The sequence below is a fragment of the Brachyhypopomus gauderio genome, chromosome 7, assembly GCF_052324685.1.
Source record: "Brachyhypopomus gauderio isolate BG-103 chromosome 7, BGAUD_0.2, whole genome shotgun sequence".
Classification (NCBI taxonomy): domain Eukaryota; kingdom Metazoa; phylum Chordata; class Actinopteri; order Gymnotiformes; family Hypopomidae; genus Brachyhypopomus; species Brachyhypopomus gauderio.
In genome coordinates, this window is record NC_135217.1 from 12366721 (window position 1) to 12509408 (window position 142688).

General features: G+C 47.0%; 7 protein-coding genes and 1 long non-coding RNA gene across 12 annotated transcripts in view; 3 read left to right on the forward strand and 5 right to left on the reverse strand.

Annotated features, from left to right (window-relative positions):
- Positions 1-12808, reverse strand: part of atp2a3 (ATPase sarcoplasmic/endoplasmic reticulum Ca2+ transporting 3) — a 48595-nt gene extending 35787 nt beyond the window's left edge. The window contains exons 1-3 of one of the 2 annotated variants that reach the window (XM_077011774.1): positions 12435-12808; positions 881-898; positions 1-69 (exon numbers count right to left, since the gene is read on the reverse strand). The exon at positions 1-69 is cut by the window's left edge and continues 14 nt beyond it. In XM_077011774.1, coding sequence (XP_076867889.1) covers positions 1-69; positions 881-898; positions 12435-12552 — 205 coding nt within the window. In that variant the 5' untranslated portion in view covers positions 12553-12808. The remainder of the gene's footprint in view (positions 70-880; positions 899-12434) is intronic. The other variant, XM_077011773.1, reaches the window with a different exon arrangement.
- A 19408-nt stretch (positions 12809-32216) lies between these two features.
- LOC143518900 (uncharacterized) lies at positions 32217-36441 on the reverse strand. The gene is made up of 3 exons (XR_013132300.1): positions 35552-36441; positions 34188-34247; positions 32217-33730 (listed from the first exon to the last, which is right to left on the reverse strand). It is a non-coding gene; the product is annotated as an uncharacterized LOC143518900 (long non-coding RNA).
- A 2112-nt stretch (positions 36442-38553) lies between these two features.
- Positions 38554-76219, reverse strand: zzef1 (zinc finger, ZZ-type with EF hand domain 1). The gene is given in 55 exon segments (XM_077011782.1): positions 38554-39973; positions 41023-41094; positions 44343-44493; positions 45920-46076; positions 46789-46887; positions 47141-47303; positions 47777-47920; positions 48333-48692; positions 49557-49692; positions 49780-49880; positions 50011-50358; positions 50451-50650; positions 50767-50899; positions 51231-51405; positions 51628-51917; positions 52852-53015; positions 53273-53432; positions 53605-53774; positions 53974-54172; positions 54174-54237; positions 54412-54577; positions 54925-55063; positions 56461-56590; positions 56865-57026; positions 57247-57366; positions 57552-57716; positions 57904-58399; positions 58638-58728; positions 58809-58888; positions 59140-59386; positions 59812-59963; positions 60049-60250; positions 60418-60499; positions 60621-60787; positions 60899-61018; positions 61177-61298; positions 61392-61551; positions 62109-62223; positions 62321-62388; positions 62663-62796; positions 62895-63103; positions 63284-63375; positions 63457-63690; positions 63795-63912; positions 64223-64368; positions 66250-66341; positions 68315-68413; positions 69201-69379; positions 69618-69734; positions 70799-71009; positions 71184-71383; positions 72950-73133; positions 73724-73918; positions 74289-74433; positions 75674-76219. Coding segments are annotated over 55 exon segments (9120 nt in total). The 5' UTR covers positions 76088-76219; the 3' UTR covers positions 38554-39892.
- A 539-nt stretch (positions 76220-76758) lies between these two features.
- On the forward strand, positions 76759-80569 carry cyb5d2 (cytochrome b5 domain containing 2). Its single transcript, XM_077011785.1, has 4 exons — positions 76759-77201; positions 79064-79204; positions 79399-79585; positions 79681-80569. Exons 1-4 carry the CDS (start codon positions 76925-76927, stop codon positions 79856-79858), a joined length of 783 nt encoding a protein of 260 aa, XP_076867900.1. The 5' UTR covers positions 76759-76924; the 3' UTR covers positions 79859-80569.
- ankfy1 (ankyrin repeat and FYVE domain containing 1) lies at positions 80518-98030 on the reverse strand. 2 transcript variants are annotated; one of them, XM_077011783.1, is made up of 25 exons: positions 97971-98030; positions 95646-95850; positions 95451-95569; positions 95136-95271; positions 94639-94762; positions 88849-88998; positions 88292-88457; positions 87912-88116; positions 87757-87825; positions 87423-87622; positions 86874-86971; positions 86447-86657; positions 86225-86323; positions 85934-86087; positions 85549-85717; positions 85316-85434; positions 84576-84732; positions 83916-84116; positions 83541-83717; positions 82984-83131; positions 82799-82889; positions 82508-82632; positions 82116-82262; positions 81871-81961; positions 80518-81724 (listed from the first exon to the last, which is right to left on the reverse strand). In XM_077011783.1, exons 1-25 carry the CDS (start codon positions 97978-97980, stop codon positions 81592-81594), a joined length of 3504 nt encoding a protein of 1167 aa, XP_076867898.1. In that variant the 5' UTR covers positions 97981-98030; the 3' UTR covers positions 80518-81591. The 2 variants fall into 2 exon arrangements, with proteins under 2 accessions (XP_076867898.1, XP_076867899.1); XM_077011784.1 differs by lacking the exon at positions 97971-98030 and adding an exon at positions 96340-97963.
- A 935-nt stretch (positions 98031-98965) lies between these two features.
- On the reverse strand, positions 98966-107136 carry ube2g1a (ubiquitin-conjugating enzyme E2G 1a (UBC7 homolog, yeast)). Its single transcript, XM_077011786.1, has 6 exons — positions 106946-107136; positions 103524-103626; positions 103084-103181; positions 102396-102574; positions 102074-102197; positions 98966-100641 (listed from the first exon to the last, which is right to left on the reverse strand). Exons 1-5 carry the CDS (start codon positions 106989-106991, stop codon positions 102111-102113), a joined length of 513 nt encoding a protein of 170 aa, XP_076867901.1. The 5' UTR covers positions 106992-107136; the 3' UTR covers positions 98966-100641; positions 102074-102110.
- Positions 107137-108768: 1632 nt separating this feature from the next.
- Positions 108769-121644, forward strand: spns3 (SPNS lysolipid transporter 3, sphingosine-1-phosphate (putative)). Of its 3 annotated transcripts, none has more exons than XR_013132301.1 (13): positions 108769-108995; positions 112142-112388; positions 112518-112583; positions 113395-113531; positions 113758-113909; positions 114832-114898; positions 115324-115466; positions 115853-116005; positions 116325-116514; positions 116616-116681; positions 116782-116864; positions 117007-117105; positions 117237-117286. XR_013132301.1 is itself a non-coding variant. In XM_077011788.1 (13 exons), the coding sequence occupies exons 2-13, from the start codon at positions 112166-112168 to the stop codon at positions 120996-120998; spliced, it is 1524 nt and encodes a 507-aa protein (XP_076867903.1). In that variant the 5' UTR covers positions 108770-108995; positions 112139-112165; the 3' UTR covers positions 120999-121644. The 3 variants fall into 3 exon arrangements, 2 of the variants coding, with proteins under 2 accessions (XP_076867903.1, XP_076867902.1); XM_077011788.1 differs by lacking the exon at positions 116782-116864 and adding an exon at positions 120943-121644 and having other exon boundaries at positions 108770-108995; positions 112139-112388; positions 117237-117408; XM_077011787.1 differs by lacking the exon at positions 116782-116864 and adding an exon at positions 120943-121644 and having other exon boundaries at positions 108770-108995; positions 117237-117408.
- A 17601-nt stretch (positions 121645-139245) lies between these two features.
- The window catches only part of spns2 (SPNS lysolipid transporter 2, sphingosine-1-phosphate), a 61966-nt gene continuing 58523 nt past the window's right edge, over positions 139246-142688 (forward strand). The window contains exon 1 of the mRNA XM_077011790.1: positions 139246-139695. Coding sequence (XP_076867905.1) covers positions 139464-139695 — 232 coding nt within the window. The 5' untranslated portion in view covers positions 139246-139463. The remainder of the gene's footprint in view (positions 139696-142688) is intronic.

The window sequence follows — 142688 nt, forward strand, 5'->3', positions numbered from 1 at the left end:
CAGCTAACAGCAGAATCCTGACAAGGAGATCCTCAAACTGCTCTACCACCAACTCCCACAGAGACTTCCCTAAAAATGGAGATAGAGAGGGAGGGAGGGAGGAGGGGGAGACAGGAAGAGAGAGAGATTAGCTGGTTGGGGTTAATTTCACTTCATTTGAGGCAGTTTGTTCCATGGGGTGAACTGGGTTCTCCCCATCAGCATGTGTTCAGAGGTTGAAGGAGGGGTCTGCCCGGCCATCAGCTGCAGTGGTATCTCAGACCTCAGAGCTGTGTATAATGGGCTCACTATGGTGGGCCAGAGATTAAGATGGAAAAAGGATCATTGGGGCTCAAATGGATCATTTGCACTGCTACTATAGACAATGGTCCTGTAACTGGCACAGAATGTAAAATGGCTATTCGGGGGGGGGGGGATATATTGTGGTTCCCTCCTCCACAGAGGGTAGAGGTAACGGTCTGTGGGCAGTAATAACACATGGACTGTATTAGTCATTAAGGGAGTCTTTCAGATAAACATACCAGGTTTTGCAGTGCATGTCTGTCTGTTTTTATGAGATCAGCTATATATGCATCTGATTATCTTAATTGGCTCTGGAGATGCCTCAACTGAAATCCATTTATTTTGCTTGTATTGTAGAAACTTGACAAATTTTCCTGGATACCATAAAAAGCATCTTGATGTACTTTGGTCATTTTTAGTGCATCTCAGTGAAGTCGCGAGAGCCGCTTCCTATGGCCGAGGTGCAGTGGGTGTCTGTGTTGCAAGTCTGAGTAGCATCTCTTTGTAGTGAAACACAGCCTTGGCTCAACGCCAGGCCGAACAGCTCACAGGGGGAGACACACGACAGGAACAACACAATGGAAAGATCAATATTTACCTTCCTCTGCGGGGAGTTCTGTTCGTCCACCACGCCAGGCCGATCCGTGGAGGAATGAGAGAGAGAGAGAGAGAGAGAGAGAGAGAGAGAGAGAGAGAGAGAGAGAGAGAGAGAGAAGGGGGGGGAAGATTAGCAAAGCCAGTCACAGAATGAATGGGGTGTTTAAACAGTGGTGTTTTTGCCAGCATTTGTTTGTGTCTGATCTATCTGATCTATGCTGAGCTGCTTTATCTTCCGATTGAAAGTTAATTATACAAAGACACACAGCACAAAGTGATCCACCATAAATCAGGGATTATCTGTGGGATTACGGCAAAGAGGATCCCCCCTCCAGCCTGGTGCCGTGCAACAGGCGGGCGCTCCGGATCAAACATGTGGCCTACACACTGCTGAATCATTGCTAGAAGGTTCTGCCACGTGAGCGCGTGGGAGCTGTCGAGCGACTTAAGCGGGGGAGGGGCCAGGAAGAGTTACGGCAGGACGGTCGCTCGTGCTTGTCTTTGAAGAAAGCACGCTCTCTCGCACTTCAAAAGCAGCGGGGCCGGCCCCACGCCACTGGCTCTGCTGGATCTAGCCGAGGATCTGAACCAAGGGAAATCATGCAAAACCCACTCTACACTGACCCCATAACCACAGACCCATTACCTGTCCACACAATGAATTAGAACTCAATCAAAATCTCAATATTGGCTTCTGAAATTAATTTATCAACAGATAAATTAATGGGTTGCAGTCATATTCCCAAAGCCTTTCGATTGGGCGCTACAAGGCCCCGCCCTCTCCTGCTTAACACTGCTCACAAACAAGTGTCAGGAACTCTGGTTGTGAAGGCGCGGGCCCAGATCAAGCGACATGTCCTCTGACAGGGTCTCTGCTATCCCGACAACTTGCGGGGGCTTCCGTGAAGACGGGGTCTGCTCTGACAGTACTGAGAGTTCTTGGCAAAAACAAAAAGATCTGACAAGACCAAGTCTGTTGCTTCTGTTGCATCAGTCAGCCCAAAGGAGGCTAGTCAAAGCCTGGCTGATGTGAACGGGCTAGTGGGAAACGCAGAGCAGGGTTGCTAAGGGCTGCCTGGTGTTAGAGTGCACCTGGGTGCAAGTGGGTGGAGGTGCATATTGTGCAAAGCACTGGTCGCGTGCCGTTACGTCCATGCGTCATCTCACTGAAGCAAGCGGCCTGGGACGAGAGTGTCGGACCAAGGCCAAAACAGAAGACGCGTTGCGTGGCTCTGAATTTGTGTGGAGGGCTGGAAGGCACCGTGGAAGTCCTCTGGGGGAACACAGGAAGCATCGGACAAACCATGATGAGCGAAAAAATCCTTGGAACTGGCCCAAAACGTGTGTGTGTGTGTGTGTGTGTGTGTGAGAGAGAGAGAGAGTCTTGTGTACAAGAGCAGTAAATCGATCGATGCTCCCAGACAGGTACCTTTATTTGTTTTATATTCTACACAGCAATGTTTTTTTTCGTTTATTAAAAGGTAAAACTTTCCAAACTCCTTCTCTTGTGAAAGTAACATCTTACTATCTCAATACATTTTTCATTAAAGATTCTAATAAATGTTTATATTCAAAATCAAATTGCTATATATCAAGCTGAAACCAGAAAGGCTTGCAGGAAAGTGTTTGATTTACAACCCTAAAGTACACATGGTGAGGTCACGTGCAAATGTCAGTCGTTTCTCATCTCTTGCCCAACTGGAAAACCTCCAACTAAACTGACGAGTCAAGGCTTCTTTTCTTTTTTCTTTTTTACCTCTTTCCCAATATCTATCCATCTCTTTATCCATCCATCTTCATTCATTCATCTCAGCCTCACTCTTCCTCACAAATCACAAATGAACCAGATAAACCATGACAGCTATAACATGGTCATACCGCAATGTCTGCAAACTCAGGTTCTTCCAGTCTCTCTCACACACACACACACACGCGCGCGCGCGTGCCAGATGGGCAGCAGACTGAGGTGCACGTGCAGCAGAAACCAAAACAACTCACTACAGGAAGACCTGCAGTACAGAAGCAACCCAGAGGCTGATGGCCACACGAGGCCGATCGCATGGCCCCAGAGAGTGGACCTGCAAGGACCCCGTCGGACACAAACACAACCACAAAGGTAGGGGAGACATGCGTCAATACTGAGGTCCCAAAGGTTTCCCCACTGTGAGGCTGCCCGGGCCCGAGTGCTGGCGTTGGTGGGAGCGCGGAGAATACACACACGCAACAAACACACTGAGAAACAGGACAGGCAGTCCTCCATTCACGAGGCTGCTGCATGATGCCTTCAGGTTCCTCCAAAACACATTCAACGTTTGGCAGCGCAGGCAAAGTAAATGTTTGTCAACACGAGCAAAGCCATGACGTGGCCTCATTTGGCAGCGCTACACGTCTTTAGCCTTGGGCTCCACTCCCAACATGCAGTTACATAAGGGCGGAATGAGGTGGCCGTTGGGTTGCAGTGGAAAGGAAATATACACCACAGTGGCATGTTCACGCACGCATGCGTGTCTCTCCATCCAGTCCCAGGACTTGCCTGGCATCAATGCTCCTTTTCCACCAATACAGGACCAGTTTAATCTATTTATATGACAAACCACAGAGTGGCTCGGAGATCGACAGCAAGCACGGCTTCCCGTCTTGTGTGAGGCTTTTAATGAGAGACATGCTGGCTGCAGTCTGAGTCCTGGAGACAAAGAGCGCCTTGGTAACAGGGAGGGAGGCGACAGTGGGAGGGGCTGAGTGGGGTTTCCCACCCGGAATGTGCCAGGGTTTCCCTCGAAGTCATCAGGGCCCAGTCGGCCTCCCACAGCCAAAGCAAATTCCAACGTTCTGACTTCAGACGGCCTTCGCCTTCACGTGCGAACGCATGCGTGCGGACGAACACGCAAACACACTCTCTCTCTCCCTCTCTCTCTCTCTCACACTATGTTCCTCCATTCCTCATGAAAACAAGGACTGACTTGTTTACCCACAACCAGGCACAGGCAGAAAGGGAAACACTTCCTGGAAACTGTTGCCAACAACACTGTGCTCTGAACATGTATTCCCAAGGAAGTAGCAGTAAACGGCTGGGCTCACCTACATACGTCCACCACCTACACCCCCACCACCCACACCCCTCCAGAACCATGTTAACCTACCACACCACCTGCCCATTTCCGTGTATGCAAATACAACATTATCTACTGCAGACTTAAAATTTTCATAGAGATAAAGTGGGAGACAAAGGGCTAAGTTCAAAAAGACCACGTTAACCTGTAGCCTACTAGCTGTTCTGAGATCAGATCTCGCCTATTTTCGGTAGTTACTGTTGTCAAACACTGCCAGCTACAAGGGTAGGCTGGTCTACAATATGAACCAATGGTTAACTTAAATTATGTTGCAGTTATGTTAAATTAAATTACGTAATTTCTCCCCTCCTCTCTCAAACAAGTGGATTCATAGTTTTTGAAAGTAGTCGCCATGACAACGGGCTTTGTGGCATCACCTCCCTGGATGCTATTGGACTGTTGTGGTGTGGGCGGGGGTTGCTTGTTGCCTGAAATAAGTCATACCTGAGGGAATACTGCTGAAAATAAGGTATACCAGAGGGTATACTACTGAAGTGTCAACGTGTTGTTCACCTCCATCAGAGGCACAGCTCCGAGTGCTATGCCGCTAAACTCAGAGTCCTGACAGCTAGCAATGCCGCTGCAGCCGACGTGGGATTAGTTTCATAATCCTGTCTCATAATTCCATCTCATAATCCCACACACGCAGTTGGCGATGCAAAGTCGGAGCTCCCCGACTCTCCCAAAGGGCCACTTGTGCGCCAAACTGCAAAACGATCCGCGGGAAACTGCGGGAGTGGTGGACGGATAAGCGTGGTCACAGTGCACAAAGCCAGACGGGACCTCAGCGAGTCCCAGCTCCAGCGCACCGATCAGCACCAGAGAAATGGGGCAAGGTTCAGTTCTGGTTGCAGTTCAGTGTACACAAAGCTACCCGACATTTTTAGGACAGTGTGTGCGAACACATGATTCTGCTGAAGTTAGCCGTAGAAACAGCTTTTAACTGCTCTAGCTTTGGTCGGGGACACATGTAATGTCGTATGGTCAATTCCAGCATCCATGAGAAATATTAGCAGAAAGTTGAAATAGGCTGAGAGCCAGCATGTCTAAGGCCATATACACTCACCAGCCACTTTATGATAGGTACACTTTACTAGTACTGGGTCGGACCCCCTTTTGCCTTCAGAATTGCCTTAATCCTTCACAGCATAGAGTCAACAAAGTACTGGAAACATTCTTCAGAGAGTCTGGTCCATATTAACATGACAGGATTTGACAGTTGCTGCAGATTTGTCGGCTGCACATCCATGATGCAAATCTCTCGTTCCACCACATCCCAAAGGTGCTCTATTGGATTGAGATCTTGTGACTTTGGAGGCCATTCGAGTACAGTGAACTCATTGTGGTGTTCAAGAAACCAGTCTGAGATGATTCATGCTTTATGACATGGCGCGATATCCGAAGATGGGTACACTGTGGTCATAAAGGGATGGACATGGTCAGCAACAATACTCGAGTAGGCTGTGGCATCGGCACAATGATCAACTGGTACTAATGGGCCCAAAGTGTGTCAGGAAAATATCCCCCACACCATTGCACGACCACCACCAGCCTGAACCGTTAATACAAGGCAGGATGGATCCATGCTTTCATGTTGTTGACGCAAAATTCTGACCCTACCATCCAAAAGTCGCAGCAGAAATCAAGACTCATCAGACCAGGCAACGTTTTTTCAATCTTCGATTGTCCAATTTTGGTGAGCCTGTGCGAATTGTAGCCTCAGTTTCCTGTTCTTAGCTGACAGGAGTGGCATCCTGTGTGGTCTTCTGCTGCTTTAGCCCATCCGCCTCAAGGTTCTACGTGTTGTGCATTCAGAGATGCTCTTCTGCATGCCTCATTTGTAACAACTGGTTATTTGAGTTACTGTTGCCGTTCTATCTGCTCGAACCAGTCAGGCCATACTCCTCTGACCTCTGGCATCAACAAGGCATTTGCGCCCACAGAACTTTTTCGGACCATTCTCTGTAAACCCTAGAGATGGTTGTGCATAAAAATCCCAGTAGATCAGCAGTTTCTGAAACACTCAGACCAGCCCGTCTGGCACCAACAACCATGCCACGTACAAGGGCACTTAAATCACCTTTCCTCCTTTGATGCTCAGTTTGAACTGCAGCAGGTCGTCTTGGCCATGTCTACGTGCCCAAATGCATCAAGTTGCTGCCATGTGATTGGCAGATTCAACATTTGTGTTAATGAGCAGTTGGACAGGTGGACGGTTAGTGTACATTAACACATACTGTCAGTGAATGCTAAGGCAACGCCCCTGACTTCCAACATCCCAGGAACAAGTACAGTGATCATGCTGGTTCTTATGTTTGCTCTGGCTAGAAGAATAAAGTACATATGACCCTCTCCTCAGAGTTAAAGTCAAAAGAACGTAAATAACCTGCCATGAAGTGGCACCGATATAAAACATTAGCTCCATGTTTTGATGCATGGAATTTGAAGTGCACGATGGTTAAAACAGAAACAATACGTTTGAGCCTTCAGGGCATAACTCCATTCCCAATGGAACAGACGGAGTTACGGGAGAACACCAGCAGAGAAGGGGACGGGGGGGTGGACGGAGGGACGGACAGAGGGGTGGACGGAGGGACAGACAGAGGGGTGGACGGAGGGATGGGGGGATGGACGGAGGGACGGGGGGATGGACGGAGGGACGGGGGGATGGACGGAGGGACAGACAGAGGGGTGGACGGAGGGACGGACAGACAGACAGAGGGGTGGTGCTGCTACCTCCCCACATCTGAGGTCAAGCAGGCCCCTGACAGAGAGCGAGAGAAGCGCAAGGTGAGAAGCCAGCGACGCCCTCAACGATGAAAAACTTAATTTGTAATAACATGCAAAACAGTCTAAGGGTAGATGGAAAGTTCATACAAATGGTTGAAGCAGCTTCAAGTTGTTGAGCAGGAGGCCAGGCCTTCTTCTGTGACATGTAGCATGTCTTCCAAGCCGTGCACCAACCTGCCTGACGGCCTGGTGCCTAGCAAAGGTCCTTGGTACTTTGGTTTACTAGGACCAACTAGGTCAGCTGGCCTGGTCCCATTCTCATTCTATATTTATATATTTTTTCTGCTGTGTACTCAAGCCCTTCCTAACTGGACTGTCAGTGTCTCCTGAGCTACTCTTTAAACTCATGCTCCCTTCGTGTGAGGGGAAGGCGTTGCAAAACCCTGCGAGTTCCTGTGAGAAGTGAAGGTCCCTCCCCCACTGGAATTCCTGATTCCAGGTAGGTGTACACTCACCTACAGACATGTTCAAGCAACATCAGACACATCGCAGATAATATCAGTGCCCAAATGTTGAGTGTAGTCCTAAAACGTGATAGTAAAGTACAGCTTGACAGCACACCAGGTGCCAGCTGTTATGTTCTGACCATGCTGGTATATTTTGGCCTGCCATCTGGGTCACTTTTTAGTGCTCGACACACATCCCACCCCTTATCCAAAATATTTGTAGATTTAAGTAAGTTGCCACATTAGTCCTTTGCATTTACTCACATGTGCAGTGAGAACACACACACTAGTGTGAACTAGAGTAAACTTGTTCAATGACTTTGGTCATGGCCTGGGAATCAAACCCACAACCTTCCGGTCACAAGTGCCATATACAGAGAGCCTTCAAGGTATTGCAAGTTTATGATACAGTAAAAAAGACGAGTGCTTTCTCAGAGGCAGGGTCTTCAATAACATCTGTGCAAGAATGGATATGGGTCAGGAATGAGCTCTCAGAGATAGTCATTTGTAATGTGCCAATGTGATCTGCTGTAGGGGGCAGTGCTGAATACCCGGATCACCCGTGTGTCTGTACACACGGGAAAGCCATCACAAAGGACAGGAATGTACACACACACACACACACACACACACACACACACACACACACCAGTTTGTTAATTGCTGTCAGTAAGGGAAACTAATGCAGCATACTAATTGGTATCAAAAGCAAAAGCATCAGTAACAAAAGGGTGTAATTAGAAAATATGCAAGCATGCGTAAATTGTCCCTTAGGCCAACAGTCCCACTGCTCTGCCAACAAATGGTTTACTGAGGGGAGGAGAGGGGGAGAGGGGGCAGGAGGAGGCGGAGGAGGAGGAGAGGAGAGAACCTATTACAAAGGCCAATTCAGTGGTGAGCTATAGCATACAAGTTGATGGGTGCTAAGAAAGCAAGATGAATATCACATGTACGCACAGACATCAAGTGCCAGCCTTGCTCATACATCCACATAAAAACACACACACACACACACACACAGTGAGTCAACAGTTTGCCAGGAGGAGGTGGTGATGTCTGCAGGGGTGGGAGGTGACAAGTGAAGATGAGTGACAAGTTAGCACACCCGCACACACACACACACACACACACACACACACACACACACACACACACACACACACACACACACACACACACACACACACACACACACACACCCACACCCGCCCGTGCACACCCGCGCACACACACACATCCGCACCAGCACCCACTCCCGAATAAAGGACCAAAATGAAACTACAATTTCAAACCCAGAAGCGAGAGCGGAGGAACACCCGACCCGACCCGGCCAGGAGAGCCTCGTCACCACAGCAGGCACGTAGCTGATGTAGCTACAACCACCGCAGCAGCAGAAAAGACCACAGGCCAGTGCACGACTTCCGTCTCCTCCCCTTATCGCTCAGCGGCAGTGAGAGAGAGAGAGAGAGAGAGAGAGAGAGAGAAAGAAAGAGAGAGAGAGAAAGAGAGAGAGAGAGAGAGAGAGAGAGAGCTCTGCTGCAACAGTTGGTGCTGGAGATGTATGTAGTGGTGATAAGGGCATCTGCGGTCTGGCGCTGTGGAGGCAACCGCTTGCTCCGCCCCTTCATTACCCAGAATTCCAAGGTCAGGGAAGGAGAAGCAAGGGGGGAGAGAACGAGAGGAGATGGATCCGTCCGGCCACCGCACAAGTGCGGGCACATGCGATCAACAGACGGGTGAGACTCGGTGTGAGGGCACGTGGCCGGGCATGCGCAGACACCCACGAGCTTACGCAGCAGAGACGTTTCAACGCGGAGGCGGCTGGCAAAGGACGGGTGTGTAAAATTCACACCGCAACCATTGCAGTGCACAAACATCCTCTGCACAGAGTCCCCAGAATGCAGCTGCTGTCAGCCAGAGAACTTCTGCTTCCTCCTACAAGTGCATGTGTGTAGGGCGCACACACACACACACACACACACACACACACACACACACACAATTCACACTGTGTGTCTCGACAGCACAAGAATAGAGGTGCAAAGCTCCTAAGAGCGCCCTACTTGAGATGAGAAGGGAGGAGCAGAGACGGGTGGAGGAGGAGGAGAAGTTGAGGACGAAGCCCAGGACACAACCAAGATGGACGAGAACTCAGATGCTTCTGGTTTTTATTTTGATTAAACTTTTCAGGTAGCACCAAGCAGCAGCTGGAGTCACATGGTTTTACTTACAATGACAACGACAACAATGGACACGCATGGAAATGCAAACACAAATGCATTTTACTTCTGTGCACCGGTATGACTGAGACTCAAACAGCAGACGCTAAAACCAAAACCCAAGATACATTTCACAGACTCGTGGTAAAAACTGAAAAGCAGCCGCACCCGAGGAGGGAGGAGCCAGATGCTCAGACACGCCTCCAGTTCATGTGGTCCGCCCGAAGTGTGTTACAGCCTCCTACTGCATTAATGATGCATTCACGCTCACCAAACACACTGGATAGTAAGCTAAGAAGCAAAGGCTTAAGGTGAAGTCATTATGTGGTACACTAAAGAGCAAATGTCACCATCCGTTTTAACTCTACTTGCGCACAGTTTCTGAACTCAACTAAAACGGCCAATGCGACTGCGAACTTCAGCGTACAGCTGAGTGGCCTGACCAACTGCTCCCGGTGGCACTGGATGGAAGATGGACCAGGTCCCATGTTCACTCGCCAAGGAGGACATGCAGCGTCTGCTCACAGCAGCAGGTCATACGCAGACATGTAGAGTTTGGCAGGCATGCTGGAACTTTGCATGAAAATATCAGAATTTTCTAAGGGGGTCGGGATGGGGGTGGTCCACACACACACACACACACACACACTTAAAGGTCCTTGTAGAAATCACACTCCAAATAACTATGTTTACAGATCAAAATATATGTGGGCGCTAATATGTAATAATGATTCATGGTATAATGGTAAACAACACAGGCCTGCCTGCATTAACGATGTGTCAGAGTGTCAAAGAATAATCACTAAAGGCTTTGGAACAGATCTGTTTTCTGCCCACCCACCCACCCACCCGGGTACACACACACACACACACACACACACACACACACACACACACACACACACACACACACGCACGCACAGTGTCTTCTCTCCCTCCCTGCCTCACCAGCTTTGAACACAAGCACTTTGGAACTCGAACCGCATGCATATAAACAAGTCCCTGCAACACCAAACAAAACCTTCTTAGAAAACACGACTGTGGCTTGAGGCTCATGCAAATGGACTAATTAAGGAAACAGGACGGCGGTAGAAAATGCCCGCCCGTACAAAGCAGCCCCTCTCCGGCCTTCCTCTCTGCACTGGCCCAGCAAACCGGCAGCTAGGGAAATCTCCAACATGCCGCCGCGGTTCCCACGTTGCAAGTCGGAGGGAGCGGAGTCGCGCACGAGGGCGCGGGAGCGCGCTAGGGTATTCCCTGCGGCCTGCAGCTGCAGCGCACAGTGGCAGGAAGTCGACAGCTCAAAGCGAGAGAGACCCTGTCTGCAGCGAGACGCTTCTTTTTCCATGAAGTCACCTCGGCGTGTCCCCGGCGGGATAGACCTTCTGCAGCCTGGGATCTGGACCGGCGCTCCCACGCCTAAAGTGCTGACCTGAGATCAGTTTTGCACTTTGGCTCGTCATTAATTAGGTTAAGCGGGTTGTACAGGAGATGCCGAGGCCCCTTCAGTGCACTGAACGAGGCGAGGCGTCATAACCGAAGGGGAAGTACGTGTGTGCGATGAGATAAGGACGGTGCTTTAACTACAAGGAGAGAGAGAGACACTGTGTGCGTGTGTGTTCAAAGTAGCGACCTGTGGAAAGAGCAACCATACACATGACTTACTGTTTACAAAGAAAACGCGGCCGTACACGCACAGACACACGCAGTCGTCCGCCGCCTTGTGCGGTTATCTGCCATATGGAAACACACACACACACACACACACACACTACACGCTGACCAGCTGTGCGCTGTCTCAACAAAAACACCCAGTGGACGTCTATAGCGATGCTAAAGAGAGTTGAACAAGTGTAGCACTCCACACACATCGTGGCGCACAGGATCTGAACGCGTTTGTCAGGGCAGCGTGTTTGGGCGACAGCAGGATGTAACCTGAAACACACTGTTGCTCTGCGAGCACTTCTGATGCCTCTGGTGAGGAAGTGGAAAACGGGTTGCACAAGTTTGACGCCTGCAGCGTCACTCACAGGTGCATCATTTAACTATGTGTGTTGTAAAAGAAAAAAACACACACACTTCCCAGTCGAGAGGGTATCTGTGTGGCCGCACCGACGTGGAGGGTTTTCGTTTGTTTGTTTTTTAACAGTTAAATGCAATATGGAAATAAAAGGGTTCGTGGTCCACATAATTGTGCTCCGTCTGTCGAAGCATTATGAGCAGGACACTTTCACACTGACTCCATACAGGTATAACAGAAAGGCAAATCGCCTTCTGCGAGCCAATTATCATAAAATGGAAAAAGACTCAATGTCCGAACCATTTAACAAGGAGTAGTTCACACCCTTTGAAAAATCATAAGTATTCACGAGGAACATGTGGGGTTTTCTCCGGACATATCTGTATAACTTAAGGGTTTATCGGGGAAGCGTTAATGAATGCGCTCCAAATGTACCTGCCTACTTCAAATACTCTTAACACGTATTACGTGGAGCCAAACGTGTACGGAAGCTTCACCAATGCGCAGAGTAAATATTAAAAGATGAATAAAGTGGCTAAAGAGAACTGTAGGAAGAGAGAAATGCACCTCAAACAAAACGTAGGAGTTAACTTTGGAAGAGGATTGTTGCACTAGTCTTCTGCATGACTCGGGTGTAGTAACTCACCAACACATTACGATGTGCGGCTGAGTAATTCACACTCATGGCTGAAGCGTCACTGACAGTCTGCTGTGAAGCTTTCATCCAAACTCTCATTTAGCTACGAACACCTTCTTTTAACTTCGTGAAAAACGAGCATCGCTTGAATCAACGAGACACAAAATGCTTCACACGTTCCGGGCTGAATGTTCTTCCGTGAGAAGAGCCACCCTGATCTCCTCTCCCAGCGCGTACATTAACACCATCACCACATTCAGGCTCCGAGATGTTTCTTGTGAAGATGAATTATGACTGTTAATACCACCCAGAAAACAACCGCAGATAACTCACCGTTTGGTCCATATTTTTCCAGATTAATCTTTACTTGTTCAGGAGTCAGTCCATTGTTTTCGTTCACGTTAAAGTTTTTTAAAACTTCAGCCGCAGATTTAGTGTGAGCGTTTTCCATTTCGGATAATTGTTTACCCTGAAGTCTTGCCAGGCATGTATTTGAGAATTATTATAAGGTCTCGGATGCTGTAAACAGTGGCCACCGAGGTCCGTTCAAGACCGCCAAGCGGAGGTGGGTCCACTTCCACCTGCCTCTTCTGCAAGCCGTCGGTTTGAAACCGTCCTCCGGAGTCCTTCACGTAGCGCTGCCTGCTTCTCAGCCGTAGAACTGCACTCTCCACTAGGTCGGAAGGTGTGCTTTGGTACCGGTTCCGCCTCTTTTTCCTGAGCGAGACTGTTCGAGCCTGACTGCAGCTGCTATTGGCTCGCGCTGAATCGGGGGCAGCTCCTAAAGCTTACTACGTATTTTACTCAAATAAGCATAAGCATGAACTCGGATAGGTCAAATTAGAGCGTGAATAATGGCAAGAAAATAATGAAGCTAATTTCAGGTGGATTTTTCTCGTTCGCAGCTCAAGTGGGAAACCGTCAAGTTGGCAGTGCTCGTGCCCGTGACAATGCGAATGCTTAATGTATTAAAAGTGCGCGCGCTCCTTTTTCAAAAACATGCACACGAGCGTTTTCAATGAGCTCCGATGCGTTCTTCAAAGGTCGCGCCGTATTGACACAATCCTTAACCCAGACGATTACATTTCTTCAAACGTAGTATCATTGCGAATAACTGAATAACTCTAAATGATTCGTGCTAAAATAAAAAAAACTCTATAAACTTTTTATTAAACGTAATAAAAAACTCTATAAACTTTTACATATAATGTAAGATTTACACAAGTAGCTGGAAATCAGACCACTTGTTGTTAAATATTTTTTTGTTTTATTATAGCCCTATTTAGTACTGATGGCTTGGCTGTTACAGTCATGTAGAACTTAACTGGAAGAGACAGTAACTAAGAACAATCCAACACATCTTAGAGGGATAGTCAGAGAAAAGTGAGAATAAATAACACTGAACAACAAATGTTAATATCTGAAATTAGTCGTATTGAAACAAATCAAGACACCCCATCTTCTGCTCATAGAATATCAATCTACTATGTTTGAAGAACATGTTGAGCTCCTGAGTGTGAAAATTGTCACCAGTGACCTGAATACAAACGAAGACAGAAGGATGCACCCTACTTGCTACAACTGCATCATGACTCATCTATCATGCTCCAAACCCAGGGCTGTGAGCCAACATATTAGTAGCAATACCACCACTGTTTCCATAATATGACCTAGATGTGTTTGAACCGTTTTGAGCCCCGGCGCCTTGGTATCATTGGGTAGCTCCAAACAGGAGTTATAAAGTGTGTGGCCGCATTTCAAAAGGACAGAGGCAGAGTGGAGATGGAGCGAGAGTCCTGTTACAGCCAGGGCGAGCTAGTGGGGTCATAGGTCATGCACTAGCTGGGCACCGCAGAGAGGAGGAGGCACATTAGGAACAGGGTGCTCTAGTTCTCTCTTGCCACGCGGTTTGTCCTCTCTGCACACTCCATATATAGCCAAAGTACATAACCCCTATGGGTGCTTCATGAAGTATTCACACTCCATATATAGCCAAAGTACATAACCCCTATGGGTGCTTCATGAAGTATTCACACTCCATATATAGCCAAAGTACATAACCCCTATGGGTGCTTCATGAAGTATTCACACTCCATATATAGCCAAAGTACATAACCCCTATGGGTGCTTCATGAAGTATTCACACTCCATATATAGCCAAAGTACATAACCCCTATGGGTGCTTCATGAAGTATGCACACTCCATATATAGCCAAAGTACATAACCCCTATGGGTGCTTCATGAAGTATTCACACTCCATATATAGCCAAAGTACATAACCCCTATGGGTGCTTCATGAAGTATTCACACTCCATATATAGCCAAAGTACATAACCCCTATGGGTGCTTCATGAAGTATTCACACTCCATATATAGCCAAAGTACATAACCCCTATGGGTGCTTCATGAAGTATTCAACTCGTATCCCACAACACAGATGTGAGCGGATGTGAATTAAGTCTTTAAATTAAAATTCTATAAAGACGCGAAATATTGCCGATGTGGGGCCTCATAAAGTGGACTGCCTGTCAGCTTTGCACCGCGGGCAGGGAGGGAACATTGTGCGAGATTACAACGGCAAACCGCAGCTCGCGAGCGGAAACGTTGGCACAGCAAAAGCGTCCATGGCAACACCTCAGCTGTGGGACAGGCGTCACCGCAGCCCCCCGCCGTCATATGGTGAGGAGAGAGGGAACACGGTGTCGAGCCGCCCGTGTCCTTGTGTGTCACGACGTCCCGGATGTATGCACAGCCCAGTTTCCCTTGTCATCCAACCACCGTGCTTTCTCACACCCCGGGGGACTATATTTAAAGCCGGCCGAAAAGCGAACAGCTTCTCGTCTGCTTCTAACCAGGTCATGTCCGACTCTAGCTCAGCCCCGAGAATTATGGGTAGGAGCTGCCCCATACGCATCTAGGACCAGTTTCCTCTCAGCCAAACCCCTACCCTCTGCATCACTTCATTGTATATTTTGGATAGCCTCACTCTGCGCATGCGCTGCTGGTAGACATGACCATATGGAGTTAATTTTATGGGGCTGCTCTTTGCTTTTCAAATAGGTTTCAGTCAAATCATCTTCACTTAGACAATCAAATGAAGATGCCACAGACCTACCTCAGCTGTCAAACAATCCAGACACAACTTCTCCAATCTGCATTCATCCTAGTTGCTGCTTGATGGGGTATGACACTCTTAAGTCGCTGGGATGTAGTCCCCCTAACCCCAACATCAAAAGGCTCTTTGGTGCTAAGACAAAGGCTTGGGCTACAAAATGTTCCCTGGACACTGTAGTGTCATTTGCTATCCCAGCATGCACCATACTTATTTATTTGCTTTCAGGCTATAGACACTCTTCCCGGGAGAACCCATGGAGGGTTGGTTGAAGGTCTGCCTGGAGTTACATGATAAAGACAACAGACAGGCACTTGTACCCTCCTGGACAAGGATCTCAGCAAGATATCGACAGAGCAGTCACCAACATCCTATTACTCATATTTGACAGGCACCCAAGTGGAAGGTCAACCTCTGAACAAAAGATCTGTTCATAATTATTAAGTTTACTGGGAAATATTATTGGGAAATAATACAACATTTCCAATCTGTCCTGTTTTCTGTTGGTTAATTAACTCCAGACACCTCAATACTGTATACAAATACATTTATGTGTTTGAGGTGTTTCTGATAGACTGCAGAGACTATTCTCTACACAATCCCATCATATATGACAGAATCCATTACTAGTACCATATCGATATGTTATTTAGGACACCCTATAGCAGTTGACCTAAACTCAGGCTCCTTCACCAGGACCATGAACCAAAGGGAAATCCTCGAATGCCAAAGTGCTTACGGAAAGGAAACCCCCCCCCCCCCCCCCCCCCCCCCCCCACCCCCTGCTCAGAGATTCTGTAGAAACGTGTGTGCATGTGTGTTTCACCACACTGGCACACAATGGCGGTCTGTCCTGCTCCAGACATGGAACAGTTTCCATTTAGTCTCGAGAACCTCCTTCACAGTGCATTTGCCTTCACCTCAGGGCTGTCTCTCTTTCTTTCTCTCCCTCACACACACACACACATGCACACACGCACACAATTTCTCTCTCTCTTTCTGCATTATGGAAATCAGACCATGCTCTCTGTAAATATAAGTATTTTCTCTGTTTTTCTCCCTCTCTCACTTTCATATAATGAAACCCCAACAAAACATCACTTATCTCATTTTGTCCATTAGCCTTGGCAGTTTGTAGTCTAATGACAAACGATTGTCTGGAAAATGATCTTGAATGATTTCAGTTCTTATTGCAAAGTACTTTGTTCTGAACACATGTGGTGCGGTTTGAACCTTCCCTACACGTGCCGTGCCCCTGATTCCACCAATCTCCAGTCATCCCCTTTGTTCCACTGCAGACACCACGCTGCGTCTCCGCCATTGACTTTGACTCAAGGAGATGACGAAGGGGACAATCCCTCAGATGGCAGCAGCCGAATCTGACAGAGCAAAGCAGACAGAATGAGGGGGAGCCCTGGGGGGGTTAGTAGGAAAGAGGGAGAGAGGGAGGGAAAGAGGTGGGGGTCCACGGTTAATGATCAGAGATGAAGCAAAGATGGAGAATGTGTTCAGGGGATGTTAGAAGAAAGACAGGGTTCTCCGTTTTGTTTTCTTTCTTTCTCTCCCCTCTCTCTATCTATCTATCTTTCTGGTTCTCTACTCCCTGTCTCTCCCTCCCTCTCACACACCCAGACTGCCAGCAAGCCGTTTGTGTGACGCAGCAGACATTTCACAGAAAAGCACAGAGGGAGTCCAGTGTGTGTGTCTACCAGTTTACCTGAAAATGCTGAAAAAATTAGAGTCATATAGGAGGAGAAAAGAGGGTATGAGATAGAGACATAGAGAGAGAGGGTATGAGATAGAGACATAGAGAGAGAGGGTATGAGATAGAGACATAGAGAGAGAGGGTATGAGATAGAGACATAGAGGGAGAGACACACACACACAGAGGGTATGAGACAGAGAGAGACACAGAGAGAGAGGGTATGAGAGAGAGACATACACATACATAAGAGTAGGGCATGAGAGATTGAGGGGGATGTTAAGAGGGATGTTGATATGAATCACACAACAGCACCCACAGGCTGGGCAGAGTGGGATCCAATCAGCTTGCAGAGTGTGAGCCAATCAGCTTGCAGAGTGTGAGCCAATCAGCTTTCACAACACCAACTCCTTCTGAATGAGCCCCTCACCTTCTTTATTCAAGAAACACGAACTAAATTCAGGGTAGATAAAGACACAGAGGTAGATACTCCAGTGAAGTATTTAACAGTATGATGCCCTCCACTCTCCTGTGCCATCTTTACTCCCCTCTCCTCCTACAAGAGGATCACAGTCACACAAGTATATGACAACAAGTACATAGTGACATAGTGGTTTCATTTCAACTGGGGGGATGAACTCTGTTCACATTACCCAAACTAACACATTATATGAGTAGTGTGAGCAAGAATCCCGCCGCATCCGCAAATGGTCTAAATAGCATTTTTTTATGGTACAGGAACATGACTTTCAAAGGGCTCTCAAACATGATCACACACAAATACACACAAACACACACAAATCATTTGCAAGCTTGCTAACTTACACAACATTACGTATATGATGAGTCATCCGTTTAAGCTTTGCCAGTTTTTGTCTGCTGGTGAGTGGTTAATGGATGGTCCATAATGGGCCAATTATCATTCACCAGAATGGGTTGCCTTCTGAGAGCCAGTCACACTGTCCAAACGAGTTACAGCTCAGGCCTGCTGCCCAGAGTTTTTTCAGCAAAGAGATGTAACACACTCCTCCAACACCTCTTCCTGAAGACTTCAGATAACAAATACTTGTACCAGCAGATTATGCAGGATAATGTGTACATGTACACACACACACACACACACACACACACACACACACACACACACACACACACACACACACACACAAATTATGAGTGAAATAAGACACCTTAGTGCACATACTGTAGTTTCATATGTTTCAATTTTGTTACACCACCTGTATCTATTACATTGCCATCAGACTGTAGCATCTGCCATTAGTCTGATGGTAGAAAGTCTGAGTTAAAAGTCATGTTAGTTCATATCAAAAGTGTCTGTGATAAGTTTCACTCTTGAGCCTCACAATGTTAATAAATATATCAATATTAATCGATCCATCTCATTACCGGATGACAAGTCCACAGGTGAGCTCACTGCGGACAGCAGTTCCTTGTCAACCGTCTAAAAGGATTATGTCCTTTTTGCAGGACAGCAGACGGCGAGCCCTCGGTGAGACATTACTGTGTGGCATGAATCAAAATATCTTGCTGACTTGTGAGGTAAGAAGTTAGAATGAAAAGTTCCCTCAGTATTCCTTTGCTGTCATAACTCTCTCTATTCTCTTCTCCTGAATAGGCGATAGGCCCAGCAGACGGCGGTTTCACAGCACTTTGACTTTGGGTCATTTCAAACGTCTGTGGTAAATTTACGAATGGCCCTGCGCGAATCATTATGGTCTCGCTAAGATTTTTTATTAATGGTGGCTAACCGACTGGTGGCTATTTGCGACGGCCGGGATTTCACTGCCATGTGCTCTACTGAAAGTCACTACCGTGTGCAGGTCCGTGTTTCTCCTGTGACCTTTAGATTTTCTTTTTTATTTTTGACTCGAACAATAGATCAGTGTGGCTATGGTCTAACACTGTTGCGTGTGAACTCACTGACTCTCATTGAGATCCTGCTTTAAAGTGTAGTGAACTGATTTCTGAAACAAGACAAAGCAAAAACAAGGCATAAACTTATATTTGTATATTCTATTGAAGAAAGTACTGCAAAGGCAGTCATAGTGGAAAGAGTGTGTGCGCGTGACAGAGAGTCAATCAGGGAAAAAAATAACAGTAGCCAGTATTTCTTCGATGGAAGAAAGAAACTGAGAGAAAGAGAATTTGAATGAGAGGGGGAGGAAAGGGATTGACTCGGAACAGGGCGTCATTGATAGCCATGCTGACCCTGACAGTTGCGTGTTAAAGAACAGTGTTGAGGGGAAATATTGATCTTGTATGTCGACCAGGTCTTGATTTACAAGCAGAGGCTACTTACTCCGGCTGGAGCCTTTCTCTCATGTCCCTTCGCTAGCGGAGGTATCAACAGGAGAGCAGCTTGTCAAAAGTCCACAAAAAGCAAGAATGTGGTGTGTCCAGATTCCGCAACGTGGTCTATTGAAGAAACCCTCCAAACAAACATTCTCTTAGCCCACAGTGCTCAGGATATCGACCCGTCATATTTCTGTATAACTCCATATTTCTGTATAACTCCATTTTAGAAAGATTTACAAACAAAAATATAATAATGCAGTAGAGCCCATTTCAGATTAAAGCTACTACAGATTGCACAGATTAGTGCAAATGGCATGTTTTGGTGCCCAGCATCAAATAAAATGGCTGCCATTTAGATACTGCACACATGTTCACACCAGGGTTTCCATATAATGTGAAATGAAGAGCAGAACTGTGTTCAGTGTGAGTTCAGGAGCGTGAGAGGTTGTGCAGGTGGGGCAGCAGGTCACCCCTCCCCTCCTCTCCTCACAGGGCAGCTGAGGAGTCTCTCTTCTACCCACATCACACATACTATGATGGAAGGGAGAGACACTGAGAAATTGAAACTGAGAGTGACTTGTCTGTCTGTGTGAGAGAGATAGAGAGGGAGGGAGAGTGAGCAATAAATTAATTCTTATTCTGTTTACGCATGGGCGGAGAGGTGTCAACACTGAAAGCGTAGCAGCATAGTGCTGAATATGACAGTGTGTCACTTATCTCCCAGAAGACTTTGTATCAGTTAGCCCAGGGCAGGCTTGTTAAGACCAGCTTTTGAAATGTCAAAACAAGCCTAATCGTTTCAGACAATTCAGTACAATCAGCCGATGGACCTACTATCTCCAGGCGTTTTGAGATTTAAGTTGTTATTATGAGGGAAATGTGTTTCAGATCCACTCAAAGAGGGCGAGAGTCTCCACAGTCCATAAACGTACTGTCCACGCTTTATGTGAGCCGACTGAAGGGGTTTTACTTACAGTTGTACATACTGCTTCATGTACACGTTTATGGCATTTGTTTGTCTGCTTGCAGTCCCTGACATAGGTGAGCTAGAACAGTCTTCATTGTCCTTCTCCTACTGACTGGCGTGGTCCCTTTTGGCCAAGTTTCCTTGTCACTGCGAGAGGCATGGGACTGCCTCTGTATGGGGTAGCTGAGTTTACCAGAGGCCGACGCAGTCACTAATTACCCTCCCCCTCCCATTGATTACCTGCCCTACGAGGAGAGCATGCTCTCCTGAGTGACCTAGAGTTCAGTCCTGGCTGTGATGAAGTGCCCTTTGAAGGGAGCATGGGTGAGAAATGAGTGCAGCACCGTGGATGCTAATGTAACTTCCTTTTCCACAACTCCAAAACTCCTTCACACCACAGCAAAACTGATACTGTGACTTTTATCCCTTATTATGTTTCTTTTACGTTATTTTCTTTCGTCCCGCCACCCCCACCATCACGTCTCCCTCTCACCACCTATGTTTAACGAACCATTACCATCGTTATAACCCTCTTACAGCTTTGCTTAGGAACAACAATCTGGTTAATTTGCTAATCCTGATTCCCTGGCCAACCTCCCCTGTCGTCTTCAGTTTTGAGCTGCCAAATAAGGGCCACAAGAGTCTTCTTCCTTTTTCCGACCCTCTGTGTCAGCACAGTAACTGCAGAAAGCAAAGGCTCTTTAACGGTCTAGGCAAACTGATCACAGATCAGTGAGACAGCAGCCATAGCACAGCTGCAGTCTGTGTACTCCCAGGGAGCCTTAACACCTGAAGAATATATTGGAGTGTACTGTTATTGTACGCTTGATTATTCTACGTGTGGATCTGCATGCATTGTATATTGGCTCTGGATTATGCTATTGGTTGTAATATTGCAATAATGCCCCATTGGTGTGTTTATATCCATCCCCTCTTGATCCTGACTTAAACCAGGTAGATGCTTCAGATCCAAAACAAATTTGAGCATTCATGATGTTTCAGAACAGGAGGAGGTTCTTGGCTATATTGTAGGCTGTCCATCAAGCAAAGGAGTGAAGTAAACCTGAAGTAGTAATAAGGGAAAATGGGTCTGGATATTCGTTTCTCTTCCAACATCCTGAATGTTTTGAAGGCTTGCTCAGAAGGGAGCATGAAATAGTCTTTAGTGCCTATTAAACATTCAAAACATAATGGAAAGTCCTCACACTTCACCATAAACTGGTAGTTTGACTGTAACGCCGTGGGCGTTGTGCAGAGGGCAAACACAAATGCTGAGTAGAGCGGTCTTTGTAAAACAGGCCTGTACAATTAACATTAACAGCTTCACGTAACGAAACAGACAACAGACGGACATCGCGAGAACGATGAGGCATGACAACAAAGCGAAAGAAACTAAATAAGACAAACTAGATTTTTGCGGGAACTAAACAGAAAACCAAACAATCACATGAATGTACATACACAGACAAAGAATATGAAAACATACAACCTAAATGAGCAGACTACACACAGACTCATAACTAAACTAACCAAACAACAGAAACCGAGAAAGATAAAAGAGAATAAACCAAACAAAATAAACCAAAACCAAGAAACATACCGAGTGATAGAATATTACATACAAGCAGGAATACAGCAACGTAATGAACCACAAAGACAGACAGAAAACATGTGATATATATACCAGTACTACTGAAACACCGAAGAAGACACAACTGAAAGGAATAACAAGGGGTGAACAAACAAAACGTGGACATGATTGACACAGAGGGCGGAGCCAACAGTGACATTGACAGTATTGGCAAAGCTTTGAAAAGAGCAGTTTCCTACCAGGAAAGCATCTGAGACAGTGGACAGAGCTCTGCCGAATGTTTTCAATATACCAGGTATGTCAGCTCTCATGTAAAATGAAAAATCATGTTTTTGACACCGCTCTTCTGAAGTGTGGAGACCACATACCACTAATAAAACACCTGCCAGGAGAAATTTCTGTTTGCCGTTCAAATAGGCTACAGCAAAAAAGGTTCATGAGGATTTTGGGCCCATACAATGTAAATACAATATGTTGGCTAAGCACTATTCAAAAGAATGGATTGTTTGCAAAGCATGCATAGGTGGGATGTATTTTCCAGTGAAGCAGTTTGTTTCTCATGGCCAGTGACTATAAGGTCAAAAGGGCACATCTATTTGACATACTGTGACTGCGCAAGCATTTGTGCAGAATCCTTTCATTCTTGCCTTGACTTGCAGTGCGTGAGACCAACACTGTTCCCGACACAAATATGTTACGTTACACTGAGGTGGGCCTCCCCCATTATAGGACATAAGAATCAAAAGCTTGGTGATAAGCAGAAAGTATTATTACAGGAGCTCCTTGATTTTATCTGCCAACTCTCACTATGCAGAAATAATATGAGGTCCAGCACCATGCTATCTTGCCACTGATAGCACCATACTAATTATATCCATAGATGTGTTAATCCATTGAGCTTCTGTAGCTGTTTGCGGAGGTTTCCAACATGAAGCCAGCATCTTTTTGGCAGCTCTATCTATTTGAATGTGTTAATTTGAATGAAGAGGCATCATTCAAGAGTAGCGTGGTGGGAGAGTGTGGCACAGGTCCATCCAGCACATCAGACAGGACAGCACAACCTGTGGCTCAAACAAGCCTTACATCCTTACCTTCCTGATACACATGCATGACAGATCCCGCATGAGCCCATCTGGGCACCAAAGACGGATTTGATGGTCATTTCATGAGATTGCTCTTCCTCAGTGTGAGGCAAGTTCTGTGAATATAGTTGTTTTTTTTTTTAGAAGAAATGAGTTGAGTATCACAGCTTTTCCAAGTCAAATGGAGCTTTAAGTCTTTAGCCAATGCATATACATTGGATGGAGCTACATAGGAGTCAGGGAATATGAGGGAATATAACCAAACCTCTTTTACACCCTTTGTTGACCACGATGGCGTGTAGGGGCTGGGTAGTAAGAGCAAGGGCCCCTCCCACTCTGTGGGGGAAAAAGGATACGCTCTGTAAGTTACAATACAGAGTGAAGTGCTCTGTGATTGTTTGAAGAAACTGCTGCAGTGTCATGACAAAGGGATACGTTGTTCAACTAATTCTGGACTGCAGTGAGATCTAATTTGTTTGAGTGAGGGGGGGTGGATCCAAAGGTGTGTGCAGACTCATTATTTATATTTGTGACTTCACACTTTCATATTAGTTTCGGTGCTGTTATTGAACAATTTCTAGCAGCTATTGAATAATATGCCTTATGGTTAATGTCTAAGTATTAAGTCTGGAGTTTTTAAGCACTTGATCTCATCTAAATATATTGCTTGATATTATCTAAATATATTGCTTGGGAAATATGTGGAAAGAGTAAAAAAACAGGGAAGAGGAAAAGAGACTTCTAGAGAGTTCAAAGGGCGGATGTGAATTCCCACAGGGAGAGAGAGACAGAGTATGGGGGAAGGTGGGGGTGTCCTCTGGTAATTGTCATTTTTTGGGTCTATTTGACATTTCACCATGGATTCGGAGACCTTACGTGTCACTGTGCATCCACCAGCCCATGCTGGCAGTGCACAGGTTTTCTGTTACCTTATTGATCATCAGGCCATAGAGACAGGCAGCAGTGCCTCAACCCTGACCCTGGATCAGTGTCCCTGTTCTACGCCTATTCAGTGCAGTCATGAAAAGGAACAAGTGACTGATCTCAGCCCTGCAGAACGCCACCATGGACCCTCATCAAATTAGAAGAATGACTTACTGAGGCCTTGTCACTGCAGACAACCCAAAGTCAATTACGGGGAGCCAGTGGGCCCAAATGTTTCTCATCATTTATCAGAGGTTTGGCAGACACTGCATGTCACAGAGGAGAAATGTGAAATAAACAGCACTGCCCACTCCACCCCTCTCTGCCAATCAGGGGAGGACTCACATCCCTAACCAGAGGTGTTCTTTCTACGGTTGGTTCTGCATGCTGTGGGCTTTTTAATCTTGTTGGTTGTTGGAGTGAAATGAACATGAAAAGACTCGAAGGAAGATGTCCATGTGAGAAAATGCTTAGCAACAAAAACACAATTAGCAGCATTCTACAATTTTGTTGACCAAAAACCGAAAAACAAATGGAGACAGCCAGTCATGAACATACATAGATATGTTATCAGCATGCCGTGGTTTGAGTTCTCCTCCACAGTCACTGGTAGCATCTTGGCTCTTTGAGGTTCGATTTTGCAATCGTTCCATAGTCAGGTGCTACTGTCTGCAAGCTGTTACTGCTGACGTGGTGTGTTCTATAGTACAGGGATCCATCCCTGAATGGTTTTCAGTGAATGAATAAATGTAGGTAGGGTACAAAATTAACCAGGAGTTAATTTTGAACCCTGAATGTGGGACACTTAAGATACAGGCACTTATTATTTTATTTAATGTCCTTCTTTTATGCCAAAATCCATTAGTCATGCAGTCATGTCTAAAAACTAAGACTTTTTTAACAAAAGAGGCTGAACACAGGTACAAATCCACTCCAGTGATCTTCGATATGCTAAATAAAGTTGTGTTCCAGAACCTGGTTGTCAGGCTCAGAACACTTGTGTTCATTCCCAGACATGAGTATCTCCTCCCTGGAGAACCTGGAGGAGGACGTCTCCCTCTGCAAGTTGTGTTCCTGGTGGAAAATTAGACAAAGCATCTTATGTTAAGATGGTCAGTAGGGAATTCTCTGACTTCATCTCAACAGTGACAGTGTATTTCATGTTGTATGACATGAATCGAGTCGATGTGAAATGTGTGTCAAGCAATATTTCCATGACAACGGTAGTACAGAGTCTTGCTCAGTACTATTTACTGAGCAAGAAAGAAGTTTAGTTTAGAAAGCAAAATTAATTAACCTAATAATTCTTGCTGCTTCCCAGTATTAGTCGTAAACATAATGAATCAATACTGGTAAAACAATTTAGTTTACAAAACTAGGCTAAAACTACACCCAGGAATCCAGGCCTGTGGTCATCATTAACCTCGTGGCGATCAGCACTTCCACAAAACCTCTCAAACCTTCAAAATGGGGTTTCAAGAAGATGCGAAAATCTCTGTAACACTTGACGTTCTCCTCTCCAGACACCACGAGCCACTAGTGCAATGCTGCCAAGTCAGGCAGCTGGATGAGCACGGATACGCTGGGGAGGAGAAGGGGATATTTTTGGGTTCCCAGACAGGAAGCTCTGGAGGAAGCCTGATTACCGCGGCCCCATTGACACTCCGATCTGGAGGCGCGTGTGTCCACGTTCAAACAGCTGGTGCTACTGGCACGGCCATGAAGTGCTAACACGGTTCTTTAAGGTAAAAACGGATGTGCCTTTCACACACACGTCTGGTGACCACCACCTTCTCTGAAGGATTTTCTGTTGAATTTCAGGGAGGAGCAACAAATCGACTATGAATAAATAATTGAATATTTAAGTCGTAAAATTGTCATAAAACCTGCCGTAAAATTCAATGGGTGAGATTTGATTAAGTAAATGAATACACCAAGATGTGTAGTAGCTTCAGAACTCACTCAAAATGGACCTGCGATATTTCAGTTTAACACCAGGCCACAAGACATTTTAGTTGTGACTCCAATGAAGTAAAAGCTTTAGAAAAGGTCATTTCACATCTTCATGGTAAATTGCCAATTATGTTTGATTCCAGGCAAGGTGAACTTTCAGATGGGATTTCAGCCAGAAAAGAAAAACTGCTATAACTGCATGCTGAGAGTTGATGTGGGTAGAGAAACCCGCAGTTTTTCGTTATGGGTTGCATTACCATGTTGGACTTCGCTGTCAGTGCATGGGCTGGGATTCTGTGAGGTATTTCACCACTCTCCTGGATCACAGCAGTTTGTGCTATGTGGTGAAGCGCACAATGGAAGAGTAATTCAGCTGTTCTGTCAGCTTTCTGCATGAAATTCTTATTGTTTTTACTACAAAATGTTTATTGGTCATCCATGAACGTCCTAGCTAGGAAGTGAGTTAAATGTGAACGGGCTGCCCTGTCACTACAAGAAGTGGTTCAGGACATGTACAGTGAGCAGGCTTAGAGTAAAGTAGTCCAGTTGTGAGAGAGACTTAAAGTCATTGAACAGTGCAAGTTAGCAGACACACGCCTAGCAGAAAGAGCTACACGCCAAAACAACCCCCATACCAATGCACCAAACCCCACCGTACCCCCGTGTTACTGCCTGCATCGTTTGGCCACCTGTGGTCCTCCAATCACACCCAGCCTCCACAGTGAGGTCATGCCTCCGCAGTGAGGTCATGGCTCCGCCCCCTCTCACTCCTCTGGCTCACCTCTCACTTTTCTCCCATGTTGTAGATGCGTCTGGAAGGGCCCTGTGGTCGCTGATGTTTGTGCTGCTGATGCAGTGGGTGGGCTTCTCCCCTCGCCTTTCTCTCCAGTCCAACTACAGTGACTGAGTCAGCACCAGTGACTCACTCACTCCCTAACACACACACACACACACACACACACACACACATCCATCCATAGCCACATACCCCCAAAAGTTCGGTCTCTCTTACACCTGCCCGTCTGGAATATGCAAACGTCGCTTGCCTAGAAATGAAGCCCCACCCTTGCACACACAAATACATGCAAAAACAATTTGGGCTCATAAATGTACACTCAAAACCCAGTCAGAAATCCTCTGGTCCTCAGCATGTCATGCTGAAATAGCGAAAGCTGCAGCTGGAGAGGGGTGGAGGTGGGGTGGGTGGAGGCTGGCCGTGCTCCGCACCATTTCCCAGCTCCCACCGCGTCCACCGACACTCGCCTGAGCTGCCGATGAGCTAACAGCTTGTCACGATGTCAACTCTGACATGGAACTCCTCCGCACACAGTAAAACAAACACTCATCCGTGCACATACGCGCGCACACATTAAGTTGTGTCGTGCTCATGAATGATTGATGGGAGTTATCTCTCTTCACACCAAAATAGATTTAAATAGCCAAGTTCCTTGTTATTTTTGGTGTTGAGATTTCGTTTTTTAAGTTCTGTGCTGGAGCTTAAAGGCTAATACTGCAGCCGTCAGTTAGCATTGTGTAAACTGCAATGTATCATGACTGCTTCAAACTGCATTGAGTTGTTAAGTAATCTCAGCAAAGCTGGCTTATACAGCTCCTCACACCATGACATACTGATGGGATAAAACAATGAACGAAAATAGGGACAACAATTCCAGCTTCAAGATGGCTGTTTTTAGCATCTTTCGCTAACAGCTTTAACTTTGTACATTATTTTAGATGTACTGCTGTTTATGATTTCAGCATATAGTTGTAATGATGCTGATTTGTGTGTAAAATGTTAGTGATATCTGGACTCAATTTATGGAAAATAGATTTCTCACCAAACTTTTCCTTTAAACAAATACTCAGTGAAGTAGATTTTTAATGGGTCAGTGAATGTCGCAAAGTCTAATTATAGAAAGTCCAGACCTGAAATTACCAATGGCAACCTTAAAAAAAATCTGTCCAAGTATTTCACATACAGTACATCATAACATTGAAACCGGGTAAATAAGAGAAGATAAAGTGTAGCTTGTGCTGTGTGCCTTGTTTGCTCACCTCTTTGTGGACTGGGCTTTGCAGCAGGATCTCCTGAGGAACCCTGAGGAACCCAGCACCAGTTTGAACCTCTAAATAAAACACTGGCCTGATTACGTTAGCGGCAAAGGAGACAGAGAGGCAGCAGAAAGAGTGCTAGTGTGTGTGTGTGTGTGTGTGTGTGTGTGTGCTTAGATGACTACACAGGGTGGAAAGGAGTGACTGACAAAAAAGGAATAGCTGATACGATGCTTATCTGCATTCAGACGTTAGACCGTGGAATCCTGAGCTTAGTAGACAAGTGGCTAAATGGAGTGTGGAAGGCAGAAGGTTTGAAGTAAGGCATGACACTCCGATTTGCAAAGCAAACAACCTGAGCACAAGGCAAGCATGGAGATGAGATGACATGACACCAGTTTTCTAGAAGGACAGGAAGTAGGTTATGACCAAGGGAGGATGCTGGGAAATGTAGTTGCAAAGAAGTTAATTACCTCATATTTTCTTCTAAAATCAAAACACTAAGAGAAAGTATACTCGGTTTACATTTGGATGGTTATTGATTCATATCTTCCTAGTGAGTTAGTATACAGCAAGTTAGTATGCAGTCATGCATGACTTAGTATGCAGTTTCTTCTTGCCAAACCACTGCTCATTAAGTTCTCGTTGCATTTGCCTCAAGGTAGAAGTACCATTTATTCATTTTTAAATACATTTTCTTTCATCAAATATGAAATCTATCCTCTTGACATCTTATCCTTTTGACATCTTGCATAGTGGTGAAAAAATTACATGTCGAAAATTGCATCAGTTTTTGAGTTACATCATAATGTCATCTCAGGCTGGATTTTCTTGCTTAAGTTCTCATCTGGCAATTAGAACTTAAAACATGTGGAAATTGGTACAGAATTCAGTAATCTAAAGGAAATATGAAGGTCGATTTATTGGTCAAGAGAAAGTTGAAAGGTCACAAAACGTAGCTGAACTGTTTCCAACAAGGACTCTCGGGACTGGGCCCCCATGGTTCCAGTTAATGTTGAGAAGTTTATTATAAACAACCGAGTCAATAAAGTCAATAACTGCTTCTATTTTGTAATTGACATTCAGCAAAACCACATAATTTGACAAGAAGCAGCAATGTTTGGGACTTAAATGTCCTGGCTTACAGTCTTCTCATGTCTGAAGTTACATTACTTGTGGTTGTGTGTACATTGAATTGCTGCTAATCGATGACTTTTAAGGTTTCTGTAATTGTATTTGACAAAATAAATATGAAGGACACAAAATAGCATCTAATGGCCAAATGCCCAAGCAAGCAAGCCCCAGATAGTATTTCTACTAACATACTTTATAATTGTTACTTTATTTTTATGATATATATGTTATAGATACTTAATAAGTTATAGTTATATGAAAACATAGAAAAAATTGAAGTTTTTTCTCTTTTCATCCAAATATTTGTTGTTTACGCGGTTTCACAAAGCAACATGCTTTGTCAACAACCCCTTTAAAACGATGTTGACATGATCGGCTGACAGGATGGTGGACCTCTTTTTGTCCCTGGTGCTTGCGCATGTTCTTGTGTTCCCGCAGGTGTCTCAGACGGGTCCTTGACTCTGCCAGAACCAGCTGTCCCTGACAGACAGCACCGGGAAGAGCAGAACGGAGCGCCAAGCGGTCACATCCCTTGTTGTTCACATCGGGACCCGTCCAGCACATGCAGACATCCGCACAGATACTTCAAACTCTTCGCAAAATATTGTTGTTGACCTTTCTGTCACGTTTTTCGTCAGTGTTGGTTTTTTGTTTTCTTTAAGAATCCAGGTGGTTGAGATATACCACCCCCCATTTTTTGATATACAAAATGGAAAACAGACATCTCATTTTTGATATGCTAACTGAAAATTCCTATTCATACACTTCAGTGCTGTACTGGCCTTTAATAGGCATACACAGCTTCATTTCAAAGGCACACCAGAATAAAATATTTAGGGACTTTCATTAACCTGTTATACTAGGTCAATGCCTGGCAAATAACAGAAACTGAATGTAGGCTACACCCAAAGAGCATCATCTTTCAGCTTTTTATATTAGACCCGTCTGAAAGGAAGCACACTGTATCGAGTTTTATCTTGGGTGAATCGACAGGCACCTGCAGAGAACACGGCGTCATGTTTCCCGCTCTTTTGTAAGTAGTGAAACCGGTGCGCCTGCGCTAATTGAGAGAAGAGAGAATGAAACCTCATCCACCTGATTTGGCTGCTGGATAACAGGGTCATCCGTTTAGATCAATACATGGAGTTCCACTTACGAAAATGGTTCCGTATGAGGTGAGGTAAGTGGTATAATTAAGCCGAGTCAAACCAGTTAATGTTTTAGGCAGATGCCTGCCATTTACAGTCAACTGAACAAACGCAGCAAATCTCCAAAATCACCGATAAAAACGAACATATACATACATAAAAACATAACAAAACTAAGGTAAGGCGTGCGTGTTTTGCACGCGTGACGACAATCAACAGCTAATGTCGTAGAATCATGGAATTAGTTTTAGGACATGGTGCAAGTTAAAGACTTATCTGTTTTCACGAATCCCCACGCCCCTCCACCACGACTCTGCCTCACTGTGATTAACCACAGCCACGTCGAGTGTGTGTGTGGGTGGGGGGGTAGCTGGGGGGTCGTTTGCCATGTGCGGAGAGCCTTACCATTACGCAATGGCTCTGACGTCGGCGTATTAACGCGCCATTCCCCGTCTCTTGTTCCTGCTCGTCAAGAGGGTTTTTATAATTCGTAGAATCTTGGCGTGTCTTTTAAGTTGTTCATCTGGGTCTTTCGTTTTGTTCGTGTAGACACGAACTGTCGCAGTGCTGTTGCTGGGTCCATAATTGACCTTGCAGGACACTGCAAACACTCACATTCGTGCCTGTGCGCGCGCGTGCACCAATCTCCTCTTCAACAATCCTGCGTAGGTGCTGGTGCATTACAGCGGCTGCAGTCGCGCTGGGTTGGAGGGCTTTATTGGAGATGTTAAAGGGATATTACGTTCAGAAATGCTAATGTGGCCAGCAGCATGAAATCCGACAAGCGCGGCTGGTCTCATATGTATGATGCTAATTTCCTAAGGCTTGCACAGCTTTTTAGAAACACCTAGCATTTGTAGATGACGTGGCCTACCTTCTTAGATTTTAGAGGGCAAATTCTGATGCAAATCACATTTGCAAAGTAAAAGTCCTCAGTATTTTGTTCCTGCTGCATGGGTGAATAATTAGCTCGAACAGAATTAACAGGCGGTCGGGCAAGGACTTTTCTTTTTGAAGTACCTCTTATGATTGTAGAGCGGCTAGCACGGGGTTCTGTAAAATAGATATTGGAAGAATAAAACTCAGAAAAGGAAAGTGAGAGGCTGAACACAGAAGCTAATAATCAGGCCATGTTCGGAGGGCACATGCACACAGGTTTGGTGCCGGTGAAACCGAGCGAGAATCGATTCAAAAGGCCAGTCGTAGCCTCCCAAAAACAAGAAAACCATCACGGCTTGCCTTGATGCCTGCCATTTATAACGATCATCCATGGCACATCTGAGCAGTTAAAGGAGCAATAATGCTCGGAAGATAAATGGCTTTAATAAGGCTGCAAGGACTTCACTTTATTTTTCTGCCGCCGAGGCTAATCGACTTCATTAAACACAACGAAGCAGTGTTTGGTAGTCTGCTCTTGGTGAAGTCAGGCAGCTGTCCGTGTGTGTTTGTTGTTTTTTTGGCCCATATGCCTGGTGTTCTGCAAACCACCACTGCACTGTGTTTAGGAGGTGTCTAATCACTTTAGGAGGTGTCTAATCACTTTTTAGTCCCTGATGAATCTGAGGAATGCCAGCAATTACACTACTCTAAAATGTTTTATAGTGCTTATAATGCCGCACACTGAATATATTTTTTTAACTGTCAGACAGACAATAGGTTATATTTAAATTATAACTCACCTCCAAGCATTTTAAATAATTTAAACTTATTTTTAATTATTCATCTGAAAAGACAAGATTGACAGCTTGAAATGTATTTTTTAGTTGTAGTCTGCTTTAATCAAGAAATGAAGTTTATAAGTACGAAAGACAGAGAAGGACCATGAATAATAACGGCTTCTAAACCAAAAGTAACATCTGAGAGACTTCAGTAGGTGGTTGACCATCAAAGTTCGAGAAGTTACAGATATTTCTGTTTCCTCCCCATCACTCTTTCTACACACAACACCTTTCACCTTTCTACTCGGCAGGCTCTCTGCACTCGAGGAACCTCTCTGTCAGCTCAGCAGTCCTCCCACTGATGTCTTCACCCTCGTGGAAAGGCAAGGAGATAAGAGGAGAATACAGGCAGAAAGGGCGAGTAGGCGAGACTCACGGGTTAACATGACCACCCCCATGTTAAACCCGTGGGGGAAATAAAACAGTTTACACATGGTGGCCTCTCTAAAAGAGAGAGACTGTGCTACAGTGCTCTTGGACATTTTTAATCTATATTTTATTTACCTGCTCTGTTTGCTCGTTGCTTTCATTACATTACATTAACATTAATTGTCAGGCAACATTAAGCTTACTGCCTATTGGTGGATAACTGGATCACTAGAGCAGGTCCGTTTTTAAATAAGATTTAAATACGCAAAAGCATAAAGCGGGATTTATTGCAGTCAGTCAAGTCTTCCATGTTAAAAGAGCTCTATGGTAACGGGAGAAATGGTAAAAATCGAGATGGCTGGACTTAAAAGTTATTGTTTGGTTTGTTCTTGGAGGCCCACAACAGCCTGGACTGACAGCTGTGGTGTTATTATCTGTTCGATAGAAGCGTTTGTGAGATAGAAGGGGTCATACAGTATATTACTTGTGGACTTGCCTGAACATGGATGCGGGTGTCACAATATTAACGAAAGGGGAACAATTTCGATCACAAATTTTGAAGTTAAACGTAACTAGCATATGTTACAGAAAATGCGGTGTGACGAACTATAACTTTTGTAAATAAAATTTACATAGAATTTTTTACAACTTCTGATCTTCGATAACAATAGACCCTGCACCTATATCAGTGTGGCTTAAACAGCATACCTCTAACCTGTCCTGAGGGGGGAGAACACGAGTGGTGGGACCAGGTAATGAACTCCTCTGTCCCCGAGTGCCAGCAGCAGTCGAAGGGCACTAACAAACAGCGTGTAGCGTTAATGACCGTGTACATTTTGTTCCTGGAATCATGTTTTGGTGTCTGTGTTGAACACGGAAACGGAGGAGATTAATTTCCCTGGCCCTTGTGGCCTCGTAGGTGTGACGTGATTGTATCAACCACTTCAGTAAACATCGCAGAGGTCCAAAGTCCGTGCGAGTCGAGCGACGCGGTCTGGAGATTTAGACCGGGGGTTTTCCCCTCTTGTCTTAACAGAGCGGTTCAGTAAACACAGTCAGACATGTTATGGAATACTCACACCCATGATGCTCGCCGCATGATAGCTTAGCTGCTGGGCTACCACCTTTGGCTCCAGTGGGATTCTCCATCTGAGATGGTAGATTCTTGCTGTCGCATCCATCTTTTGTAATACTTTAGCAGAACAGCTATGGGCAGATGACAGTGAATAGGATCCCAAGGAGAGCCAGCAGTCGCCCGTATGTCATTTACTGCAGTCAGTCCCGTCCCTCAGTGATGAAACCGAAATCTGGGTTGAAAGGTCAAACGGGATGCTCTCTCGTGAGCTGCTTAAACGGGCCAATTATGAAGCAAGCCTCATAGGGAACGGTACCTACAGTCCTTACTGTCTCGGGTGGTTGGCAGGAACTAGGTCTCATTACTGTGATGGCGAGGGCTGAATCACCTATAGGGCGGAGAGGCCGTTAGCTCGTGCACCAGCACCAGCTCGGCGCCATGTCTGTCATGCAGGCAGATATTTCCCACATCGTCACCCGGCTGGTCTGGGAACAGACAACATGCTCACGTTTGTGGCAGCAGAACATGACATGGAAACATCCAAAAAACAAACAAACCAAGCCTGCCCCCCCCCCCCAACAAAACAAACAAACCATCCCTTTCTCCTGAATAATAGATTAATAGAAGGTGGTTGAAACTGGTGTACCATTAGGCGCTGTTTGTTTGTGCTTGTGCACATCTGCTGTTAGATTCTTCTGTGAGTGTGTGGGTGTGTGTGCAGTATGTGTGGTAGAGGGGAGGAGGGAGAGTGGGTTTTTTTCTGTCATTGATGCTTGAAAAAAAAAAAGTTTTTCCTCCTGATTTACTGATTTTTTTATTTATTTATATTTTGTTACTATGATGACAAATTTCCTGAAGTAAACTTTTGCTTTGGTTCTGTGTATAGTGAACAAAAAGGGACAGAGGAAGTGTGAATTACAACACGGTGCTGTAAAACTCCACCTGCTGAGGAGAGATGTTCCAAGAATCTCTTTTCAACTCTGCCACGAAGGACAAAATGATCTAACCATGAAGTTTCATTCATGGAGAGAGAGAGAGAGAGAGAGAGAGAGAAGCATACATAAGAAAGTCTAAGAGTATTCATGCACTTTGAATTGTTGTACAAAAAAAGTATATATATTTTTCATTTTCTTTTAACATCTTTGAAGGGAAAACAGACAGCAAGAGAGGTAGTCAACCCCAAGTGTAGCTTCTTTCAGGTCCTCTTAACTCCCACACCGTAGAACTGCTCCGGACTTAATGTAAGTTAAACTGTTGGAGGTCTCAATTAGTGAGGCAACTCCAGCTTGTGACTTCTCCTTCGTTCTTGCAAATCTCGTTATGGCTACATGAGCTGGAAACTTTCGGATTTGAGCTTTTGGATTATACCTTTTGAATTATACCTTTTTGGATTATACCTTTGTGCTTAATTCTTGGATCTGTATGTACCTCTGCAGCAAATTATCCTGAGAGACGTTTCATCTTGCGCACCCACAATATGCAACGCTGAACAGCCTGTGCTCTGTTTCTCAGCAATGCTGTTGGCCCACAGATACGATCTCAAACAAGGACACTGGCAGTCCTGCCCGGGCCACAAAGCAACCACCAGGGACACAAGAAAACAGCTCTGTAAGAGGGACAAACTGGGCACCCTTAATCATACTAAACAACGTTAGCATTCCTCCTCCTTTCCTGCTCCTCATCGGAGAGACGTGGGCGCCCGAGAGCTTCGTGCCATCGGTGTCACGCGTTATTTATAATTCATTTAACCCACCACCATACGTGCCCGTTCTTATGCCATCTTCACCGCCATCACCGTCATCGTTGTCATTATCGACCCACTCTGCAATCTCAGCTGTGGGGTCCTTCTCATTGTGTATAATAGTGTATGCGTGTGTGTGTGAGAGAGAGGGAGAGAGAGAGTGAGTTGGCTAGGGCGAAGAGAAGAGCCAGGCTGAGTGAGGAGGGGGGGGGGGGGGGGGGCTGATTCAGAGATGTGGGGGCCGTTTGAGCCGCACTACTGTGAATCACCAGCATCTTATCCAATATCTCCCTCCCCTTATTCTCACTCCAAATATCATGTCACCCATTCACCCCGTTTGTGGATGGATGGAGAGAGGGGGTGGGAAGGGGGGGGGGGTGGAGGTGGAGAGAATAAGCGACGTAGAGAGAGAAAAGACAGTTGCATTGAGGAAGCAAGAATGAATGGGGTCACCCGAGGTGAGACGTTGTGGAGGCAGGCATCGAAGATGATGAAAAATAAACGAATATATAAATACATATTAAAAACCAGCTGCAAGTGGAACAGCAGAGACGTGTTCACTCACCCGTCCACTTCTTCTGCTTCTGCTCTGGTGATGAGGCCTACATTCATAAAACATGGCCACATTAAACGTGATGTTAGCAGCGAGCAGTGTTGCAGTAACACGTTTCTCCATTCATGAACATGGGTCGTCTGTGAAGGCTATTCTGCCTTCTATGTGACGGTGTTACCATATTTTGTCCTCATTTACATATGAGGAGACAGCAGCCAACAGGAGAAGAGGCAGACGCTTCCCCCAGCTGTAGCTTCCTTCAGCTCCTCCCACACCATAGAGCTGTTCCTGACGTAGTGTAAACGAAGCTGGTGGGAGCACCAATTAGTGATTCATCAGAGAACCAGGATTCATCCCAGGAAGAAGCCAATGTGTACGAGATGATCTTTTCTCTAACAATGTTTGATCAACAAAGTTCTGCACCCATTTAGCTAACTGACAAGAATGTATTCATAAGGCACATTTTTGGTTTGGTTGGAATAAGCAGGATGGCACTCTGTTCCTGCCAGAGTACACCAACAACAAGAGGACTCGACTCTCAAAATGTCACTGATGTTTGCCACATGAAATACAAATTTAGTTGTTACAAGGGCAGAAACTTATATAGACTGAGTAGAGGTTTAGTTTTATCGCTGCAGGACTTATAAGAACTGAAGTCAAGTCAGTGCAACCATTCATTTCCAGTCTAGGTGAATTGCGGTTTTCATTGTACCACTGGTCTCACAATTGGGGTTAGTGGGTAGTGTAGTAGTATAGCATGTAACAATGCACCCTTTCCTGTGGGGGGGACTGTGGTTCAGTGCACTGTACGAGTACACCATGCTATAACAGTAGGAGTCCTAATACCACACTTGCCCATCTCTGTAACTTCATTAAATATTAATGTTTAATATTTAAAAAGTTACTCTGGATACGAGTGACTATTGGTGTGTCTTTAGTTGATATGACCTCACTTACATGTGGATTTTGATTGGCTTTCACAGCTAATTGTTGCCATGGTGACTTGGTACAGCATCACACAATCCAAGCGGTGTAGAGCGGTTACCATGGCGTGGCTGCGCAAGTCCCTGCGCTCACGCTGGCTCCCGAGCGCAGCCGGAGGTTTCCTACGACCGCGTGCAGCGGGAGGTTTCCTACGACCGCGTGCAGCCAGCAGCGGGGACAGCGGTTTGAAAAGACGCTTTCACGTGTCTTGGAGGAAGCACGTCCTCACATGAACCCTTCATGGCTGCCAGTTTGACAGGAGAAAGCTAGCTAGCTAATGGGTAGGAATTAGCATAATGACTAAAAGGGGGGGGGGGGGGGTAGGAACATGGAAAAAAGAAAGTAAAGAAAGAAACCAAAACCCAAGAGACGTCAGTAATATGGAGGATTTTAGTGAAGCGGTTTGCGTTCCAGGAAATAATAATTTACACTGGATCACAGGTGTTGGTTTAAAGGGTGGAATATCTGTGTTTGCCTTACCTCACGAAAACTCATGTAACTGACACAGAAAGGAGAATTTGGAGAGAATGCAGTTGGTGTAGGTGATTTCTTTTAGAAGAGGAGATGATATGACCTGCTTGCCTCAAACTGAGTTTTCCAGTGTATATTTCTGACTTGCATTGATTTTTGAAGTGAAATAATTTTCAACTGATTGTTACAATGCCTGAATAACCCTTATACAATCTACTGTGTCCACTTCATTGCTATTTAAATACAAAACATGAAACATTTCTAGAGCATCATAACATAAATTTAATTAAAAACAAATTACAGATAAATTTTATGCCAGGACATAGAAAATCAGATGTCAACGATAGAACGATATATTAAATTTTTTTTTCCATATTTAGGGGAGAAAGGTGACTTTTTTTTCCCTATATGTGCAATTATTATTCACAACTATACACATTCGATTTCAAATTAAACATCAATGAAAGTAATGCACTTTCAAAAAACTGTTAAAGGCAACGTTCAAGAAAAAAAAGCTTCAAATTAAGCCTTTTAATTCTCTTTTAAAAATATAACTGCTGAGTAGTTCTCTTACAATGATATGACATTAAATTAAGATTGCTTCATTTCAAACATAGGCACATAAATTCGTTAATATCTGAGGCTTTGAAAGAGGCTTCAATCTGGCAGCCATCTTGAAAACTGAGTTGAGGCACAGAGTGTGGCTAACTCTCCAAACTTGGATAAGTGTAAACAAAAGCACTGAAGACTAAAGGGTCTACATCCTCCCCGGACGCCAATCACAGTCATCACCTGGGATGGTCTTCAATCACCAAAATAAAAGTATCTCACTAGTCATTTTCATCCCCCACTATCTTCATATACGACCCAAATATATATTCCAACATTCCTGAACACTGAATTCATGAATGTCAGCATGTCAGAAGTGTTTTTTTCAATAGAGGTTCTTTGGCATACTCACTACAATGAACTAAAATCAAAATAGGCATTATGATTAGTATCACACATCTGATTATTAGGGTGCTTCATGGAAATGTGTTTTGTGAGTGGGGTGCGGGTGATCCCAACACCATGCGACTCCCAAAAAAATCTAAATAAAATTTCAGGTTCTACAGTAACTTATCTAATTCTGCAAATAAATGTTTTTCAGCAAGTAGACCTTCTGTGATCATGGATCCAAAATCTACACCCTTTACAAGACCTTCCTCAGGTTGCTGGGGTGTCGATTCAGGACACCTTCCAACACCCAAGAAGAAGAGCACAGTGTGCATCTGTATGCTCAATGATCATTCCACTCGAATGCAAAGCAGCTTTGCACAGCACACCATGCAGACGCACATGTTGCGTTCACCGCACCCCCGGGTGCTCCGCAGGGAACGGGCGCGGGACCAAAGGAGTGTCCCTCTCAGTTTAGGTGATGGCAACAGCCCCGGTGAGGAGCAAAAGAACCCGCTCCAGGCCAGACGGATGGGTAGTGTTGGTTCTGCTCACTAGAGTTTCAGCTGGAGAAATCCTTCCCTCACTGGGTTGCACATGATGGGCTTTATTTTTGGAGCCAAGATAAGTGCAGAGGATTACTTCAAGGTAGAGAGCGTCCATCGTGTTTCGAGGGCACGTCAAGCAGTCGTGTACACGACCCACGTCTGACATCCGCCAAAGTTAATCGAGAAGAACTTGTGCCGCTACTGGTTTACAGTACAGACGGAGTGGACATTTGGACTAAAGAAAGAAAAGGGAAGGGAAAAAAAGGGAAAGCGTTCCTGTGACGGTCGCCTCTGTAAAGGTGAGAAGCGCTCAGCGTGAAGTTGTTGCGGTCCAGGCGGTGCTTTCGCAGCAAGGAGCTTGGCTCTCCATCGCTTCGGTTCCGAGTTCTCGCCCACGCCGCCGGCTGAAGTCTTGGGCCGGCTCTGACGGATGAGGCCGTACGGACCGCTCGTATTTTTAGGCTGCGCGCGTCCACGGAGAGGCGCGGGAGAGGAGTGGAGCGGTAGAGGAGCAGGAGAGGAGTGGGAGAAGAGAGGGAGAGGAGTGGAGCGGTAGAGGAGCAGGAGAGGAGTGGGAGAAGAGAGGGAGAGGAGTGGAGCGGTAGAGGAGCAGGAGAGGAGTGGGAGAAGAGAGGGAGAGGAGTGGAGCGGTAGAGGAGCAGGAGAGGAGTGGGAGAAGAGAGGGAGAGGAGTGGAGCGGTAGAGGAGCAGGAGAGGAGTGGGAGAAGAGAGGGAGAGGAGTGGAGCGGTAGAGGAGCAGGAGAGGAGAGGGAGAGGGAGAAGAGAGGGAGAGGAGTGGAGCGGTAGAGGAGCAGGAGAGGAGTGGGAGAAGGAGAAGAGAGGGAGAGGAGTGGAGCGGTAGAGGAGCAGGAGAGGAGTGGGAGAGGGGGAAGAGGGGGAGAGGAGAGGGAGGTGTGGAAAGGTGACCCGCTTTCACCATGATCGATTGTCTCACCCAAGGTGCGTCTTTTTTCCTCCCCTCCTTTCCTGCAGACGTTGAAAAAGTGGAGAATAAATAAAAGGCGGCGAGCGGCTTTGCGGAGGTACGCGGGCAGATTTGGCACACCGCGCCGACCTGCTTTAAGCTCTGGAGCTGCTTCAAGTAAAAACGGATAAATCAAGAGAGCGTAAGAAAAACATGTCCTCTTTCTTCCCAGTCTTGGCGAGGCATCTGGTTTCGGAAAATCTTTGGGTATCACCCTAGGATTTCGTCCTGTCGCATTTTCGGTAACAGTTTTTGGACGTGCCCCTCTGATTGGTCGGTTCAGAAATGCGATGGCAGGCCATCTCCTCTGAAGGGCACTGGTTGGTGGAAGACTGTACGAGGGGCTCCCCAACTCGGGCATGGCCCGTGTGCTGTACGTAGCGGCGGGAGGACGCGGAGGCAGAGGTGGGCCCTGGCTGTGGCCCTCTCTCACGGGGACAGGTTCAGCAGGCGCGTGGATTTATTTGGGTAATTGATAGCCAGACTGATGGCTGCGATGTTCTTAAGGGCCTGCACAATAAAATATATGAGAGAGAGAAAGAGAGAGGCATAAAAAAGAATGAGTAAGGAGGAAAGGAAAATGATGATGTGATGAGAGAGGGAGTGGGGGAGAGAGAGGGAGGGGGAGAGAAGTGGAATGATTAAGCAAAGTATTGCAGGTAATTCATCAAACTTTTACACACCTGTGGTGCTCAGAACCCAGAAAACACACCCACACAGCAATCACAGTCTCTCTCACACGCGCACACACACAACCCCCTTGCGTCCACTTCATTGCTTTTCAGGGCAGGAATAAACAAACACAAAAAATAGAGTGATGAGAAATGACACATTAGCCTGTGGTAGACAGCGTCTTTTGATTACAAACAGGACACGGTGGATGGGGACAGACAGAGCTCACTGCACCCAACACGCCATGGCCACACACCATCAGCACACGCCTCAGTCCTGACCACATCAGAGCCTCCGTCCTGCTGGCCCACGCAGGCTAATAGGAGCTAATTACTACATGCATTATGGTTAACCACTGCCCACACACACACACAAACACACTTAGCCTGCAAGAACACACAAACATGAACACTGTGCGGGCACACATGCCCACACACAAAATCATGTGTGCACATACACACACACCCAATATAAAATCTGAGCGAGCGCACACACGCTCACACACAAATTTTTATCATCTTTACCATTCATATATTCCAATAACCCAACACAAGCCTCTCTTTTCAGTTTCTCACACACCAAACAGAATCCTTCAAAAGGCTGACTGCTTTCATCTTTCACCGTAGTGCTCAGAAGCTCCCGTGTCTTTCCTCCTGTCTTATGGTGCATCTGTTAGGGCCAAACCCAATGAGTCCTTCATCATTCATGGAACTAAAGTGTATTCCGCATCCAACACCTCCCCAATTCTAGAACACTCGTTTTGGGTGGAAAGTCTCGAAACTGCGTTCCAGTTCCACCAACTTCCCTCCACTTGGCATGAAGGGCGGGGCACGGGTGGGCGTGTGCTGGCCGCGGTGCGGTTGTGAGGAGGTGGGAGGTGCGCTTACCTGGGCGGTGCGCACTACCAGCTGCTCGTTGGTGGTGAGGGCCAGTAGGTACTCCTGCAGAACGCCCTGCTCCTGAAGGAAAGAGGAGAAGACGGCCGTTACTCTCTCGGACAAGCGGTCGGTCGGATCGACCGCTAAACTGCTTACGGGTCTGACCGGATAGCTGCTCCAGAGTAGGGTGGGCGTGAGATTGCCTTCTTAAGCAACACGATGAGGATCGTCTGTTTGGAGGCACCGAGACCATTTCTACGCAGAGGAACCGATGGTCCAGCACACCAAATGTGGAAGTCACTCGCACACGTGTCTAAACAACAACGTCTATGCTAAGGGGGTTTGAGATGGTCTTGGGCTCACCCAAGTACATTTAGACGAAAGAGCATAGTCTCCAGAATTATGGCTATAAATTCTCTTTTCTTGTAGCTACTACACAAGTAGTGATTGTCTGTATTTTTGGCTGCTATATACTTGATATATTTTGTACATTCTATATTCCATGTGGGGCTTACTGGGAGATCATTTTGTTTTGTGTACACTTGTTGCATTCTGAATGACAAAGTTTGTCCAAGTCATTTTTTGTAGCCACTGCGTATCTCAATTGTGGTATAAAAAAAAATGCTATATTAAATAAAAATGAAAATCCTGGTACTGGTTTTTATCATGTAGCATTATGGCTCTGAGTCACCAACACATGCACTATGTACCCATCACCGGTGTAAGTTTTCGGCTATCTGTGACTGTAGTAACTTATGCACGATGGACCACACATGTGGTCATTTTTGGTGTTCCAGCATCAAAAAATTCTTTTGAAGTGGAATTGTAAAAAATTATATTTATAACCAATTGGTGATATTGGGTTTGTGCAGTGTATAATTAAATGCAGTGTTCTCTACTGTATAAATGTTGTACTAACCGTTGATTAGAATGCTTGTACAGAGGGAATGTTTAAATAAAGGTGAAACTATTGAAACGACTGTGTGGCAGCAACAGAATGATCATTTGGTTAATATTATCGCAATATTCGATAGTATTGTGTATTGGCCGTGGGCTAGTTTGCATAATGTTTCACTATACTCACACTAAATTCTAGCTAGGAGAGCATTTTTCTTCCTCATGGTACCTCAGTACAATGAAAAGAAATTTCACATCTATATGGCAAGCAGTCTATTCATAATATAATGTGAGTAATATTACTATTATTCATTATGTAATGAAGTGCAATATTTCTTCAAGTAACAGCTTATTATAATTAACCTCATATAGCTTTATAACAGTTCATAACAGCAAAGTAAAAATATCAGTACTGAAAGAAATACCAGTTTTTCAAGGTAAACTTACTTGGTCAATTACACAAGCAAAATGTGTTGGGATCTTCGGGGCTAACGAGCCTGATCTGAGCTAAAGGCTCTCACTGAATTAGTGATCGACAATAATGCCAATAGTGAACACGGGTGAGCGATAGTGCGAAGGGAGACAGGCCAGCACACAACTCTGGATCAGAACACTGACAGCACACCACCGCAAACGGCCTGGAAGCAATGCCGATCGACACCGAGGTAGCGTCCTGATGGCTGTCCGCGGGCATAAAGCAGCACACCGTATCCAGCTCTGCAGAGCTAATCTCACACTCCAACGAACACTGCTATGGGTTCTGGGGTTTATTGTGTACTTCACAGGACAGGCTGCCCTAGGGTCAGCGCAGGGTCAAAAGGTTGCAGAGGCTCCTGGTACCTCTATGCTGAGAGGAGTATGAAGTGTGTATATTTTATATATTTATTGCTAGTACTGGGTTGGACCCCCTTTTGCCTTCAGAACTGCCTTAATACTTTTTGGCATAACATAGATTCAACAAGGTACTGGAAACATGATAACATCACACAGTTGCTGCAGATTTGTCGGCTGCACATCCATGATGTGAATCTCTCGTTCCACCACATCCCAAAGGTGCTCTATTGGATTGAGATCTGGTGACTGTGGAGGCCATTCGAGTACAGTGTACTCATCATCGTGTTCAAGTAACCAGTCAGATGATTCGCACTTTATGACATGGTTATCCTGCTGGAAGTAACCATCAGAAGATGGGTACACTGTGGTCATAAAGGGATGGACATGGTCAGCAACAATACTCAGGTAGGCTGTGGCATTGACACGATGCTCAATTGGTACTAATGGGCCCAAAGTGTGCCAGGAAAATATCCCCCACACCATCGCACCACCACCACCAGCCTGAACCGTTGATACAAGGCAGGATGTTGTTGACGCCAAATTCTGACTGTACCATACAAATGTTGTAGCAGAAATCGAGACTCATCAGACCAGTCAATGTTTTTCCAATCTTCTATTGTCCAATTTTGGTGAGCCTGTGCGAATTGTACCCTCAAGTTCCTGTTCTTAGCTGACAGTAGTGGCACCCGGTGTGGTCTTCTGCTGCTGTAGCCCATCCTCCTCAAGGTTCGACATGGCCATTCTCAACAAGGCATTTGCGCCCACAGAACTGCCGCTCGCTGGATATTTTCTCTTTTTTGTACCATTCTTTGTAAACCCTAGAGATAGTTGTGCGTGAAAATCCCAGTTTCTGAAATACTCTCATCTGCAGCCCATCTGGCACAAACATACAAGCCACGTACAAAGTCACTTAAATCACCTTTCTCCCCCATTCTGATGCTTAATTTGAACTCCAGCAGATCCTCTTGGCCATGTCAACATGCCAATATGCATTGAGTTGCCGCCATGTGATTGGCTGAGTCGACATTTGCGTTAATGAGCAGTTGGGACAGGTGTACCTAGTAAAGTTGCCGGTGAGTGTATATACACACACACACGAGAGAGACACACCACATGGTCTTATGTATGCAATATGTATGCATAACCTTAGATCAGGCTTCAGTCATATCCAAAACAGTGGTTTACACCTTTCACTTGTACACATGATAATATTCATGTCTTGAAATTTAGATGTAATAATGCAAATTACCCATTTTGCTGTGACACAACACACCCCCACACAGTGAGAGGAGAGAAACCGGGGGTGTGATTTTTGCATGTGTGATTACTATAAGCACCTGCTTTAGGCTACATACGGAGAAAATGTGCTGCTGCCCTCTAATGGCATAGGGCTGTGTGTTCTCTCTCTTTCGCACGCACACACACCGACACACACACACCGACACACACTCCAACAAAAGAACAGTCAATTCCACCCATGTAATTTAATAAATCGGTGTGTGTGTATATGTATGTGTGTGTGTGTGTGTGTGTGTGTGTGTGTGTGTGTGTGTGTGTGTGTGTGTGTGTGTGTGTGTGGGAGCAGGCGGGGTTCTCACCATGGCCTTGGCCTCTGCGATGAAGAACAACTCAGTGAGGGCTCGGTGGAGGGGGAGCAGGACGGTGATGCTGGTGGGGTCCTGACTCAGACCACTCTCCATACTGATGAAGAGACGCCACAGGGGTCGCAGCAGGGTCAGATCACAGCTCCTGACACACACACACACACACACACACACACACACACACACACACATACAAAGAGTTAGGACAAGATCCACCCAGCTTTGACCCTGCGTCGTGCTTTCCTAAGGCATCACTTACAGCCACAGGTGGCCATTTGCATGGCCTGTGTCTTCTGCCTCTGCCATTTGACACCACAGACCATAATATCCTCATCTTAGATCATCATACACAGCTGAGTGTAGAGCATGGAGTCCATAAACCATGGAAACCATGCAAATTGTCTCACTGGCATGTGACCTTGTTGTCATAGCAACAATCAAGAGAGGAAGCATGCGGACAGTGTTTTATGCAAAAGCTGTGTAAATCGGAAACACTAGGGTGCTCTCTCTCGCTCTCTCTCTCTCTCTCACACACACACACGCACATGCCAAGCCACCTACAAATGAGGTAATGAGGTAAGGTGTGTATCTGGCCTGGATCTGGGTCTGTCATTCAGAGCTCACCACTCTAACCCGCTGCCTGGTGACACCACAATGTCATAATGCCCCCTCCCCACACACACACACACACACACACACACACACACACACACACACACACACACACACACACACACACACACACACACACACACACACACACACACACACACACACACACACACACACACTCTGTAAAGGACGTAATCTAAATTCACACAGACAGTGCACGAGTGAGGATTTAGGTTGGTGCCTCAGGTTCTGTTACTAGGCTGTGCTGCACCTGGTGTCCTCAGAGCGCCCGGCCCACCTGACAGAACCAGGCTGAGGGCGGGGCTACCTTGGCCCACCCAGTAGGAGGAGCCTGAGCTAAGAGAGGGAGGACTTAACAATAATCAATTACTGCTCCTACTCCAGTTCAATTAGTGCAGAGTCAGTATGCAGGATCTCATCATTACAGACAGTAGTATAAAACTCAGTAGTATAACAGTCCCATACTGTTGTGTGCATTTTGCCTGTACAGTGCTTCAGCTAAGCTAAGCGTTCTGAAAGTGTAATGAGAGAGCCAAGGGAGGATATGAGAGACTATAAATATTTGAATCTCTCTCAGGAATCAGAGTTGTTTAAATCCGTTTGTTAATTGTAATGTGGATGCCGTCTGCTTTGGCCATACTGTAACTAAATATGGTCATGTAAAGGCTTGAGACAGTGAACTGAGCTACGAGGAGGGAGAGAGAGAGAGAGAGAGAGAGAGAGAGGGAGAGAGGGAGGGAGGGAGAGAGAGAGAGGGAGAGAAAGAGGGAGAGAGAGAGATAGATAGAGAGAGAGAGAGAGAGAGAGGGAGACAGAGAGATAGATAGATAGAGAGAGAGAGAGAGAGAGAGAGAGAGAGAGGGAGACAGAGATAGATAGAGAGAGAGAGAGAGAGGGAGACAGAGATAGAGAGAGAGAGACAGAGAGATAACACACACCACTGAGAAGGACACTGCAGCAGCCGTAGTAGGAGGTGAATCGCCTTCAGCCGTTGGCTCCCCGTCTGCCGGCAAGCCACGCCCACCTGCCACTCCCAGATGTCAGTCAGTGGCAGCGACTGGCCATCAGCTAGCATCTGCTTGAGGATCTCAAAACCTGAGGATATGAAAATGGAGAGAAGACACGTGTTGGTTAAACTCTGGTCCACGGCAGCCATCATGAGCCCCGGCCTGCGACTCTAGGAAGCGCAAACCCGCATGAGAGAGTCCTCGTCACGAACTCTCCTTTTTTAGCCCGGTGGTTCACTTTCCACTGTTTACCTGAAAGGGCGCATAAAGCCTGCGTTGCCAAGTTTACCTTAATCCCACTCAAACTGGAGACAAATGACTTCATGGCCCCGTATAAACAAAGCATTTTTACCACGGTTGGAAAAGCTATTTGATATTCCTGCACAGAGTGATGATTTGAGCCACAGGGCACAGAGGCGTGTTTACTCAACTAACTCAATTAGTTGAGTAATTAAGAGAGGCAGACGCACAGGTGAAGAGAGCACACCTGCTCCTGCACCACCACTGACTACAGTAATCAATCACACACACACACACACACACACACACACACACACACACACACACACACACACACACACACACACACACACACACACACACACACACACGTTGAAGAACGAGTGGAGGCTCAGGTGATTCTGACGTATACAGACAGGAGGATTCGGTTATTTTACTAAATGTGTCCTGAACGAACGCTTAACTCTTCATTTCTAATATACTGAGAGAGACGATTCACACCAGAGTGAGATTCACAAAGAGGGACGGGCAGAAAACACCCGAGTGAAGGAATGACTGACCAGTCTGGAAGCGGCCACGCTGGCCTCCGGTCACAGTGAACCTGTAGCCCCACTCCGTATTGCTCATGTCTGATATGAACCTGTAGTAAAGAGTGTCCCCTACAGGAGAGAAAGAGAATAACAGTTCACATATACACACATGCACTGATCGTACAACAGAGAGATGACACTAGTATACACTGCACTAGTGCCACTAGCTGGCCCCCTAGAGATCTACTCTCCTCCAGATTACAGCTCCAACCTGACTCACAACCTCCTGTCAATCTGGCACATGGGAAGACCACAGAAAGGTGTATGAGGTGCGGTGGGGGATCAAGGTCGGAGCCGAGCTCCACGGGGTGGTTCCGCTCACCCGGGATCTCCACGTCGGCCCACTTCTGTCCGCTGAAGGTGTGCAGGTCCTGCTGGAAGTCTCCACTGCTGGCCAGCTGCAGCTCGTCACAGCCCTCCTCCGTGTGGCAGCGTGAGTCGAACTTCACCGCCAGGTAGAAAGCCCCGGGCACGTGCACCTTGTCCTGCGGGGGGCAGAGGGCAACTTTACTACACATACCCCCCCTGGTCTGAGCACCCCAGCACGAGCTGACGCATCTGGCACGGGCAGCGTTTCTCCGCTACGAGAAGCTTTGATAAGCAACTCTGACAGAGGCCGTATCTAACACCTGTTAAATAGCATATACAAAATTCCAACAAGTTGGAGAAAGCTCCTGGAAACGGCATATTTATAAATATTTAATTTCTCAACAGCTAAAACAAATATGTCCCTATTGAGCAGTGCAGTCAACACTGCTTCCTGCCAGAGTACTGGACTCTGGAAGTACTGGAATGACGCAGTGCTGTCATTACTACGGCAAATTTCGCAATATCAGTATCGCAAAGGCAAATATCACAATAATTACTGAATTATTTATTGCGTACTCCCTTAAGGTTTGTGGGCCAAATCTTTCTTTTCAGTGGAGGCGGTATGGGGCGGGCAGGTGTGTTCTCCTACCTCGAAGTTGGTGTTGTTCTCGTACGGGTGCTTGGATTCGCGGACCTGCACGGCCATGCCGGGCTCCTCCATGAACTGGCACGCCGTCAGGGAGAGACTTCCCAGCATGCTCTGGGTGCAACCTTTCAACACTTTCTGGAGGATCTGCGTGTGGGAGAGTCACCCATGGGATCAAACACATGCACTCATGAGATCAGTTGTTATCTGTAGACTACACTGTAGCTAAATTCTGCTCTATCTTAACCATAAAACCAGCAACAAAGCTGATCTTTTAATCTAATTTTTAAATCTAAAATTACTTTATCACAACTGAAAAACCATGGTTGAGCCAAGCACAGCGTCCACTAAATCCCAAGAGCTGTCAGGTGGGGGCAACATTGACCCAACATCGACCCAACACTGACCCAACATCTCCGAGATACCAGTTTTTGTCCTTTACATCCTTATTACTGCAACCAAACCAACAGGGTTTGAGCCCCCGTCGGATCAGTGGCCCACTGAGACGACTGCCACACCCACCCGCCCGGCCACACCCACCGGCCCCACCCTCACTCACCCTCTCCCACAGCGCCCTCTCCTCCAGCTGCATGAGCATGTCCAGGATGTAGGCCATGTGGGAGGCGCCGCTCAGCTCCAGGTCCTCCTCCCTGATGGCGGCGCCCACGGGCCAGTCGGCCAACAGCAGGGCCAGGACGTGGCGGGCGTACAGGATGCCGATGGCCTCGTTGACCTTGAAGAGGTACTGGCGCACCGCCTTGTTGCTCCGCGCGTCCAACTCCTTGTGCAGGAGGGCGGAGCTCTTGGTGCGTCGCTGCTTGGCGTAGCTCAGCTGCAGGTCGCCCTCCGTCACCGTGATCAGCTTCTCCATCACCACGTTGGTCTCCTCCGTGGCGCGCTCACAGCGGCTTGGCTTCGACTGTCAGGGGTGGAGGAGTGGGTGGGGGTGGGGTGGGGGAGTGGGTGGGGGTGGGGGAGTGGGTGGAGGAGTGGGTGGGGGTGGAGGAGTGGGTGGGGGTGGGGGAGTGGGTGGGGGAGTGGGTTGGGGTGGAGGAGTGGGTGGGGGAGTGGGTGGGGGTGGAGGAGTGGGTGGGGGAGGGGGTGGAGGAGTGGGTGGGGGAGTGGGTGGAGGAGTGGGTGGGGGTGGAGGAGTGGGTGGGGGAGTGGGTTGGGGTGGAGGAGTGGGTGGGGGAGGGGGTGGGGGTGGAGGAGTGGGTGGGGGAGTGGGTGGAGGAGTGGGTGGGGGTGGAGGAGTGGGTTGGGGTGGGGGAGTAGGTGGGGGAGTGGGTGGGGGTGGAGGAGTGGGTGGGGGTGGGGGAGTGGGTGGGGGTGGAGGAGTGGGTGGGGTAGTGGGTGGAGGAGTGGGTGGGGGTGGAGGAGTGGGTGGGGGAGTGGATGAAGAAAAACAGTCTAATCCAGGGAGTTGAGTTCTGGTCCTGAGAACCCACTACCCGGCATAGCCTCACGTCTATAACCCGACTGACGAGATCCAGCTTATGAAGGGCTGGATAATTAGTGGACCTGAGAGTGTGCAGGGCAGTGGGTCACCAGGACTACAGGGACAACAAAGGGATCCTTCCAGCACCAGGGATCCAGTCTCCTGATCCAGGCTTTGGGGACTACACTAATTGGCCTCCAGCCCAGCCCCCGATAGACCTGAATCAGCCGATCTGAATGTTTGGTGTAGCTGTTGTGAGACTGGCCTGAGCTAATGTAATGGACATTGTCGTTCAGGACATATCCCTTACGTTTAGATCTAGAGCTCGGCGTCTCTGAGACGTACCACGCAGGGGACGATGATCATGTCCGTGTCCACGGCTTTGGCGAGCCGCTCCTCGGAGCGAGGCCGTTTGGCCGGCTGCCACTTCTGTGCCAGCGTCCGGATCGCCTCGTCCGTCTTTATCACATCTCCGTCGAATCTGGGGGGAAACGGGATGATCCCGAATTTGACAGGCACTTCGAACACAGGACAGAGACGGGACACGTCAACAGTTGAAGCTCCTCACCGCTTCTGCACCTCCAGGAAGAAGGAGTCGGTCCTCTTCATCTGGAGCTCGTACAGGGCCCTCAGAATGTGCAGAGGGGCATTCAGGGCATCGTGGGTAAGCTGCAAACACACAAGAGGATGGTGAGACACCAGCCACACGGTGGAAACCTTCCATTCCCTTCACACAAAAGTCCTCCAGAACTCCCGCCTTTCCAATCGGACCCGCGGGTCGCGTCACCCTTCCACCGACCTGGAAGCAGGCCTTGGTCTCCTCGTCCAGCCCTTCCAGGGGGTCGGGCTGACCCGGCTCGCCGTCGTCGGTGCCGCAGCAGCTGGAGTGATCCGAGTCGCGCTCGCGCTCGCGCTCCAACTCACGCGCGTGCACAACGCCCCCACCGTCCCCGCCGTCCCCGCCGTCCGCGTCCTCGGCCATGGAGTGGATCTCGCGCTTGGACGAGTACAGCATGACGGACAGGATCTCCAGGTCCCGCAGCAGCCAGGTCTTGCTGAAGCCCGTGCCTTTGCTGCCCTTACGCATCAGGAGCTGCGTGAGTCCCGCGCCGTGAACCGCTGCCTGGGCCCCCTCGCCGCCGTGCTGCTGACCGAGAGAGACCGCCCTCCGCTTGTGTCCCGGCTCACAGGGTCGAGGGGTGTGTGTGTGTGTGTGTGTGTGTGTGTGATGCCGCTCACCTTGAGCGTGTTGTACAGGCCCTTCAGTGCGAGTGACAGTACCCACGTGGCCTCCACGGCGTCCGGCGTGTTGCTGTCCACGCCCGTCTGCAGCAGCTCGCTGATGATGCCGATGAAGCTGTGCAGGTAGCGGCCCGGGTGGGCGGAGCCTGACAGAGGGGGCGGGGCCTCCTCAGCCTGCACCAGCTGGTAGTCCTTCACTGAAGGGAGGAAAGTGATTATATATTCATTAGTATAGTATAATTAGTATAGTACCACCATCAAATCTCAGTCTTAGTGGCTTGAATTGTTTATACATGCAACAACTAAGGCTCACCCGTCCTCCTCTTGCGAGTCTTCACATCTACCACGGCCGCCCGGTTCTTTTCTGTAAAGTGTTTCAGCAGGATCACGTTGTGCTGCTCGTTGGCGTTGTCCACGAACACCGACTGTGTGCCCATGCACAGCACCTGTAGCACAGGACAAACGACAAACGGGACACAAGAGACTATGTCAGCACACAAGCCCCAGTACATGGCTGGACAACCCAATCAGTACCCCATAGCTGGGGATCACATGGTTCTGAATGCTCATTCAAATGAGCTGTACAGCCTGTCTGATATCTGATCCGATATCTCTTCTGATATCTTTGACCTGATACACATTTAGATCAAACTGCTTTGTCCTCTGCTTCTGAATTGATGTCTTCTTAACTGGCCTGGTGTGTCCACCTCTTTAATAAGTGTAATGTTCTACTAGAGTATTTTTAAAGGATTCAAGAATAGAGAAATGTATTCAAACCTCGGGGAAGACCACCAGCACCAGCAACGTGAAGACATTGGTGCGTTTCAGTTGCTGCGGTAACTGCTGAATGCAGTGATCGGTGAAGGCCACAATGACGTCGCACCACTGCGGACACGCGTTCAGGTTCCTCAGTATGTCCGCCACCGAGCACGCCCAGTCCAACCCGATGCGGCTGGAACGGAACACGCACAGGAACGCATCGATTTTGGCCAGAGCGTCCAACTCATGAAGCTACGTTAACCACACAGAATGCTTAAACCAAAATGTTCCCCACAAGCTCTCATTTGACTAGTGAAGGGGATCAGACCCCCGGCACACACACACACACACACACACACACACACACACACACACACACACACACACACACACACACACACACACACACACACACCTGTCCAGGCACACAGCACCGAGGCTGAACAGCAGCTGCGTGGTCTTCCAGCCGTGCAGCTGTGTGGCGCCCCCATCTGGTGGCGGGGGGAGCAGCAGCTCGGCCCGGTGGGCCAGCGCCTGTGTGGCGGCAGCGTCGGCCTGGGCTGGAGGCAGGCGCTGCAGCAGCTGTCCCAGCAGGCCCAGGGTCAGGTGGTAGGCCTCGTTCAGGCAGCCGGCGTTGGACACCACCACGCGGAACAGCAGGGGCAACACCGCGCTCAGGCTGTGCAGGGGCAGCGCACCGTCCTGCTGGGGTGGAAACAGCATGGGTCAAAGGTCAAAGCCAGGGACACCAGTGCACAGACCCAGTGTTAAAAAACGAACCTTTTTTTTATGACGAAAACGAGACGATAACTAAATTAAAATTATACGAAGGGATAAAAACAATGACAAAATTAATGGACATTTTCGTCAACGAATAAAAACGAAACAAAAATATTGGCCAGCGACGACATTCAATCAGATCTGATTTAGCTTTTGAGAAAGGCAGGGATAAGTTAAGAAGAGATCGAACCGTAACTACTTTAGCGGAGGCAGGACAAACCGGGTAACCGTCCAATCAGAACTAACATCTTCACATCGCACAGAACCCAGGAAGACCATACCAGCTAAGATAAGAGGCGATATATGGACACATTTCTCCTTTGACTTTGAGAAAAACAAGACGGTGTGTAAACCATGTGGGACAATGATGTCGGGAAAAATACGACAAATGAAACGACATCTGTGGTTATGGCATTGTTGTTTTTACGGCACCCAGTTTTATATAGAATGCAATATGTATTGTTCATAAACTCCATATGTTTTCAGGTAGAGCGGGACTACTGATCATCAATGTTTTGTTATTGTTATGCTCAATAACTATAAGTTCAGGTCAATCAAGTTAAAGTTTGGAAATTTGTTTTTGTATATATTGCACATACAAACAATAATATTCTGTAACTGGTTAATAAATGTTTCATTTTGTGCAAGTGTATATAATGACTATTACACCCAACTAAATTCTATTGATAATTAGTCTACTAAAACTAGACTAAGACTAAAAACAAATCCAATGACTAAATTATGACTAAAACTAAATGACATTTTAGTCAAAAGGCTAAGACTAAAAGTAAATCAAAAATTGTTGTCAAAATTAACACTGCACAGACCACGTGTTCGGGCGGAGCCGAAAGGCCGTTACCGGTTTGTCCGGAGGCAACATGGCCGCCAGCAGGGCCAGGATCCTCTCCCTGGAGCAGTCCGCAAAGACGTGCTCCTGCAGCGGCACGCCGGCCGGACCCTCCCCCCGCGCTGCGCTCACGCCCACCTTCGAGCTCGGGGAGGCGATGGTGTCTTCGCTGGAGGCTGTCGGGGAGGCGTACAGACCTGTTATTCACATCTACCGCCCTTTAAACCAGCAAGGCAACTGGTGAGGTGTGGCGTGCTGGCAGTTGGTTTTATTTGAAGTCGGTAAATTTCGAATTCCCTCTATATACACCTCTCTAACTCTTGTATATACACACAGTGCACGCACACACACACACACACACACACACACACACACACACACACACACACACACACACTTTGGTGATTTTCAGTGGAATATTAAAGCATCTCACCTTCGGGCCCTGGAGACAGTGTGTCCTCACTAGACATTGATGGCGTCTGGCTCAGGCTGGGAGAGTCCAGCGTATCCTGGGAAACCAGGTGTTTCTGCCCCTCCTTCTCCTCTTTAGCCAGTGGGGTTTTAGGGAGAGAGGGTTCATCCACCATCTTATTCTGAAGGAACAATGACAAACCCATCAAACTGTACTTACGCTGAGAATTGGGACGCGTCACGATGAATTTTCACTCCCAAAGAGCTTGTAGAAGTGTCAAAAGGAAATATGTGTGTATATATTCCTGTATGAGTAAATGTAAAGGTTTTCCGTGAGAACCTCCAGGAACTCACGTTGTCTTTAGGGGGTGTCGGAGAGCAGAGGGCTGTGGTGCTGCCCGGTAGAGAGGAGGTGTCGGTGGTGCTGATCTCCTGACTGGACTCAGGGGTGCTGGGACACATCTCACTCTCAGTGGCAGACTCACTGGTGGACAACAAGGACAAAAGGGCTGAGGCCCGCAGACCTAGAGAGAGAGAGAGAGAGAGAGAGAGAGAGAGAGAGAGAGAGAGAGAGAGAGAGAGAGAGAGACAGACAGACAGAGAGAGAGAGAGAGAGAGAGAGAGAGAGAGAGAGAGAGAGAGAAGCACAGACATGAACAATGACATCAGCTCTCCACTGTCTGCACTGCTCTAACCTCTGACCCAGTGAAGCGTCTCCCTCACCTTTGCCCGTCTGGCCCTTCATCAGGCACTCGGTGATCAGCTCGGAGCAGCGGGCCTGCAGGGCGGCGGCGTTGTGCAGGGCGGCAGCGTCCAGTGCTTCCCCCTCCAGCTCACGCTCGGTGCCCAGCTCGGAGGAGAAGAGGGCCAGGGCGGCGAAGAGCAGCCAGGCGTAGTTGTGCACGTAGGGCTGGACCAGGCGGGTGGCGGTCGCTGATGCGTATGGTCACCATGGGGTAGACGGTGATGCGGTGCGTGGGCAGGTGACTGTCAGGGGAGAGATAGAGAGAGATAGATAGAGAGAGATAGATAGAGAGAGAGATAGAGAGAGAAAAATGGGATCATCAGTGCCAAACCCCCCCGAGGCAGGTGTGTGGAGTGGCGGGTGTGTGGGGTGGCGGGTGTGTGGGGTGGCGGGTGTGTCGGGCGGAGCGCCCCCACCTGTCCGGGTACTTCTTGGCGTGGTAGCAGCCGAAGCACAGGTCGAAGTCTTCGCAGACGTTGCAGTTGATCCGGCTGCCCACGATGAGGCCCTGGCAGTGGTCACACGCGTACTCCATGTTCACCATCTCGTGGTCGTCCTCGTGGCCCTCCGGCTTGGCGCCGCCTGCCCAGAACAGCGGGACGGTGAGACGACGGGACGCCGAGGAGGAAACGGGAAGACGGCCCAGGCCATAAACCCACAGCGCGTGAAGACACACTAAGGTGCATGTGAACATGTGCTGGATGCATGAAGGAGCACCCTAGGGTCCACCTGCTCAACATCTAAACCCACTCAAGCATGCCACGACTTCCTGTTAGAAACTTCCATTTGCAAATATTTGCATTCGGTTTGGTGCAAGATCAAGAAACACCCTGAACCGCCCAGTGACAAATGTTGTTTGTTTTATGTAAACAGTCTGACGGAGTGTATGAAGCGGGCGGGGCATGAAGTGGGCAGGGCCTGTGGCTCACTGAGGAAGCAGGTCTTGCACAGGTCCATGTCGGTGCACTGCAGACAGCGGTATCGGTGTCCCGGGGCGATGCGCTCGCAGCCGTCGCAGGAGATCTCCACGTTGAGCAAGTCGCAGTAGCGCGCGATGAACATGTGCATCTGCAGAGAGACACGGGGGTCAAAAGGTCAGGCGCACCGGCAACATCAATTAGAAAGAGACATAATGGAAGTGTCCCTCAACAACAGAGCTCTACCGCACTGGTATCTGTTCAGCTGATGCCGACCGACTGTCTCTCCGGTCAGAGAGAGACCGTTGAACGAGGCCAGAATAGAGTCCTGCACCGGGTCGGGTACCCGCGGGTACCCACGGGTATGGGCAAATAGATGCTGAAACGGGTGGGTTTTACACATACCGAAATTTTACGGGTGGGTATGCGGGCGGGTAAGTTAAATAAGTGGTCATTTTTAGTAGGCTTTTATTTGCTACGTAAGGAACATAGTGTTACATTTTGCCTGATTAGTGCCTCCCGATGGTGGTGGCGAAGCTCAGGGGAGCTTACTTATACCGTAGCTCCGTTGGCCAGAGCGGGCTGAACTTTACTCTTCACCCGTTCTGGGGTAATACCCAAACTTCGGTTCTTTTCCAGCGGAAACATGAGCAGAGGCTGGTTATAACGCAGTACCGGGCATTTATTGTAGCTTGCTTGGTGGTTACAAAGCAAATGGGTGGCCGTGCTAGAACAAGGAAAAATGACGAGAGAGAACTTGGCGTTTAGGATTTGTGATCCAAGAGCGCAGAACGCAGCTCAAACCTGGGACTGTGGACGATATACTGTTCCTGCGCAGTAACCTAGGATAGATTTGTGAACCTATGCGAATTTATTTAGTTGTTATACTGGCATTTGTTCCCTCTCGTTTTGCAGTTGCTAATTTTAGATAGGAATAGCCATACTGTTCCTGCACAGCAACCTTATATTTTATTTTGTGTTGTACTGGCGTTTTTTCAGAGGCGCTTTCAATTTGTGTGATTTTTCACGGGCACGGGTGGGTAACGGGTAGAATATTAACGGGTCCGGGCGGGTACGGATTTAACTTTGAAATAGCCACGGGTTCGCGGGCGGGTGGGTGCTGTACTCTGCGGATATGGGTGGGTACGGGTCTCAAAAATCGGACCCGTGCAGGACTCTAGGCCAGAACAAGAGAACGTTGAACGAGGCCAGAAAAAGCCCTTGTGCAGGGAAGGATCTTGTCAGGGAGGGTTACATAAAGCTAAAATGGCAAGTGTGCAGTCAAGGTTGAATTCACTTTAAACATTTACTAAAGGCTTACGGTGGCTTACGGTGGCTCGGGCTGCAGAATGAGAACATCACGGCCCTTTCTGCATGTTTACCGACCCAAAGCCCATTTGAACAGAGGCAGCTGGGACGAGTGTGAAGGACGCGTCCCCAACAGGACGCCCCGGAAGAGAGCGGAACCGCTGAAGCATTTCGGTCAAAACGCCGTGCAGCGTAACGGACGCAGGGGCTGATGGGTAAGGGGGAGGGAGGCGTGGCTACCTTCCTGCGCTCCTCGGGCGAGGCCTGCGCGATCTTGTCGAACCACTTCTCGAACATGCCGTCCATGCACTCGTCCATCCACTCGCTGTTCCTCTCGTAGTCGGCGATCTCGTCCTCCTCCGTCCACTGGCTGAAAGCCAGACAAGAGGACAAACCAATAGGCAACAAAAATACTGTAGTGTCAGATTAAAATATCATCAGGATTGTCCGATGACTGTTAGTCCTGTAAGACGTAAGGCTCGGTGGTTCAGTGCGTTTAAAATGGCTTTCACACTAAACAGATACGAAGGATTCAAGCGAACAGCCAAGTTATTTCTAGACTAAAAATAAAGCCAGATCGAAACATCATGGCTGCAGTAGCACTGCGGGTTCCACCAGAGGCCGCCACACGCTCCCCCACGTACCTGATGGCGATGTCGTGCACGCTGATGTTCTCCTGGGACGTGGTGAGCAGCAGGTCGGGCAGGCGGATGGTGACGAACAGGGGCAGGTCCCGTGCCTCCCAGCTCATGGAGAGCAGGTGGAGCAGACACGTCTGCACACACGACAGCGCAGGCAGCAGGACCCTGGGGAGACCCGGACGGAAGACACAGAGAAAAAATGTTGAGCAACAAGAAAGAACAATAACAACAACAACAACAATAACAGCAAACCCAACTTGTGCTGCCACTATTGCAATATAAAGCACATAAAAAGAACAATATCCACGGGGTTAATCTCAGTGTGTGCTTGACTGCGTCCTGTAAACCACCTGACGCTTTCAAGTCGGTTGCTATGGGAACTTACTTGTCATCGAGGGCACTGAAGCCTCGCACTGCCTCCACCAACATGAGAATCAGCTGATGATAGGAACGCCTGGTCTGCTCTTTAAGCTCCGGCCCACAGCCTGACAACTGGGAGAAATAACTGTGAGAGAGGAGAGATAAAAGAGAGACAGAGAGAGAGAGAAACAGACAGAGAGAGAGAGCGAGAGAGAGGCAGAGAGAGATAACTTATTATAAATAAACCAATTTTCTCCAGTGATGCCATTACTGGGAGTGATCCTCATAAGCACCCATGACAGTAACACTGGCGCAGAGCGGCGGTCGTACTTGGTGAAATCCTTCTGGCAGGCCAGCAGCTCCTGGAGGAACAGGACACAGGGGGCCTGGAAGAGGTGTGGGCTCCCCAGGGCCACCAAACACTGCTGCACCATCTCCAGAACCTCACACACACTGGTGGCCTGGGCCTTCTTTAAGGCCAGAGTCTGGAGAACACTGCACACACACACACACACACACACACGCACACACACACACACACACACACACACACGAAGGGATTGAGAGTCATGCCACGCGACATAATATCTAGATCAATCACGGACGTCAATCGCGCAGATCTAAATCAGCCACTGATGTGAGAAGCACGTGCAGGCGTTTCTCATGCCAGCGTCCCCCTCACCTGGTCTCACTGATGCCCATGTCCTTCATGAAGCAGAAGATGTGTTTGAGGAGGGGGTGTCTCTCCTTGATGGGCGGGACCACGCGGCTCTCCTCCACCGAGCGGTGCGACAGCAGCCGGAGGCGGCCGCGGGCGAAGGGGGCTCGGCGGGAGGAGGTCTGCGGGGACAGGGGCTCCCCCGGCTGGGAGTGGAGGCTCTCGCTGGAGCCCCTGAGGCCCTGGGCCCCGGCGGAGGAGCCGGGGTCGGAGGCACACGAGTCCTGGGTCTGCACCCGAAGAGGGTGGGCATCGGCCGGGGAGGAGGAGGCCGCCGTCTCGGGCACGGCGGAGCTGTGGGAGGTGGTGGGGGAGGGGCAGGCACGGAAGTCACTTTCAGATATGGAGATGGAGCGGAGGAGGGGGACGGCGCTCTCCGCTGGCTTTGGGCTGGGGGTCGGAGGAGAGGCAGCGGGGGTGAAGCGGAATAGGAGCAAGCTCTTACTGATGCAGATCTCAGCTGGGGAGAGGGGGAGAGAGAGAGAGAGAGAGAGAGAGAGAGAGAGAGAGAGAGAGAGAGAGAGAGAGAGAGAGAGAGAGAGAGAGAGAGAGAGAGAGAGAGAGAGAGAGAGAGAGAGAGAGAGAGAGAGAGAGAGGGAGAGAGAGAGGGGGGTAATATCAGTGATAGATAATGGCCATAAATGAACTTTTATGTAACATTTTTATTACTATTATTTTGTTTAGATTAATAAACTCACCCAAAGATTCCATGGTGACTTCACTCAAACAAGCCCCCTTCTCATCTGCCATATTCATTTGGCCCACCAGGGAGCGCTGTTTCATCTCCAACTACAACACAATCAACATGGCATATTCCAAAGTGGAACTAATACCACCATGAACCGATCAACAACAAGGGTCCCTCATACCATCCATGTCCTGATGCCGTCGGCGAGCGTGTACACCTGCACGAGGTCCTCGCTCACACACGTCTGTCCGCACTGACTCACTGGGGACACAAGAGGACAGCGCGGCTCAGCGTAGCAACAGGAGAACGGGGCCACACCCCGATATGTGGGGTGGGGTTTTAAATATGCGGCGTGGAGCAGTGGCACTCGGACGCTCCTACGTCAACACCCAACAGCCCGGTGCCTGGGAGCCTCGTTAACAGCTTCAGACATGCGGAGCAAAAACACTGGAACTTCAGGTGATGATGTTATTATTTACCAAAGTTCTTCAGGTGATGATGTTGTTATTTACCAAAGTTCTTCAGAGAAGCGTGAAGTGCCGGCGTGTGGTACACCATGGCAGCCCAGATTGCGTTCGAGGCTTGCTCGACCTTTGACCCCGCTGCAATCTCGTTCCGGACCGGATGTTTCTTGCACGCCAGCATGAGGTTGCGCATAAGCTCCGCCCTGCTGTCAGTGGAATCATGGGACGGATCCCAGCGTGCAAACGCAAGCAGGAACTCCACCAACTCGTCACTAGAGGGCGCTGATGGTTTTACCTGGAGGGAGTGATTTTGTGCAGCCAACAATTACAGACTAAAGTGCTTTATTTAAAGAGGACACAGAGCATAAATAAAGAAACGAATTGTTACAAAATAACAAGCGCATACACCCCCCCCCCACACCCACACACCCCCACCCACACCCCCACCCACACCCCCACCCACACCCACACACACACCCACACACCCACACACACCCACACACACACCCACACACCCACACACACCCACACACACCCACACACACCCACACACCCACACACACCCACACACCCACACACCCACACACCCACACACCCACACACACCCACACACACCCACACACACCCACACACACCCACACACACCCACACACACCCACACACACCCACACACACCCACACACACCCACACACACCCACACACACCCACATGGTACAAACCTGCTGTGTGTCCCCGTTCGAGGGCTGGGCCTCTCGGGAACAGGCCGGTCTGCTCAGGCCGTGTCTGAACACAGGTCTCCACAGAGGAGAGGTGAGGACGTGGGTCGTCATGGCAGCAGGCAGCTCCTTCCCCGCCCGAGCGTCCGGGCAACCTGCACACAGCGAATGGAGATCGGGAGTCATCATCCGCTTCCAGCCAGCGTGACAGCCAACGGCGCCACCTGCAGGTGGACTGACCCGGCGCGGACTTCAAGGCCATGGCGCGGGACGCCAGGCGGCCCATGAGGCGGGAGACGAGCAGCTGCAGGTCGGAGGTCCAGGACACGGCCACGTCGGGCAGGCCGAACGCCGTCACCGTGAACTTGTAGCCCCACTCCGTGTTGCTGCTGTCCGAGTGGAAGAGGAAGTGCAGCTGGTGGCCGGCCTTGAAGGTCACCTTCTGGAGGACAGAGGGGACATCGTCACACGTGACATCATCACACGTGAAACGCTGCAGCAGGTCGCAGCTCTGCCCCTTAGATGCTCTTCAACTGTAAAGCTTGTTGGGGGAATTTGAGGAGACTTTGGTGTCCGGGTGGTCGTCCCCACAGGACCATGATGTCTCACCTTTGGCCACTTCTCAGTGCCGACCTTCATGTCGTAGCGCACTTTGCCTCCTCTGGAATCCGTAAACTCCAAATAGTCGTATCTGCCATTTCAGGAAAACACACAACAGTTAGCCAACAGTACTCTGGAAACCCGGGACATCGACACGGGCCCGACGGAGAGTTCTACGGGAGGAACTGAGGGCGACCCGAGTGTCTCAGCACCTCTTCTCTGTCTCGCAGCGCTCGTCGAACTCCACCTCAAAGTAGGTAGCACCGGGGCAGAGGAAGATGGTGTTCTCGTGCTTGCTGTCCTCGTAGTCGTGCGGCGACTCCATGGTCCACGTCCTCAGTACCACAGGCTGCTGGGGGTGCTGGCAGGACTCCTCCACCTGCAGGGACACCGCCCGTTAGCCCAAACGTAGCGGCTGGGCACCTGCGCTTCCCTCTCACAAACAGACGGACGGAAGAACCCAAACACCCCCCACCCCCCCGGCGCTGACCTTGGGGGCGTCCTCCGTCCCGCCGGACAGCTCCTTCAGCAGCTGCAGCAGGGTGAAGAAGCTAGCGAGCAGCGAGCAGTGGGGGATGTCCAGGGCACACAGCTCCAGCAGGAAGATGACCTACAGCGCACACACCACACACACGCGCCACACACACGCGCCACACACACGCGCCACACCTTATTCTCAAGTCATGTCGGTAGTATAATAGTACTTTACAACATCGCACAACGCAAAGGTAGAATTGACCAATGAGGGAAGATGGGCGGGGTCAGTACCAGCTGTCTCGTTGCCGTGGCGAGGATTGAGCTGCCGAGGTTGGCGGCGATGGCGGTCCCGGAGTGTCTCTCCAGCAGGGCCAGCAGAGCGGCCCGCGTGCCCGCCAGGAAACGCTCCACGTCTGGCCGGGAACAAACACAAGAGCAGAGCTCAGACAACAACAAACAACAAACAAACAACAAACAGACCGTGCACCACGCGGGTCGGTGCTCACAGCGGACGAGGATGCCCCGGGCCAGCTCGGTGGCCGTGGACGCTGAACCCTTCAGCTGCAGGAAGCACCAGGAGAGCAGGCTGCCCTGCAGAGCCCAGAACAGGGAGAGCAGAACCTTCCGACTGGGCCCACCGCTGGAGTCGACCATCATTACCTCACACTGACACACACACACGTATATCACACACACACGCACACACACACAATATCACAAACACACACAACACAATTATTGGCATTCAAACAAATAACCATTTAGTAAAGTAGTCTAGAGAAGAAGACACAGCTTAACACAGCTTTATACAACAAGTTGAGGGGGAAAAAAACCTCAACTGGGTCATTTAAACAGCAACTAAATACCTGATCTGGACTGACCAATCAGTGAGCTTGTCTACAATGACCTCTCAGTCCTCTCTGCCTGTCCGTTAGTTTGTGCATGTGTAGGCTATACACTAGGTTAGCGGGACTCTGGAGGGAGGGGTCTAGTGGGAGGTCTGTCTGAATGGCGGGGGACTACATGGCAGGAACTACGGGGTCGGAGCCCTTCAGTGGCCGTCTGGCAAGAATGGGAACACCAAACTGCTGCTTTAATGTCAACAAGAAAACGCCGACAGCTGAGGCCTCCGGTGCAGGCTACAGGCATGAATGACAAATGGCAAATTAAGTGCCGTCTCCTTGTGTGTGTGTGTGTGTGTGTGTGTGTGTGAGGGATACTACCTCTCGAGTGGCCACCACGAGCAGTGTGTCCATGACGGTGAGGATGGGGGAGATGTCAAAGTCCGCAGGCGCCCCTTTGGGAGGCAAAAGCAGCAGCCCACTGGGGTCCTGATCACTGCACACACGCACACACACACACACACACAGCCATGAGAGGGTGTGTGCATGTGTGTATGTGCACGTGTGTGTGTGCGCGCACACGTGTGCTTTACCTGAAATAACTGCAGAGCGACTCAAACGTTAGCTTCACTGACTCTGACTGATCCTCCTCTGTTATGTTCTTCTGTCATAGGAGAGAAACAGGACATAAAACACACACACACACCAACACCAACACACACACACACCAACACACACACCAAAGCATCTGCACTGATTCCCGTATCACCAGTGTTCTAGTATCACCAGTGATCAGGTCATGTTGGATGAGTAGATACCACAGCACTTCTGTGAGCTGCTCTGGATAACAGCATTGGCTAAATTCCAAAAATGTAATGCAAAATGTAATTTAAAAAGTCATGCAGGTCATCCGACTCCTCCTCCCTCACACCCACCATCATGTCGAAGAGTTTGTCTCGCCGGCTCTGTTTGTCTGGGTAGAAAATGGCGGCCCCGCTGAGGATGGCTCTGACCGCCTCTGCCCTGAGGGCCTTCTCCACCGCACGCTCTCCTTCAGGCCCGTCTATCACTGCAAGGCAAGGCCAGACACGTCAACGTCTGGAGTGAGGTGGAGCTGGGGTTGGTGTTGGGGTCAGGGGGCCTACGGGGCAGTGTGGCTGTCCGCACCCTGACACAGGTGGTTGTAGAGTTGCCCCACGGCCTCGGCCGGGCCCGCGTCTCTGCTCGAGGCTGCTCCCACAGACGTCGAGGGCAACGGTGAACACTCAGAGATCTCCAGAGGGTCCCGGAACTCCGGCAAGGTGGGAAGAGCCGGGAAGCAGTTCTGAAGGAGCCGCAGGAGAAGAACCCTGGCCTTCAGCGCCTCCTCCCCATCTCTACACACACACACACAAACACACAATTAGAAGCCATCCAAGGATATTTCATATGCTGAGCACTTAGCTTTTATACAAGCACTAAACGTAATAGTCATCAGACCACACACATTATTAAATGAGGTAAAAATAGAAAGAAGGGAATGAGAGGTGTGTGTACAGTATACAGTGTGTACTCACATAGACCTGAGTTTGTTATAGAAGTCCCAGAAGAGAACCAGGTTCAGCCCACTGAAGTCCAGCAGAGCCTTCTGCTTGTGCAGTGACAGGTCCTACAACAACAGAGCCAGGTCCATTAACACACACACACACACACACACAACGCTCCCTGTCATAAACAACACGTGTGTTACCATGTCTCGCGTGAGCTGCTGGATGAAGTCCAGGGTCTTCCTGATGAGGGCCAGTGCTGTGGCGGGGGCCAGGACTGGGGCCGGGCCCTGCTGGGGCCCCTGCTGCTCGCCGAGATCCTCGGCTGCCTGCAGACGCTCGGCCCCTGGGCACAGGTAGCCACTGAGGCCCAGCTGCTGAACGCCCAGCCGCTCTGCAGTCTCCTGACGTGTGCACATGAACTTCACCATCAGGAACTGCACACACACAGAAGAGATGGTCACCATAGGACACGGAGAGAGAGAGAGAGAGAGAGAGAGAGAGAGAGAGAGAGAGAGAGAGAGAGAGTGTTATATCCTACATTAGAAACTCGGCAGTGCTGCAGTTTGATCTCCACATCATTCCAGTCGTCCTCTAGCTCAAACCAGCCCACCGGCTCATCTTCCTTCAGCTCTGGAGCTCCACTACTGCTGCACTGCCTGTGTGTGTGTGTGTGTGTGTGTGTGTGTGTGTGTGGTGTGTGAATGTGTAAGGAAGTGAATTAAAGCAAAAACAGTTATTATATCAAAAGGTTATTTGATAATCTTATACTCTATACTGCAGGACTAAATTGTCAGTCAGACACATCCACAGTCTAGAAAACACTTACAGACAAACAAAACACACACACACACTCAGCAAAGACTGTCCACTAGACTACCACTAATAACCACAATGGCAGTAAAGACACAGATCAACTGAATAATGTGAAGAAATCTAAAAAGAAGGAGACAGAGTGCTTTGACCTACTTGTTTTGGACAAACTCTTTGTAGTCCTTAAATGACCAGGAGTCGTATTTCCTGAACCTCTTAAAGTGTCTGTCCGCATCGAACGCCTCGGGGTCGTTATATGTGAACACCAGGCCACATTTGGCACCTATGGCTCCCTTACGCACCTGCGTAGAAAGGAACAAACGTTTGAAAAGGCCACACACACACACACACACACACACACACACACACACACACACACACACACACACACACACACACGTTCGTTTCCAGGTGGCGTGGGCAAAGGTGTGGCGGTATGCATTCATCACGCAGCTCGAGTGTTCGTGACCTGTGTGAGTGTGGTCCCTGTGGTCCCACAGGCCCCCGGCAAAAAGATTCGGTCACTGAAAACCGCGAATCAGGAAAAATAAATATACCAAACGGTACGCAAACAGTGTGGCGACCCGCCAAGGCCTTGGGGCGAATAAGGTGATCCGCTGGACTGTACCACTATGGTCTATCAAGGAGCTCACTGTGGAGCCCTGGGGGTGTGGGAGAGCCCCCCCGCCCAGTTTAATAGTGGTACCAGCCCGACCCGAGGGAGATGTTCCGCACGTCCGCCCTCTGCACCAGTGTGATCTCGTCTGCAGGATGGTAAATTCTGGGTTGTCATTGAGAGCGTGAATAGTCCACACTTGCAAAAAGTGATTAGCTGTTGGTAGTGATGAGCTGTTGGTAGTGAGGCGTGGTGTGGAGCAGGGAAGGCTGGGTGTCCCTCCTCATCCTGGACCCCCCTCACAGCTTCTTCCCCTTGTTCTACACGTTTTGTTGTCCTGGCAACTGTCGCCTTGGCGTGCTAATCAGGGGCCTGGAGCTGGAGTCTGTTAGATGACTTCTGTAACGCTTGTGACATCATGTGACATCACACTCGAGGTGGTGCTACTGCACTGATCATCATCATGGTTGTTATTGTCCGAGTCATTACAGAGCACAATACTGCAAACGTATTGCACAGGCTGGTAAAAAGAAACAACCTGCCGTGACCTTCATGGTGAACATCTCTGTCTAGGGGTCAGTTCTGCGTGGTGAACATCTCTGTCTATGGGTCAGTTCTGCGTGGTGAACATCTCTGTCTAGGGGTCAGTTCTGCATGGTGAACATCTCTGTCTAGGGGTCAGTTCTGTTTGGTGAACATTAGGGATGCACCGAAATGAAAATTCTTAGCCGAAACCGAAAACCGAAAATTAGGAAACCAAGGCCGAAAGCCGAAAACCGAAACACCGAAATACATTATGCCAATTATTAGTAACATTGGATTTATGGCTAACCTCACTAAAATCAAGGCATTGCTATTCAAAGAATAAATCAACTACAAAATTTGATTTGAAAATATTTATTTAGCACTGACATTACAGTAATGCATATTATAAAGTAAAATTAGTGGTGGGCCGTTAACAGCGATACCGCTGACAACGGCCGACCACTAATTAAATTAAACTCGCTTGCAGACCGTTTTTATCTGAGAGGATAAATATATGTATTTTATACGAGTTAAATTTAATTATAACTGACTGGCCTGAAAGATAAATATAAATTCTCTCATAAAAACGTGACGTGAGTTGCAACAACATTAAACAGCTCAGGTAAACACACTTCTGAGAAATGTCGTCTGCTCGGCAAAACATAACGGGGCTCAATGTGCTCTATTAGCCTACGAATTCCCTACGACAGAGAACGGCTGATCGTCTAAGGCAACGAGTTCCATAATTTTTGGTGTAATGTCCTTTTGCCTTGGCGCCATCACTGGAAATTTTTTTTGCTAGCTTTATCCAAATAAGCGCGTGCAGGTGGCGATTTTTGCTTGCGTCATCACAGCACATTGTTTCGGCCGTGTTGTTTCGGTGATGAAAGTATTTCGGCCGAAAACCGAAAATGCAAATTTAAGTGGCCGATTTAATTTTAATTTTCGGTGGCCGAATTTTCGGTGCATCCCTAGTGAACATCTCTGTCTAGGGGTCAGTTCTGCATGGTGAACATCTCTGTCATCTCGAGCACAAACTTACTTTGACTCTGAGCTGTGTGACCTGGAAGCAGGTCTGGTCAACGGTGGACAGGATCACGCTGGCCCTCCTCTTACTGCTCTCGGTCAGGAACCCTGCACGAAGACAGAGGGAATGAGTGGAGCAGTGATGGATCAGACTGCATGTGGAGCAGTGATGGATCAGACTGCATGTGGAGCAGTGATGGATCAGACTGCATGTGGAGCAGTGATGGATCAGACTGCATGTGGAGCAGTGATGGATCAGACTGCATGTGGAGCAGTGATGGATCAGACTGCATGTGGAGCAGTGATAGATCAGACAGACAGAATTAATAATAGTTGGGTCTAGGGCAGCGAGAGACAAGATACATAATGTAGCATTGAATCTACATTCTTTTACTATAACCCCCAGCGCAGAGGTAAAGAACTTGGGCGTCACAATAGACCCAGATCTCTTGTTCGATACACATATTAATAATACAACTAGGGTAGCGTTCTTTCACTTGCGCAACATTGCAAAAATTAGAAACATATTAAATATTAGTGATGCAGAAAAACTAATCCATGCATTCATATGCTCTCGTTTAGATTATTGCAACAGTCTCCTAGCTGGATGTTCTGGTAAATCGATAAACAAACTCCAGCTGGTTCAGAACGCAGCAGCACGAGTTTTAACAAAAACTAAAAAGTTTGATCACATTAGTCCCGTACTATCGTCGTTACACTGGCTGCCAATTAGATTCCGTATTGACTATAAAATACTTTTATTAACATATAAAACGCTGCATGGCTTAGCTCCAGACTATCTTAGTGAACTTATTGAACAATATAACCCAGCGCGTTCACTTCGCTCGCAGGACGCAGGGTTATTAACTGTTCCTAGGATCAAAAAGATCACAGCAGGTGGAAGAGCCTTTTCTTTTAAAGCTCCACAATTGTGGAATAATCTTCCTGCCTCTATTCGGGACTCAGACACAGTCTCAATGTTTAAAACTCGACTAAAGACTCATCTGTTTAGTTTGGCCTTTGATTAATCTGTTACATATTTACTACATCTCGTATCTTTTCTCCGAGGTTCACCTGGAGAGTAACATTGCAGTCAGAGCCTACAATACCAGCATTGCTGCTCTGACACGGAATGAAAGCCTGGCGTTCATCAACAGACATTTACAGTGACAATATCAAAACCCAGAACTTTCATTTTTACCTTTACTTAGTCTGATTGTGTGATTTGTGTGTGACTTGTGTATTTGTCTGTATTTTGTGTAAGTTGTGTGTTAACGGGCCGCCCAATGGAGGATGGGTTCCCTTTTGAGTCTTGGTTCTCCCGAGGTTTCTTCCTATTCCCCACCATCATAGGGAGTTTTTCCTCGCCACTGTCGCCTTTGGCTTGCTCATTAGGGTTCTGGACCCATAGTATTGTTAACCTTGTAAACCCTGTAAAGCGCTTTGTGACAACATGTGTTGTGAAAAGCGCTATACAAATAAACTTTGATTGATTGATCAGACAGTATGTGGAGCAGTGATGGATCAGACTGCATGTGAAGCAGTGATGGATCAGACAGCATGTGGAGCAGTGATGGATCAGACAGCATGTGGAGCAGTGATGGATCAGACAGCATGTGGAGCAGTGATGGATCAGACAGCATGTGGAGCAGTGATGGATCAGACAGCATGTGGAGCAGTGATGGATCAGACAGCATGTGGAGCAGTGATAGATCAGACAGCATGTGGAGCAGTGATGGATCAGACAGTATGTGGATCAGTGATGGATCAGACAGTATGTGGAGCAGTGATGGATCAGACTGTATGTGGAGCAGTGATGGATCAGACGGTATGTGGAGCAGTGATGAATCAGATGGTATTTTGAGCAGTGATGGATCAGACAGCATGTGGATCAGTGATGGATCAGACAGCATGTGGATCAGTGATGGATCAGACTGTATGTGGATCAGTGATGGATCAGACTGTATGTGGATCAGTGATGGATCAGACTGTATGTGGAGCAGTGATGGATCAGACGGTATTTTGAGCAGTGATGGATCAGACAGTACGTGGAGCAGCGATGTTAGCAGGAGTGTAAGTACCATCTCCAGTGGTGGGATCCGTCAGCATGTTCTCAGGGCCACACTTGTCATCGCGACTCTTCACATCACACGCCTGCAGGTGCAGCTGCAGAGGTTTACCTACACGACCCAAACATCAGACATCATGGGATTACCTACACGACCCAAACATCAGACATCATGGGATTACCTACACGACCCAAACATCAGACATCATGGGATTACCTACACCACCCAAACATCAGACATCATGGGATTACCTACACCACCCAAACATCAGACATCATGGGATTACCTACACGACCCAAACATCAGACATCATGGGATTACCTACACGACCCAAACATCAGACATCATGGGATTACCTACACGACCCAAACATCAGACATCATGGGATTACCTACACGACCCAAACATCAGACATCATGGGATTACCTACACGACCCAAACATCAGACATCATGGGATTACCTACACCACCCAAACATCAGACATCATGGGATTACCTACACCACCCAAACATCAGACATCATGGGATTACCTACACCATCCAAACATCAGACACCCAACCTCTGTGAGTACAGTATTACTTATACCACCCAAGCATCAACAGTATAGTGTCACCTACACCACCCAAACATCAGACAGCACAGGATTACATGAGATTCAGGTCCCATGGGTCCACCCAGGCCACCCCAGCCAGCACTTAAGTCCTAAAGCAGGTAAGTGGACCAAAGAGCAGCTTCTTGGTACAGTAGCCAGACTACCCATTAAGGCATCCTGTCTCCGACATACCATACTCCCATCATCATCATCATCATCATCATCAAAACCATCACCATCAGCTGGTCACCAGTGATATAAAACAGCGCGGGCCGTACTGGCCTCAGTGGGGAGGTGTGCATTACCGTTGCGGTAGAGAAGACGGAGGCGTACGGAGGCCATGGAGGCCAGCAGGGAGGAGGCCTGGTACTCCGAGCCCACACGCTCACACATGCCCGCCAGGGAGAGCAGGACCTTGGCCACACTGCCCCGAGCCAGGGCAAACGCCAGGAGGGTCAGCTCAGCATCCGGAGTGTCACAGCAGCTGCAGAGCAAGAGCAGGGAGTAGGGAGTAGGGAGTTAGGGAGTTAGGGAAGGGAACAAGGGAGCATCAATGGAGTGGAAGAATGAGAAAACAATAGTCTACAGCAGCGCATAATTACATGCTAATCGCTGCTTCCTGTGATTACGCCATCACAGCAAACATAAACAGCCGTTGTGCAGCCCATAAACAAAAACACCAAAGCGGTCCTCATCTGGAATCATCCGGAACGTGCTCTTACTCTGCGATTCGGAGCAGGAATGCGTCCACCTCTTCCAGGACGTTGGCCGAGAAGAACTTGGGGAACTCGGTGGAGGAGGGCGTCAGAGACAGCGGGGGCATGTGCTGCAAGGCTTTCCTGGTGGGACACAGCAGAACAAACAGGCAGGACATCAGTGGCGCCGCCCTACTGACCGGTGAGAGATCTATTTCCCCCATGGGCCGTACATAATAATAATAATAATAATAAATCTGTTTTATATAGCGCTTTTCTTAGTACTCAAAGTCGCTTTACAGTAATTTCACACAGAAATTCACGTACAATCATACACACAAAAAAAAAGAAAGAAAAACAAAACGGAAAGATAGGGTAATGACTTAAGTGTTATATGCAGACTGGAAAAGGTGGGTCTTGAGGTTATGTTTGAAGGAGTGCAGAGAATCAGAGTTTCGGATGGTCAGGGGTAGAGAGTTCCAGAGGGTGGGGGCAGCAATGGCAAAAGCCCTGTCCCCAATGGACCTGTGTTTGGTAGAAGTAGTAGGAGTGAGGAGGTTGGCATCTGCAGAGCGGAGTTTGCGGGTGGGGGCGTGACGGTGTAGGAGATCTGATAGGTATGAAGGGGCAAGGTTGTTGAGGGCCTTGTAGGTAAAGAGGAGGATCTTGAAGTGTATGCGTTGTTTTATGGGAAGCCAGTGAAGTTGACGAAGGACAGGGGTGATGTGTTGTCTGGGGGGGGAGCCGGTGAGGAGTCGGGCAGCAGAGTTTTGAACATATTGTAGTTTTTGAAGAACAGAGGAGGGGAGACCATACAGAATGCTGTTACAGTAGTCGAGTCTGGAGGTGATAAAAGCATGAACTCTACTCTACATGCTCACTACTGAATGTTCGGAGGTAGGAGTTTGGCTGGAGTTTTAGTAGATTTAGCAGAAATATAATTTGAAATGTGGGAACTTGAGTTCTAGATATGGCAGAACACTCAGCAATGTTTAAATAAAATGTTCGCCTGCAGCAAAGCTTGTTAGGAGACTCGTGAGTGTGTCATTGTGGTGTGCTTGTGTGTGAGGCAGGGGATGATGGAGCATGCCCAGTGCTCTCTATGGGACCCAAATTAGTGGCAGGGACTTGGAGGAGTCTCTCCAGTGCCGTACGTGCCCACCGAGGCCATAGTGTGTTACCACGCCTTCACCCAGCACTCGACTTACTGTGTGCTCTGCAGGACCGTCTGGGCGAGGACGGGGTTGGTCTCCATGGACGCAGTCACCAGGGAGGTGAGGAGGGAGAGGTACCAGATGGCAGAGGCATCCGACACGGACACCTCCCTGTTCTTGGTCACCTGGTAGCCCATGGTTTTGAGACCGTGGATTCGCGTGTCGCAGCCGTCGCTCAGGCAACGCTTGATGTTGATCTGAACGTCTGTGCGGGGAGAGACGGGGTGGGGGGGGACACATAAGAGACTCCGGGTCCTAAGAACCTGGACGATTTATATTTGCATATTTCAACAGACTCCATTCCCATATGGTGCAGATATGGAGAGGAGAATAAAAGGCGGAGTCTGTGGCAGCGGTGTGGGAGGGGCCAAAAGCTCACAGGGCTGGCTGATGTTGGCGTTGTCCAGCAGGGCCACGTATCCCGTCACGTTGCTGGGCACACGCACATCCCGGATCTCCTGCAGCGCACGCCGGCTCTTACCCACCGACACAGAGACCAGCTGCGGCATGTAGCTGTGGTCGCTGGACGCCACCGCGATGGCCAGCCGCCGCAAGACCACATCCGGCTTCAGCTTGAGCCTGTCACACACACACACACACACACACACACACACACACACACACACACACACACACACACACACACACACACACACACACACACACACACACACACACACACACACACACACACGTCAACAAACGAGCTGCGCTTCTGATATCCAGTCATGACATCAGTCCATTGTGAAAGGGACTGTGATTGGCTGAAGCACTAAGCATCTACCACCACTAGGGTGTTTCTTATTTTTGAAGTTTCGATTTTTGCATGGGCCACCCTGCCATTTGGTTCATTATCATTTTTTTTTTTTAGAATGATTTTTAGGGGTCGCTACCGACCCTACAGTATTGCGCAAATGTACCCTAAAAATGCTTATGTTGCATATGATGTTATGCAACAAAAGTGGTTGGTGCTTAGCATACAAACCTCTTTTAACTAGTAATTTTTTTACTTTTAGTGTGCAGAATTGTGTCTATAATGCTTAATTGTTCCTTTTGCAGGTTAAACTAGTGTAACTACTGTACAATGATGGCTTCATCAACCAGTGCAACGATAGCTACCAGAAAGAAAACTGAGATATGGCTTATTGGACAGATGTCCTCTTCTTTAGACAGTGTTATGCCTCCTTCAAAAAGGGAAGTGTTGGCCCTTTTCTTCCATTATAAGCAGATTGCCAAGCAAAGCATTAGGGAAGCATTACATTCCACAGCAAATGATGTTTTTGAAGTTTGGTCAAAGGCCCGAATACCAGTGCAATTAAAGAAGCACGTTGTCCCTAAAATCGAAAACATTTACAAGGAATGGGAAAAGTTGAAGAAAAATAAAGAGAATAAAGCTAAGCGTTCAGATTATTTGAAACAAAAGGAAGACCAATGGAATGAAGGGTTAGAAGAACTATTCGATATTGCCCATGCCAACGCAACATCTTTTAATAAATAAGTAGAAATGCAATGACAGAAAATGGATATTTTTAATGCATGTAATAAGTAAATAAATGTGTACCAAGTAAATGAGTCATTATCACCAGTCTCCATCGGTTTTATGATTTTTTCCTATGTTAATGACTAAGAGCGCATAGTAAAATATGCCTTAAATTTCAATGACTGGTAGCGCCCAGTAAAAATGTTTTTTTCCCCTTGAAATTTTTACACATTTATTTTCTCACCAAAATGAACCATTTCAGTGGGTGGCCCACTGGAAAAAAAAAATAAAAAATTTTAACCCCAAATAAGAAACACCCTAACCACCACTCTCCTGTCTGGCTCTGAACCTGATTGGCTGATCCATCAGTCCTACAAGCTGGGACACACTAATGTGGTTCAGTGCCCAATACCAGACATGAGAGTGTGCAGCCAGTGTAGTGAATCAGGACATTCACACAGTATAATTACACAGTGCTTTACAGGTCAAATTATCACCACCGTTTACAGCTCTGATTCCCGCATGGCTCCCACTGTTCACTCCTACCTGCTAATCCCAACCATGAACACAATTAATGAGGTTTACTCTAAAGTCTATAACCCACAGAAGAAAGAGACACAGAAGCCAGTTGGCCAGAGAGTGAAGGGGGGGAGGAGCCAACATGCCTTATCCAATGGGAGCGTGCGCTGCCGTCCGACTGCCAGAAGGACACCGTCTCGCCGTTGGTCATCTTGGGTATGTCTGCGGCGTTGGACGAGACCTCGATGGAGCTGTAGCACTGGGAGATGACGCGTACGCGCTCAGCATCCGGGTCCTGACTCAGCTCGGCGCCGTAGCGGATGTCCAGGTCTGCAGGGGGGGGCAGAGAGGACGATGGTGATTAACCGTTAGGGATCAGAGGAGCAGGACAATTTCTGTAACGCTTAAAACTTAGTGAATCAGAAAAATGTGATCGCGGAGAGCATGAAGGAGACAACGGCCTTATCCATCAAAGCTGCACGTGAGCAAATCTGGTCAGAAAACGAGCACAATGACAGTTTCACTACTGAGCAATTTCATCTTTAGAGTCTGATCGTTCCGATATACTGCAACACTTGTACAGACGACATAATGGCCAGTTCACGAATGAGACGTGAAGTGCTTCGTCCATCATTCTGTGTGGTCAGTTCTGTACTTACTTGTACGCAGCTCTGCTAAACAGGGGTGATTAAGGCTAGTCTAGGCTATGTGGGAATGATTTTAGAATTAATGTGCGTCAACAAACTGATAAGAACGTGCTGAAGTCGGGCCTGTTAAACCACGGACGAACGGTCACGCCAGATCAACGCGACGGAGACCTGTGACCTGGACCCTTCTACTTCTGCTTCGACCAGACGTGAACAAAAACGTCGCCTGCACACGCCCTTTCAACCATACTCAAATGGGGATCGGGTAGCAACCTTTCTCCTTCTGTAGAAGGTATTCCAGGAAGTCCTGCAGGACAGAAGACCTCATGGTGCAGATGCTGTTGTAACCCTCGAGTGTGGGGAAGGGGACTGCACTGCTGGGGATGCGGTTTCTGTGGAGGAACTTCAAGATCTTGGAGGCGTGGGCCGCCAGCCTGTCTTTGGACTTGGAGAAGATATCCACGAAGCCTGCGAAAGAAACAGCAGAATTACACGAGGATGTAAAAGCCAGAGACGAAAAAAATTATTTAGACCAACCCCTTTTTGGACGATTCAAGCCAGCTAAATGAAAGGACTGAATCACCCTATAACACCGTGTTATGTTTATAAGTCAGTTTCCCACCCTTGAGGAAAACTAAATATTACTTATCAAGGACACACAATGAAGAGTGACGAACCCAGAGCCTGATCTTTCACTGAAAACCATCCTGATATCCTTAACAATACAACAACAGTTGTGGGACAGAAGTGCCCTTTAATGCTCTTGACGAGACTGTTGTCCTGGAATGGGTGGGAACCGGGTCTCCCTAGACCCAGCCCAAAAGACGTCCGGTCTTACCTGGCGTGAGAGAGCAGGCCTGTAGCTGCCTGGTCACGTGACTGAGCTCCCCCTGCAGGTTGGCGCCGTTACTGCTCTTCAGAGCCATGAGCATGCTCTCCACATCCACCACGCCGTCTCCTTCAGCATCAAACTGTCCAAACGCCTGAACACAAGAGAACACCAACGACTCAGAAAATACAGCATTACTGGAGCTTCTCTACTTTAATTACTGGAGGTGCTGTGGAAAAATATAAAGGTGCTGTGGAAGAAATATATTCTGAACCAGTTCAACATTCTAGTATGAATAAGTTTTGCACAGGGAAGAAACCAGTGTACCAGTGTCACTGATAAACAAAAACAACAACAACAACATAAGAACCACAGAAGAAAGGGCAGAAATCCATTTGCATGGGTGTGGTGAGCGGGGCCCTCCCAGTCCCTGAAACATGTTTTGCACAACCCGGTCAAAGTCTACTCGGTGTCAGTCTGACAGACACACACACACACACACACACACACACTTCAGTGTGCTGACTCACCAGGGGATGAGCAACACTGCATACAACAGGAGCGATGTCAGATATGTATATGTTTGTGTGTGTTGTGTGTGTGTGTGTGTTAGTGTCCAGATGCAGCAGGACACTAACAGGTTGCAAATAAACCCTGTGGTTGCTGGCATCACATTGTAGCGGCAAAGCAGGACTAATGACTTCATGCTTTAAAGCACTTATATCGTAGCCATTGGTCCCGACAGCTGGAATGTCTGGGGAGAAACCCATTGAAATGAGCCTTCTGGAGCTAACAGGGGCCAATTCCTTTATGTCTGATTAGAAGATTTTAGTGTGAGCCGCTCTCTCTGGAACCTGCTTTTTTTTTTTACAGGACCTCTGCTCGTGTTACGACTAGTTGATTTCAGATTGATGGATAAATGTCGTAAGTAGTACTGGAAAAGCCTTTGTATCACAACCTAAAAGTTCAGAATATTCCTCAATACATGCAAAACAAAAAACTATCACAGATGGTGTTTACTGGATCTAAGCTGTGAAGAACCCAGAATAAGTCAATAGTAAGTAAACATAGCCCCCCTACGAGGAGATACCCTGTGACTTCCATTTGGACAGGCAGGTTGAGTTTGGAGTTATTTTGTAACTGAGTCTACGACCCTTCAGGCGGCACCAGATCATTTAACTGCTTTGGCCGTTTGCTAGAGCTCTTTAACTTTAGTCAACTTTAGTTGGACAGGGCGAGCGATTAAATATCCCACATGTCAGTGTAGAAGAGCTACACACCGTCATTTAGAACTCGGAGAACTTAGTTTTATTCAAAGTGAACTTGGTGAGTAAGGCGCTGGCCGTGTTGTGTAGTAAGGGCCACGGCGGGGCGGGTGTGCTCGGTCTCGGTACCTCCTCGCTCTCCTCCCGGGGCGCGTCGCGGCTCTCCAGCATTTCGCAGAACTGCTCCAGAGTGACGGTCTCCTCCCCGCGGCCCAGCCGCTCCTCCAACCAGCGCACCAGGGCGCTCTCGTTCCGGGCCAGGGCCGACTCGGAAATGGCCACCATCGAATCGCTCATGCGGGCCGCCGCTTCCCTCAGCTTGACCTGCTCCATCAGGGCCTCCGGGGAGGGGAGTCCGTAGCTGGGTAGCGGGGGGTTGGCGGCTCCCCTCCCGCTCCTCCCCGGGACGGAGCCTCTGCCACCGCCTGCCCCGGTGCCAGTCACCGCAGAGGCCGGGCTGCCTTCTGCGAAGCCCGGGCTCTCGGTCTCAACGTCCTCCTCGTCGCCACTTCCAGCGCCGCCTCCGCTCTCCGCGTTCCCCATGGTGTCCGGTGGGTGTGGGTCCACTTACTCCCGTCGGGCCGTGTTCGGGTTCGTCTCGCAGCCCGTTCTGACAAGTGCGGATTGCTAAGCGGCTCCTGCGCTCCTTCACTACCGCATTGATGTGTCTGGGCTCGTGACGTCACACTCCACGGAAAACTTTGGCGCTCCGTCAAGGTCTGGAGCAGCACGCCCCCTCGTGGTCGCCTCCAGCATTACGTTCTTGTTTTTTATTCATATATTGTAGCCAGCTAAAAAAAACCTTTTCCAGGCTGATTTAAATCCCGAAATGGCATTAACTAAATGGCTCGTACTATATACTGTCAACTTTCATAGCAATGTGATATAAAAAAAAAAAACTTGTACCAGCTCTCATCCCTTTTTATATTTAATTTTAATATTTTTTTTTCTTCTTATATTTACTTCTTATTTACTTTACTTTTTTATTATAATTGTTTACTTTACTTTTTTACTTTTTATGTTATTTTAATATTGTATCTTTAATTTCTTTTAACATTTTCTTTCTGTCTTATCTCCTTTTTATGTTTCTTTTATTTATACTGTAAAGCACTTTGGGTTGCATGTATGTATGAAAGGTGCTATACAAATAAAGATTATTATTATTATTATTATTATCCCCCCCCCCCCCCCCCACTCCACTTGGACATGCGTACTACAAGCAGTCAAAAACCCGGAAGCGTACAGCGACGTTAGGTGTTGTTTATTTTCTTAAACGCTTTTGACTATCCGAAACGTTTCCATATTCAAGTAGTTTTCAAGTAGTTCTTTTGTTGTTGTTGTTTCCCTCACTGTCGTTATGCAGTCAACAGGGCGTTAAAAATGTTCAAATATCTTGTAGTCTTTGTTTCGGTGAGCTTGGCTGTATGGACGTTGCCGGAGTGGCTGACGGTGGCGCTGTACGGACGGAGCCTGGAGCTGCTGCAGCCGTGGACGGAGCGGCCATCAGTGGGCAGGCTGCTGAGCGAAGATCAGCTGTCACTTTATGATGGGAAGGAGAGCAGTAAAGGACTTTACCTTGCCATTCTAGGACAGGTGTTTGACGTTGAGAAGGGGCGTAAACATTACGGTCCAGATGGGGGTTATCGTTTCTTCTCAGGTAAAGTTAGACTGTGCTCCAGTAATAGTAGCTGGCCAGATATACACTCACGTGCCACTTTAGTAGGTACACGTTTTGCCTTAATCCATCGTGGCATAGATTCAACAAGGTACTGGAAACATTCCTCAGAGAGTCTGGTCCATATTGGCATGATAACATCACGCAGTTGCTGCAGATTTGTCGGCTGCACATCCATGAGGTGTATCTCCTGTTCCACCACATCCCAAAGGTGCTCTATTGGATTGAGATCTGGTGACTGTGGAGGCCATTTGAGTACAGTGAACTCATTGTGGTGTTCAAGAAACAAGTCTGAGATGATTCATGCTTTATGACATGGGGCGTTATCCTGCTGGAGGTAGCCATCAGAAGATGGGTACACTGTGGTCATAAAGGGATGGACATGGTCACCAACAATACTCGAGTAGGCTGTGGCATCGGCACAATGATCAACTGGTACTAATGGGCCCAAAGTGTTCCAGAAAAATACCCCCCACAACATTGCACCACCATCTCCAGCCTGAACCGGTGATACAAGGCAGGATGGATCCATACTTTCATGTTGTTGATGCCAAATTGAATGAGGCATTTGCGCCCACAGAACTGCCGCTCACTGGATATTTTCTCGATTGCAGACCATTCTCTGTAAACCATAGAGATGGTTGTGCTTGAAAATCCCAGTAGATCAGCAGTTTCTGAAACACTCAGACCAGCCCGTCTGGCACCAACAACCATGCCACGTTCAAAGTCACTTAAATCACCTTTCTTCCCCATTCTGATGCTCAGTTTGAACTGCAGCATGTCAACATGCCTAAATGCATTGAGTTGCTGCCAGGTGATTGTGTGATTCGACATTTGCGTTAATGACCAGTTGAAAAGGTGTATCTAATAAAGTGGCCGGTGAGTGTATATTCTGCGCTAATCTCTGAAATATGAGTGATTTGAGAACTCCACTACATATGGTTTAATTCCATACTATTGAAAATCGCAGAAGCTAGCTAAATATATCGGGCCCATTATGTGACTTCAAATCCGCCGAATAACCTAGTCAACGTCAGCTGGGACATTTCAGGTATGAACTAGCTAAAGTGTGGAATGAAAATGTATAGGCTACATATTGAATTAAAAGAAAGTGTTGGACTCTGCCAGAGCTGATAAATATGGAAGCCTATTTCCGCTTCTTGAAGAAATAGTAAGTCATAATAATGAAATACTAAGTCATAATAAGACTTAGTATCTTATTATGACTTAATATCTCATTAAAATGAAAGAGGAAGAATAAAAGTCCATACAAGTATCTCACAATTATCACTTACTACCTCATAACGAAGTACTAAGTCACAATTTTGAGATACTTATATGGACTGTTTTTTTTTTCATCAAGCGGTGAAAATAGGCTTCCATAGATAAAGGTACGTTTGCTAGCTGGCTGTTTTCTTGCTCATCTTTAGCCTAAAATCTTCCTTTCTGTTGTGCATAATGCGCATGTAATAGTGTCTCTGCAGGGCACTGTATAACATTTTCTGCGAATTTTAAACATTCCAGATTGTTTTTGCAGCATGACCATACTAATCGTGTAGGTATACTAAAAATTATAGAATGCAAATTTGCAATTGTAGGCAAAAAATTGTAGTATTTTATTTATTCATAGAGCTCTGGTTAGACTAATGCCAGTGGATACCTGACTTGGTACTTGCACATTTACATTGGAAATTGTGTATGTGTGATCAACTAACAAGACAGGCTATTCTAGACCATTCTGATTTTACCAGATTGTGTGTGTGTGTGTGGGGAAGGGAGGGGGTGTTATTGCCACAAAGTTGTCATTTGACACTTTGCTGAATTAGGTATTTGTGTATTTTCAGGAAGAGATGCATCAAGGTCCTTTGTGACAGGTGACTTTTCTGAGGTGGGGCTGTCAGATGATGTCTCAGATCTGTCTCCGTCTCAGATAGTGGCACTCTATGACTGGCTGACTTTCTATCAGAAGGAGTACACACCAGTAGGTAATGTCTGGAAACGTACACAGCCATATGTACAATCACTTTGAGTAAAGCGTACCATAAAAGGTTGCGATACCTACTGTCTTTCTGGTACCTGTGCCTGGTCTCAGATTCAATTTTATATTTAACCTTGCAATACATTTCAAATCCACAGATTAACCTCATCCTTCCCTCTCTTTGACCCTCTACGTGCCCAGGCAAGCTGATTGGCCGATTCTACACTGATAGGGCGGAGCCAACGGAAGCTCTCCGGCAGGCGGAGGCCTACTTGACTGAGGGCTTGAAACTGAAAACCCAAGCTGAGGAGGAGAACCGGGTCTATCCAGCCTGTAACTCAGAATGGGGCGCAGCTGCAGGGGGGCGCGTTTGGTGCTCGGAGAAAAGGTAAAACCCCCTGTCCACGGTGCAGTCACCGACACAGCCTGTTTGTTGGTGACATGGGGACCCATGTCGACTGCTATGTCATCGTCTTTCTGCAGTGGCGGTGTCCACAGAGACTGGACCGGAGTTCCAAGAATGCTCTTCTCACCTGCCACAGGGAAGACACGCTGTGTGTGTGTGCGACTAGACGATCAGACGCGCTCAAACAACCCCAATCTGCAGGGGTACAAGGGCTGTCCACCCCATGCGGAGTCATGCTTCCTTACCCAAGACTGAGCTGAGCAGAACTTAAGATGTACACACATACATGTGTGATATGTTGCTGGGTGCTGTGTTATTTGGAAGCGCTAACTTAGGCTTATAGTAACATTCAGATCCAGCCTGACAAAGTTTGATATTGGGAAAGCTAGTTACATGATCAATAATTAAGCTGTCAAAAGATTTTTTTACAATTATTTTTCAATTATGATTTCAGAAAATCCATTTTGAATCAGATTTTTTTTTTACCTCAGGAAATAAACCAAACTAAATGAAAATCTCTCCAAATTTGTAGGTAAACAACTTAAGAGAGTTAAGACAAGCAGTTTTTAATTGATTTTTTTAATTGTCTGATGGCCTTAATGTAAAGTTGTCCTCCCTTTCTTGAAAAGGATACTGGAGGAAGTGACAGGCTAGATATCTGAGCATACAGATACGATACAGTGTGCATAAAGGATTAAACAGAGGCGAGTTTTTAGGTTTGTCACATCGACAAAATCAAAACAAAAAAAAGCACAACCTGCATCTAAGTACAAAACAGTTGTAGTGATCAAAAATATCATACAATTAACTGTACAATTTAACAATACCTAGAACACATTGTAGACTGACCAACTCCAAGCGTCACATTTTCCTTTCAAAATAAATGTGTAAAAAAAAAAAGTTTTGATAAAGTGCAGCTATTTAGCGTTGCGAATGAAAATTTAAAACATGACCGATCAACTTGAGGTGACACCACACACACAAAATGCATAAAAAGGCCAGAGGAGATTAAATGGAAATGGAATGTATCTTTTGGTGATCAGAAGTAAATGAATCATGGTGACTGGTAAAATGTCATACATATGCATAGTAGTTAACCAATCACACTTCTGCACCTCAGAGCTCAATATCAGAGTTAATCACTTTCTGGCTTCATATGAAAAATTGTTATTTTTTTATTGGGTTAGAAAATGAGACTTGGCTTAGCCAACCATGAGTGTTTTATGAATATGTAAAAATGCTAATGGAATAATAAAAATAAGGTACGTTTAATGTTCTGATCTTTCAGTGATTAATGTTGATCATACAATACACCGACACACAGCCGAGATTAGGTCATATCTCGCTGAAATGCAGATGCCAAGGAGTTAACTATGTGCTCAATCACATCGGAGTCCTCCAGGCTGCTAATCTCGTCCCCAGACTGGAGAAGTCTTCAAACACACTAAAGGTATATGAATGCTCCTCGTTCTAGACCAAGAACCCCAGGCCTGTGAGATTAAGGCTTCAAACCATCTCTCAAGAAGACACCCAAACTAGCAGACACCTTGTTTACATCTCTTTATATCCAATCATCAATATCCCCAGTCAAGTGATGTTTAAGTTCGAGATGGATTTATGGGAAAGTGATGAATGACATTTCATCAGAGTCATCAAATTCATGTCAGCCTGCCCCAAACCCCTACCCATGGGCTCTTTTTCCATCAAACTAGTACAAAAACCTCCACCTCCACGTTTACTTTGATCCTTTGTAGATGTTGGTAATGTTACTAGAACATACACACATTGTAATGGATGTTTGTTTTATTTCCAGAAAATACTGTGACAGTAGTAATGGTTGTGGTCCATACATTTAGTCCATGTACTCTCACCTCCAGCCTCTCCATTGATTTCACGCTTCTCTTTCTTGTTCTCGGTCCCTCCACCTCGTATGGCGTCGCGTATGCCCACTGGTGCCCAGCTCTTCCACAGCACCCCCTGCTGGCCTGTTAGGACACTCCACCCAGAGTCAGCACGTCGAAGCAGATGTCGCACACGCGGACCGGCTTATTTAGGTCGAACTTGATGATGGGGATCTCTTTGATGGAGCACTTATGGCAGAGCAGGCGGCCACAGTGGCGGCTGGTGGTGGGTGGAGATGGGCGGAGGTTAGGTGGGGGAACATTCAAAGGGACTCGACAAACACACGGCAGAGGTTCAGAGGTAGAGACGTTCCAAGGTTTTCTGTATATCTGTAGACTGGATCAAAGGGCTGAGCGTGCACGTACCAGTGGTGCTTCCTCGTGGTCACCCCGAACTTGGCGGCACACTCGTAGCAGTTGGACCCATCACACCACGGGGGCTCTTTGGACAGCATATCTACAACACGCCACAACACGGTCTGAGACTCGCCGCTAACTCACGACACTCGGAGCGGGTCCTTGCGTACAAATCCAGTCCATTTTTACAGCTAACTATTCCAGGCCCGAGCTGAACTTCTTAAAACCCCGAATGAGCTTGTGGATCTCCTTACCAAGGAGGCGGAAGAGGAGCTGTTTGGTGGCCACTTGGTAGTTGAAGATGTTGATGCCCTGGTTGTTGTTGACACCCAGGCGAGCGCCTGACCTCACGATGGCTCGACACAGGTTAGCGTTGCCCTTCATGTAGGCCAGCAAGAGAACTGAGGGCGTCCGGGGGAATAAGCACATTAAGTATAAATGTCGTGTCAAGAAAAACCTTTTTTTTTTCTTTCCCACATCTACATATACTACTTTTCTACTGTACTTGTGTGGTATATTGTGCAAATATATATTGAGGGTGGATACATTAAACATGAACTAATTTATATTATAAATCTAAATGAAGTATACATAAATTATGAAACTATGTCTTGAAGAAAGCTCTCAGTGGAGAGCGAGCTCCAACCTGTGTTTCCATCATTGTCTGGCTTGTCCAGAGGATACTCTGGCATGCACTCCAAAAAGAGCTCAAAGATGGCCGCCGCGTTCTCTTTCCCATACTGCCCCAGCACGTGCATTGGAGACTGGCCCCTGAGGACAGCAACAGCGGTCAGCTGGATCAGACTGCGACCACAAGCAGCGGTTCTACCTTTTGCCCCCGCGTCACACAGAGCGGACGGAGGCCGAACGCCAGAGTCAGACATGAGGAGATAACTGACAGTAAAAGGCTGCGTTCCCACAATGTGAGGACTCCTACCTGAGATTGTAGGCCTCCGCATCGATGTTGGACTCCGTGAGAAGTGTGCGCACATTGTTGAGACGCCCCTGCATTACTGCTAGGTGGAGAGCTAAGACCAAGACAGACAAACATGTCACACGTGCCAAACGACCAACGCCATGGGCTGTGTTCAATTATCTCACGTTAGCACTCTGTTAGCGTACCGTTGTTGCCGTTCTCGTCGACGGCGGTGAAATCGACGCCGTTCTCCAGAAGCACCGAGCCGATGGTGGCCAGGTCCTGCTGCGCGGCCAGGTGGAGCGCTGTCTGACGGTGTTTGGTGAGCTCGTTCACTTTGGCGCCTGCTAAGAGCTAAACACGCACACACAACGTCAATCAACCATGCACTAAAAAATTGACCAGCAATTCAATTATCTGACCACAAGATTATGTAGCAGTCCCAAACACCCATAACACAAATAACTGCGAGAACAAACAGCTTTACAAAAGCATTGTGTGATTTTACAGCTTGTATCACATGTCCATTATAAATCATTTAAATAAATGTATTACATGGAATGATTTAAACCTGAAATGAAAAGTAACTGCTGGGACAAAACAACCATCTGTTTACCAAACAACTGCTGATGCCAGAAATTATTAAAAATCGGACGGACTGAATTATAAATAAGACGACAATGTCTGGGAAGGCTGCTGGCTGCCCCATTTTCTACTAACTATATTCATGGCCACGCCCCCAGCACGTGGCCCCGCCCCTCACCAGGTTGCGGACGATGATCTCGGAGCCAGCCTGCACGGCGAGGTGTAGTGGTGTGAGCTTGGCCGCGTCCTGCACCCGTGAGTTGACGTTGGCCTGCACGCTGATGAGGAAGAGCACGCTCTCAATGTCTGAGCTCTGTACAGCTACGTGGAGGAAGTTCCTCCCCTTGTTGTCCACCTGAGGAGGAAGTGGGGGGAGGGGAAACGTCATCATTCTTTCCTTTGGTCTCCAAAGAGCCAAGATCGCTAAAACAGCTGCATGGGGTGGTGGGTGGACCAGTGGAGTGGCCGAAATCTGGGTTGGAAAAATACTGCCCTGGCCACCTCAAACCTGAATTCTTCACGCCCCTCCCACCACCGCACGCCCCGCCCACACCTGCTCTGCAGCGCCGGGCTCCCTCTTCAGGATGGCCTCGGCTGCCTTGTTGTTCTTGTGGCTCATGGCGCAGGCGAAGGGCGTGGCGCCCTGCCGGTCCCGCAGGCTCAGCCGGATGTCCGGGTGGGAGATGAGCAGCTGGATGATGACGCTGTGCTGGTTGCTGATGGCCACGTGGATGGGGGCACGACCCTCAGAGTCCTGCGTTCAGAAGGACATGGATGGGGTTCAGGAGGAGTCTGGTATGCAGCTATAAGCCTACTGTATGGTGGCTGAGACGGGCAAGACAAGTTTACATTTTATGGGGGGAAAAAAAGACAAACCAACAAAAAAAAAAAACCTACTGGTAAAAAGTATTACACATCTAAATTTGTTTGTTTGTACTAATTTTGCTTCCTCAAATGTAGATTTGCTCTTCTCGGCCACTGTTATATTCTCTCCTGTTAGCTACCATGTAAACACAGGACCAATGCAAAAAACCAAGAAAATACATTTTACTTTTTATTTTGCTTTCTGAACCTGAACTGCTTAAGTCAGCTAAGGTAGCTGTCAAATCACTTTTAGTAGCAAAAAAAGTCCTCAAAGGAAATAAAGGAATTACTTTATTTGCTGAAGTTCTAAAATCACCAGTGCAGAAAAAGGTTGAGTGAATGTTCCCACCTGCGCGTTGACGTTGGCACCAAACTCTAAGAGGCACTGCACCGTGTCCTCCAGGCCCCAACAGGAGGCCAGGTGCAGGGGGCTCTGGCCATCACGCGCCTCCTCATCCCCCTCCCCGCTGGGCCCTGGCCTCCGCGGGCTGTTCACATCGCAGCCACTGAGAGTCACACACACACACACACACACACACACACACAAAGCAAAACCCACAGGCGAGATGTGGTTGGTGAGGTGGGGCTTCATGAACCTCCATAGCCAATGACAATAAGACAGCAACACAGCAGTGCAGAATTTGCATAGGCACCATCAGATGTGTACAAATGAAAGAGATGTTAAGGACCAAAACCCCAGACATAAAGCCTGAGGTCATCCTCCGGTTATCCTGAGGTTATTATCACACCAGCTACAGTCATGTCAGATCTACTGTGCATAAAATTCTTCCTTTGCTCTGGATTTAACACCACATATGCAGTCTATGGTACCACAAAAAAAAAACAACATGTGTGAGACCAAAAGAGATCGTTTTGTGTTCTTCGCTGTCGCAGCTGAAATCTGAGCCAGAACTGCGCACAACCTGACTGCAGCTCCCAGGACAAATTCACTTTAAGCCTGGATGGATTCCCTCTGATGAAGGTTCACGCCTTGGACACGCCAATCAGGAAGTTGTACATTTAAAACCAGCATGCTGGTAGCAGGCCGAGTCAGTGAGAGCTACAGCAGACGGAGGGCCGGGTGCGCACCTGCGGATGAGGAAGCAGGCGGAGACCTCGTTGTTCTCGTCGATGGCTCTGTGCAGCAGGGTCTGCTGACAGCCCCCGGGCCCCGAGCTCCAGCACGTGGCGTCACAGCCGTGCCTGACCTAGCAGGCAGAATACGGGGGATGAGATTTGCATCGTGGAGAGAAAAAAACAGCAATGCAGGGGTAAAAAAAGTCATTCAGGGGCAACAGCAAAAGGCCCTAAGCACTCCTCACCAGCGTGGAGGCGATATCCTCCAGGCCGTTTTCCAGGGCGAGCCACAGAGGAGGGTCACCCTTCTCATCCACCACAGACATGTCTGCTCCTCTTGTGCAAATGGCATCCACCACCAGGGGGAGCTGGTTGCTGATAGCCAGTTGTAAGGCTGTCTGGCCTTCCTGTGTCCTGAGGGAGCAGGGGTATCTTTAAAAGGTGGCACCTACAACTGGCATCGAACCTCTGACCGCAGCCATGAGGATGTTCGCCCACGTCCATAAACCTTTGATACGCATGATTCACAAGACCATGGCTGTTATAACTTAGGTTCAGTGCGTGTTCAAACACACTACACTGGTGATGTACAGGCCATAATCCTCACTGATGCTGAAGGAGAACGCATACCTGACGTTGATGTCCGCCTGGTGCTCCAGCAGGAAGAGGGCGCTCTTGCTGTCCTGTCTCTTGATGGCCATGTGTAGGAGAGTCTGGCCGTCCGACATGGTGTCGTTGATGGCCGCTCCGGACCCCAGGAGCTGAGCAGCGATGATGTGCATCCCTGACAACCCACACAAGCATTCAGTAAATGCAGCAGTAACCTTGCAGTGGAACGACATTTTAAAACCTGGGTCTTCTGAACAAAGCCCAGTTACCACAAAGAGCTCAAAGCGAGCAGAAGCTGCCGGGCCACGGTACCTGTCCAGAGCGCGAGGCCGAGCACGGTCTGGTCCATGGAGTCTTTGAGGCTGAAGTCTGGGATGATCTGCAGGTTGTTGGTGGCGTGAAGAGCATTGGCTGGGGGAGAAGGAAACGACGGACATCTTAACAACGCGCCAACTCTGGGACGACAGCTCACACAACTTGCGGCCACTTCTGCGAGGCGTTACCGGGCGACCTCTCCGGTCCGCCGGGCCCTACCCTTCTGCTCCAGTATGACGGACACCACGTCCGGGTGGTTGTGGGCGATGGCCATGTGCAGCGGGCTCTGCGAGGACACGCCGTGGCCACGGTCCCCGCCGTCGGGCGGGGCGCTCTGGGTCTGCAGGTTGGGGTTGGCGCCCTGCTGCAGGAGCTCCGCCGTCAGGCCGGCCAGGCCGCAGCGACAGGCCGTGTGGAGGGGCGTCTCGCCCTGGTGGTGGAGACATCAGGTCAAGCCCACACTCTGACCCTCTGGACTGGACTCATTATGAGTATACAACAACGGGGAGAGGGAACAGGGAGAAAACTCGCAAAAGATACTTAATGATGACCTGAGCTTAAGGAACACTGGCCTCCAGACACTCGAATGCGTAATAATCACCATACTGGTGAGGAGAAACAGCAGGTGTCCTCAGAAAACACTCACCCATTTATTGGTGTGGTTGACCTTCGCCCCGTGGGTGGCCAGGAAGATGGCAGCTGCTTCACTGCCAGCAAGGGCTGCCCGCTGCATGAGGCAGCTTCCTAAAGCAAAGGCCTGCCACTGTTACCAGTGCAACAAGAAAGTACCATACTGTATCCCACTGGTTGCTATTAACATGTTTTCCCATGCTGCCCTCCTCATGCCATAGCAATTTTGCCGTGCAACCTTTTCCCAGAGCATTAAATGTCAGATGAATAGGATTATAGGTTCATGGGTTCATGGAAGCAGCTTTGGCCATGGAGTGGTCTAGGGACTCTTTGTGCCCTGCACTGGAGCCATGACCCAGGCCACGCCTATTTTTAGAACTTCAACGGCTACGGCTTTGAAATAGCACAGCTACAGAATCAATCGCCCAGTAAACCAATCTCTCATATTCTCTAACGTCACCCTGTGGTGGCTCTTTATGTAACAGCCATACATCGTTGGAGGCCTGAATCAAAGACGATAATCTCTAGGGTGTGGGCAGCTGTTTGAGGAGTCCTTCTACGATACCTGAGGCATCGGGATTGTCCGGGTCACTCCCCCTCTGTATGAGTCGCGCCGCAAAGCTATTCTCATCGAACGAGGTGCCGTTGACCACGGGCACGTCGTCCTCAAAGGGGTTAACGGAGGGGTCAGAGGCCACGGTGATGTACTGAAGGGCCAGCCACAGGGCCGTGCTGCCCTCATGGTCCTTCAGCTCCAGGTCCAGTCTGAACAGGAAGGGACATGACAGGAAGTCGTCAGTAAAAACAGCACAGATGCTCAGAGCCGTTTTATTGTTCGTGTAAACAAGTAGTCGTCACAATTGGATTCAGTTATCTAGGAAAAGATTTCAGGCTCTCACTGTTTGCATTGCAAAAGCTGGTTGAACACTGGTTCATTTCCTGAAACCACAGCCTCGTGCAAAGGTGTTCTGAAAAGATGGAAATAAGGCAAGAATCAATAACTGTTTTCGAGGAAAAATAAACGACAAATCGGAATTGGAACTACGTTACCCACCGTCCCCTGCTGTTCTGCATGTTGGGGTTGGCACCAGTGTGAAGCAGGGCCTCAGCTATGCGGGCCATGCCACTCATCACAGTGCTGCTGTGTTTCTTGGGGCTGAAGGAGCAGACGAGGTGTAGTGGCGTCTCCACAGCGCCGACTGTGGCCGCGTTCACCTGGGCCGAATGTCGGATCAGGAACGTGGACGCAAACTCGTCTCCTGGAGCGGGAAATTCACGCACGTTGAGAGGGTTACGCCAAGGTGACGAAGGTGCTCACAGTTTAGAGGCAGTGGTGTAAACGTAAGGACAACGCAAACGTGTTTTGGATTTGGGATTTCTCTTCAGCAAGCAACTTGCGGCGTGAAGCTTCTAGGAGGCCACAGCACCCCCTACCTCTCTGGATGGCCTTGTGCAGGAGGCTCCAGCCACTCTGGTCCACCATGTCCACATCTGCCTTGTTGTTTACTAGTGTAGTGGCGATACTTTCCAGCTTCCTGGACAGGGCCAGGTCCAGAGCCAGGTCCCCGTTATTATCCAGCTCATTCAGCTTCCCTGGCAACTGAGAGAGCCCAGGAGATATTTACACGTGTCCGTTACAGCTTCTCCGCCATTTTATTCTACTACTGTACTATAGGACATCAAGCCTGAAGCCGAAGGATGAAGTTAACATGACCAGAAATGTTTTATAGCTTTAACATTTGTGATAAAAATGGATTAACATATATATCAAAAAACCTGAAATCACCAAGACAGAGTCATGCATTTCCTTCATGCATATTCATAACCTCATAAATTTATATTCATAAAAATCATACATACTTAATTTTTCACATTCATATTCATGAGCTTCATCAGACAGTATAAAGTGTACACAAGTGCGTGAAGGAGAATCAACAATCTGAGTGACCTCTGCAACAGTCTGCTGTCAGTGGTTTGATTATCCGGTGTACCTGAGCGTCCATCTCTATAAGGTAGAGGAAGACCACGTCCTCCCGCTCCACCTTGATGGCTTTGTGGAGGGGGAACTCAGTCTTTGACTTGATCATCTTGTACAACAGCTGGGCACTCATGGTACTGAAGTCCTCCTTCCTGAGGTCATCCTGTGACAGAGGAGGGAGATAGAATGAGCTGACATTAATCACAGGGTGGGTGGAGCACAGGACACATGAGCCTGCACGAATATATTTCCATCTTATTTCAGTCAGGACGCCCTCGCAAGCCCAGACGCATCATTATACCATCTTCCCTCTGTTGGACAGTCATCGTTTATACTGCACGTCCCTTGTGTCCCCAAAGCCCAAAGTGTAGGCGATCGGCTTTTGAGTTTAAAGCAACAGAGTGAGAGTGGGCCAGGGAGAAGAGTGCAGGGTGGTCCAGGGAGAAGAGTGCAGGGTGGTCCAGGGAGAAGAGTGCAGGGTGGGCCAGGGAGAAGAGTGCAGGGTGGGCCAGGGAGAAGAGTGAGAGTGGGCCAGGGAGAAGAGTGCAGGGTGGTCCAGGGAGAAGAGTGCAGGGTGGTCCAGGGAGAAGAGTGCAGGGTGGTCCAGGGAGAAGAGTGAGAGTGGGCCAGGGAGAAGAGTGCAGGGTGGGCCAGGGAGAAGAGTGCAGGGTGGGCCAGGGAGAAGAGTGAGAGTGGGCCAGGGAGAAGAGTGCAGGGTGGGCCAGGGAGAAGAGTGCAGGGTGGGCCAGGGAGAAGAGTGCAGGGTGGGCCAGGGAGAAGAGTGCAGGGTGGGCCAGGGAGAAGAGTGCAGGGTGGTCCAGGGAGAAGAGTGAGGGTGGGCCAGGGAGAAGAGTGAGGGTGGGCCAGGGAGAAGAGTGAGGGTGGGCCAGGGAGAAGAGTGCAGGGTGGTCCAGGGAGAAGAGTGCAGGGTGGGCCAGGGAGAAGAGTGCAGGGTGGGCCAGGGAGAAGAGTGCAGGGTGGGCCAGGGAGAAGAGTGCAGGGTGGTCCAGGGAGAAGAGTGCAGGGTGGGCCAGGGAGAAGAGTGCAGGGTGGGCCAGGGAGAAGAGTGCAGGGTGGTCCAGGGAGAAGAGTGCAGGGTGGGCCAGGGAGAAGAGTGCAGGGTGGTCCAGGGAGAAGAGTGAGGGTGGGCCAGGGAGAAGAGTGCAGGGTGGGCCAGGGAGAAGAGTGCAGGGTGGTCCAGGGAGAAGAGTGCAGGGTGGTCCAGGGAGAAGAGTGCAGGGTGGGCCAGGGAGAAGAGTGCAGGGTGGTCCAGGGAGAAGAGTGCAGGGTGGGCCAGGGAGAAGAGTGCAGGGTGGTCCAGGGAGAAGAGTGCAGGGTGGTCCAGGGAGAAGAGTGCAGGGTGGGCCAGGGAGAAGAGTGCAGGGTGGGCCAGGGAGAAGAGTGCAGGGTGGGCCAGGGAGAAGAGTGCAGGGTGGTCCAGGGAGAAGAGTGAGGGTGGGCCAGGGAGAAGAGTGCAGGGTGGGCCAGGGAGAAGAGTGAGGGTGGGCGAGGGAGAAGAGTGAGAGTGGGCCAGGGAGAAGAGTGCAGGGTGGTCCAGGGAGAAGAGTGCAGGGTGGGCCAGGGAGAAGAGTGCAGGGTGGGCCAGGGAGAAGAGTGCAGGGTGGGCCAGGGAGAAGAGTGAGGGTGGGCCAGGGAGAAGAGTGCAGGGTGGGCCAGGGAGAAGAGTGCAGGGTGGGCCAGGGAGAAGAGTGCAGGGTGGGCCAGGGAGAAGAGTGAGAGTGGGCCAGGGAGAAGAGTGCGGGTGGTCCAGGGAGAAGAGTGCAGGGTGGGCCAGGGAGAAGAGTGAGGGTGGTCCAGGGAGAAGAGTGCAGGGTGGTCCAGGGAGAAGAGTGCAGGGTGGTCCAGGGAGAAGAGTGCAGGGTGGTCCAGGGAGAAGAGTGCAGGGTGGTCCAGGGAGAAGAGTGCAGGGTGGTCCAGGGAGAAGAGTGCAGGGTGGGCCAGGGAGAAGAGTGCAGGGTGGTCCAGGGAGAAGAGTGAGGGTGGGCCAGGGAGAAGAGTGCAGGGTGGGCCAGGGAGAAGAGTGCAGGGTGGTCCAGGGAGAAGAGTGAGGGTGGGCCAGGGAGAAGAGTGCAGGGTGGGCCAGGGAGAAGAGTGCAGGGTGGGCCAGGGAGAAGAGTGCAGGGTGGTCCAGGGAGAAGAGTGCAGGGTGGGCCAGGGAGAAGAGTGCAGGGTGGGCCAGGGAGAAGAGTGCAGGGTGGTCCAGGGAGAAGAGTGCAGGGTGGGCCAGGGAGAAGAGTGCAGGGTGGGCCAGGGAGAAGAGTGCAGGGTGGTCCAGGGAGAAGAGTGAGGGTGGGCCAGGGAGAAGAGTGCAGGGTGGGCCAGGGAGAAGAGTGAGGGTGGGCGAGGGAGAAGAGTGAGAGTGGGCCAGGGAGAAGAGTGCAGGGTGGTCCAGGGAGAAGAGTGCAGGGTGGGCCAGGGAGAAGAGTGAGGGTGGGCCAGGGAGAAGAGTGCAGGGTGGGCCAGGGAGAAGAGTGAGGGTGGGCCAGGGAGAAGAGTGCAGGGTGGGCCAGGGAGAAGAGTGCAGGGTGGTCCAGGGAGAAGAGTGCAGGGTGGGCCAGGGAGAAGAGTGAGGGTGGGCCAGGGAGAAGAGTGCAGGGTGGTCCAGGGAGAAGAGTGCAGGGTGGTCCAGGGAGAAGAGTGCAGGGTGGTCCAGGGAGAAGAGTGCAGGGTGGTCCAGGGAGAAGAGTGCAGGGTGGTCCAGGGAGAAGAGTGCAGGGTGGTCCAGGGAGAAGAGTGCAGGGTGGTCCAGGGAGAAGAGTGCAGGGTGGTCCAGGGAGAAGAGTGCAGGGTGGTCCAGGGAGAAGAGTGCAGGGTGGGCCAGGGAGAAGAGTGCAGGGTGGGCCAGGGAGAAGAGTGCAGGGTGGGCCAGGGAGAAGAGTGCAGGGTGGGCCAGGGAGAAGAGTGCAGGGTGGGCCAGGGAGAAGAGTGCAGGGTGGGCCAGGGAGAAGAGTGAGGGTGGGCCAGGGAGAAGAGTGAGGGTGGGCCAGGGAGAAGAGTGAGGGTGGGCCAGGGAGAAGAGTGAGGGTGGGCCAGGGAGAAGAGTGCAGGGTGGGCCAGGGAGAAGAGTGAGGGTGGGCCAGGGAGAAGAGTGCAGGGTGGTCCAGGGAGAAGAGTGCAGGGTGGTCCAGGGAGAAGAGTGCAGGGTGGTCCAGGGAGAAGAGTGCAGGGTGGGCCAGGGAGAAGAGTGCAGGGTGGTCCAGGGAGAAGAGTGCAGGGTGGGCCAGGGAGAAGAGTGCAGGGTGGTCCAGGGAGAAGAGTGCAGGGTGGTCCAGGGAGAAGAGTGCAGGGTGGTCCAGGGAGAAGAGTGCAGGGTGGTCCAGGGAGAAGAGTGCAGGGTGGTCCAGGGAGAAGAGTGCAGGGTGGTCCAGGGAGAAGAGTGCAGGGTGGTCCAGGGAGAAGAGTGCAGGGTGGTCCCAGGGGCATTAATTGGGGCTGGGCATCAAGGACAGTTCTAGGACAGTTCTTCAGAACAGCAGGGGGGATCTTACTGTGGGCCACTGTCTCACACAAACAACATGAATATTTAAAGGGAAAATCTGTGAGAATCGAAAAGATAATGACTGTGCTGGGGATAAATAAAAAAAAGAGTTGTTATCCTGTCCTGGCTATAAAGATACAATCCTGAGAAACAACTGAAATGAAAATGGAACTAATGAGAGGGCTGCCAAGATGTTTTTGTTCACAATCAAAGTGGCCGTGGGACACACACACGGACAAACACTGCCTAACTATCAAAATAACCTGTTCCCAAGAGTAAAGCATGGTGGTGGGAATGTCAAGATCTGGGGCTGCTTTTCTGCCTGTGGAGCAGGACAAATCCATATAGTTAAAGAAGCCTTGAATTCTGTGGGGTACCAGATCATTCTTTAACAGAACATAATGTCATTTGTTAAGCTAAACACAGACCATGGGGGAGGGGGTGGAGGTTTCCAAATATCACAAAACATTTAAGCAATTCTTTCAAAAACCGCACAGGAGAAAGATGATTTGTGTTTTGGATTTGCTATGTCAAAGTCTGGATCCAACTGAAATGGTGTGAGTGGGCCTGAAGCAGGAAGTTCCTGTCAGACACTGCTGCGACCTCCCTTGGTACAGGAGACAGGAGACTGATCAGGGAGTGCAGGAGACATTTACTCCAGGTTAGTGTTGCTTAAGGAGACGCCACAAGCTACTGGCTCAACGGGTTTGCTACACTCTTCATTTATGTTAATGTCGTCCTGTGCCTACAATTCACCTACATCAGAACGGACCAATGACTAATCATTACACCAAGACAGAAACTAACACAGCCAAGGAAGCAGTAAACTTATATTGTATAAGGACCTTATAAAACAAGGACCAGCCCTTCAGGGTTTCCACATGTTCGAGGGATCAGGGGTGTGCTGGACGGGCCCGGGTCTCTACCATCCCAGTGTCGTTACCATCATTCAGCCTACTGAAGACAAAACCATGATGCTTGATGTAGTAAATGATACTGGTCTTTACAAGGTAATTCATGCTGCGTTACCCAGGTGTTACAATCCAGGTGTTACAATCCAGGTGTTACAATCCAGGTGTTACAAAGGAAATCCAACAAAGGCTTTACAGTGACTGGAAACGAAGGCTTGAGTAGCATCAGACAGGAAAACATAGCAACGTTTCCCCGGAGATGGCTAGAGATGCCTGGGGGCTGAGGGGCAGGAGGTGGAGACTGGTGGAGGGGCAGGAGGTGGAGACTGGTGGAGGTGGAGACTGGTGGAGGGGCAGGAGGTGGAGGCTGGTGGAGGGGCAGGAGGTGGAGGCTGGTGGAGGGGCAGGAGGTGGAGACTGGTGGAGGGGCAGGAGGTGGAGACTGGTGGAGGGGAAGGAGGTGGAGACTGGTGGAGGGGAAGGAGGTGGAGACTGGTGGAGGGGCAGGAGGTGGAGGCTGGTGGAGGGGCAGGAGGTGGAGACTGGTGGAGGGGCAGGAGGTGGAGACTGGTGGAGGGGAAGGAGGTGGAGACTGGTGGAGGGGCAGGAGGTGGAGACTGGTGGAGGGGCAGGAGGTGGAGACTGGTGGAGGGGAAGGAGGTGGAGACTGGTGGAGGGGCAGGAGGTGGAGACTGGTGGAGGGGCAGGAGGTGGAGACTGGTGGAGGGGCAGGAGGTGGAGGGGCAGGAGGTGGAGAGTGGTGGAGGGGCAGGAGGTGGAGGGGCAGGAGGGGGAGGGGCAGGAGGGGGAGACTGGTGGAGGGGCAGGAGGTGGAGACTGGTGGAGGGGCAGGAGGTGGAGGGGCAGGAGGGGGAGACTGGTGGAGGGGCAGGAGGTGGAGGCTGGTGGAGGGGCAGGAGGTGGAGGGGCAGGAGGTGGAGGGGCAGGAGGTGGAGACTGGTGGAGGGGCAGGAGGTGGAGGCTGGTGGAGGGGCAGGAGGTGGAGGGGCAGGAGGGGGAGACTGGTGGAGGGGCAGGAGGTGGAGGCTGGTGGAGGGGCAGGAGGTGGAGGGGCAGGAGGTGGAGGGGCAGGAGGTGGAGACTGGTGGAGGGGCAGGAGGTGGAGACTGGTGGAGGTGGAGACTGGTGGAGGGGCAGGAGGTGGAGGCTGGTGGAGGGGCAGGAGGTGGAGGCTGGTGGAGGGGCAGGAGGTGGAGGGGCAGGAGGTGGAGGGGCAGGAGGTGGAGACTGGTGGAGGGGCAGGAGGTGGAGACTGGTGGAGGGGCAGGAGGTGGAGACTGGTGGAGGGGCAGGAGGTGGAGACTGGTGGAGGGGCAGGAGGTGGAGACTGGTGGAGGGGCAGGAGGTGGAGGCTGGTGGAGGACTGACTCACCCAGTGGCTGGCGATGATTTCCCCACAGTAATTCATCAGCGTGGTGGCGTCCAGCTCCTCGGCTGTCTGGTAGAACCTGATGCAGTTCCTCACGTTGACGGAGGACATCACTCCCTTCTCACACCTACACGCAGACAGGGGAACACGCTCTTAGAAGCTGAGGGAGAAAGAAACATCTAGGACTGTGGTCATTTAAAGAGCACGATGTGCAGATGTGATGTGTTCAACTGTACTCAAAAACATTCGTTTTCAGTATGTAACATGAGAATCTGATGAACTACAATTACAAATTCAGTTGTGCGTGCTCATGCACACACACATGCGGCACGCACACACACACACACACACACACACACACACACACACCTGCCTCAGTACAGCAGACAATGCAAAGCTGCAACACTGAGTTTTCCCCCTGCCTCCTGAAACACCTGCTTGGTCCTGACCCCGCCCCGTGACACCTGCCTCACTAAGGCCCCGCCCAATGACCCGCCCACCTCTCTCGCAGGAGGTGGAGCTGGAAACGGTTGGCCAGCTTCATGAGGTCAATGAGAAAGATGTCGTCTTCACACATCTCCAGCTCGTCCGTGTAGGCCCAGCGCAGCATCGCCATGGCGACCTCTGGCTTGGCCTCTGAGCGCAGCGCCGTTGGTCGGTGATGGAGGAAGTGAATCGAGAACACAGGCAGCCAAAGAGAAGGAGGCTTTCAATGCACGTCATTGTCCAATACCGCGTCCTCTCACGCTGCGTGGGCAGGACAGCTGCCTCATCGCCAAATATGGAATGCTGAGAAAAGCCCCGCCCACTCTCACCTGATAGGTCGAGCTCCGAGACGGAGGCCAGGTTGGCCAGGCTCCAGACGTCGCTGCGGGCCGCCAGCACGAACTTGTGCGCACTGAACCACTCTCGCCCGACCTTCACCCTCAGGTCACTGCAACATGGGGCCACAGCTGAGGACTCGCACCTCCACAACTACAACTACCACGACTACATCTCCCAGAACCCACCTGTACTGCTCCTGCCGGTACAGATCGGCCACGATGGTCAGCAGGCGGCTGATGAAGGAGTCGCCGGACTGGGAGGGCGAGCCTCGGCCGGAGGCCTGAGCGGCCAGCACGGAGCACCTCCTCTCCGTCTCCACCAGCTTGTGCTGCATCTTGACGTACTCCTGCCGGAGCAGGCACAGGTGCTTCTGCAGCTTCTGCACCTCCTCTGTGGAGGGAGCGCAGGGGTGGAGGGCAGGGAGGGGAGGGGGGAGGGACGCCAAGTGAGAGGGGTTAACCATCGGCAGTGAGGTGGGGGGCGGACAGGTCGGAGGTGAGAGGGCATGGGTGACGACACCTGAAAGGATGCAAATTGAAGAGAAACGGAGGAGAACAGAAACGGCAAAAAGTAATAGAAAGACCAGAAACAGGGTAAGTGAGGAATGAGTGAGTCAACACACACACACACACACACAGGTGTAGAATAAGTGCCAGGAATAGATCAAGAGAAGGAGGGGAAAACAACAGGGACAGCCCAAGGTAAGAGAGAAACTATGACTAAACTGCTGAGAGAGCAGCCTGGTTGCAAACTACTTCCTGAGAACAGACACATTTACTGTGTGCAAGGCCTAAGGGCCGGTTACATGGGATTCTGTTTTGCTGCTGTAATTGCATTTCCCAAACATGATTAAGACACAGGAATGCAAACACAACACACCTTCTTTCCCAAGATTTGTGCGTAACTCTTTAACGGCTTTCCCCTTAAAGCTTTTGTCTGAACTTGTGCGTGTGTGTGTGTGGTGAAAAGAAAAACAACATGGCAGTCGGACCACATCCTGAATGGATCCTCTTCCCTCGTGCCAGAAGACCTGGGATTTGACCGCTTAGTGCAGACTCTGCACCTACCGCAGTTTCCTTCCTCTTTTCTGTCCAGAGTGTGTCGGTGTGCGCTACTCATTCCCCAGAATGCTGAGGAGACACTTGGCCTTTGCCCTGCTCTGACCCTATAACCACCTGACTTGGTCTACAAGGACGATAAACGGTGTGAAAGGGAAAAACATATATAAAGAACTTTAGCGTTAGGGAAACGATCACAAAACATTACCACGGCCATTCCAATTACAGAGTAATAGACTCTGAGCAATAGTATCAACAATCCATTAAAACTGTGTGAAAACAGATTAAAAGGATTAGCCTTTTATACTTTATGTGAGGCGCTGTTTTAGTTCTGTGCCAAACCCTGTAAGCAATGTAGTTAGCAGACCTGTTCCTTCAGAGATCATTAGGCACCATAAAGCATTTTAAAAGCATGGCAGCCTATGGCAGCCTGCAGAGTACAATGACATGATTTTGCAACCAGCACGCAGACTGAAGCCCAAACATTCAAAGTAACGGACAACCACAATACTTCACACTATAATTTTGAAGATGCGCCATAAAACGCTTACTTTTAATTGTGCTAATTATGATTAAATGTGTTGGGATTTTTGTGCTTATCATACGCCATTTAAAGTACTACCCAACAGCATAAGACGTTACATTAAAGGAAAACGTTAGAGACTATGAGATTACCAGCAGACCTGTTTGGACACATACGTTTAGATAAAGGAACCCGCAATAAAAGTGCAAAAACATTTAAGACAGCGCATCTTTTATTGCACGCTAATCAAACCTAGTCGTTAGCTGCACCAGTCTTTTTAATAGTTTATATTAATTGCAGGTCTAAGTGGATAAACGATCTGCCGCCACAAACTTGTCACATGACCGCATCACACATCAATTCCCAGACATGTCCAGTACTCGGAGGTTTAGACCTCGTTGAGTTTCGGCGCTTTTCTAACGTCTTTGCAACGCAACAGTCACCGGTGTCCGGTACTCGGTGATCCCACAACCAATACAAGTACAGCCAGAGACAACAAAACAGGCAGCGGCAATACCGTTAGGTTCCCTGAAAACAATTGTTGATTCCAGCCTAATTTAACGTTGAGCAACAAGGCCAACAGAGTCACCCCGCGGGCTCGAACAACCCCGAGAGTTTTTATTCTGCATTTCTGCCGGTGACTACAACCACCCGGCGGACGGAGCCCCACCACCGCCCTGCCCACCACCTTCCCCACACAGTCCACTTAGCTCGGTTAGCCTACTAGCTCTCCTCGCTAGGTAGACTTGGGGAAGGGGGATAAAACGCTAAATAAACCCGGTCAACGCCATGATAAATGTATATTTTTTAATTTAGGTCAAAACATTTCGCAAATGCATGTACAGAAGCACCTGTCCATGCCAACAAGCAATTTGCTCCACATATAAAACAAAAAGGGCGTGAAAATATGCAAGTAATCATTTTCATACCGTCCGCCATGTTCGATCCGTGGCTGGTCGTGTACTATCGCGAGAGGATGGAGAAACGTGAGGATGATTCTGGGAGGAGCCAGATATTTAATCTGCATAATATAATTTATGGAGTAGATCATTAAACCTGTAACACCGTTAACTATTATTGGCAAACATAGGCTTAATGATTGGATTCGTCATTAATATTAAGTGATGAATATGAAATTTATGTACATTTAAACAAAGCTCTGCACAGTACTGTATAGTAATTTATTATATGCATGTACACCCAGGCACTCCAGATAGCCAGAATTGATGGATATCCACATTAATACCAACTTTGACTGAGACCTGAACAGCTCTATTATGTTAACATTACAAAATAAAATCCACAGAATTTCATAAAATGTACCAACCCTTGATGCTTTGTGACAGAAATGTTGGGTTTATATTGGGTTCTGAACAGAATGTTTAATTTAAGAGAGCAATTTTACAGTGTCATGGCTAATTAATTTCACAATTAATAAAAACATCTGAATCTCTTGATCATATATTTTCTATGGTAAATATGATCAGTAACTGGCAATCACGGCATCTCTAGTTCTTAGTAAACACAATGAGGCCATTCAAATGTTGGGTATCAAGTTTATAGACATAGTGATATCAATGCTTATATTGATCTTTACATATCTACAACACTGCATGGGGATCCTATGTGGCATCAGTGACCCATTTTTAATACCAACGGTATTGTTTCTTGCATATACCTTTACACTGTACACCAGCTGCAACCATCTGCATTTCATCAAACTTATTGTGTGGAAAAAAAAACTTATGTATTCAGAGGTATCTGCTTCTCTTGTGGCCACTTCTCTCTCTCTCTACACACACACACACTGTATATTATGACTTCTTGTAAGAAAGCATTATTCATTCACTCTTTTTCCTCTTTGTTGGATTATTGGAGATTTCATATTTATCAGTGCTACAATAAGACAACAGACTGAAAGAAATATTGGAAAAAAATTATATTTCAGAAGAACTCACTACAGAAGGTGACAACTTCCATAACATGAAAAATATACATCAGTATTTTGTCTTTGTACATTAGGCAAGAGAAACTGCAGTAGTCTGTTGGATCCAGAATAAAATTAAACCGAGAATAAAGGGTTTGGGGAAGAAGAGGAATAGTGAAACAAACATATTCATACTCTAGCATTCGAATGCGCGCGCGCACACACACACACACACACACACACACACACACACACACACACACCTTTCAAAGCAAATCCCAGAACTGCTTGTGAGAAACCTAGTTAAAGCATGCTTAACGAACCCTATCAAAAAGACACCACACTAAAGGAAAGGGGGGGGGGGGGGGGGGGGGGGAGCCCTGCAAAAGATTTTGCTCAAATAATGGAAGTTTATGCAAAAACTAAAAAGGTACCGTGTCCCTAAATCTTATCTGTCTACCAAAACGTAAAACGCAAGAGGATATTGGATATTCTAACACACAGACGGGTGGAGGGCTGGGGATTATTGCTACACCAAATTGTCAATATCTATAAGGTTTCGTAATGCTGGTACAAAGGGTTACAAAAGAAAAATTCACACAAGCACGACAAGATCGAGGTGCGTGGGGATCTCCAGACATCTTTCCCACGGGCTTCGGATCCAACGCAGGAGGTGCAGCGAGTCACGCCGTTTCAGTCAGAGGCACTTTTGAAAAGAAAGACAAAAAAAAAAAAAAAAAACAGAAAAAAACCCCTACGTGCGCACTCACACACATGCAGGCCATGGCGTTTGCCGGGCTGTCTCCGCCACGACTGCACCTCAAAAGCCCATGGAGTACGGCCCTTCTGCTCAGCAGCACGCTCTGCGGCCAAAGGCCAGGACTCCCCCCAAACCCCGAACCACCCTCCCCGAAAAGAAACGTGTTCTGGAAGAACCCCGTTGCCCAGTTGCTTACCAGTTGACCTCAAGTGTCCACTAATCAAAAAAAGTACCCCAACGTGACATGCGCACTTTATATAAAATCCAACACAGTACTGCTACCCACAAGCCCCACCCTCCCCGCCCCCAACCCGGAAACATAAGACCAGTCCGCGTGCCAATGATGAAACATGCCTTTCTGCTATTTTTTTGTTCCTAGTTCTTTTGTGAATGCAAGGCTCTCCGACATGGGGGATCTAAGAGGAAGAAGCCTTTCCCTTACGGTTTCCATAAACCTCGACTCTCCTTATGACCTGTAACAAAACATTCACACTAGATGATGGGTTACAGAGAGAGGGGGAAAATTAACGATACTCTTTAAGATTTTAAGAGGACTCAAACTCTAACTACAGAAAGCGCTATTTGGTACTAAGTGTCTTGCTGGATGGATAGGAACGGTTTAATATATTATCCAGTTATGTCTGTGCTATTTACAGGTCTTTACAATTTCTTTCCTGAAAGTTGTATCAGTCCATAGACTTGCGTAAAAATCTTGTGTTATGGTTTTTCCACTTCTTTTTTTCTTTTTCACGTTGGCACTTAAACTGGCATGTTCTGTCCATATCTGTGTGAGCCGTTATCGTTCTGTCGCATCATCAATGCCAGCCTGTTACTGCCAACGCTCAATCAAGACGAGTCCGGCAATAGGGTGGTAGAGTGCAGAAAAACAGTGCCATGTTTCTCGACTGGAGACCTGTTGGCAGAAAAGGAAAGTTTCACAAGACCCAAAAGGATCAGACTGCACAACATGCTAAAGCCCGTCGCTTGTGTAACTGAAGGGTACATTCACACTGGACAAATGTATTGTGCGCCCACAAAAACAGTATGTGGACAGCCCTCCTATTACAGGGCTCAGGTGTTTGACACATCCATTGCCAACAGGTATATAAACCCGAGTACATAGCCACGCATTCTCCACAGACACTTAACAACAGATTGTAGTTAAATGCCACAAGTCAGTTTATGAAAATTCTACCTTGGTCGACTCCACGTAGTATTGTGATATGGAAGTGTACAATAGCAACAACTCTACCACCATACAAACCTAGAGCAGGGCCACAGGAGTTCCGAAGAGCGTAGCGCATATCAAATAAAATAAAGTCATGTGTTGGGAATTTCAGGAGTTGGATATCCATGGTGGAGCAGCAGGGCACCACATCAAGATCACTACGTGCAACGCTGAACATGCCACCACTGACTCTGGAACGGTGGAAACCCAGTTTGCTGCATAGCAGGAGAACGCTACCTTCTGGAATACATAGTGCCAACAGTAATATTTGAGGAGGCATAAGGGTCTGTGTTTCAGGGCTTGGGCCCCTTGGTTGCAGCGAAGGGTAATGTTAACATTACAGTATACAAAGACGTTATAGACAATTACACGCTCGCAACTTTGTGGCAAACCAGGCCTTTAGTGGGTTGCACAGAGCCCCGATTACCCTGCAGCCTTGGGCTGAACGGGACGCATCAGTTGTGAGCCAGGCCTTCTGGTCCAACATTAGAGCCTGCCCTCATAATGCTCGTTTAACTGGACGGGCAGAAAGTCCATAGAGGAGCACTTGTTCTAGAATGAATCTCCACTGCAAAGTTCTGGAATGAAATCTCCAACAAGATCGTAAAAGGCATGACGGTTAGGTAACAGTTCTTATGCTGAAATGAAGTCATCTCGGCCAATTATTTTTAGCTTTGCCAACCTTGAGGAGAAAGGTTGGCATGGCGTTGCCTCTCAAAAACCTCAAGGAGGCAAGGTTTTCACAAAAAGCTGCATATCAAGCAGCATTAGGCTTTAAAGCACAGATGATAGTCAGTCTTTCTGCACTGGATGCTACATGAAGTCCCCTAAACTTGTTCAGACAGGTTAGCATTCACCACAGAAGCAATGAAGACAGCAGCACCACCACACACGCAGAGTGAGTGACGGCTCTAAACTCACGGGGGTTTCACTCTCTCCCCCCCGGCAGGTTCTGCTCATGAACTATAGGCACCGTGCACCTATAGCTACATTCCCTCACTGCAGTAGTATGGTGCAGTCTTCTTTCCTCTCAATGCAGTTTCTTTTAACCACAGAAGGGGGGGAGGGGTCATGCTTGCTGTAAACACACACGGTTAAAAGTGCAACCAATGCTTACCCTGAAAATAGTGACGCTACAAGCTGCTGGATGAACATCAGTCAAAGGCAGTTTCTTGGCTCTTTCGTACGCAACGGGCGACTTTCCGTTTGAATTCACCGTGCCTATCTTCCCGCCACTCTTTCTGAAATGGAGAACAGAGAAGTGAAAATATATACAGAACATCAAAGTATAACCGATTCGAAAATCTCCCATCACAATTCCTGGAGACAGTTTACTCCCATCCGATTATACTTTGATTCGTAGGTTACGCAGTACAGACTGCGAAGACGGAAGCTGCCTCCGGACCGAGAGCGTCTTGTACGGACAGAGGGGGACTTACCGCGGCGTCCACGTTGGCGGGGGAGTCTCCGTTAGGGTCGGCCAGCATGGATATGACGCTGATCATGATTGTCTCCACGGTGTGGATGGGGAGCCAGCGCTCCTCTGGCTTCTCATAACCGTACTTGTCCTCCCCCGGCTCGTGCAAAATAGAAATACAAACGTCACCGTTCTTGTCCACTGGAAACAAGACCATGGACAGGAAATTAGAAAAGGCACACTAAGTACAAAAGAGACAAGAGCTTTTACAATGAAACATGCAGTATTCTCAAGCGTCCCGATTCCTGAAACATGACTACATATGGAAAAGTGCAATAAACAAACAGTAATATGGCCTAATAACCCTCACTCCACATTTGAACTAATCAATGATTAGTTATGAACAATAACGGAGATATATTCTTCAACTGCAACCATTTTTGAGTTTATAAATGTCTTAATTGTGGTTATAATATGAAAAGAAAAACGTCTCATTTCAAAACCTTCTCTCTCAGATCTTTTACTAAATGCAAAAAGTTTGGGAATTAAACAATATAGATTTAACCTTCAACATCTTAACATGGAAGGAAACTATAAAATTGTGTGTGTGGAATTTCTTGTCTGGGCTGATAAGCTACACAGAAGGTAACAGAACCCAATTCTCCTTCACTGTGGGACCAACTAGTGCAGAAGCTGAAACCAATTCTTACCATTTGGGTGCCATATCTCTGTGATGAACTTCATTTTGGGCGGCCTGAGAGGATAGTCTTTGGGAAATGTGAGATGGGCTTTAAACACGCCACCTTCACTGCAGACACAAAACATGACATTAGCAAGCTGGACTAAAAGGCTGCCTTACCTTCTGCAAAATTGCATTAGTGCTTTACTGCCCACTGAGACAGACTGCAGAGTCCACAGCTCTAGCTGAATACATGATGGTATAAAAATGTTTTTTTTTTAATATATATATAAATAAAAATAACACCAAGTCAATCAGACCCAGCTCAAAGCTTAATCAGGATATGGAAAAAAACAGGACCATTAACTTCTCTTGATTTCTTACTTGTCCTTTGACATTTAAAAAGTAAAAAAAAAATGTTACCAGTTTTACTCCTTTCTGCAGTAAATATAGCAGATTGGTTGTACTTACTACAGTGTATCAGGAGGACCGATAATGAGCACTTCCCATCTGTACAGGTCATTATCATCTATTAGTCCTGCAGAGAAGCCTTCCACTGGGTTTTTATTCAACTCTGAAAGAGAGATAGAACTATTTCTTAATGATCTGGACAAACAGTTTCACAGTGGGTGTGTGTTACTCACACCAAGACACGCAACCCCTCCTTCCTTCAGAGCACTTCTGCAATTTTGGGATTTACTGTAATGAAAATGACTCTGTAAAAGGAATCTGAAACATGGAAGAATTGATTCCAATATCTTAAATTAAACCAAGGTGGCCTCCAACTCCAATCTTGTGGGATCCGTGACCAAACACAACCTGTTGTGTGCTTCCTGAATGTGGAAAAACAACAAGGTACAGTACCCTGATCTCAGATGAGAGGTGTCGTACCCCCATTTGTGGCTGTGCGCCAGGTCAAATGGTCAGAGTCTCTGTATAAATCTGTACAAGCAGGTGGTCTCACGTGGGAGTCATGTGCAGAGGCCTGGCACACGCCGCGGCATGTGCTCGCCTTTCGGAGGGCAGCAAACCCAAACGCGGCTGGGGTGGGTGAAGCCACGTGTGCTGATGAGCCAGCCGGCTGCCCGTGGTATCAGCTTTTAGAAGCAGACGGACCGCCGAAGCGTTCTGGCCGGGGCTCACTCACAGACCAGCAGAAGGAAAGGCAGGGAAAACAACGACTGTGGAGCAAACGGAGATCGTTAATAATCATGAAGCTAATTTGGGTGATTCTCAATAGTCTTGTAGTGTTGAACAACGGGGTAGGGGTAAAACCACAGATGGAACTGCCTGATATCACGCAACAGAAATTCAGGTCGATAACAGCAAAACAAAATTAAACAAATGTTGGACTGCAATGGGAAGACAAATATAAAGAAACTGATGCAAATCCTACATGAATCCAGCCTGAAAATAGAACAGTAGTGTTTTGTAGCCGCACACATCATGTGATGCATCATGTGACTACAGGCGTGTACAAACTACTCTAACCTGGCTGTTGAGTTTACCTGTACTCATCTTCACATTAATGATTACCATTATGTTCAAATGCAAATACCCATGGTCTTTGCATGGATATCATGTAGTTCTGATATACCTCTCCCTTACACAGAGATATGTGTGTTCTCTGTGCTGTCCTTTACACCTGCTCACTTAGGGCATGGTGTGTGTGAGGTGGGCAGCTGGTGTAACACTGATTTTCCACTGAAGTTCAGAAAAAGGAGAATAAGGTCAATATTACACAGATGTGGAATAAGAACTGCACTGAGTAAAAAATGCATACAACTAAATATCAGGACTATGAGCAGAGCCATACTGAGCAGAGAGACTTGTCAACAAACGTGTTTTATATGCATCCGCCATGTCCATGCAGGACACCAGTACAAAATTGCAAATACAATAACTACCTCAGCAAAAATATAATAAAAACAAAATTTACATTTCAAACTGAAATAACCCAAACAATTGAACCACAGCTCCCAGTATTACACGTACACTGAAAAAATGGCAGTGTCTCATCTCTAGGGAAAAACATAGCTGGCGTCCAGAAAAGAACCTGAAGGCAAAAGGAATTTCCATGATGATCCCATTTAACCGATGAGCCAGAGACCAAGACAAAGGCAGATCTGATTTGTAGGGCACTAAGGAAGCTAAAGCAGACATTTCCCCCCTTTCAAAGGAAACAATAATTTAATCTGTGACTAAAGCACAGGAAAAGCAGAGAAAATAATTCACTTTCTCCAATTTCCAGAACTGACTAATGACCTTTAATGGGTCATCAAGCAGGCAACGTTGTCACTTGGCTACTTGTTTGGTGCCTGAATTAATTGCAGCTATTTCTTCACCCCATATAAACACCTCATGCTCAGGCACTGCTATTTCACACCTTAAGACCCCCCCCCCCCCCCCCCCCCCCCATGAACTTAATATAAACAATTGTTTACGTCTTTTATTTCCCCTTCAACTTTGTGGCCAACTGCAAGGAATAGAACGGGGTGCGGTGGGTTAACCATCCTGGCATTAAGGAGAAAGAGTTCAAGACACGACTGCCCATCGCTTCAGTTGATCTGTTATCCAGAGCTCCAGCTTCAAGACAGAACGAACACGAGTCTGGAGACTGCCCGCTGTCCCGAGGCCCCCCTCCTCTGCATGGTCCTCAGGCAGGGACGTCCTGTGGCACGGTGTCAAGACAGGCTTAGAAGTCGCTCAACCTCAGTGGAGAACGTTTGGCAAGAAATAGCCACGCTGTTTATGCCTTGGTAGCAACTGTGGGGGGGTGGGCGCTACTTTATTGAGTTTTCTGGGCTACTGCTTAAGGGCAGAGGTATGGGGTTTCATAGGCAGCATTACACACCATTTACACTTTTGGTTACATTTGGTTAAAAAGGAGACTCAACGCGATTAGGAAAAAAAATAGCATTTTGTAGCATGACCCATTGGTGTGTGAGGTGCACATGGGGCCCAACGCAGTGGTGGGCACGTCCAGCAACACCTCAGCTAGAAGTAATCTGTCACTCATGGATCAGGTTGCCCAATCACTGGGAGTGTTAAACAAAGGACCAAAACAATGTAAAAGGACAGTTGAAAGATAAACAGATTGGGGGGTAAAGAAAGTGTGTTATACTCGGGAAATCGGTCTTCTAGCTGGCTGTAATTTGAATGCCGCTGGGGATCTCGAGTTACTGGTTATCTGATCAACAGCCATATGGCTACAGAGCGAGACGCTCGCTAGCACTAGCGTGCTAACTTTAGCGTGCTAGCTAGATCCAGGAGAAAAACAAAAGGGACTGATCACCCTACTGCAGCAGACACCTGCACACAGGAGCTGTGTCGCACAATCAAGTCGTTATCGCTCCTTCACAACACAATCACACAGCGACTGAAATTACAATCAACCACACTGCGACCCAGAATTAAACACACCGAGGCCTGGTGAGCGAGCGAAGAAAAGAAAGAGCGAGTCCTGCTAGCTCGCCGTAGCTAAACACACCCGAGTGTCTCGTTAGCCGGCTAATAGCCCAGCTAGGCGGCTAGCACGGTCAGCAACCCCGCAGCCGGCCGGCGGTGAGGCGAACAGGCCCGTTTCTGTGAACACGACACAGATACACCAGGTAAAGTTCTACACTCTTGAAACCCAGTATATGTGGCTGGACATACGTGAAGGAGACTGGGCACATATCTTCTAGTAGAGCGGACCCGTACACTGTTTCATTATGTGAGTGGTGTATAAAACACAGGCGTATAGGGCCGAAATGGAGTGATTAGTTCGATAGCAAGCACGCTAACCAGTTAGCCAGTTAGCTCGTATTCCCACAAGCAACTGGAAACGCACCGGATTGTAGCTAGCTTAGCTTCATTCGTATCAATCACTTGTCAACAGTCTTTCAAATTACCTGCTAGCTGTCTCCTGAGTAACAGTGCTGACTGGGGCTCCGTCATTGTTGTATATGTTGTGTTCTGAATCGACAGGTGTTTATTAAACTAAGGAGAAAACGCGGCCAATAAATATCGTCGGTGTCTGTCGGTCGGTTCTAGTCCGTTTTGCTCAACATTCTGATTCCGGCAGGCGCATGCGCAGTGCTTGCAATGAAGCCACGAGAAAAGAGAGCTCGAGGGCACTTATGGGCGTTGCGTTCGCGCATGTGCCAAAAACATCTATTTGTAATACAATAAACACTGGAGATTAGGTTGCACGCTTCACCTGATAATGGAACTAGATTAAATAAGAAATTTCTCCATTAGTGATGTTGATTTTGGAAATTGGATGACCGACATCAATATATATAGTAACTGTTCATTATAGTTAAGAATTAGTTATGTTGAATGTAATCAAATTGTGAGACGTAATTGTGGTGCATCTGAATGGAACTATCTTTATTGTATCTTTAAGGTCGAGTGAACTTGTTTCACCACTAGGTGGAGGCATCTGATTCAAAGATTGAAAGATTTCTGATTACACATAAAAGACGAAAGCTGACAAACGAAAATGAATAAAACCATAATAGAATTACATAAAAAACAAATACGCAACAAATTATTAGCAATACAAGAGAAAATAAATAAATAAATTATACTCTTATTCACTCATTTCAGTTTTTATGTTGCACATGTAGGCTATTTATTAAATCTTCAGTGAACTACGTTTAATTTGTTTAATTGTACGTTAATCTATACATATAGACATATACAAGTGTTAGGCGAAGCATTACCATTTTCCTCTGAGTTTTTTTTCTTTTTCATTCACTAAGCTTTCATATTAAGATATTGCTACAGACTGTTACTGTAACAGTTGTTCTACAGTTGTTCTAGCCAACTCACTACGGACAGTTAAGATGGTGCTTGGTATTTAGCTACAGATTTTGACTGTGCAAAGGGTCGATTTGAATTATTCTATAGCTAAGAGTAGCATGCACAAGTGAAATACTTAAATTGGTAAACTGAAAGTGTTCTCATGGTTTGAAATTGTTTACAATAAGGCCAACAAACAAACATCAGCATGACAGGTACATTGTGACTGGTGATTGGTTGGTTAGTGAGATGGTTGATTTTTTCCCAGTGGCTGACCAAGGTGCATCTCAAAGGTACTGGAACAGCATAGCAAAAGTCACATTTCCTAACTGCTTGGCAAATCAATTTCACAAGAAGAAAACATTTTTGGCATACACAGAGAGCCTTCAGCGGGGTTGCACAATATCAGCCCTTTCCTGTGGTGTGATCAAGTGACCGCTTCTGTTTAAGACCAAAACTCAGATCTTAAACGTTGGATGATGTGAAACTACGAGACATTAAAGACCCCCTCCCCCTTCCCTCCAGATTTCCCAGATGTACTGATATCTCTCTGTCAACAGTGCACAAGGGTTTAGCAGATCCAAACGAGGAGAACAAACACACTTGCATATTATATGATTTTATTACCAAGTTTACATGAATTTGAATTGAAGCCTAATCCTGACTGGGCTATTGTAAGGAAATATTTAACAACTCAGGATTGAACTTTATCTCTCATTAATTCCTGACAAGTGACAGCATCATCTTTCATGCTTTTTGAGTTTCACACTAAGAAATGAAGGGACTTTTACCATGGCAAAACACTATTAAAGTTGTGTTTGGCTTGGGCAGCCTACAGCTGACCAAAAGACTATGAAAAAAAACAACCCAAACCCCACAGTTGTCTGCTAACACACATTGCGTCACAAGGAGGAACTGTTTGTAACCATGTGACCACGGTGACAGGGCTCAGTTCTAACTTGATAATCGTACAAGTTCATCGAAGTTACTAGGACCTCTGCCATTGTTTGAAGAGTAGAAAAACCTCTACTGCCATCCCTAGCCACCACAACAGAAAAGGGATACGAAAGAAGAGGACGGAGGGAAAGAAAACAAACAACGCACAAACAACAAACATGGACTGATACAAGAAGCCAGGACTCCATACATTCTAATGTAAGCCAGTTATAACCAGTCACTATGTGTGCAGTATTTCTGCTAATCAGCTGTTCTTAAATAGCTAGTTATGTAATTTACAAAAAATTGGAAACATGGCAAAAATGATCCAAAGAGGAAATTTAAATGTGTTTGAAATGCCACCTTAGCGCACATCACTATCTCTGTGCCTCAAGAGCCGGCTGTGTACTTTGTCGAGTCAGTTAGATTGATTGCATGGAACCATGAAGTGATGACTCGGCCTGCAGGCTGGACATTGGTGTGGGTTCTGTCTGGCATTCCTGGGCCAAGAACAGCCCCGGATTTGTGCAGAATTTCACTTCCATGACTACTGCAAGACATCAATATCGGCAAAATAACTGTTAAGCAGTTTTTAAAACAGATTTTGACAAAGTACCACATACTGCATTATGAGAGTCTGAGGTTCATAGGTGTTGAATTGTGTGCGATGTGTGTTCTTATGCCATATATGGTATTTCTGATAGTATCTATCACTACCTCTGTCTACTGGTAGTGACGCCATACGTTCTATGACTGAATGAATGGAACTTGAAATGCAAGTTCTAAACTCTAAGGTACTTTCTTTGAGGTATTGGTCAAAGGTCTCAACAGTAGATTACAAGCTGTTCCTATTTTCCCTTCCATCCCATAAAGATGTGCAGAGAGAATCAACTTTTTGCTCTGATGGTTTGGATGTAAATGAATAACCAGGGGTTAAGCTGAGACAAAACGCTTCTGGCTCTCCTGATGGCATGATGGAGATTCTTGTGGAAGCCTGGTTTAACTGCACAGAGTCAAAAAAATGACAGCGCTTTTCTGAGCTAATTACATCCATGTACACTACCGTTCAAAAGTTTGGGGTCACTTAGAAATGTTCTTATTTTTGAAAGAAAAGCAGTTTTTTTTTCAATTTAGCTAACAATAAATGCATCAAAAATACACTCTATACATTGTTAATGTGGTAAATGACTATTCTAGCTGTAAACGTCTGGTTTCTGGTTTTTAATGCAATATCTACATAGATGTATGGAGACCCATTTCCAACAACCATCACTCCAGTGTTCTAATGGTACATTGTGTTTGCTAACTGTGTAAGGAGGCTATTGGATATTTAGAAAACCCTTGAAAACCCTTGTGCAAGTAGGTTAGCACAGCTGAAAACAGTTTTGCTGATTAGAGAAGCTATAAAACTGACCTTAAGCTAGTTGAGAATCTGGAGCATTACAATTGTTGGTTCGATTAAACTCACAAAATGGCCAGAAAAAGACAACTTTCAATTGAAACTCGACAGTCTATTCTTGTTCTGAGAAATGAAGGCTATTCCATGTGAGACATTGCCAAGAAACTGAAGATTTCCTACAATGGTGTGTACTACTCCCTTCAGAGGAGAGCACAGACAGGCTCTAACCAGAGTAGAAGGAGAAGTGGAAGGCCCCGCTGCACAACTGAGCAAGAAGACAAGTACATTAAGAGTCTCAAGTTTGAGAAATCGACGCCTCACAGGTCCTCAACTAGCAGCTTCATTAAATAGTACCCGCAAAACGCCAGTGTCAATGTCTACAGTGAAGAGGCGACTCGGGGATGCTGACCTTCAGGGCAGAGTTGCAAAGAAAAAGCCATATCTGGCTAATAAAAGAAAAAAGATTAATATGGGCAAAAGAACACAGACATTGGACAGAGGAAGACTGGAAAAAAGTGTTATGGACAGACGAATCAAAGTTTGAGGTGTTTGGATCACACAGACGAACATTTGTGAGACGCAGAACAACTGAAAAGATGCTGGATGAGTGCCTGACACCATCTGTCAAACATGATGGAGGTAATGTGATGGTCTGGGGTTGCTTTGGTGCTGGTAAAGTGGGAGATTTGTACAAGGTAAAAGGGATTTTGAATAAGGAAGGCTATCACTCCATTTTGCAACACCATGCCATACCCTGTGGACAGCGCTTGATTGGAGCCAATTTCATCCTGCAACAGGACAATGACCCAAAGCACACCTCCAAATTATGCACAAACTATTTAGAGAAGAAGCAGGCAGCTGGTGTTTTATCGGTAATGGAGTGGCAGCGCAGTCACTAGATCTCAACCCCATTGAGCTGTTGTGGGAGCAGCTTGACCGTATGGTACGAAAAAAGTGCCCATCAATTCAATCAAACTTGTGGGAGCGGCTTCTGGAAGCATGGGGTGAAATTTCTCCAGATTACCTCAGCAAATTAACAGCTAGAATGCCAAAGGTCTGCAATGCTGTAATTGCTGCTAAGGGAGTATTCTTTGACGAAAGCAAAGTTTAAAGTAGAAAATTATTTCAAAAAAAAAAAAAAACATTATTTCTACCCTGTCAGTATCTGCACTATATTTCTATTCATTTTGCAACTCATTTGATAAATAAAAGTATGAGATTTCAGGGAAAACACAAAATTGTCTGGGTGACCCCAAACTTTTGAACGGTAGTGTAGGTACTGAAATCTCAAATACTTCCTTTTTCCAAAAATCAACTTGGCTCAGCCCATCCCCCACTGCCACACACACACACACACACACACACTGAAGTACATCCATTGTTTGTGAGGCAACTAGCAAACAATGTTAGCTTTTTTCAATAAACGTGAAGGTTGAATGCAACGAAGGATGGAGTGCGTTTGGGGAATTTTCAGCCGAGGCCATTTTGTAGGCTTCTGAAGCTTAACTGCAAACTGCAGGCAAACTTGATTCACTAACAATTTCAAGCAAATCATTTCAAGGTAGAACAAAATGTCGCAGACTGAAGTCCCGGGTTACAGTAACTTGGGTTACAGTAACCTGGGTTGCTGTCAAGCCACTGCATGTATGGAGTGTGTATGTTCTCACTGCCTATGTGTGGGCTTCCTCCCATGATCCAAAGGTGTGTATGTGAGGTCAACTGGTGGCTCTTTTGCCATTTGCTCTTTTGTGAGATCAGCTGGTGCCTTTTGCTGCTGGGATAATCTCTGAATTGGATTAAGTGGTGTAGAAGATGAAAGGAAGAACAGTTTTATGCACCATAAAACTTCTTTAGGTTTGGAGAGTCACGGATCTCCAGTCCACGCTGCTGAACTGAATGGTGTGGTGTCGCTTCATTCCAGCCACGCTCAAGATTGCTCACAGGTTTTAAAATTTGTTTCCAGCAGAGGCGTGAGCACTGCTGGTTAAGCATGGAGGACACGTCCCCCATCGTGTCCGTCGAGCCCGGCGATGACGTGTCTCTCAGCTCGAAACCTAGGAGCCGGCAGTACGGCTCCGTCAGCCGCGAGCCTGCAGGGGGCGCCGTTTCCCCCGCGGACGCACCCGTCGTCTCTGCTAAGCGGGCGTACGTGGCCGTGGCGGTGCTCTGCTACATCAATCTGCTCAACTACATGGACCGCTACACCATTGCAGGTGATGCAGGGAATTCAGCCTCATATTTTTGTTTACCCAGGAATCCTTTCTTGTTTATTTGTTTGTTAATTGCAGCCCTTGGGCCATGGGCACACAAGTGAAAAAACATTTGGTTTGTGTGTGTTTCAGGAGTTCTGCCTAGCATCCAGGAATTCTTTAGCATCACCGACAGCACGTCCGGCCTACTACAGACAGGTATCAGTGTCAAGAAGGTCTGGAATGTCTGGGGCCAAACCACCACAGATGGGAGTCATGGAGATTTCTGTCATGTTCAGTATCAGTGTCCCTGTTGGGGTGTTGAGCTGTTGGGGTGTGAAGGTTGCATAGCACAGGTTCCTGTCTCTGCATTTAACAGTATGCTCTGTATGTGTGGTGTATAAGGGATCACTACATCTGTTTCTGTAGCAATCACTTCTAACCACTTCCTGTTCACTTGGGTAAGATAGATATATTTGGGCCTGATATTCTCACACTCGTTCAACTCCCTGAGTCATGGGGAGACAGTGCTGTGTTGAGAACGATCTGCTATGAGATAATGTCTTGACGACAGTGTCTCTCGAAGTTAGGAAATGAGTAGGGCTGAATGTGGTAAGGGGTTGCTAGCCAGTCCAGGGCGGTATGACTCACTCACTTACAAAACAAACGTAGAATTAAACATAAGTCAACATGTCGCTTTGACCCTTGATGTTGTCCGATGTTGTTTTTTTTTTTTTTGGTATCAGCCTTGATATCAAAGTTTGCATGGACATCCATTCCCAAATGATCCAAGCACAAAGTCAGCTTCACAGGAGAACCATCAGCTACACGAACTTGCTTTTTGTGTGATATGCAATGCATTTGCACCAACTGGTTCTCCTGCAGTATAAAAGAGGAACCTGTTTAATGACACTTATCATTTACCCACAAACATTACAGCCCTTTTTGTTTATTCTAAACCATTATTGGATGCATGAGAGGCGATATTTAGTCTGAACTCATCGTTATTAAAATACTCTCTTGTTTACAGTTTTCATCTGTAGCTTCATGCTGTTGGCCCCTGTCTTCGGTTACCTTGGAGACCGGTACAACCGGAAGGCGATCATGGTGGCAGGAATGGTTGTGTGGCTTGTGACAACACTGTGCAGCTCTTTTGTCACTAAAGAGGTGCCAGCTCCACTCTTAGCAGACATTCAGCACTTCAGTTATCTTACACTGTAATCTCATAACCACTATATTGAGACACAGTTGTGGGCAGGAAACGTAGTTATACATCACAGGCCATTTTCATGCTAGTCTCTCACTCTGTACACATAATGTAACAGTCTGCACCTTTCTCTTGGGCAGCAGGCCCTGTAAGTCACCACGCTGACCCGTATCTTTCTGGCCGCAGTATTTCTGGGTGCTGGTGCTGACGCGGGCCTTGGTTGGCACGGGAGAGGCGAGTTACTGCACCATTGCGCCCACCATCATCGGAGACCTGTTCATCGGCTCCCAAAGATCCATCATGATCTCCTTCTTCTACATCTTCATCCCAGTAGGAAGGTGAGGGTGGAACATAAGAAGGAACGTGAATGTCTAAGTGAATTAAAAAATATCTAAATCGTGGGAGCTGAAACTCTTTGAGGGGAAAATGGTGAATGAAATGCTGAAAGCAATACTGAATTCCTGTCAGAACCGAATGGAAAACCACCTCGAACCACAAGTACCTCAGAACTAGGATGCATTCCTCTGTGGGCTGCTGTCAAAGTGCAAACCACAAAAGACCTCACTGCATTTCAGTCAGGAACAGTGTGGCATTCATGTCAGAATGAAATGGAATCACAGTCCAATCACAGCCCACACCTGAATTCTGGAGGCGGTCCATGATACAGGGCCATACAGACCACAAGATTCCTACTTTCCATTTTCTCTGTGTCACTGTTTAAACACTGAATTTCACTTTGCTCACTGTAATGGTTAAATTACAGTAAGGAATATATGTTTGAAGTGCAAAGTAATATAGTCACAAAATACATTTCATTACATGCAAAAAGCAATGTATTGTTTTACAGTAAAGAGGTCAAATGATCTGAGAACAGTATGGTTTAACTTTTCATTCTGGAATGTATTCAACATATTACTGAGAGCAACATCATGTGTGTATTGCATCTTCACCTCCACTGTTGCCATTCTGAACACTCCTGTTGCTGTTCGTCCTATCCTGTTTCTGTGACGTTCTTATTACACATGAAAATAAAAAATAGGCCTGGCCTTTCAGCACAAAACAGACGTGGCCCTCAGATTCAGGCCAGTTCCTCTGAGTCCCACTCCCCTCCTAGAGTTTCACGATCACTCCTCAAACCACAACCAACTAAAGGCACGCTCCCCACCTGTAAGAAGATACCACACATTGCCAGGTTTGTAGACGTTACACCTAACTACCCATAATGACCCCCCCCCCCCCCCCCACTTGTCCCACCCACAGTGGTCTTGGCTACATCCTGGCAGCACAAATCGCGAGTGCGACAAGAGACTGGCGCTGGGCCCTCAGGGTAAGACGCTCCTTTAAAATCTTGGGAAATCAGGACATAGTTGATGTTTTCACAGAGGGGTTCGGCTGCGCCAGACACGGCATGCAGACGTCACGCCTGTCCTGTGATTGGCTCTCCGGAGGATCATGGGAGATGGCCTTAACACCTTGGGGCTTTTAAACTTAGCTGTGCTCACTTCGATTGGAGATTCTCTAATATCTGAACATGTACTTCGTGTTCTCGGTGGGGCTATAACATTTCCACCTATTTGCTGTCTTGCTATGAATAGAGTCTCCTTGAGCCGCACATGCCTTCTCGTAAAATTCAGCTTTAAAAGGTTTTATACCCATTTAATCATTGGAGCCCAACAGAAATAGAGGTCATTTTGGGCAGTTAGAACTGATCTAAAACTGATCCAGCTAACGCTGGCGCTTGCTCTACCGCAGCTCAACCCCATCCTGGGCGTGGTGGGCCTCGTCCTGCTGGTGATCTTCACCCCCAACCCCCCTCGAGGAGCCGCCGAAGCTCACGGGGCTGCGTGCATGGAGCAGACGTCTTACCTGGAGGACGTCAAGTATCTCCTCAGGAAGTGGGTAACGCTAAACAGAACAGCATGGAGAGAAAAGGCCACAAGTTACCATAGAGACAATTATGGACTGTTAAAAGAGCTTTGCGTTTTGTGAACAAAACTGTCCCATATGGGAAAACTAGAGAAAGAAATGGGGTAACATACCTTATCAGGACACCCAAAACAGTCCTTACAAAGTTGTTTTTAGACAAAAGCTACATGTTTTAAACTGAAGGGGAAAAACATGTCCTTACAGTTACTGGGGTTCAGATTGGGTTTAACCACTAAAACAGTCAGTCTTCGTAAATTCCTATTACATATTGATATTATGCATTTATAATGCACGTATGTTGTATGTTTGGGTCCATGCCGTGACTGTGTTGGTGTTTTGGGGGTTTCTCCTCCAGCCGGAGCTTCGTGTGGTCCTCCCTGGGAGTGACGGCCATGGCGTTTGTCACAGGGGCGCTGGCATTTTGGACGCCCACCTTCCTGTCTCGTGCTCGGGTCAAGCAAGGCATCATGGCCCCCTGTGTGGAAGAGCCCTGCGACCCCTCCGACAGGTGTGCACACTACAGCCTTTGACCTGTGTCTTCTTGTCACATGACACCAGTTGAAATTTTGCCACAGTGCTATAAGGAGAGAATTTTTCCTAATCAAAACTAATAGCTGCTTAACATTAATATATACATAGGTCAGACTTCACTTCATACTAATTATATATCTCATATGACACTCAGGTTACATACAGGTCTGGTGTAGGTGTCAAATTATCTGGTGTTTTAATTTGAAACACCCCTTGGATGGGGTTGGGGGGGGTTTTCTTTTTCTATTCCTAGAATTTCTATTCTATTTCTATTTACTGTGTCTGTGTTGACACAGCTTCATCTTCGGCGCCATCACAGTGGTGACGGGCATCGTCGGGGTGTTTGTGGGCACTTCCATATCCAGGAGGCTGCGTGACCGGGTGCCCAGCGCTGACCCCATCATCTGCGCAGTGGGCATGCTCAGCTCCTCCCCCTGCCTCTTCCTGGCAGTGGTCCTGGCGGCCACCAGCATCCCCGCCACTTACGTATGCTTGACCCCGTGACCCCGGGACCCTTTGATCTGTACAAATTCTCATTTTTAAAAATTTGTCCAAATTCTCATTCATCTGCTTGTTTGATTTTTCAGACATTCATTGGTATCGGAGAGGTTCTGCTTTCGCTGAACTGGGCCATTATAGCCGACATCCTGCTGGTAAGAGTTTGAAGAGCGTCAGTGCAAGAAGACAAGAATCTCACATGTTTCACACTCTCATAACGGAGCTCACACTCTCGTGATGTATCTCACCTGACAGAGTAGACAGAACACGGGGATCGCAGCGACAGGGTCATGGGTTCGATTCCCACAGCACACACATAATGTCGTATTAATCAATATGTAAGTTTCTCGCGATAAAAGCATTTGCCAAATGTTGATTATGTCCAAAGCCCATCTCAGAAATAACTGATCAGTTAAACTTATAACAAGGGTATAACATCATAATTTTAACTGTGTCCTGTCTTTTCTTTTGACATTTTAGTATGTCGTAATACCAACCAGAAGGGCAACCGCCGAAGCCTTACAAATTATGGTGTGTCATCTCCTTGGCGACGCAGGGAGTCCTTATCTCCTTGGCACAGTAAGCACATGCTGTAGATATGGAAACAACAATCGAACCACAGAAATGTGGCATCGCACTTGACCCAGGAATGCAGGTGCAAGCTAATCACGATGCCTCTGTGTGTGTGTGTGTGTGTGTGTGGCATGCAGATCTCCGATACCGTCAGCAAGTTAAAGCCCAACTCTCCAGAGTGGCGCTTCTATAGTCTGGAGTACAGCGTTCTGATCTGCCCCTTCGTCGGGGCCCTGGGGGGCCTCTTCTTCCTCCTCACTGCCCTTTACATCAAAGAGGACCGCAAGGCCGCAGAGATGCTGACGAAAGGTAGTAAGACCTGTAGTAAGAGCTCTGGTATGTGCTGTAATAAGTGTGGTAGTATGTACTTTAGTATGTACTATAATATGTGCTGCAGTATGTACTGTATTATGGGAGAATGATATGGGCATTACCAGTGAACAGAAAAGCACAAACACTAAAGCTACTAATACCTGAAATTATTTCACTGGCTCTTTCACCAGTCACCTGGATTTGAGATTCGAACACAGTGTGTCTGTACAAATATTATTGCAATGTATATACACACACAGTCCTCCTTCCTATAAAAACAAGCTTCCATCTTTAACAAAGCAAACAAACAAGCAACATATGGCAGTCCTGCTTAGGCCCTCAGGCTCCTCCCTCACAGGCTGGTCGAAAGCTCCCATTGGCTACTCAAAATACAGTGTTAAAACAAAGCTCCCTCATTTGTCCATAGCCTGGTATCTAGGACCACATCGCACAAGGACAGAGAAAGAGAAAAAAAGCAACAAAAAAAAAGGACATTGTGACATTTCACAATATCAAAGATATATAAGATAATCTACCCCTTAAACAGCTCAACAAGCCATTGCTTAACACTACAACACATGAAGCAGCACATAGCAGAATTATAGGACACATATTTAATAACCAGTCATTTATAGCACATTCACATTATGTTGCAGCATAATTTTATGATTTATTCTCCATATGCAACACAAAGCCCTTTTGGTTTGTAACACTCCGCACAGCTAAACACAGGGTTCAGCAGCACACATGTGAGACCAAGCAATCTGGGATGTGTGCTCTAATGTCTTAATTCAATTACAGGTTATAATTAAGGGAGGGAGAGGAATGCACAGAGAGGGAGGGAGGGAGGGAGAGAGAGATAGAGAGAGAGATTTTTTGTGGGCGCAGTGAAAGGCAGCATTGTTTCCTGTGGCCTTTCTACCTCCCTCTCCTTCTCCCAAAGATTTACAAAGCGCTCAGTCTTTCTCTACGTGGATCCCAGGGCGTGCGGACCCTGACTCTTCTGAATTAAAGAGTGGATCCCAGGGCGTGCGGACCCTGACTCTTCTGAATTAAAGAGTGGATCCCAGGGCGTGCGGACCCTGACTCTTCTGAATTAAAGAGTGGATCCCAGGGCGTGCGGACCCTGACTCTTCTGAATTAAAGAGTGGATCCCAGGGCGTGCGGACCCTGACTCTTCTGAATTAAAGAGTGGATCCCTGCGCGACCACCCAGCACCACATGTACTTCTAGAACAAGGATTCATAGCTCGTGCCACGGAGCACAGACCGCATTCCAAAAAAGTTGGGACACTAAACAAATTGTGAATACAAACTGAATGCAATTATGTGTAGATGGCAAATATCAGTATTTTATTAATAATAGAACATAGATGACAGATTAAAAGTTTAATCTGAGTAAATGTAACATTTTAAAAGGAAAAATATGTTGATTCAAAATTTCACAGCGTCAACAAAGTAGCAGTAAGTGTGTAACGTATGTCGTAGGCAGAAGTGACGCAAACGCAAATGAATGAATATTTATTAAAAAGGAGACAAACAAAGGCTACACTACAACGTAGAAGGCAGAGAGGGATAACAATCAGACGGGAGCACGAGACAACTAGATAAAGATGACAAGTACAGGATCATAAACTAAACGTAGGACTATAATATAACCAAGCGGGCAGCGACTAATGGAAGAGAGAAGAGAAACACAACAGACAACGGACAAGAGACTTAACCAGACTACTGAACACAACAAGAGTAACCGTAAACAAATAAGCAAACTAGAATACAGAGGAATACAACTAGAGATTAACAAAAGCGATAGGGAAACAAACCACAAAACAAATGATAAATGAGACAGACTACATGGAGCAGAGCAGAAGGGCAATGGGGAGAAAACATAAACTAACAGTAGCAACCAGGGACAAAACTAAGAGCAAGAGCAGGCATAAACTACACAGGGAAACACGTAAGAGAAGCAGAGCAAGGAGGGACTCGTATACAATGACCGACGATGGTAGACAGGGCAGGGGAAACTAAATACACGACAACCAGGGAAGAAAACGAGACACAGGTGGACACACTGAGGATGGGGGCGTGGCAGACAGAAGGGAAACCAAGGAAACGGGGAAACTAGGCGGGGGAGGAGGCCGGAGCTGGACGTGACAAAGCTGGAAAAAGGAAATTGAGCATATAACAAACAGCTGGAAGACCAATTAACACTAATTAGGTTAATTGACGACACGATTGGGTTTAAAAAGAGCTTCTCCGGCTCCCTGAAGCCAAGATGGTAAGAGGATCAGTAATTCCACCATTGTTGTGCAGAAAGATAGTTCTGCAATACTAGAATGGTGTTACCCAGTGTAAAATAGCAAAGAAGTTATCATAATCAACCGTGCATAACAACATCAAAATATTCAGAGAATCTGGAACAATCGCTGTGGGTCATGGCTGTAAAACTCTACTGGATGCTTGTGATCTCCAGGCCCTTAAACGTCACTGCACCTCAAACAGGAACGCCACTGTCAAGGAATTAACAGAATGGGCTAAGGAATAGATCCAGAAAGCATTGTCAGTGAACACAATCCACCGTGCTATCCGCCGTTACCAGCTGAAACTCTACAGTGCAAAGAGGAAGCCATTTCTAAACAAGCTCCACAAGCTGAGATGTTTGCACTGGGCCAGGGGTCATTTAAAATAGAATTTGGTAAAATGCAAGACTGTTCTGTGGTCAGATGAGTCACAATTTGAAGTTCTTTATGGAACACTGGGACGCCTTGTCATCTGAACCAGAGAGGACAAAGATAACCCAAGTTGTTATCACTGATGGTATGGGGTTGCATGAGTGCTTGAGGCATGGTCTGCTGGCATGTCTGGAAAGGCACCATTAATGCAGAGAACTATGTTCAGGTTCTAGAACAACATGTGCTCCCATCTAGACGTCGTCTCTTTCAGGGAGACCCTGCATTTTTCAACAAGATAATGCCAGACCACATTCTGCAGCAATCACAACATCATGCCTACGTAGGAGAAGAATACGGGTCCTGAAATGGCCAACCTGCAGTCCAGATCTTTCACCTAAAGAGAACATTTGGTGCATCATAAAGAGGAAGGTGCGACAAAGACGGCCCAAGATGATTGAACAGTTAGAGGCCTTGTATTAGACATGAATGGGAGAGCATTCCTATTTCTAAACTTGAGAAACTGTTTCTCCTCTGTCCCCAGACGTCTGTTGAGTGTTGTAAGAAGAAGGGGGGATGCCACACAGTGGTAAAAATGGCATTGTCCCAACTTTTTTGGAATTTGTTGACCCCATGAAATGTTGAAACAACATATTTTTCCCTTAAAATGATACATTCTCTCAGTTTAAACTTTTGATCTGTGATAGTTTTTATTCCACTCACAATTTGTTTTAACTTTTTTGGAATCCGGTTTGTACTAACGCTACCGACATGCGTCCGTGTCATCTGAGAGACGAGGTGTCCGTTGTGCTGACAGGCTGTGTTCTTGTTCTCCGCATGTTTCCGTGCCCCGTCTGCCTTAGCCTGCGTCCCACCTGAGACCCCGACCCAGACAGAGGGCGTCACAGAGTCGGTCTGAGTCGTCGTGTTTACAGCGATACAGCCGTGGAGCGTCTTCAGATCGACGGCCAACAGACATTTCTTTCGATCTGATTCGGTGATCGTTCTTTTTATTTGCTTGAATGTGATTAATCTTTCGCATGTGTGCCTGCCAACATTGTGTCTTTACAAACAAACCCCACAAGCACACATTCGGTTACTCACGTTAAACACATTCCACTAAGCATAAATTCCCTGATCAACAGTCAGGTGCAGCTCAGTATTCCCCTCTTATAAAATTATTATCTTATATATGTATATTATATTAAGTAGATCCAGTAGGACTATATATGGTTATGATCAAAACAGTGCTGACCATGAAGTCTCTTGTTCTTCCTGGTCTTTCACTGGGACTAATAGAAGTACAGTCATCAACCTGTTTTAATGGTCGAAAGGCAACCAAGGCAGCATAATGTATAGCACATATAAAACAGCCCCTTAAGATTCTTGCTTCCTGTTTATCCACAGACCGAGAAACATACCTGATAGAATCTCTTATTTTATTTAAATGTTACTACTTTAAAATAAATGTATAATGTATGAGCCGACAATGTTATTTTTGTTATACATGAGGTTATTTTTGTTGAACGCAATAAAAATTACAGACGTGTAATGCCACAATTTTACCACAAGGAGGCACTGTACTCTTACTTGTAAGTAGCCATGCAACGAATATAGCCTACAACAAATCAAAATGCTTGAACATTCTCATTTTGCTCAGCATATGCAGGCTACTGAAATGATTAATCACCTTTGGATCTGCTACACTGCAGTTTTAGATTAACTGCCTTAATGTTCATCTGTGCTGTGAGTCAGGAGATCTGGGGCTATCTGTGAGATCTGGCTCATCAGCTGATGTGATAAAAGTAATTAAAGATCTATTCACAGGTTAGTATAGACTGTTTACCCTATACAAATGACCAAGGCCTTGGGTGTCAGCACTGGACATGTCGGAAAGCAGTGAACACATTTTTGTTGGGAAACTGAGCCAGTTTGTCTTGAAGGTGCGACTACACATCAGTATGAATGTGCTTCCCTGTCCCTGTCAAATTGGAGCTGTTACACAGAGACCTTTATCCTGTAAAGTGAAACGAACCTTGTGAAATGGCTGTCTTAGTGTTTTTAATTCATAGAGTTTAGGAATTATGGGTGTGTGTGTGTGTGTGTGTGTGTGTGTGTGTGTGTTTCGTTTATGCCCATGTTTGGTTATATTTTACCCACTGCATTCTCTAAAGGCATAGCAACTTGTCAATCACCCATGCCAGCCTGAAACCAGCCACTACACACACACACACACACACACACACACAAATTCATAGATTTACATTCACACACACAAGTGTTCAAACACAGTTCTAGGATGAGTGCGGTGTGTCAGGTAGTAGCAGGCCGGACGCCCACTTTTCAGAGGACTCAAAGTTCTGGGGCTGAACTCACAAGCAAAATATTATTTAGGAACGTGAGAGTTTTTGACGTGCTCAGGAAAAGCATTCTTCCGTGACACCTGTCAGTGACGCTGACTCTCTTGCTCAACAACAGTGCAAGAACAGCTAATATGCCCCCCCTCCACACACACACACACACACACACACACACACACACACACACCTTTACACAATGTACCAGTCCATTGTTCTGCCCACTTAATTCTTCCAGCAAAATACGGCGCTCTGTCGGCCACTGATGGTCAAGGTCGTTTGGCGGGGAAAGCCAGCCATCAGTTTTTCCTTATCGCTGGAGCCCGTTTCCATCATTCTGCTCGGTCCTTTTCTTCTCCACTCCTAATTCTGGATAATTCTGACCTCGTGCTTGGAATTTTTGCAGCCGTTTCCTCCACAGACCCGGTTCCACGGACAGGGAGGAGTGTGCTTGCTAAAGGCAAAGGCGGTGTTAAAGATTTCCGGACAGCATTCCAGCTGGGTAAGACGTCTGACCCGTAATTAGGACACAATGGGCATTGTCCGCCGCCCGAGCTGGCGATGCCTTTATCGGTACCATAATGCCTTTCCTGTGAGCAGCTCCCAAACCTGACAGGAAGCTGACACAATGGCTAATAAATTAAGATGGGTGATCGATGCAAAACAGTGAGCCGAACCAAGTTGGGGGGGGCAGAGTCTGTGTTTACCTTGAAATACTGTACATTCCAGAGCGATGCACAAGCATACAGACACACACACACATACACACACAGACAAGCATGAAGACGGGTGTGTCCATGGGCACTGCCAGGCAGACACAACAGCAGACCTCACAGGTATAGCTATACACCATGGCCTAATCCTGTCATCATGTCTCCTCCCCCATCATAGCTAGAGTGGGACACTCTGTAATGAAGTTCCTCAGACACTTACTGGACTGCATTCACCTTCTGTAGCTTCTGCTATACCTCTCCTCCCAAAGACCTGCCATTACGTCCACACTCAGGCCTCGCTAGTAATCTAACCTCCTAATTTTCAGTGTAGTTAATGAATACAGTCTGTGCTTGGTAATGCGTTTAATAAGTTTGTTTAGTAACTGAGCAGTAAGTGTGGGGTCCACGGCGTGACGTTTGGCCCTGCCCCTGCGCCCTACGTACCATCGCGCGTCTCGTGCTCATCTCCTGCTTCGCTTCCTTTGGTTTCTGACTCACTCTGCTGCGTCTGCCCGTCCCCCGCCACTGATCCGAGAACAGTTTTAAAGCTCAGGCAGCCCTGGTGCATGTGTTAACAGTGTGCCCTCTCAGAGGGGGAGGGGGGAATCGGCCTATCAACCACATAGGCCGTCGACCACAGAGGTGGCTTGACGTCTCTGAGATCGATTACATTATGCTCTTTAGCTGATGTTGCTGAGAGCATCAGGGCCATTCGGGCCAGAGATAACTTCAGTATATGTACACGCCTGTGGATTAAACATTTATAAATGCCGGCTAAGAATTGCCCATTTAAAAATACAGCAAGGTGTCATATGAAACACATTTTTAGTCAGACAAAACAAATTAGGACACTTATTCTAAGTATCTGTTTTGTGGCCCTCTATTATGTCTGAGTTTCCCATATTTATTTATAGTAGCAGTGTCAGGCCTTATATAATGAGTATCACATCTCAGCCCTATAAGAAGCACATAATAATGTATTCAGTGGGTTTTTACTTTATTTGTACTATTTTCTCTCTCCTGCCAAGCGTGAAGTCATACCTGTTCATTTTCCCATTCACTGCTCTAGAACCTGCTGTGTTGATGAGGCTTCTCCACTCTTGCTAATGAGCTGAGGATCTGAGACACCCACGACAGGAAACACTTGTCTGGGATCAGTGTAAGGTGTTACAGGTAGTGCCTTAAATTATATGTCTGAATGAGAATTCCAGTCAGGACGGATGAGTAAAAAAGCTAACAAACCCCCCCCCCATCCCCAGAAACAAACAAAATCTGCTATATTACAAAAGACGTCTGCGCTACCTGTCAAATTCAGGAACTGCTGTTGCTAGTGGCGTTTTGGAAAAAACCTGGTTGCTGCTCACAAGAGAAACACAAGCTGAAAATGTGTAAAAGAAAGGTGACATTTTAAAAAAATGATCAGTTAGAGAATCTGCATGGCATGTCACTAGACCCTATTATATTAATTTTGAACACTGTGGCCAATTTTGGGTTGTGTCTGAAATTGTGTACTTGAGCGAACAATTCATTAATTTGAAGACCTAAGCACTCACACTGTATAGGCCACAATGATCTAATAAAGAACCTGGAAGCTCTGTATCCTAAATTGTGCCCAAAATGCAAAAGTGTACTAAAGAATATACGCTTGGTGCATACCAATTGTGTACTACACCCTAATACTATATGGTATACTGTATACTACATCCTGATCTTAATGGCATGGATTAGGTAGGTTAGTACACAACATATTTAATGTCCTACAGTGCTTTGCACAAACCTAAAGTGATAAAAGTGACTATGAAGCCTGTTAAGATTTCTTTCTTTGAGATAAATAAATAAAAACATTTGTGATTCCGTCATGCATCACGGAAAGGGTAGACCTGGTCCGAAAAAAGCAGGTGCAGTTCCCTACGCATATTTGAATTACAAATATAGGCAAAACACCTGACAAACTGGGAATACTGATTGCAGACACAGCTGTAGTTGGGCTGTATTGAAGCTGGAGTCAGAACTGGCCTCTAAATATGTATAGATTTTCCTCCATTAGCATTTACAACAGTAAAAGGAAGGTCTAGGCCCAGCTCTCTAAAGCAGACTACTGTGTGTTTGCTTAAATGTGTCGACAAAAACGCACCGAGCCAGAAAAAAAGTAGGCAGAGCTTGAAGGTCAGTCTTCTAATCACACAGTGTAGCTATCTGTGGTGTATGTGTCTCCATGTAGTTAGCATTCCTGTATCCATGTGTTCTCTCTCTCTCTCTCTCTCCCTCGGGTGGACACAACCCAAATGCAGGCACATAGAGGGGTAATTACAAAGAAGTCGGGGAACTAAAAATACTCGCTAGTGTAGCACACCAGAAATCAATGGTACAATGGAACACGCGCGAGTCCAACACAAGAACTCTGGGTCTTGTGTATAATTGTAGCTGGTGTTCTGCTAGTGTGATGTGTATGGTGCCTGCTAGTTCAACAGCTCACAATTTGAGGTAGGCCTATTTTAATTCCATTACAGTAACGAAAACAACATAAAAATGAGATTCCCATCCAACATTGTTTTCTCTTTCGTTCATGAAATAATTCACATTTTATAGAGAGCACGTCCTAAGAGCATGAATCGGTATTGCACAACCTCCTATGAAAGCGTTTAAACAGGTGAACGTTTGCGTTATCTGCGCTCACGCGTGCGCAAACCTCCACAACACACCCACGCACACACGCTCCATGGGGCTCGCAACTCTTAGTTGTTTGTGTCGAGAGATTATGAGCATTTAAACTTCAAAGGAGCTGCCCTTGGTGTACTTAATACAGGCATCCAACCTACGAAACAAAAATAAACCCCTGTGGAGGTATGTGGGCATATGCGACTCGGTGTTGCTTTCATACGGACGGAGGAGTGATGGCCAGGCGACGGTGGTCCTCGGGCTAGGCTAACACTAGCTAGCTAGTAACCGCTCACGCGCTCATTCTAATAGCTGCTGCCCGGTCTGGTGTGACGTCAGAGAAACGTCTTAGATTATTACTGTACTGACGTCTCAAATGCCTGATGGCTAAATGAAGATCACTATAAATATGCCTCCTGCTAATTTTCATCTAGGTAAATTCACCATTTAATGATTTTATTGAGCTGGAACATTTTTCAAAAAACGTTTAAACGTCATGGACATGTTAAAGCTGCTTTGTGACAACATGTGTTGTGAAAAGCGCTATACAAATATATTTGATTTGATTTGATTTGATTTATGCACTGCTATGGAAGAAGTTACTGAGATATGCTCAAAAAGCATAACCCCAGTATGTTCAAATCAAACCGGTAGACTATAGTTCAGACATGGTGACGCACCACTGATGTCCACTGCTACACAAACTTCAGTGTACATTGTAAATGTTTCTTTTTTACAATGCATATATATTTATGCATAAAATATAAAATTATATATAAAATTATGTTTTGAAAAAAATCTTTTAAAGTGTTAGTTAATGTTAAGATCAAATAGTTAATTGTCCTTCAGTTAACTTCAGGAACTTTAGATTTATGAGTTTTTAGAATGCAAAAGTAAAACAAATGCTAGTTTGTTTTTATTGATACAATATAGAAATTATGTAGCTATTTTCAGATATTTGCAACTCTATGCTGTATTATTCAAAATGTTAAAATGGCATAAAATGTCCCTATGAGCCGAATATAATTAATTTACAATAGGTGTTTGTCACACTCCCCTAGAAGGGAAGAGGAAGGAGGAGTCTCTATTCTGACAGGAACTCAGGGCTGGGGTTACACAAGGCAAAGAGACACTGCACTTAAAAATATTTCACAGCAGAAACATTAATAATTAAATGGGAAAAAAGTTTCTTTCTTCATTTATCTTTACACATAAATAATCCTCTCTGTTCATTCTCTCTCTTTTCTTTCTCTCTCACCTGTCCTCCTATGTCTCTCTCTGCCCCCCCCCACACACACACACACCAACGCACTGACAGTGCTATTTATATGCTGTCTGTCCGCTGCTCCAGTGGATATGTTGATGGCCCAGATGAAGAGCTTGTACACAAAATAAATAATGCTTTCTGTCTATTTCTACATGTTTTATTTGTCGTGACAACATGGTTTGATCATTCAAACCAGTGTGTGTGTGTGTGTGTGTAAATGTGAGGTTGGACCTCATTGGTGAGTAATGTAAACCAACAACCAAATTAACCAAAATTATTACGTGCAGAGTGCATTTGGAAGAATATGATTACGGTGTGTTGTACAGTAAGGAGCTAAAGCAGCTCCACGCCTGCAGTGCTCTGGTGGGTCCAGACACTATCACTTCCAGCCTAAAATAGAGAGAGATGGCGGGACAGAGAGGTCATGAGCACTCACACCACTCACACTGGCACTGGCTTCCCACGCAGCACAAGCCAGACACCCCTCGGCTCCAACAACAGGAACCAAAATATCCTTCTCTCTCTTTCTGTGTGCGCCCACATTTCAAAGAATGAGGATCTATCGCAAACAGTTTTCCTCTCAGTACAGTGTGGGGAAATGAATTTTTTGAGCTTGTCATGAGTGGCATCCATCCGTTGACTTTGCAAGTTCTCCTATTTGGAGTTAAACTGAAGAAAACTCGTACAGACAAACTCATAGAGACAAACTTATACATACAATATCTCAAACTCCCAGATATTCTGAGCACAGTAGAAGAACTCAGATGAATGATCAAGGCCATTGAGCCTAATAAAGGGCAATGCTGCTGAGAGAAAAAAGTCTTCAAATGCTCTCAGATGCACACACATTCTCACACACACACACACACACATTCTCACACACACACACACACACACACACACACACACACACACACACACACATACACACACATACACACACACACACACACACACACACACACACACACACACACACACACACACACACACACACACACACACACACACACACACACACACACACATTCACATGCACACACAGCCCGCCCACACATTTCATATCATGTACATGTACACTCATACAATCTAACCACTAATAACATTAACCTAAATATCTGAGTGTATGGGTAAGAGGCACATACATACAAACCAGAAATACTTCTGCATAGATTCTGTGGTATGTATGGAACAAAACAATGTTAGTTGTATTTCCTGCATCACTGGTCTCCATAATGATAGCTACACTGAAAAGAGAAAGGACAGAGTTAGCGGAAGCACATGTACAAGTACGCCTGTTCAGATCATTCACAGGCATCTCCCCACCCATCCAGGCTTTGTGGTAATACTTAAGCTCAGTACACTGATTTACTTTGTTTCATTGTCGAATTCCAAATATAGGAACCAGATTAATAGGTGTAGGCCATGATTAAAAACAAGATATACAAATGAAAGTTTGCCTGTTTTAGAACTGGATTGCTGGAAAACCAGCCCAGTATGAGCAAAGAGAAGAGAGAAGACACAAAGAAGATGAAAAGAACAACGAGAAATATAGACAGACTCAAAGTGGCTTTCACCCATATCAACAAAACATTCGCCATAACAACATAACCGTTGGCGACACTAAATCTTCTCTAGTGAATGCTATACTTTCCGAAGCCATTGTGGTGTGTGTGGTCTGGGAGTGAGCGGCTTAACGGCGCGAGCAAACGTGAAATTCTCTCTCTGATCTGCTTCGGCGCTCTTACCCGTGTGGCCGTGGTAAGAATAACTCCCGACCTCTCCGAGACACGTCAGAATGAAAAATGTTCAAAATTGAAACACGGCTTCTTATTTAATGTTTTTTTGGGGGCTGCAGGGATGGAAATGTGCAAGTTTAAAAAATGAACAAACAGGAAATGGGCGTCGCCACTTTCAGGCCACCGCAGAGATGTGGAATGGAGGCCTTCGAGCTTCACGCACTCGTTAGCCCTGATCCAGGACTGGCTGTTCCCACGCCAGCGCCACTATTCAGCTTACAGGAAGAAAACGCCCCAATGACCTGACATCACACACTGCCAACTCTGCCAACTTTTACAGTGCAATTGACGCGCAAGTTTTTCTGCGTCTTTTTTTGTACAAATTCTGACACAAAACTGGCTCCAGATCAGTTGTATGTGCAACTTTCCATCGCCACAAACCAAGGGAAAATGCTGCGTGGGCTGTTTCTCTGCTGGACATGAGCTAAGCCAACTGCCACAGTAGATGCTTGAGAATGGACAACCTACACTGACAATGCAACTATGCCAGCAGTGTGGTAATACATAGTCTGAGATCCATGGTGTGCACATGTCAGAAGCCAATCGCTGGACCGGTTTGGCTATGTCCACTGGAGCTCATGAAGGCCATCAGAAACAGGGTGGAGTAAAAGAGAAGTGCAGCAGGCTCGGCTGTCACAGAGATTTGGTCCACAGACCCGTCGAACTGTTGTGGTCAACAGGCCCGTCGAATAGTTCAGGTCCAGAGGACCACCGAATGCTTTGGGATGCTCCAGATGTGTCTGCTCCGGACACTTCCGGACACTTCCTGACAAGCAAAGCTTTGGGAAAGACATTTAAAGCTGTACTGTATACTGAGACATTGCTCTGTTGGTCACCACGTACAGTACATGCGAGCACCAGTTGAGATATAGATGAGACGAAGATTCTTGATATTTGATATCCGGTGTCTATTGGCCGAAGACAGAGTAATGCGTATATGGTTATGGACACACAGCACTGCTCTTCATCTCATGGACACCTGACACCACATGTGACATTTGAATAGTGCAGCTACACCCTTGTGAACTCATTAGTTACAATAGAGCAGATTACCTGAACAGGATCCAAAGTCAAAATGGTTCAGATGATCTAGTGATCTGCTGACTCTCTGTTAATGGGAGTGTGTGATCGTGGGTTCTATGAGTGTACTGTTTCCAGACGCCACTGCACAAAATAAAACAGTGTCATAAAGGGCTGGTTAGTTGACAAATTCATCCATATGGAATTTATGAGGCTTGTCTGTTCCTCCCAGGAGCTGTTTCCACTCCCCAAGCCTGGTTCATTTGTGTGCTGGACAGAGTTCTGAGAGCAGTCATTAATATCAATGTGCAGGCCCGATTAGGGGCTGTTCATTCACATCATCTGCACTCTCATCACCTTGTTCTGGTTCCCTGGATAGAATTTAATCCCTCCTGTAGAATCCCAAATTCTACATATTGTGAAAAATAATGTGCTCGTGATGAGAAATGGCTTTGCAAGAACACATGGACAATATCAGTTTCTTATTTAATAAATTATGTTTAATAAATTTTAATTTTATAAATTATGTATTCATATATCAGGTTTGTATTGAATAAAGGGCATGAATGTCATTGCCACGTGTCTGAGGCCATTTAAAGAGGCAGTGGTACGTGAGTTTAAAGGGAGTCTTTCTTATCAGGCGTTAGCCTGGTGCTGGGGAGGCCAGACGATAGTGAATTATCTCCCATTCCGCACTGGGGCCCAGCCACGCCGGAAGGAAAGCAGCAGTAGAGAAGGCCAACTGGGTCAGGGACAGGCATAAGGAGAATACTGCCACGTTGATAGAGAGAGAGAGAGAGAGAGAGAGAGAGAGAGAGAGAGAGAGAGAGAGAGAGAGAGAGAAAGATGGAGAGGGAGAGAGACAGAGAGAAAAGGAGAGACAGGGAGTGACAGCATAGACACTGGGAGACAAATAGAGAGAAGGAGTGAGAGGCTCCATTATATGTGGATTCTTGTGACTGGGGCAGTACAAGAAGGAGTAGAAGTACTAGAAAATTCAGTATCCTTAAACAGAGACCGCTTACAGAAGGTGAGAGAAAGCTGTCCCAGATAAACATACTAAATTCTGTTTTTGATCTTAAGCAATGTTGTGTGTTTGACAGAAATGAATGCAGATATATAGACAGTTATCTAGAAGGGCATGTCAAAACTAATAGAGCTAATACAACTAGCAGATGGATAACTGAAGCACAGGAGAGGCACTTAAAAGGCTTTCAGCTAAGTGGGTGCAGTAGAGAGGAGGAGAAGCGGGCTGGGGACAGAAGGGGACAGGAAGGGACAGAATGGGACAGGAGGGGACAGAAGGGGACAGGAAGGGACAGAATGGGACAGGAGGGGACAGAAGGGGACAGGAAGGGACAGAATGGGACAGGAGGGGACAGAAGGGGACAGGAAGGGACAGAATGGGACAGGAGGGGACAGAAGGGGACAGGAAGGGACAGAATGGGACAGGAGGGGACAGAAGGGGACAGGAAGGGACAGAATGGGACAGGAGGGGACAGAAGGGGACAGGAAGGGACAGAATGGGACAGGAGGGGACAGAAGGGGACAGAAGGGGACAGAAGGGGACAGGAGGGGACAGAAGGGGACCTGTCTAGGAGGAAAAGCCCAGTGTGAGCTGTACTTGGTCCCACAGTTTTATAGCAGCAGCTTCACTGGACTACAGCTAAAGAGCAGCATGCTAAAGAGAGAGAAGGAGAGAGAGAGAGAGAAAGAGAGGGGGTAAAGAAAGGAGGGGGAGAGGGAGAATGAGATGGACAGAAGAAGGATCTAGACTGAGATCACTAACTGGCATGAGAAGACAAAGAAAAGTAGAAATTGCCTTGATTTATTAATGGCTATGAATTAATTATTATCAATATATAATTCATTGGATTAAACCTCACACAGACTTAACTTTGCTTGTTTTCTCTCACAAACAGTCGTTTTTCTCTTTCTCTTCTTTCTCCCTCTCTCTAACCCTCTAGATTCTCATGCACATGAAATTTCAGCTGAGTCAGACACTAGTCACTACTCAAAGCCCTAATGCCCTGCAACTGCTAAAAAGCCTGTAGGCTGAAGCTGTAGTGCCCCCCCCCCCCCCCCCCCCCCCCCAATTCACCATGGTTTAGTCCAGGTGACCTCTTTGATCTTATAGACCAACCACTGCAAGCTGGAATGACCCATCTCCTTGAGGGGAAAGTCCCATGTTTGTCAAAAACACTGACCATGCTTATAATAAGCATGTTCTTACACTGGATAGAGATACATTTATCATTTGAGTTAATGAACCAAGAGTGTTAAAGTGTTTTTGGGTACACTAAACCTTCACATTTGATAAAAATCTGGTACACTGCATTAGAAGAAGCATGCCTTTACATTTTCTTATGCAGTTAAATGATAAAACACAGTAAAACCACATTTCACAAAGGTTCTAAGGGGTTAATCCATATAATGGCCATCATAAAAGAAGTGGATATTTAAAAACAAAGAAAACATCTGTGCAGATCAAGATTTTCTTTGTCGTTTGTGTTTTCTCATTTAGAATACCCAGGCCTATCAGTCAGCACTCAGAACTTTCTGGAAGGTTGTAAATCATTATACAGGCCTGTCCAATGTCCTTATGGCCTGCTATTGGCCAGCATGACTAGAGGTCATCTGTGGATCACACAGACGCATTTTGTCAAAACTAAAAACAAAGACCCCGTTTACATTAGGCCATTGGACCTCTAGGGAGAACCCTACATCACTCTGCAGGGACGCTGCAGGAGGAATCCAAGGACCGTTCCACGAAATATTGCAGTCGCTACAAAATGTACTGATTGATTGAAAGCACAGGGCGTTTGACCAGCCGCATCCGCCAAATGTGAATACGTTCAGGAATAGCCAGTTGGGATGTTGTCAAGTCACTGTCAGTCACAAATCATTGGTAGACGGACTGAAGGACACATGGAAGAGATCAGATCTGCAGGAAGGGAAGCTTCTTCATCCATATGGAATGTCACACGCCCTAAAATTCGCCACGAGGCCTGAAGTCTAGCGGCGCTCCGTGTCCAGAGTGGGACAGTAAGGATCCCTGCAGGACTGCACTGCTGGGAGGACGGCCCACCAATCTGTACTCCACCAATGAGACGCTTCGGACGACTGGCCGAGAGGACGGCCCACCTCAGCTCGCTGTCCCAGACTCCCCCAGCTGTGAGTGGCTTCATGCTGCTCCCTCTGAGTCAAGAGAGGGTTGAAGAGTTTACACAGTGACTGCTCTGTAATGAAAAAGAGTTATTGTTTCAAATCACCCCCTTCCTTTCTGTCTCTCTCCCTCCATCCTCAGTGACAGATTCTAAAGAGCGTGTGACAGTCCTTGGCCTGTCTGTCTTCCTGCCTCATCCTCTGCCCTGCTCCTGTCTGTCCTCCTGTCCTGTCTGTCCTCCTGTCTGTGGCTTCTGTTTCTCTTGCCGCGCCTCGTCCTCTCAGAGCTGCACACTTGAATGGCTCCTGCTTGACAGGCACTCACAGCACACACCGAGGATGCTGTAAACAAACATGGTGCAGAACGGAGACCAACCTGATCACATTAGTAGCAGCGTCAATGACTTTGAGTCCAAGAGTACTTTTTCTACAGACGCAACTTTCTGCACACTTAGTCTATGTGGTTATACTCTTAGTCTATATGGATACACTTAGTCTATGTGGTTATACTCTCAGTCTATATGGATAGACTCAGTTTATATGGATACACTCTCAGTCTATATGGATACACTCTCAGTCTATGTGGTTACACTCTCAGTCTATATTTATCAAAATGTGTTGTACGGATTGTCTGTTGAATTGTCTTACCCTCCCAAACATTTAGTCCTTCGGTCATCGCCTAGGTAATTATATGCAAAAGTGCTGAATATGTTGTCATAATCTTTAAGGCATAATTTTACATTTATTTATTTAGTTTATTTTTTTGTTACATTTTGGTAATTTATCCTAATTTGATTACAGTAAATTGTTTGCCGGTGAACATTCAGTTACAGTAAGAATTGGTGAAGGCTTATGGTCTCAACCATAGGTCAGAGGTGCGTCTCATGAACCTTTACTGTAATTGGCAAACATTTATAGACGCTAAACACTGCAGTATCACAAAGTCTCATAATGGAAAGACAAGGCAATGTACAGGGTGAACAGCCAAGAAGAGGCGTAAGACTGTGTGGTGTAGAGGGGTAAGACTGTGTGGTGTAGAGAGGTAAGACTGTGTGGTGTAGAGGAGTAAGACTGTGTGATGTAGAGGGGTAAGACTGTGTGGTGTAGAGGGGTAAGACTGTGGTGTAGAGGGGTAAGACTGTGTGATGTAGAGGGGTAAGACTGTGGTGTAGAGGGGTAAGACTGTGTGGTGTAGAGGGGTAAGACTGTGGTGTAGAGGGGTAAGACTGTGATGTAGAGGGGTAAGACTGTGTGGTGTAGAGGGGTAAGACTGTGGTGTAGAGGGGTAAGACTGTGTGATGTAGAGGGGTAAGACTGTGTGATGTAGAGGGGTAAGACTGTGTGGTGTAGAGGGGTAAGACTGTGTGATGTAGAGGGGTAAGACTGTGTGGTGTAGAGGGGTAAGACTGTGGTGTAGAGGAGTAAGACTGTGTGATGTAGAGGGGTAAGACTGTGTGATGTAGAGGGGTAAGACTGTGTGGTGTAGAGGGGTAAGACTGTGGTGTAGAGGGGTAAGACTGTGGTGTAGAGGGGTAAGACTGTGTGGTGTAGAGGGGTAAGACTGTGGTGTAGAGGGGTAAGACTGTGTGGTGTAGAGGGGTAAGACTGGTGTAGAGGAGTAAGACTGTGGTGTAGAGGGGTAAGACTGTGGTGTAGAGGGGTAAGACTGTGGTGTAGAGGAGTAAGACTGTGGTGTAGAGGGGTAAGACTGTGGTGTAGAGGGGTAAGACTGTGTGGTGTAGAGGGGTAAGACTGTGTGGTGTAGAGGGGTAAGACTGTATGGTGTAAGGCTGAGGGGACAAAACAGTGAAATACAGTAAGGGCAACAATTGTGGACCATGTTTTACATGTAAATCATGGTCTCACAATGGCTGAAGCTGGTCGCTGGGTGCAGCTGAATATTGGAAGAACAACTGTGTCTTCAATCATTCAAACATTTCATAGAGAAAACGTATGTAATTCAGAAATGTGCTCTCTGCTGTAATGCTGCACATTGACATACATTCTGACGTTATTCTTTTTTTTGTTGTTGTTGCATTTTTGCATTCTTATACCATATAGGATATCAAGACTAGCTCATGGGAGGGGGGGGTGCAAGAGGTTCCATTTTCACACAACAAGAGGAGGCTGTATGTGCTCAGGTTGTTTTGAATGTGTAGAATAAGTTTTTAATTTTGCAGTTTTTCCAGTCATTTGTCGGTCTTTTCTGAATTTCAATCAGATTTGTTTTTGTCAACAAATTGCAGTGTAAACATTACAGTCAAACAATATTGCTGTACAAATTTGATTCCAGTCCAATTTCTTGCTATCAGTCTCCCACATACAGTCATGTGTTACTTTGTGTTCTGTGTACCGGTAAGTTTGTATGTGTGTAACATGTATTTGATATACCACAGAATGTGCTGCATTCTTGAAATCAAAAGCTAGTTTCCATCAGAATATACAGTCTGCACTGACTGTGACTTATAGTTGCACTGACAACATGACTAAGTATTTTGACTGCCTTGTTCATAGGCAATGGCACACAGACTAGATACTCTGATGGCACTGACAAATTGACTGACCTAAAAATTAGCTTTTGGGGCAAAAACAAAGAATTTTGTGTGAAGTATCTGCTTTTGCAGGTATTTCATTGAGTTTTGCTGTTTGCACTAACTGTTTTGAGAAATGCACTAGTTGTGATGCCTATGTAAAGCATGATGTGAGAAATGTACCAAACCGACTGGGAAAAACTGTATTCCACTCCAATTTCTTTCTATCAGTCTCCCACATACAGTGATGTGTACCTTTGTACTTTGTGTGTAACATGTATTGTTTCATTTGATATACCACAGAATGTGCAGCATTCTTGAAATCAAAAGCTTAGCTAGTTTCCATCAGAATATACAGTCTGCACTGACTGTAACAAAGTTGCACTGACAACATGACTAAGTATTTTGACTAACTTGTTCATAGGCAATGGCACACAGACTAGATACTCCGATGGCACTGACAAATTGACTGACCTAAATATTTGCTTTTGGAGCAAAAACTAAGAATTTTGAGTGAAGTATCTGCTTTTGCAGGTATTTCATTGAGTTTTGCTGTTTGCACTAACTGTTTTGAGAAATGCACTAGTTGTGATGCCAACAGGGCCGGAGTGGGCCACTTTTTCAGCCCAGGAGTTTCATGCCCAAATCCGGCCCAAAATTATTTTTCCCTCCCAATCGGCCCAAACTAGAGATTGACATGAGCCGGCCCATCGGGAATCCTCCCGAATCTCCCGATTAGCCACTCTGGTTCTGGATGCCAATGTAAATCATGATGTGAGAAATGAACCAAATCGACTGAGAAAAATTGTAAGAGTTAGCAGATGTGTAGTTTAGGGTAGCTACAGCTACAGTGGGCTAAAGTACGTAAAGTTTAATCTCTCTCTCTCTCTCTCTCTCTCTCTCTCTCTTTCTCTTTTTCCTGTTCGTGACACTTATCATATCTTTCTTTTGAGCAACAGAATAGGGGAGGTTTCCTTCTTAGATAGTAGCCACATCATGTTATCCAGAACAGCAAACATGTATGCATGCATGCGCACAAACACACACAACACACACACACACACTCACCACACACACACACACACACACACACTCCTTTGAGTGTGTGGCCTTTGGTCATAGACGTGTGTTCCTCTGTCTTATCACTCTTGGCATATACATACAATAGCCACTGACAAGCTTCAGGCTAAGACCTACAGGTCCAGCAGTGAGACAGATTGGCGGGAAACGTTAAAGGTCACTGTGTCCTGTTTATCATGTTCTACTCGCCCATGTCCTTCCCCAGTCGGGAGCTGTGCGGGTCACATTCAGTTATTTGGAGGAGTGAGGGTGCCCGACATCTGATGTGCCTCACTCGCCCAGTAGGATCCTCTGCTTGGACTGTAACTCGGTTGGATGAGACCCATCTGGATATAGTGATATACTACTATATGTCTTCTAGAAAACCTGGCGTCACAACTGAGAATAATAAACGCTCTCATGCGAATGTCATCCTCAGCTGACCGAATGCAGCTATATTTACCAAAAATGCATTTAAATTAAGTGAAAAGGAAAATGACACTTCAGTCTGTCCTTTTAGCTATATGTGGTAATCGGATGATCGGGTGTCTTCAGTGGAGTCCAGAGCGTGCGTTCTCCTTCGTATTATGCCATTCCGACTTAATCTCGTCCTAACAACCAGCTCGGGTCATGTTTATGTGTAGCTGGACATGTTGTAACGCCAGCCGACTTGTGTCAGAAGGTGAGGATTGACCTGGGGAGGGGGCAGTGGGGGGGCGTGATATCAAACGGAGATTAGAGCCTTTTGTCTCTGAATGAGTTGTCTGGCTCGTCTTCCTGTTGATGTTGCTGACCTACTTGCTTCCTTTAGAATAGCCCTGCTCCCCAGATACATCTTCATTATCATAAAGTCATATCACTTTCATCATTTCCTCTCTTGACTTGGTGCTTGGGGAATGAAAAACAAAGTGAGTAATTATGTTTGCAGAAACTGTGAACATCAACACAGTGAAGTCTCATTTGGTAAAATGAGACCTAGAGTTCAATCACTTTTATTTGTTAAAGTTCTGCCATAAAACTAAAGTCTTTATCACACCATATATGCAAGGGTTGTCTCAATCTGAAAATGACTCTGCATGGCTGTTGAGTTTATTCAAATTGTCTGACACATTTGAGTTGTCCATATTTAATTACTTATGTGAAATAAGATATATCTATCTTTTATAGAAAGACCGACGGCATACCTACCTAACGTTATATTAAGAAGACTTTTATATACTAGCACAAATCAAATATTTCAAAGGCAGTGCCATAATAAAGCACAGTAAATTAGAGCAGTAAGGATTTATTACTTGGTTTTCATTCATACATTAATAAATTCTTTCATTAATTCATTAATCAACTCTTTCCTTTATCCGTTTATGTACTTAGTTGTAGGCTATATGTAGTAAATTGATTTTACGCGTTTATCTATTCATGTTTACAGAGATTATAGCAGGTGGTCTCCCAGCCTTCATATCTCCTCATTTCTCATTCAGACACGACGAGCTACAAGTGATTGCCGCCTCGCGAACAAAGGAAAGGTACGGATGGCACAAAGGAAGAGCTTATTGATAAAGAGCTTGAGTTGATCTGACATAATGAATGTGTTTCGGTGAATGTAAGGATTAAGGTATTCTTCTGTTTGATAAGATTAACTGATCTCACGTCAGTCCAGTTTTAAAAGGTAGTTGAAAAAGATTGTAGTTAATAATGTTCAAATTCATACTGCCGTTATCAGAGTAGGCTACATATCTTTAATGATCATTAGGTATTGTATATTATTAACGGAAATAAGTTCTTGCCACGAGTTTGAAGACCTTGAGCTGTCCAGAGTGCTGAAGACGAATCTTTTTTTTTTTAAGCGAAGACGAATTTTGGGGATTATGTCAGGAAATGTGCGATGAAATTCGCTAGTGGATAGTTTCTGTGAAAAACGTGCGTTACTATGTGGCGCTGTAAAGAATGAACAATTATTTAAGCACCGTTGTAGGCTAATTTTTCAAAACTTTAAAGTAAGTCTGTCATACGAATGCTATTTTAAGAGAAACTAAAACTTAAATGTTTTAATATATGTAGGCGACCATTAAACAAACTAAAGCCTCCGTCGCCTACGCTGTGTATGTTAGTTAACGCACAAGTCCAGTGTATGCAGTGAATGCTGTAGTTTCACGTTAGCGATTTTACAGCGCAAATGTCCAATCGATGCCAGCCCATATTAACCAGCTCATATGACACAAACTGCAAAGCAAATCATTAATTAAAAGGCACTCAAAGCCTCGTGCACAGAAACACTAAAGGAGTAAAACTAGTACCATAATATTTCTTTCCACCTTGTCAAAATATATCGCAGATCGCGCCTGCTCGACTGAAGACGTGACTTATTTTCTGTCCAAATAACCGCAGCACACAAGAGACAAAGACACATAAACGCCGAGGGGGGTGCACTATGTCACCTGCAACATTTTGGCCAGACACTCCTGTGTGTAAACCTGTGTGTAAACTGGAGTTGCCATATTTCCACAGTCAGGTGCCACTTCTACTATTCGCTCCTCCCTTAGGGGGCGTGGCTTGGTCTCAGCGCCACCTCCCCTCTCACTATACATGTCAGAGTGAGGGAAAAACGCCTTGAGGATCGCAAGATTCTGTCACTGTATTGACGGTGAAACATGAACCAAGCTCAGCGAGCTGTATTCAAACCATCGTCTTATCAGCTCTGCGATTAGCAGTTTATTTCTTTCCTCTTGTGGAAGAGTGTTACTCTCGCCGTCTCAGACCTCCGTTTCTGCGCTGAGAGACTGTTCAATCGTCGGCGCTGGATCTCTCGTGCGAGAAGATGTGCGTGGAAAGCGATGGATGTGAGATCGAGGGCTGCAGCAGTTCAGACGAGGTGCACACGCTGTCGGGGAGCATGAGCACTACTCTCAAATCCAACCCGGACCTCCATCCGTGCAAGCCCGGGCAGAAATTCCGTGCTGCGTTGCTGCGATGCCGGTCTCCCACCGCCGCCGCGGGAATACTCAGTTTTGGAAACGTTCTCAATTACATGGACAGATACACGGTGGCCGGTAAGACCGATTTTTCCTTTGTGTAGATACATAGCCGTACGAGTAGTGCTGTAACATTTCTTTTATTTGACAGTTTTTGCACTCTAATAGATTAACAAAGAGGTGTCAGCCTTCCTTAGGAGGAGGAAGTTGTTTTAAACAGATTTTAATGATGACTTTGTCCTAAGCATAGGATGCATACTGGAAATTGATTACTTTAAGTCTCAAGTGATTCAATCAAGGCGACGGAATCCCAATCAGTAATGAGGGTCAAAGACCTGGCATGATAACCCAGTGACTCGAAGTTTGAATAAAGACCATTCAAGCCTGAACTAGTTTCAAATTAAACGCTTGTGAATCTCAAATAAAAAGACTGTCAGAAACCAAAAGATAAAAGACGAATCGTGATACCTTAAGTGAAAGTTCGATATGTTTAAATGAATGTCAGACTGGACCGAATTGGCAATCAACGCCTAGCTTACATTTATTCTGGTTAATACTAGCAAATAACTGGGAACAGTCAGACTGAAGTGCAGTGAAGATCTATTCTGCTGTCTAAAATAGGTTCTGACAATTCAGCTATAGGCCCGTGCCCAAGTTATAGTAGTTCTTGTATATGTTGTGTCGGCTCGTGTCGTAAAATCTATATTCCTGAGGTCCCGACTGTGCGCAAAAAAGAATCACATAGCAAATTACAGTAGCTATATTACACTGTATCTGATTTCTAAACCTGTTTATATAGTGTTAGCAGCGTGTGAATGAGAATCATTCTTATAAGCGCAACATTTCTGCAAGAATGCACCCCCCGTCAAGAATGTTTTTGTAACAGAAATGTGCATTTCCCATGTCATTCACACACCGAAATAAAAAAGTGTTCGATACGATGAAGCATGTCTCAATTATCAAAATTAATTCTTCAATGCCAATTAAGTCTAGAGGTCTAAAACCTTTCCCAGTGATGGTGCAGGCAACTACGTTTCCATAGAAACTAGCATTACTTTGCACCAACTGCGTAAAACCTTTGCAATTATATTGATTTGCAATATAACCACTTCCAAGGGAAGCGACGGCCTCTGAAATACGTGAACGCTGTGATTTAACACGCTTATTGACCATACCGTTATTATGCGAGTCGTGGATGGTGATCCTACTTGACATACCAGTTGGTTTTTGTTATAAAATCGCCCCGCAAGAGGCAGTTTTCACGAATAACTAATAGACACGTTTTAAATGCTAAAAGCAATGAAACAACTTCAGGGACTTCAATTTTTTCAACTTTGTGGGAACATCTCGCACAGTATATAGGCTATAGGCTATTGAATTTTACACTATATTATTATTATTATTATTATTAGTAGTAGTAGTAGTAGTATTAGTATTATTGGCTGTTATGGACCATCTAGTTAATGTGCAGTGACAGCGTGCTCTGGGCTACTGTCTCCGCAGTGTCCATTCTCCGTATTTAGCCCTGGACCGTCTCTCCTCCGGCGCGACTCCCGCACTCTGCCCGCCTACAGGCAGGTTTCCAAACACGACGTGGTTAAATACGGCACTGAAAAACGCAGTGTAGAGCATCACTGCGAAGACCGTGGTCGCACATAGCGCTGCTGGGAGAATTACTGACATACCGCAGACTGCTTATCCTAATTGAAGGATGCGTCGCTCTGCTGCTATAAAACTGCTCCAAATCACTCGTGGAATTAACCATGATTTGTAGTACGAACGACGAATTCAGATACCACATTTGATGTAATTATATCGCGATTTATGGGTGTATTGCATTCTGTGACAGGAATATACATGCACATAGCACCCTGTAATCCAAATTATAGGCTTTAAAGAGGGTATCGGCTTGCCGTGGTTGTAGGAGGAGAATCAGAAAACGCTCAGAATTCTGTTGTATACAGTACTGTCGTATAGGCTGTAGTAGGCTGTAGGTGGACACACAATAGGCGCGAGGCGCTAACGCGGGCTTGAAGCCGCATTACGTAAGATTGACCAAAGCAGAGTTTATATCCGCGAGCACCCATCTATTTATGCGGCGTCGTATCTTATCTGAAAATCTCAACGCACTCCTGAATAGTCAAAAAAGTAACTTTTCGTTGTTTCAGTGTTCTTCCACAAAAAAAATCTATCTATAGATCTCTTGGAATTACTCAAAACCAAAACAGTATGTGAGAGAGAATAAGAAATAGGGAGATATAGACTGCAGGGAGATTGCAGCAGAAATTGTGTGTGTTTATGTGTGTGTTTATGTGTGTGTGTGTGTGCGTTTGTGTGTGTGGGGTTGTAGCTGCGTTGTGGATGCTGTGTAGAGCAGAGGGGTTCTCCTGTGCTTCACTGCATGCATTATTCACAAGCCGCGCGTGTGTTTGCGTGTGCGTATACATGTGTGCGGCGTCCCCCAACGCGTCGGGTGGGGGGTGTATATCTGACGCAACCACCCTGCAGTGCTGAGGCTGACCACTCTAGTGGGACTAGGGGGAGGAGAGGGGGTGGTCCCACATGGTCCTGGAGAAGACCGTTCCATTCCTGTCCAATCATTTCCACTGCAGTCAGACTGCAAAAACATCACAGTAACGTGTGTGTGTGAGAGAGAGCATGTACACGTTCATGTTTGCTGTTCTGGATAACATGATGTGGCTACTATCTAAGAAGGAATCCTCCCCTATTTTGTTGCTCAAAAGAATCATATCATATATATAAAGATATGAAAAGTGTAACGAACAGGAAAGAGAGAGAGAGAGAGAGAGAGAGAGAGAGAGAGAGAGAGATAAACTTTACTTTCTTTAGTTCACTGTAGCTGTACCTACCACAAACTACACATCTGCTCACTCTTAATTTTAGCCCCTAAAGTTAAATACATATAAAAATGTATGTCTGGTGTTTTTTTTTTTTTTTTTTTTTTACGTTTATTGACTTTTCTGTGTAGCTTTTTTTACCCAAGAAAAATCGAATGGATGTCATCTTCATGCCTCCCGTTGATGAGATAATTGGACTGGCCATTAGAGTCG

Coding starts and splice junctions, on each gene's coding strand:
- cyb5d2 (XM_077011785.1), top strand. CDS start 76,925: ATGTTCAAATATCTTGTAGTCTTTGTTTCGGTGAGCTTGGCTGTATGG. Junction 77,202..79,063: donor GGGTTATCGTTTCTTCTCAG/GTAAAGTTAGAC, acceptor GTGTATTTTCAG/GAAGAGATGCATCAAGGTCC. Junction 79,586..79,680: donor GTTTGGTGCTCGGAGAAAAG/GTAAAACCCCCT, acceptor GTCTTTCTGCAG/TGGCGGTGTCCACAGAGACT.
- ankfy1 (XM_077011783.1), bottom strand. Junction 86,658..86,873: donor TCAACCACACCAATAAATGG/GTGAGTGTTTTC, acceptor CTCCACCACCAG/GGCGAGACGCCCCTCCACAC. Junction 84,733..85,315: donor GCCTGCTTCCTCATCCGCAG/GTGCGCACCCGG, acceptor TGTGACTCTCAG/TGGCTGCGATGTGAACAGCC.
- ube2g1a (XM_077011786.1), bottom strand. CDS start 106,991: ATGACGGAGCCCCAGTCAGCACTGTTACTCAGGAGACAGCTAGCAG. Junction 103,182..103,523: donor GGTCCTCCTGATACACTGTA/GTAAGTACAACC, acceptor TTGTGTCTGCAG/TGAAGGTGGCGTGTTTAAAG. Junction 102,198..102,395: donor CCGCCAACGTGGACGCCGCG/GTAAGTCCCCCT, acceptor TCTCCATTTCAG/AAAGAGTGGCGGGAAGATAG.
- spns3 (XM_077011788.1), top strand. CDS start 112,166: ATGGAGGACACGTCCCCCATCGTGTCCGTCGAGCCCGGCGATGACGTG. Junction 116,515..116,615: donor CCAGCATCCCCGCCACTTAC/GTATGCTTGACC, acceptor TTGATTTTTCAG/ACATTCATTGGTATCGGAGA. Junction 117,106..117,236: donor GTCCTTATCTCCTTGGCACA/GTAAGCACATGC, acceptor TGTGGCATGCAG/ATCTCCGATACCGTCAGCAA.